This window comes from Marmota monax, unplaced genomic scaffold (genome assembly GCF_021218885.2).
Source record: "Marmota monax isolate L192 unplaced genomic scaffold, Marmota_monax_Labrador192_F-V1.1 WCK01_AAM20220418_F8-fsc00041, whole genome shotgun sequence".
In the NCBI taxonomy this organism is placed as follows: Eukaryota; Metazoa; Chordata; class Mammalia; order Rodentia; family Sciuridae; genus Marmota; species Marmota monax.
Genome location: NW_026695238.1, coordinates 10,128,547 through 10,250,442, shown reverse-complemented (window position 1 = coordinate 10,250,442; position 121,896 = coordinate 10,128,547). Strand labels below are relative to the sequence as shown.

General features: G+C 40.9%; 1 protein-coding gene across 1 annotated transcript; it reads left to right on the top strand.

The window, feature by feature from the left end:
- Window positions 1–1,252: 1,252 nt before the first annotated feature.
- Irs1 (insulin receptor substrate 1) lies at window positions 1,253–61,245 on the top strand. Its single transcript, XM_046439716.2, has 2 exons — window positions 1,253–6,067; window positions 56,644–61,245. The coding sequence occupies exon 1, from the start codon at window positions 2,318–2,320 to the stop codon at window positions 6,044–6,046; it is 3,729 nt and encodes a 1,242-aa protein (XP_046295672.1). The 5' UTR covers window positions 1,253–2,317; the 3' UTR covers window positions 6,047–6,067; window positions 56,644–61,245.
- Window positions 61,246–121,896: the final 60,651 nt, after the last annotated feature.

Below are 121,896 nucleotides of genomic sequence, written 5' to 3'. Positions count from 1 at the left end.
TGGAAAACAAAATACCATTAAACCCAGCGACACGCGTCATCTCTGTAGGTCTTTAATACCAGCTGGGAAAGCAGGGACAATCTGCTTGTTTATAGGTCACCTTAAAAAAATAACCCCCCAAACCAAAAAACTTTGGGGAGCTTTTGCTTGTGGTGAGACAAATACCGCAAGGTAACCAAGCAAGAGGCTGTGCAACTAGACCCAGGCTGCTGACCTGTTCTAACTCATGAAGTACTCATTTTCCTGTACAGTTGAGCTGGCACTATCCTTGTTTTCTCCCGCTTATCCTTGTGGTCAAGGTTAAAAATTTATAGGGTGGTTCAATGGGTGTGGAAGCTGTGTGTGAAACAAACATTTCAACCAATATTTGCACAGTAGGGTTTTGGCCTTGTGAACCCTCGTAGGTCCCTAGCATCCTTTTAAAATAAAATTGACTTGGGATTATGATGAGGAGTATCTCATTTGCCCTTACCCCTACGTGTGACTCCCTGTTTTCTAGAACGACAGGGGAAGAGGGAGAAATTGTGATATTTACATGTTCTCCCTAATTGAACAGCAGCTAAAGCCACAGTGCCAGACGTGAGGCGCTTGCCGGGAAATTCAGGTTCTCTGGAGTGACCTTAACCCCCCAATCACTGCCCTTGGGCATCCCTCTTCCTACAAGGTACCTGGAGGCAGCAAATCTGGGGACTCCAAGGTGGAAGGCTAGCCCTGAAGTCCCTTAGAAAACCTTACAAAAAGCTAGATCTGCTTACCACGGCCTATCCCCCTGAAGCCGAAATACACCTTTTTATTTCCGGGGAGGAAAAACCTTGACTAGAAACCTCTACCCGAGGGGTCCTCTTACCTGTTAGGTAAGATCTAGCCCAGCTCCGGGGCCCCCCTCCTCCCCGGCCCTCCCACGCCGGGCTCCGCAGCCGCAGTGCCCCCCCCCGTCACCCCCCACCCTCACTCCTGCGTCTTCCCGAGCTCGCCCCCTCCCGTTTTCCCAGACTCCCCTCGTGTTTTCGGGTAGCCACCCAAACACCCCCGCGAGCGCCGGCCGCGGGGATTCCTGCGGGCCGGGGGCGCCCTAGGTGGTGCGAGGGCAGCTAGGTGCTGCGCCCCGGCGGACGGCCGCGGAGGGGCGCTGCCCGAGCGCAGCGCAGAGGCCCGGCGCGGCGCCGCTGCGGCACGGCCGGGGGGCGGAGAGGGGCGGGCGCGGGGCGGGCTCGGCCCGGAATGTGTAGAGACCCGGGCGGGAGCCTCCCGGCGGCTGCCCGGCTGCCGAGCGCGGAGACTCCGTCACGTGTTTTTCTCCTCCGAGTGAGACGGCGGCGCGGTCGGAGGGGGCCGGCGCGCAGAGCCAGACGCCGCCGCTTGTTTTGGTTGGGGCTCTCGGCAACTCTCCGAGGAGGAGGAGGAGGGAGGGAGAAGTAACTGCAGCGGCAGTGCCTCCCGGGGAACAGGCGTCTTCCCCAATCCTTCCCAAACCTCCCCCTCTGCCTCCCTCCCTAGTCCCCTCCCCTCCTCCCTTGCCGACTGGAGCGAGGGGCAGGGATGAGCTTGTCCCTCTGGACCGTCTCCGGCTCCCACGTCTGCCCAGTAGCGTTTCGCGTGGAAAAGCCACTTTCCCCGCCCGCCGAGATGGGCTCGAATGAGGGCTGCGGAGGACGCGTCCGCGGGCGGCGGCAGCAGCAGCAGCAGCAACAGCCGCAGCGCCGCGGTCTCTGCGATTGAGCTGGTATTTGGGCGGCTGGTGGCGGCGGGGACGGTTGGGGGGGTGGGAGGAGGCGAAGGAGGAGGCGAAAGAGGAGGAGGGAGAACCCCGTGCAACGTTGGGACTTGGCAGCCCGCCTCCCCCTGCCCAAGGATATTTAATTTGCCTCGTGAATCGCTACTTCCAGAGAGGAACTCTGGAGGGAAGGCGTGCGCGCCTGCAGGGGCACCACAGGGACCCCCTGGCCGCCGCTGCCTTCCTGCGCCGGACTTAAGCTGAGGCGGCTAGAGATGCATCTTAGCTCCTTCCTGGCTGCAGTGGTTGAGGGGACACTTGGCTTTCGGGAAGATCGTGGCCGCATTCACCCCTGACGCATTGCCTCCCCTCTGGGCATAAAACGCCCATAAACTCCAGTCGGCTCTCTTCCTTGGCGCAGCCACTGCGTCCTTCTTTGCTACCCCTCCCCACTGCAGGGGGCAGCGTGGATTTAGGAGTCGGGGTTTCTTCAGCCTTCAGCCTTGTTTGCATGTGCGGGGCCGCGGTGAGGAGCCTCCGCCCCCCAACTAGTTGTTTTTTCGGCGCCTCCTTTTGCTCAGCGGCTGTGGCGGTGGCGGCAGCATGGCGAGTCCTCCAGATACCGAAGGTTTCTCGGACGTGCGCAAGGTGGGCTACCTGCGCAAGCCCAAGAGCATGCACAAGCGCTTCTTCGTGCTGCGGGCGGCCAGCGAGGCCGGGGGCCCAGCGCGCTTGGAGTACTACGAGAACGAGAAGAAGTGGAGGCACAAGTCGAGCGCCCCCAAACGCTCGATCCCCCTCGAGAGCTGCTTCAACATCAACAAACGTGCTGACTCCAAGAACAAGCACCTGGTGGCTCTCTATACCCGGGACGAGCACTTTGCCATTGCTGCGGACAGTGAGGCTGAGCAAGACAGCTGGTACCAGGCTCTCCTGCAGCTGCACAACCGTGCCAAAAGCCACCACCACGAAGGGGCCTCAGCCCCTGGAGCAGGAGGCAGTGGTAGCTGCAGTGGCAGCTTGGGCCTCGGCGAGGCTGGAGAGGACTTGAGCTATGGAGATGGGCCCCCAGGACCTGCGTTTAAGGAGGTCTGGCAGGTGATCTTGAAGCCCAAGGGCCTGGGTCAGACAAAGAACCTGATTGGCATCTACCGCCTCTGCCTGACCAGCAAGACCATTAGCTTTGTGAAGCTGAACTCAGAGGCAGCGGCTGTGGTGCTACAGCTAATGAACATCAGACGCTGCGGCCACTCTGAAAACTTCTTTTTCATTGAGGTGGGCCGTTCTGCTGTGACAGGGCCTGGGGAGTTCTGGATGCAGGTGGATGACTCGGTGGTGGCCCAGAACATGCATGAGACTATCTTGGAGGCCATGCGGGCCATGAGTGATGAGTTTCGCCCTCGAAGCAAGAGCCAGTCCTCATCCAACTGCTCCAACCCCATCAGTGTCCCCTTGCGCAGGCACCATCTCAACAACCCCCCGCCCAGCCAGGTGGGGTTGACCCGCAGATCACGCACTGAGAGCATCACTGCCACCTCCCCTGCCAGTATGGTAGGTGGGAAGCCAGGATCCTTCCGTGTGCGCGCCTCCAGCGATGGTGAAGGCACCATGTCCCGCCCAGCCTCTGTGGATGGCAGCCCTGTGAGTCCTAGCACCAACAGAACCCACGCCCACCGGCATCGGGGCAGCTCCCGGCTGCATCCGCCTCTCAACCACAGTCGCTCCATCCCCATGCCTTCTTCTCGCTGCTCGCCTTCGGCAACCAGCCCAGTTAGTCTATCATCCAGCAGCACCAGTGGCCATGGTTCCACTTCGGACTGTCTCTTTCCAAGGCGGTCTAGTGCTTCCGTGTCTGGTTCCCCCAGTGATGGCGGTTTCATCTCTTCGGATGAGTATGGCTCTAGCCCCTGCGACTTCCGAAGTTCCTTCCGCAGTGTCACTCCGGATTCCTTGGGCCACACCCCACCAGCCCGAGGCGAGGAGGAGCTGAGCAATTATATATGCATGGGTGGAAAGGGGGCCTCCACTCTAACAGCTCCCAATGGTCATTACATTTTGTCCCGAGGTGGTAATGGCCACCGGTACATCCCAGGAGCTGGCCTGGGCACCAGCCCAGCCTTGTTGACTGGGGATGAAGCTGCCAGTGCTGCTGATCTGGATAATAGGTTCCGGAAGAGAACTCACTCTGCAGGGACATCCCCTACCATTTCCCACCAGAAGACCCCATCCCAGTCCTCAGTGGCTTCCATTGAGGAGTATACAGAGATGATGCCTGCCTATCCACCAGGAGGTGGCAGTGGAGGCCGACTGCCTGGCTACAGGCACTCTGCCTTCGTGCCCACCCATTCCTACCCTGAGGAGGGTCTAGAGATGCATGCCTTGGAGCACCGCAGCAGCCATCATCGCCCAGATAGTTCTACCCTCCACACTGATGATGGGTACATGCCCATGTCCCCAGGGGTGGCCCCAGTGCCCAATAGCCGGAAGGGCAGTGGGGATTATATGCCCATGAGCCCCAAGAGCGTGTCTGCCCCACAGCAGATCATCAACCCCATCAGACGTCATCCCCAGAGAGTGGACCCCAATGGCTACATGATGATGTCCCCCAGTGGCAGCTGCTCCCCTGACATTGGAGGTGGGTCCAGCAGCAGCAGCAGCATCAGTGCCGCCCCTTCTGGCAGTAGCTATGGGAAGCTATGGACAAATGGGGTTGGTGGGCACCACTCTCATGCCCTGTCTCACCCCAAGCCCCCTGTGGAGAGTGGGGGTGGCAAGCTCTTGCCTTGTACAGGTGACTACATGAACATGTCACCAGTGGGGGACTCCAACACCAGCAGCCCCTCTGACTGCTACTATGGCCCTGAGGATCCCCAGCACAAGCCAGTCCTTTCCTACTATTCATTGCCAAGGTCTTTTAAGCACACCCAGCGCCCTGGGGAGCCAGAGGAGGGTGCCCGGCACCAGCATCTCCGCCTCTCCTCTAGCTCTGGTCGCCTTCTCTACACTGCAACTGCAGAAGATTCTTCTTCCTCCACCAGCAGCGACAGCCTGGGTGGGGGTTACTGTGGGGCTAGGCCAGAGCCTGGCCTCCCACATCCCCACCATCATGTCTTGCAGCCCCATTTGCCTCGAAAAGTGGACACAGCTGCTCAGACCAACAGCCGCCTGGCTCGGCCCACAAGGCTATCTTTGGGGGATCCCAAGGCCAGCACCTTGCCTCGGGCTCGAGAACAGCAACAGCAGCAGCCCCTACTGCACCCTCCGGAGCCCAAAAGCCCAGGGGAATATGTGAATATTGAATTTGGGAATGACCAGCCTGGCTACTTATCTAGCCCTATGACTTCCCGCAGCTCACCTTCTGTTCGGTGTCCATCCCAGATCCAGCCAGCTCCCAGAGAGGACGAGACTGGCACTGAGGAGTACATGAACATGGACTTGGGGCCGGGCCGGAGGGCAACCTGGCAGGAGAGCAGTGGGGGGGAGATGGGCAGAGTGGGCCCTGCACCTCCAGGGACTACTAGCATTTGCAGGCCTACCCGGGCAGTGCCCAGCAGCCGGGGTGACTACATGACCATGCAGATGGGTTGTCCCCGTCAGAGCTACGTGGACACCTCACCAGTTGCCCCTGTCAGCTATGCTGACATGCGGACAGGCATTGCTGCGGAGGAGGTGAAACTGCCCAGGGCCTCAGCGGCTGCTCCTCCTTCAGCCTCCACAGCCTCTTCTTCCCCTGCTGCACCTCAAGGAGCAGCTGAGCTTCCTGCCCACTCTTCCCTTTTGGGGGGCCCACAGGGACCTGGGGGCATTAGCGCCTTCACCCGGGTAAGCCTCAGTCCGAACCGCAACCAGAGTGCCAAAGTGATCCGTGCAGATCCACAAGGGTGCCGGAGGAGGCATAGCTCAGAGACCTTTTCCTCAACACCTACTGCTTCCAGGGGGGCCAACACGGTGCCCTTTGGAGGAGGGGCTGCAGTAGGGGGCAGTGGCAGTGGTGGCAGCAACAGCAGTGAGGATGTCAAACGCCACAGCTCTGCTTCCTTTGAGAATGTCTGGCTGAGACCTGGGGAGCTTGGCGGAGCCCCCAAGGAGGTGGCCCAAGGGTGTGGAGCTGCTGGGGGTTTGGAGAATGGTCTTAACTACATAGACCTGGATTTGGTCAAGGACTTCAAACAGCGCCCTCAGGAGCGCCCCCCTCAAACGCAGCCTTCCCCACCTCCACCCCCCCATCAGCCCCTGGGCAGTAGTGAGAGCAGCTCCACCAGCCGCTCCAGCGAGGATTTAAGCACCTATGCCAGCATCAGTTTCCAGAAGCAGCCAGAGAACCGCCAGTAGCTCAACTGGACGTCACAGCAGGTGCGTTTCATGGTGTCAGATTCAGAAGACAAAACTGCTTTTAATCTTGTGCTAGATTTCTGTTCTTTGCCCCTGCTCCTTGTGCTCCTTCCCGCTGCTCCCATAGGGAGAATGCACTTAACTGAGAGTTGGTGGGTGGGTCAGGACATATGGATGCTCACCTCACAATGACTCTTGGCAGATAATCAACTGTGTGAGCAGCCACAGGAGGGCTTTTTCATTTGAGAATTCCCAAGTGAAATAACATACTGTAGTATTTTAAAAACTCATATGCTATAATACCAGTTCTGAGGTTTGTGAAGTTCATATATGAGAAACTTTATCTTTCTATTGAAGTTTTCTTTTGACCGTTTTATTAAGGTCAGCCCTCATTGGGACAATTCTACAAAAATACTTGTTCACACAGAAGCTCAGCTCTTCACTAAAGATAGTTCTCAGAGCTCTGAAGGGTGATCTTACTGAGTTGCTGTGTGCACTTTTGTTCTGTGATTTCACAATACCAATGCAACATAAAGAGCAACAGGAAGCATCAATTTTTATTCATGTTGTCCTAAAAAGACTCAGGAGTAAAAGCACTTTAGTCATACATATTCAGAGAGAAGTACTTATCTGCCTATGATCTCTTGAGAAGGTGATTATGGGTGACATTTTCTTTTTGTTCCTGTACCAGGAGTCGTGAAATATTTTTCACACAACCACCCATCTCACAGGCATGGCCGCTTTTATACAGGATATGCAATAAACTGTATGCGCCTGGGACCCATTATGAGTTAAGAGTTATGGAAGTTCATGCCTGCATGTCTGCCTAGCAGTTGTCTCTTCTTGCGCAGAACCTTCACATTTATCACTTGGGGGCTACTGTACATCCTCTGTAAAATTACTTAACATTTTTATGGTGAAGAGAAGATACATTAGGTCTGGGAAAAGGAAGTTGTTTTGTTTTGGTTTGCACTGAATGTAAGGGCTAAACTGTGTACTCTTTGCTCTTAGAATATTTGTTTTTTCGGTTCAAGAGTAGATGCCTCAGAAATGTTGAAAGTTGGCTTTAAGTCTTCTGTGGCTAAGGCTGTATTGAAAATGAAAAACATTTGTAATAGGAAATTAGCCTGCCCTTCATTCTGTGAATCTATTTTCTGGTGGTCATAATTGTGGGTAGAAGAGAGGAGTATAGTTTGCAAATAATGTGATGAGTTGGCAAAGCAGAAGTTTCAGCATTTGGAAACACTTTATTCTGACAAAATGATTATCTTGTGAATTTTATAAATGCTTACAGAGTGAGCTTCTAAAAGCATTTATTCTTCTTAATAGGTATCTGTTCACAAAAGTTAATTTGTGCTTTGGGGTTCCTATCACTAGTATTTGTGAATTATGTGGTCCCCTTCTTCATTCTGTGTCCCAACACCTAACCCATATCATTCTCTGTTTTATAGAAGACACAGGTATTTGAATGTTCAAACTAAGAATTTAGGTGTTATGTTATGAAAAGCATTTATTTGATCAGTACTTATTTCAGTACTTTTTTCATCATTCACTAAAGAGAGATTTAGTTGCCAGTGTAAAAATTTTGATTATTTCAAGTGATGTTTTTGGGTACCAGAATCCCTATAACACTTTAACCATTCCTATTGTAAAGTGCCTCATTTATATAATGAGAACTTACCCAGAACCTAAATTTTGATTTTAAAGCAGAAGAAAGAAAAGACTAAGGAACAGTGTTTTTCTCACCCATTTTCTTAATTTGTATAGGTTTCCTTTATAGAGTAGAATAAATAATGTTTGTCCTGAACAAACAAACCATATAGAATTTTCATTTTTAAAAAGCTTTTTAAAATAAAATCCTCTTTATGTAGCAGATACACTAAAAAACAAAACCAAAAATAAATAACAAAACAACCTCCCAGTGTTCTGTTTTTGACTTTCTTAGGGAAAATATAATATTCTAGAAAAATCATATATTTTGTTTTGGTTTGCACTGAATGTAGGGGCTAAACTGTGGACCCTGCTTTAACTGAACCATGCCAGAAAAATTCTACAATCTATGTTTTTAAGATACAAACGTGTTTTTTAAGTGGGGCACCAAATACTACCAGCTACATCCACATCCTCCATCCTGTTTGCTGGCCTTTGCCCTGTTGAGTTTAAAGATGTTATTGATAGTTAATTGTCGTCTGAACAGAGCAGACCTATCAAAGGCAAACAGCTTCTGATCAGAATGCCCATGTTAGTTTGAGAAAACTGTTTTTTTAACTTCCTCCGCAATTGCTCTATTTGCCTTTTTCCCATTTCTCAGGTAAAAGTGCAGCATAATGAAGAGAATGGGGTTGAGATGAGAGCGGGCACTTTCTCCTGGCAACCTCTTGTAAACATCTCGGTTTGTCTCCTATTTCTCAGTGTCCATTAAAGGAGAACGTCTGTCTAGCCTTTAGCTCAGGTGCTCAGGACTTGTATCCAACAACCTTTTCTTGCTTCTCTGTCATCTGTCTCTCCCCCCAACTTAATTCCGACCTGCTAGGTGGTTTCCAGCTCTACTCCCCTCCCATTTCCTTTGTTTCCCACCTCTTATTTCTTACTGCTGACATTGCCCTTGTTTTTCTCCTTTTCAGAATTTCGCTGTACAGTACTAGTGGCCTGCTCTCTGCAGGGGGTAAATTGAGATCTCAAGGAGGACAAACAGGACTTCTCAGCCTTAGGATAGCATCGGCCCTGCAACTTTCAAACAGCATTTACCTCAGATTTGTCTTTTGGTTTTAAAACTGCAACTGGCCAGATAAAGCAGGCTTTCTCAAGACCTGGGCCAGACCTCTGAGGTTCAGTTTTTGCTTTTCGTCATCCTTTTAAGCTCCTTCCCCCTTATAAAAAGAATTTCGCCATTTCTCTTCCTTTCACTATTTTTCCTTTCGGTGACTTCAAGGATTCCGGACCTCCATGACTACCTCCTCAGGTCTCGCTCTCTCTCCCCTCTTCTCTTTGCTGTGTGGCCTTCAGAGGCAGAGCAAACCCTCTCAGTACTGGCACTTTCCTTTTTCTGGGGTCACCTCTGCTTCCTGCATTCCTCCCTTTTTTATTTGGCACTTGGCCTCCAGTTTTGCCAGGGTGGGGGGAAGATGCAGCGAGGCCACCCTCCAGCCTTACGCCTCTGCCTGTCTCTGGGTCTGGGGGCTGCAGGGCCCCTTCCTAGGCAGCTTGGTAGGCGGTGGCAGGCTCACTCCCACCCCTCCCGTGCCAGAGCAGCGTCTGGCCCTGGGCGGGCGGGCGGGGTGGCGGGGTGCTGATTGGCCTCCATCGTAGCCAATCCGCGAGAGACATGGTCCAGCTGTGGGCGGGAGGGGGCGTGGCCTGTGCGAGGGGCAGAGCCGAGGGGCCAGAGGGGGCTTTGGTCAGCGACAGCCAGGGACAAGTCCTCCCTGAGCCCTGTCTCCCCTCTCCCTCCATCCCTTCCTCTAGCACTGGCAGTGCTCAGCCAAATATTCACCCAACCGCCTCCCAACTCCCCCCCCCCCCCACACACACACAAGAGGATGTTATGCGCTCAGCCTTATTTGTTCATCTAGAGCAGAATCCTAAGAATGAAAAAGTCCAAGCAGCCTGCTGACAGAGGCCGGAAACACACACTTCCTCTTATTTTTAATTGAGAAAAATTCAGGCCGTGACCATGTGACATGCCCCATTTTGTTTCCCTCCTCTCTTTACTATGGTTTACTACAACACCGTTCCTTCATCTTCCTGCCTTGAAATCTGCAAGCAGGAGTGCGCTACAGCACGTGGTTGAGGAATCTGGGGTTGGCTCAGGAGGCTCAAAGTTATATCTTTTACTAAAGGGAGCTGGAAGGAAATAGGAGCTCCGTGGCTGGTACAGTTTGGGGAATTTTCAGAGAAGAACTCCTTTGGCCTGAAAGCACCCCAGCTTTCATAGACCCTTTATTGAGCACCTGCAGTTGCAAAGCACCTGAGATACACCAGACCAAGAAAACCCCATCCTCCTAGGCTGTGAGTATACTGGGAGCGAAATAAAAACCTAGATTCCAGCTTGATCCTGAGAATCTTGAGATTCATTGAAAGGGCTCAGCTCAGTAGGCCGTTCCTTACCAAGGTTTGAAGGAAATGCTGCCTGTTTTTAAACAGATTACTTTTTGGTCTGTGGTACCCATCAGGGCAGCTGGGTGAACTGATCCTGAAAGCTTGCTAGATATGTTTTGCACCCTCCCAGAACAAAATTTTGTGAGTGTATTGTTTTATAAGATGCAAAATATGTTCAGATTTACCTGCCCTAAAATAAAGAAAATAAGAAAGAGACATGCTAGGGAAGTATTTCCCCCTTCCCCCTCCCTCCCTCTCAAATAAACATTTCTCATCAGCCAGCATCCCTTTTCCTGAGTCATAAGCCCCAAAGGCAGTGTTTTTGCTGAGGTGCCAATTGAAACAGCAAGGTGAAAATGTACCTAAGAAGGACTGCCCCCTGTGAGTGACCCAATATGACTTTGGAACAGGGGTGTGTGTGTGTGTGTGTGTGTGTGAGAGAGAGAGAGAGAGAGAGAGAGAGAAAGAGAGAGTTTTCTCTCTTGTTCCAGATACTTTAGTTATCTTATTAGTTTTGGCCATTGTTTAGGTAGCTTTTTACATTTAAAAAAATCCATAAAAATTCCATATGTTGTGATCATTTATCTTGATGCTTCCTAAATAAATACTATTTCCAATATTGCTTATAGGAAGGCACTTGGGATCCAAAAGGGAATGCCTTTTATTTTTATTTTTTTATCAAAATTAAAAATAGCTTTGCATTATCTTGAATGATGCAATGGAAAAAGCAGTTCCTGAGAGCCAGAGATCTTGGGTTCTAACACAGTCTGCGCCTTTTGCTAGCCCGGTGACCTTGAGCAAGGCCTTTAATATCCCTGAACTGATTTCCTCATCAGTAACTTGAGAAATTTGTTCTCAGTTATTTTAACCTCCTTTGCAGCTCTAAACATAGGAATGTTTTGAAAAAAGTGATATTCTTTAATGGGTCAGTTGTAATGAGGATTCTTTCTGAAGAGACTGTTTATGGGGTTATAATAAAATATATTGGAATATACTGTTCTAGTCCTTGCATCAGACCCGATGGGCACACAGGAACATGGAAGGAAAATATTCAAAATTAGTGTTGTCTAGTTTTCTTGTGTGCTCTAGGATTTTTGATTATTTAATTGAGCTATGTGTACTCTGCTTGACTGCCCCAGTGTGTTCTTGGCCTTTGAGTTGCCAATATATTCAGAAGATCCCACCCTCTTTCCTCCTTCTGGGGCTCCATAAATCATCAGAATAGGCTGCAGACTTTTTCATTCAGAACTCCATTCACTTAGTCTTTTCCCATCCTCCTCCCATAGTGGGATTTCTTAGCTGAATAGTGTATAAATGGCTTCTTTTATTTTGATGGGTTGGTAATTTCGTATAATGGAACACTTCACAATTTTAAGGTTTTTGTTTTGTTTTGTTTTCATGAAAGCTGTGTGCTCTATTATTTCCTCATTTTAGAGAGTTACTGGAAATCGTATTCAAGGAAAATAGCTTGCGAATTTGGTTTGAAGTCAGTTTCGTACTAAAGATTCTGTGACTTTTTCATACTAATACCTTTTGTTTTTGTCTTTAAAAGAGATGCCCTTTTATATTTATAATTATATACTTGGTTTATTATTTCCTTATGAGTCTGTAGCTATGTGGCAGATTTTAAAAACTCTTTCCAAAATGTTATTATTGAAACATGTTGAGAAGTTATAATCATATTGAGTTTTAACTTAATAGAATTAATTTTCATGTTAGTTTGCTATAGTAATATTATACTAACTTCATACTAATATGAAATAGTTTTAACAAAAATTATTGTAGGTCTTTTTTAAATGATAGGATCACCTACTGGCTTCTTGTTGTAGTAATAGTAATGAAAATAACAGTATCTTGCCCAATCTTAATTCACAGAAAACAGGGGAAGATAGATAAGTATAAGGTACTGTCATCAATGGTACAAGGAACATTTTCCATTTTAATAATATTCTTGCTGTAGGCTTTGCTATAATCTATTTGTCAAAATAAATTTTGTTGAATAAATGTCATTTGTGCTTCTTCCATGAGTCAGTGATCTTTGAGATAATAGGGCTTTTTAAAAATGATGTTTTTGTTGAGAAGTGCCCTCGTTTCTTTTTTGACCCTGGCCTGCCTTTTCATTCCTGATGGCAGTAGAGTGGAATACTTAGGTCACACTGCAGTTTTTGCGCTAGCTGTCTTGAAGCAGAGGAGATTTTGTAGTTTTCATACCTAACCTGAATGCTTTATTGTGTAAACTGAGTTGCTTTCTTCCTTTCCCTTTTGCTATTCCATGCTTTCTTATTTTTTAACTGTACATTACATGTGCGTGATCCCCTTCCTTTTTATATTTTTTTCTCCTTGACCAAAAAATACTTTAATGCAAGTTCTTTGATCCTCCCTGACATATTTAGGTCATGTTGCTTGAACAGTATCATTTAACATTGAGAACTTGATAGTTATGTTTGCTGAAGTGATCTAAGAGGAGAGGCATTATTATTATTTTTTCAAATATATGTAGTGTGGCAAAAAAATCATGTTTTATACAGAAAGTCATAAATCTTGCTTTTAAGAAGGATATGATCTAAACAAAACAGGCAAAATGTTAAAAAAAAACACAACATTAAAAATTAGAGCTGTTAGGTGCTGACCACTGGAACATTCAGTAATTACCATGTAGTCAACTGACATTCATCTGATCTTCTCTAATAATTACTTCCTTGTTTATGTTAAAATTATTTGGAGGGCCATCTAATACAAAAAATATTCATATTTACGCTTGACGTTTAGGTGTTGTAGTAATTAGAAGAACTCTACCAACTCCAATGCTGGAGAGGTCACCCACCTCCCCACCCCACTGTAAATTATCTGCCTGTGGCTAGACAGGTCCCAAACCACTGTTCCTTCTTCTTCTCTCCTTCCTTATGTTCCAGATATTACATATTTTGTTGAAGGAAGATGAGGGTAGATACATAGAAATGGAGGAAAAAAAATAGAAGTGAGGGAAGATAAGCAAAGTGGTTACTACATTTCTTATGGAACAACTTATTTGAGGAAAAAAAACAGGATTCAGAAAAAGTAATCCACAAAAATTGGCATTTTTCATTAACGTATAAGACAGACATGCGAAGCTACCTCAGACCTTTAGGCTTTTTAAAATTATCCTCACCATGACATACAAATAGTTGAAACTCTCATTTGGACGAATGGCCCATTTGCAGGTGTTAAGCCAACAAACATAATAAGAATGGAGAGAAAGGTATCTTTGTTTTGGATCTTTAGTGAGGGGAAATGGCCTGAAGAAGGGTCCAGATATTAGATGCACAGGGCCTGAATGTGGACTTGTGGGGTGGGTGTTAGGAAATGTGAGGTAAGGGTGGGGATACAAAGGAAGTTTTTTCTTCTCTTCAGTGTTTTTTTTTTTTTTTCTTTTTTTGTTTTGTTTTGGAACCAGAGATTGAACCCCGGGTACTTAACCACTGAGCCACATCCCTAACCTTTTTGAGACAGGGTCTCGCTGAGTTGCTTAGGGTCTCCCTAAGTAGCTGAGGCTGGCTTTGAACTTGTGATCCTCCTGCCTTGGCATCCAGAGCCGCTGGGATTACAGGTGTACACTTCCAGCCTGGCTCTATTTCAATGATAGGAAGTCATATTTGTTTTTAAGTTTATAGTATTTTCTTTGAGAAACACAAAGAAAACATGATTTAGACCACCAAGACTTCTAATAGCTTCTGGGTCTGTTCACACTCTTTTCTTTCTTTCTCTCCCTTCCTTTCTCCCTCCTTCCCTGTCTTCTTTCATGAATAGGCAGTCCACACACATGCTCTAAGTTTAAAGTGATCCTTTTTAAAGGTGTAGGGTCAGGGTCTTGTCCCTCAGTCTCCCTTCTCATGAACCACCTTTATTGCTACTTTTTTATTCTTCTTTTTAGAGATAGACTGCTCCTAAAATTTGAAGCTTAGTAACAGAAGCTTGGTTAAATGTCCAACTGCTCAAAGTCTTCTATGTGAGAATATGCCCAGATCCCAAAGTTTGGCTCTGAAGGAACATAGCAGACTCCTGTTTTTTTTTTTTTTTTGTTTTGTTTGTTTTGTTTTTGTTAAAAGGAAAAAGAAAAAATATCCTTTTGAGACCTCTTTTGAATCCTCAGGTTCAGAAAGTGGCTAGTGAGGGATCTGGCATAACCTAGTGAAGGGGGAAAAGCATTCGCTAAGAAATGATCTCCTTTTTCAACACTGAAGCATATGTGTAAATTAAGAAGGGAAAAGGTGTCTGCAATTTCAAACACTAACATTTAAAGTCTTGATTTTCTTCTCTTGTTCCTTTCATGGTGGTACTCATGTATCTCCCCACCTCAAGACAGAATGACAATGAGTTGTTGGTATGATGTAACAGTAGTAGTGGTAGGGTTAAATATAAAGTTAAGGATTCTTTTCAAGACTTTCTAATCACCAGGATCTCATAAGAAGATCAAAAAACTCAAAAGACTTGATTTTTTTTTTTTTTTTATTAGAATAAGTCTTTTGCCTTTTCAAATTCTGGGAATAGTTTATTTTAGACATAAGATTGCATACAAATAATAAAAGAAATTGCTTTATGCTCGTGATCTTTTACTCATTTTCTCCAAATTTATTAACACCATGGAGGAGTGGAATTCAGAGCATCCGGCTGGTCTCCTAAAAAGGGTGTGTGTATTGCTGAGATGACTTCTACTTTGAACCAAAGAGGAACTTATCATGAATGACAGATGCTCTGCTTTTCCCCCCTGATTGTGGCCCAGAAAGAGTATGAACAGAATGAGGTTGTTTGAAACTTTTAAGATGTTATGATAACAGATAACATTTAATCCGAGTTATCAGTTTGGTCATTTTGGGTGACTTTGCCAATAACAATATGCTCCTAGCAATAGTATTGATTTTCTTCTAGTCACCTGGAGTAAGGAGAAATGAAATCCATCAACATGAAGGAACTTTTAAAAAGAGTTTTATATATGAAATTATCTAGTTTCTTAGATGTATGTATCATTTAGCCTTTGAAGTGTAACAAACCACTCCCAAACTAAATGCTTTAAAACAGCAATCATTTATTAGATGAATTTTCTTGGCTGCTGATTTGGCTGGGCTCAGCCAGGTGGTTCTTCTGCTTGTCTCACCAGAGTAAATGCATGTGGTTACAGTGTGCTGGGGTGTCTGCTGGGGGCTGGTTGTTGAAAATACCCTTTCTCACCTGTCTGGGGGTGGGGAGGATGCTGCTGTTGTCAGTTTGTGCTTGCTATTGATTGGACCATGTGTCCCAATCAATACCAAGGGGTAAAAAATACATAATACTTCTTGAGAGCAGTCATGTTCTTTTGAATTACCATATTATATAAATGTACCTATAAGTGCAAATACTTTTGCCATCATGAACATTTATCCATTGCATGTTGAACATTTAGAATAAAATTAGTATTAAGATATTATAATGTTTAGCTCTAATTCTGGATGAAATATGAGCCATTTTCTTCATAGTAGGACAGAATTCATTTTTCCATCTTCACTTTTCTTTGAAAATCACAAATGCTTGTCTTCCCTTCCATAAATCTCTTCCAAGTTTATACCTTGAGCCAGGCAGTGGAGACTGACATAGGCATGTTCCTTTCTTTGTGATACTTTACAGGGAACAAAGAATAGACATGTGAATACAGAAGTATACTACAAAATGTGATATGAGGAAGAAGAAGGGGAGGGTAGAGTAATGGGAACTACTTTAAATGTTGGGGCAGGAAATTACTTGAGAGAATAGCAAATATTATAGCCCTAACATTCAGGTGTGTGAAGGGTAAACAAATAATGTTATATCCCATACTCTGTTGGCCAAGTGCAGATTTATGTCTTGAGGTGGCATCTTTTATTTTAGAGTTAGATTTTCTGCTTAAAAATGCCTCTTGCTGGATGAGTGTAGGCTGAAAGTTAATCTCAAAAAAAAAAAAAAAAAGACTTCTGAAGTTTCTAGTAGCAGAGGCTTTTGCCTGTATTTTTAGTGGCATTGGTGGTTGGTGAAAAGATTTATGCTGTTTGTGTTAGATTCCTACTGTGACTTAGACTAGAGGATTACACTTCCTAACACCCCTTGAGTGGCTCACATCAGACCTGAGCTCAAACATGGGAACCCAGAGCTAGTGAACATCTTCCTACTTGTAAACTAGCTGAGCCAGAGGAGAACTGCTGGGAGAAGCAGATTTTTTGTGGGGAGAGGTAGAGGGAAAGGACCATGTCCACAACTTTCAAACTGTTGGAAAGAGAGCTTTTGCCACCTGAGCACAAACCCAAACATAGATAGCACAGAATTGCTGTTGATTGGACAGAAAACTTAAATGGTTTGAAAGTCACGCTAAAAGCAAAGGCTTGCTTTTCCTTCACTCTGCCTGGAACTCCCATCAGCCAGTATTTACATTCTTCTTTTACCAGAAACTCAAATGCCTTAAATATTCTTGAGGTTACAGAACAAAACCAAATGGGACACTGTATAAAGTATGTTGTGGTGGGGGGGAGGCAGACACTTAGAGTTTTATGCGGAGCTTGTTGAGCTTGGTATTTATATTGTGATCTTGGCAGCTCCCACCCACCCCCCAGAAACCCCCCTCACTTGCCCCTCTGCCCTCCCTTCCCAATTCCAGCACACTCTTTGAACCACAGCTAAACAATAACTTCCTTTCAGAGCTGATCCCATTCCCTCTGGTTAGATTAAGGAATATAAATATTCCGTTTTTTAAATAATGGGTAATGAACCATTTTTAAAAAATATTTCCACTGCTTGAGTACCCTGGAAATCATGAGAGTATTATTAAAACTTTCCCTTTTGCCCTAAACTTTCCCCATGTGAGAAAGAGGAAGGGAGGGAGAGAAAGAAAGAAAGGGAGGAAAGAGTGTGTTTGTGTTCGGGGGTGGGGAGTAAGGTTCAGGGTGGAAACTGCAGTCCAATAAAAAGGTTACATTCCTAAAGCTAGGTCTTTAATAATATTTTGCAGCCTGAGCCTTTGGTCCCTCACAAGTCCCTACAAGGGACGACTTAGGAAAGTGTGCGGGCTTGTTGTTTCTCAGGCCTTTGAACTGGGTGAAGAATGTGTCTCAAGATGGAAAGATGAATGACTGGCGCTTTTAGCCTCCAGCCTGAAACTCGCTAGAGGAATGTCATTGTGTCTTCAAAGCCAGCTTCCCACCACGCTGTGTTAGATGGGCTCTTGGAAATCGTCTTTGCATTATCAAGTGCACAACAAAAACCCATGCCACCCAATTCGATCTAATTCACTGGCTCTTTTTAGGTGGATTTTTAATTAATGTGTTTCTTCTCTGAGAATAGAGCCCCATTCCATCACTCCCTCTCTACCTCTACTGACAGAACTTACTGTTACTTGCTAGATGGGAAACTTCAGGCTTTTTGGGGGGTGTGGAGGGGAGTGTGGGGAATCTTATTTTTTAAAATTGTGGCAGAAGGTATTTAGGGGGAGATCTTAGCTCTAAATAGTTCCCAATGAATTTCTAGCATTTTGTAAAAAACAAACAAAAACCAAAAATACATTTAGATTACCAGAAAACATCAGAAGTATTTTATTTGCTGTGTTAGACTATACCTAGCTCCTGCCTCGGTTTCAGAAACTTTAACCCTTCCCGAGGGATGATGGGAATACCTGTCCTTGTAGTTATTGGTCCGAGCACTCTTTTCCACTAAAACTTAGGAGCTATGTGAGGGTAGGCTCAATGTTCATTTCATGTTGCTCACAGAACACTCCTGAATTGAAAACATATTTATCAGCCTTTCTGGGAAGAATCCTTGAACCAGGGAAGAGGATGGCTTTAGGAAAGTCTCAAAAACAATAGTGTGGATATATTTTGAGTACCCCAAAACATTTCACTCATCAAATATTTTAAAAGCTAAATTCAGCTTTAGTAGTGTTGAATGTATTTTAAATAGGAAAAAAAAAGTTACAAGAGCCTTGTAATCTGGTATGGATATGAAAACTTGGGTAAAATTAATTACAACTGTATCATTCCCAAGTCTGAAATTGCAGTGTATTTTAAAGTCTTGGATACTTCCTCTGTTCCCCCAAACCATTCTTTGGAAGATTGACAGAAACTTTGCTTTGTTTTGACAAGATTTATTTCTCTGCCTCCAACAGTAGCTCAGCAACTTTATTAATATAGTTCCTCTGATGTTAATTGTAGCTTACTGATCTAGGTCACAGCATAGCATTTGCACTGAGGTTTAAGATATCAAAAGCAATGAGAAAATTATTTGAAAAATAGCTATTATATCACAGTTACCTTTATTTTGAGAAAGAGGCCAGTTATTAAGTTTGTGATTCATAAACCCCTTCTAATATGTCCCTTTGCCTCATTCCCTTTCTTCCTCTTGGAATTGCTGCTAACTAGTCCCTCTACTAAAATATATGGGTAAGGTTTGGGAACAGGAATTAAATTTTAGTGAGTAAATTTAGTGTGCATGGCAGTTGTTAGCTGCTCTGTTGAAATGTTAGGTTGGTCCAGGAAATTGAATGTAATCTCTAGGATTTGAGACTTGTCCTCCTGTATCTCCCAGTGTTTGTTTCCACACTTGATTGAGACTCATCTAGCGTGGCGACTAAAAGAATAGAACATGTATCCTAAACTAGTTTGTCAGCTGTTATAACAATTCTTTTAAAATATTATTTGACATTTCAAGTATTGAGATAAAACTTAGTATCCAAGCAATTTGACATATAGCAAAAACATTTGTTATCTTTTAATAGAAAATTCCTAACTGCCCAAGTTCTTTAGTACAAATTCATTCTATTATATTTTAAGCACGGCTTCAGTTTTATTGGCTCTTCACAGTCATTTGACATTTATGCTAGTTTCTAAAGCTTGAAAATATTTTCCAACAGGTATGCATCTGGCATTAAGCTGCGCAGTTTCTCTCTGTTATCTTGGTAGGTGTGGTTTGAATTCTTAATGGAGGGAGTCCGGCATTTGGTAGGTACTGTTTGTCATCTCTAGATAGTGAAAGAATGGACACTAGACCATGTGTTTTTAAAGCACAGTTTTGGAAACACATCAGCACCTCATTCACTGTAAGCCAGAATCATATTCATTGAGGAGGGCAGAGTTTTTCTTAATGACATTACTGTTGCCTGATACTTGGTGGGTACTAAATATGTGGTTTACTTATATCTTTCCATTCATTGAATAATTAAGCTGTTGTAGTTGCTGCTCCTGAAATTTTGAAGAATACACAACTGGTCATGAAGATAGTGGTGGAGAATTGCTGAAGACCAGACATGAAGGAATATTCTGGTTAACTAAATCAGCAATGAGTTAGTTTCTCCTAAGCATCAGTTCTATTCCTTAGTTCTTGAGTTGAAGAAAACTCTGTGAAGACAATAATTCAAGCCTTCATAGAGCTTCCTTTCTTGCAGACTGATTGAATGGGAGAAGGATGTCAAGGGACCAGCTTCCCCAGGGAACAAATGAAACCCATTGAGAGAAGTAACCAGGTCTCTGGCCCCTTTAATGGACTTGAGAGGTTGACCACATTGATTTCCTTGTGAAACTTGTGACTTATATTTGCCTGGACCTAAGTGGTCGTTGGTGGCTCTTTGTGGCTTTATTGGTCATGATTAAGGTTGTCTTGTGAAATGGAGTTAGATTTTTCTGACTTAATAGGGTACCATATTAACTTGAAGAAAGTAAGAGTTGAAGTTCATGTGTACCTGCTTAAGAGAGATTGACGGGCAAGATCTGGATCAGGTGACAACCAGGGAGAGAGTGCTGAGAGTATGGAATCCTCCAGCAAGTGTGGCCACCAGCATGTACAGGGCTACATGTGGTCGAAGCTCACGACACAAGCATTGGGTGTTGGTGATTTTCACCGGGTACTTGTTTTCTTTTTTAAGACCATTATGCAAAACTGGTGATGTGTTTATATACTGGGTCCTGCTTTCCTAAGATGCTGCTTCATTCTGTTTGAAAAGCATTTCATTCTTTTGCTTCACTCAGTGTTTATTCCTTGTACAAAAATGGGAGGAAAGATTACTAACTTGAAAGTGTTCTTGGGTAAAGAGCTTTTATTTTGATACCACAGCGTATTCTACAAGTGCAGATCTTCAGGCACATTCTTGTTAAATCCATACAGCACTGGAGGAAATCCCGAAATCTCGAGGTTCCTTTTTGTGATGGATAACAGCAATTATGGTGGGATATTCCTTCAGAACTAACTTTAACTTTTTCATTCTCGCCTGAGAGCATTTCCCTCCTGATTTTACTCGTGGTGAGGAGGAAGGGCACCTGACCTTTTTTTAAAGTCTGAGGTCGTAAATCGTATTTTTACCAGAAGTTAAAATTGACACAATAAAAAGCTTATCGCAAAATACTATAAGGTCCTCAACACCAATGAAACCTAAAGCATGATAAACACATTTAAAGTCATGGAAGGGGAAGTGGGCGATCATAACATTGGAACAGCTGCTAATCAGTTTACTGAAAGGGGAAATAAGATGAAGTAAACCCAGGGTCTCACTCGTGCTAGGCAAGGGCTCTACCACTGAACCCTGTTTATTTTCTTTTGAGACAGGGGTTCCTTAAATTGCCCAGGCTGGCCCCGAACTTGAAATCCTCTTGCCTCAGCCTCCTAAGTAGCTAGAATTACAGGCACACACCCAGACCTGGCTTGACTCGGGCAGTTTTGAGGAGTACTGATCAGGTACTTTGTAGCATGGACCTAATTAGGATTTGTCTGATGTGTTTCTCATGATTAGACTGGGGTAGTGTGTTTTGGGGTTGAAGATCACAAAAGATAAAGTACCATCTTCTTATTTGATTAAGCAGGTGCACTACTACTACCTTGGTTTATCAAGGTTGTTCTTTACCTTGACTCCCTAGCTGAAGGCATATTGGTCAAGTCTTTCTCCTGTAAAAGTTGGTCTTATTTTACTCGATTCTCCTGCACAGATTTGTTTCTGATTCATTTACTCAATCACATATGCATCAGTTGGGACTTGTGGCAATTTATTTTACGCTTTGGGTTATAGTCAGTAGTACTTTGTTGTTCAGATTGTTCCAGCTTTAGCTCTTTTGGTTGGCTCCTATGTCCCCTTGACATATTCCCATCATTGTGGGTTTTTAATTCTGCACTTTTGGGGGGTCCATTTTCTTAATTTCTGATGCTACAAGATACCCTAGGATCATCTTGTCTATTTTATCTTCCAGTCCTAGAATCATCCATTTCTTTAAGGTACCCTGGTTCCTTTTATTGGAAAATTATATTAGAAACTGAAATTGAGTGTTGGGACTGGGGTGTCCATTGCTTTTTTTTTTTTTTCCCCTCTCAGCCAACAGAGCAAGGAAATAGATATGTGTATCTATGGATTCGTGTCCACATCTATCTATAACTATTTCCATATGTAACCATGTAGCTCTTTACTAAGCTATACCTGAGTTCATACTGTTACCTTCAGACCGTTTCTATGTGGCCTCCTCCCTGTGCTTGTCTGTCACCTCCCCCCTCCAACTATGAGCAACCTGGTTGCCATCATCCTTCATCATTTTAAGTTATGTGTTCAGTTACATGTGTAATTCTGATACTGCATAGCAGCATTAGGGTTGTTAACGTAGACCCAGTGAGAAACAGCTTTGTCAGTTAGGCCCACTGCTTATGTACAGATTCTTTTACCTTTTGTCTTCAGGACTCCCTTCAGTTCCAGAGTTGCTTAGGTCAGCACCTTATCACCCCTCCTCCTTCAGTGAGCGTGCTCCTTGCACTGTGATGTCACATTCTGTATTCCATGTTGTGATTGCTGACCTCCCCAATGATTTTTTTAAAAATTTGCACACACTAAGGTTTGTTCTTTGTGCTATAAACTCTGTGGGTTTTAACAAATGCTTAATGTCTTTTATTGACCATTATAATATCATGCAAAATAACTTGTTCTTTAAAAAAATTCCCATTCTTTACCTATTTAATCCTTCCTTTCTCTTCCCAACTTCTGACAATCATTGATGTGTTTATTGTTTCTATAGTTTTGTCTTTTCCAGAATGTCATATAATTGGAGTCATTATAGTGCGTATCTCTATCAGACTGCCTTCCTTAACAATATGTACTTCAGATTCACCCACATTTTTTGTGTGTGACTTGATAGCTCTTTTCTTTTTATTGCTGATGGATTCTTTGTATGGAGTTATCATAGCAATCCCACTGGCCTTTAATGAGATGTTTCGATACATACATTTGAAGACCTTTGTGTAGTTAGTTCTTAGTTTTCCCTTAATATTACTTATTTTCAGGTTTTACTCTTTTTTTTTTTCCTTTGGTATTGGGGATTGAACCCAGGAGTGCTTAACCTCTAAGTCACATCCCCAGCCCTTTTTATTTTTTATTTTGAGACAGGGTCTTGCTAATTTATTGAGAGCCTTGCTAAATTTCAGAGGCTGGTTTTGAACTTGTGATTCTCCTGCCTCAGCCTCCTGAGCTGCTGGGATTACAGGTGTGTGCTACCATGTTCGATTTATCATTCTTCTCAAACCTTCCATTAGTTTTGTGGTTGTTTCCAAAACCTATAGAGTTTTCCACATCTTTTTCCTGTCCAGAGTTGTCCAACATTCTCTAGTAGAGTGATTCAAACTAGCTCCAGGTCCAGTTAGAGGATTGCTTCTTGTTTTCCATGTCCCTCCTCACTTTTAACCTCCTCTATGTTAGTGTTTGTGTTCAGTGGCTGCAGAACTTTATAGGTTTATGTGTCATTTTGGAGTCACTCTGGTCTTCAGAGAACCAAAGCAAAATGCTCTCTTATCCCTCCTGGGGTGAACATGCTGGGGTCAGGGAAGAGGGAGTCACAAAGGCACACAAAAGAAAATAATAAAAACCTCTGTTTGTGCTCCACAGAACCATTCCACACAGTTCCTTTTTTTTTTTAACACATATTTCTCCTCTCTCTCTCTCTCTCTCTCTCTCTCTCTCTCTCTCAAATTGTCTCATCTTGTGTGATTTTTGGCAATAGAATTTCTGACATACTAGATCATGTAGATTATGGCTAGGCATCTCTTATTCTCTTATACCTGTGTGTGTGTGTTTAACCTTGAGTTACATGTGTAAATTTTCAAACACATTCCCTTATAATCAGTTTTGCTCTCTATACCTGTTGATTATGAAAAACCCAGTTGTTTCTGTATACACACCCTTTTCACCAAAAATGAATCTCTGCATCAAAGTTTTTTTTTAATTGTTTAAATATTTAACAGACCTCAAATGAATCTAATGTTTCTTTGTGATGCATACACTAAACAGGAATATATATCTGCTAATGACTTGACTTCAATGTTTCTAGAAATAGTCCACATAGAGCTCCACAGGTCATTAGCTGCAGATATTTATGGTATCCTCTATAGAATTGCTTGAATGTGCACATTCCATTTCGTCACAGAGTCTGCAAGGAATTGGTATTACTGCGCTGTATTTGCATTTAGAGTGTTCCCAACTCTCAGGGTACATATGCTGGGCTATTTATGAAACAACTTCAGCTGACAGCTGAAGATCAGAAGATGCTATTTTGGGGTGTCCTAAATGGGAGGTTCTGGTGAAAAACCTTTCATGTACTACAGATAAGAATACTTAAAACAGGAAGCAGTGGTAACTTATTGCTTCCTGTGTAAGTATCCTTATCAGTTTGATAAGCTTTAAGTTTCAGTTCTGCTTTCCTGATTCCAATATTTCTTTTTTTGTAATCATCTTCTATAAGAGGATTAGAAATTAAAAAAATAAAAAAGTTGCTGTGGAGGGAAAACAGAATTTACAGCATCACTTTTCCTGTCTTGATAAGAGCCTTTCATTTCCTCTTATTCAGTGTACTTGCTTGGGTAAGAGAAAAATTGAATACTGCTGTTCATACCTTCATCAACTGTATCCCCTGTGTGCGGACAGGATTGATTCTGTCTGTATTGTAAAGCAAGGCTGGGGTGGCTATTGTAAGTTAGAGGTCGAATGACAGAATGGAAGTAGCGTGCACAAGAAAAAAGAAGATGTGGATTTTATTCCTTATTCTGTCACCTCTGGGACCTGTCATCCTTTGAGCTGATTTTCTGGTTCATAAAATTGGAGGTAGTAATATTTCCCAATCCATCTTAGAGTGTGTCTTGAGGATCAAATGAAAGAATATATGAAAGTGTGGTTGTAAACTGTGAATTGCCCTTCAAGCCTGGGGTTTATGGTGATTGGAATTATATCCCACCGACTTCCCTTTCACACTTAGAACACAGGGGTACTTTTGGTTGTGTTTTACCCTAATTAAAAATATGTTTCAAATTCGGTGAGCTTCCTAGATAACTTGGCTGCAGTAATGTATCATGACTGAGTGCCTGAAAAGATGCATCAGCATTGACTCTGCAGTTCAGATGTGTATTTCTCAGAGTATGAGCGTGTTGTGCTGTTAAATTCTAGGAAACTGGGTTGCATTTGTTAGCTTGGCATAGAAGAAAACAAAGTTCTACATGTGGGCTAAATTATTTTACAAGCTGTAAGTGTACATCAGGATTAAAGGCTGAAATATATTTACTAATCTTTAAAAGAAGGTATGTGCATACATTTTATAGTTCCTGTGGATTTGATTATGTATTAAATATGGAAAATAAAATTACTACTGGGTAGTGCTATATGTTTTCTTCTTACAAAATTCTTGTTGCTAAATATCTGTACTCTTGAGTCCCATAGTCTTTGGCAGAGAGAGCCCGTGATCTGTGCTTTGCCGGGCAGAAAGGGCAACCATGTTTTTACCTGTGTAGTGAGCAAATGAGATCGGCTCTTCCAGGCTGGTCACAGAAGCTGAGCTTACTTATCCAATGAAAGGGAACTTGGAAGAGCAAGAAATAGCCAAGTCCTCTCTTGATGTTTGGCTCTCACTGTTACAGAATACCTTTGGCAGTGCTGTTTGTGATTTTAAAGGTTACCTTATTTTTATGAGAAGGGTGGGTATTTAACCATGAACTCATTCTTGGTCTTTATGTGTGTCACGATCAGAAGGTTTGGTTAAGGATAAGGGAGGGGGCAAGGAGGAGGCTGAGGATGTAGAGCTGGCTCCTCTTTCCTGGGTTTGAGTACGTGGTTCTAGCCAATTCTCAGTGGCTCACCAGGCCAATTTGTGTTCTGTAGTTATTTCAGAGCACTTGGGTCTCCTGATCAAGGAATAAGACAATAATAAATGAGGAGAACAAAGAGGTAAGTTGGGAGAGGGCTAAAATTCATATGACAGTCTTTTTGCTAGCCGTTGACCATAGTTAGTTAATGATTTTTAATTTCTTGAAGGTCAGGCAGGAGTTAGAACTTTAGATATTTTGCCATCCGTGCAGATTATGTAAATTGTTGGATGTGTCTCTTGAATTTGTTAAGAAAAATATTAAAGCCAAAAGTGTCCCTCAAGAGAATAAATTTCAAAATGTTCTTTCCATAGATAAATAGACTCAAGACCAGAGAGTTTAAGTAACTTACTTGCTCAAGATGATAGTTGTTTCTTGGTAGAAACAGGAAAAATACTCCTATGTCCTGACTGCAGCTTGATGCCTCCCCCCACGCTCTGGTTTATGAAGACGTGTGTGTATATGTGCCCTGTCTGTTTTGTAGATCCTGTACACACGTTACATATTCAGCTATGTGTCGGAGAGTGTGTGTTATAGATGTAGCTATTGGTTCATTTATTCCTCAGCTACTTACATTGCCACACACTGTTTTGGATGATGGGAATTTAATTGGAATGAAACCTGGTTTCTGCCTTCTTGGAGCTTATGTTCAAGTAGGAGCAACAAACAGTGAATACATAAAGATATTCCAGTTAGTTTAACCCCTAGGAATATGTCAAGCAAGGTAGAGGAGATTATGACCATAAACTTATCAAAAAAAGCAAAGTGGGCCACATTCAAAATTTTGTTTTAATGTATTGCTTTTGAAGTTTCTTTTGAAAAATTCTACTGGGAAAGAAACCATTCAGATTTTCAACGATATATTTGGAAGAAAAAAAAAATCACAATTTATGAGAATAAAGGAATTAAAAGGTAGCTCGTTAAATGATATTTCTTCTTTTATGTGTAGAGTTTTGATTTTATTTTATTGAAATTATTTTCTGCTTGAAAATAATTTCTGAATGCTGGTAATTAACTGTCTATATTTATGACTTAGCTCTAACCATAAAGATTTCAAAATACATTTATGACTCTAGGACTTAATTGGTGTTCTTTTTTTTTCCCCTTAAACCTCTTTCCTGCTTGGAAAGGAATGGATTTCTCAGAGCCTCCACTGCCTATCAGCTAGGAGAGTAGTGAAGTTGTGATGCTAGAGTCTAAGATTGAAAGGCCACACCTTGAACAACAGACAGCAAGGTCATCTACTAGATGACACACTTCACTTGTCATCTGTGAATGGTTTGGGCTCACTTGGAAAGTTGGAAGACTCTACTCCATTGGTGAATGACCTCTTTGTATATGTACCTGATTTTCCAGAGTTGTAGAGACAGGTTTTTAGAGATTATGAGCAGAAAAGTCCTCTGCCATTATCTGCCATGTTCCCAAAGGATAGTTTTGTTAAACTGCATTGGTGGGATAGTGGTGAGATGATAAGTTGTTGCCTTTAAATGGAAGTTGTTTCTAAGTCTTCTGTAAAACTCAGAAGTATAAAAAGGCATCTCCCGCTTGTCCAGGTCTTCCATCTGTGGGCTGGTTGGCCAGAAAGACAAGCCCAACAGTGGCTCTGTGGTTCTCTGGGTGGTGGAGGCTTGCTCTGCTTTGGACTAATCTTTCATAGACCCAGTTGCTTCCTGAAGACACTCATTTGGCATGGTTCAGCCTCATTTTTTCTTTTTGGTCACCAATTATTTGAACCTAGACTGTCCTAATTCATTGTTGTGCCCTGTATTGCCAGTGACCATGCTTGGCTGGGCAAGGGCTGGTGGCCTTAGTTGTCCTCAGTTTCACTGTGTGTTAGATAATTCTTTCCTGACTCTGCTTAGTGGTTTGTCATTTTGGTCATGTCTTCTGTGATGTAAGAAGAAACTGTGGTCATGGAATGGTTGAGTAATAGTGGTGATGTTGAATCAACAGAATTCTTTTAGCAGTTGCTAGGTTCTAATTGTGTCTTTTGTTGCATAAAACCAAACAAATATATTGAATATAGGTACATGAAATATATTGACTGTGAGTGATCCTGTTATATGAACAGGTGTGAGCGACATTGTAGGATAATGGGTCACAGAGAGTACTGTTTCTCATGCCTCATTCAATTTTGATGACTTTAAGGAAGAATCAAGATTTTGGTGGACTTTCAAGGCCATTCAATTGTCTTAGTAATAGGCAGAGCCTAGTTTAAAATGAATTTTAAACTCAGGAAACACAAAGGAGTACTTAAGCCAGTTTTACCAAGCAGCTTTTGTTGTAGTAGGTAGTGCACAGAAATCCAAGTCTTTGATTACTCCCTGGATTTGGTTTATTTTATTCTTATCGATGGCTATTTGATTATTGTTTACCATGTATTATTTCCATGAAGCATATTTGTATCAATGCAATGAATATGGGTCCATTTATTGGTTGCACAAATATTTACTGATTGAGGCTTCTTATGTGCTCAGACACATCTTTGGAAGACAGACTGATGAATCAGGCAGAGTAGTTGGTTTGTGTCTTCATGGCGTGTGTTCTTGTAATGGAAGAGACAAATGAGAATCAAGTAAATAAAATTAATATATTTTCAGAGAGTAAGAGCCATAAAAATAATGAAACTCTGTGAAGGGATAGAGAAAAAGGGGTAGGGTGGGCTGTTCTTTACAAGACTAGGCAGAAAAGGAGGCAGAGTTTGAGTAAACATCTGGATGAGAGAGGAACGTGACTGTACGCTGGTGAAGAGTGCCCTCAGTAGAGGCCGTAGATGTGGGGGCAGTTCTGGCACACTCCATGCATCTGGAGCAGCCTGGATGGGGTAGGAAAGGCAGTGGAAGTATAACCTAGGGCCAGACCTTGGAGGGCTTTTGAGACCATGGTAACTAGGGTCTTTCAAAGTATGATGGGAAGACCATTTAGTAGGTTAGCATATGTGCCAGGACTATCCACCATGCCTATAGGGTTTTACATGGAAGGGAGATGGAGTTCTTCCATATGATTTGCTCCTCCCATGCCTTCAGTTTTGATAGAGACAATCAGCTGGAACCCTGTAGATATAAGCTAAAGCCACCTCCGATCTAGATTTTTATAGATTCATTCCCAGCATCACCCAGGCCTATTCTAGGGTTGCCTCAAGGAGGCTTCATCTTTAGTTTTGCCCCAGGGTCATATTGCTCTACCCCCTGAAATGCCAAGTGGGAATTGTGACTGCAGTTTATTTCTGGTTCTGGGCCTACTTGAATGTTTGGCCACTCATGCAATGACATTGATGCACTCTGCTCTGGTTTCTTTAAGATAGCATCTCAGTTCTTCTGTAAAGAATGGCTGAGCCCCTCCCCACCCCTTCCAGGATAGAATCCTTGTTTTAAGCCTCCAACAAACATTCCAGCTATAAATATTTTGACCTGGTTTTTATAGATCTTGAATTGGTCCTTTTTGTTTTGGAAACTGTCACCTAACATAACTCGTTCACTCACTGGCCCTTATTATGACTTATTTCAGCATTCTTTTTATCTGAAGTGGTTTTTAGGTTATGAGATCCGAATTTAGCCTTGCTGATAATACTTGGCTGCTGGTTGGCTGGCACTGTATGGATGCCCGTACGTTTTAGGAAGTACAGTGTTAGTTCATTTTAATCCTTTAATCTTCCTATATGCTGGATATTAGTCTTCTCTAACACCTACATTTCAGAGCCTTTTATTTATTTATTTATTTTAAATATTTGAAGTCCATGGTGAAAACATAATGGCGTCAATCAGGTAGAATGGGTTTGGTTAGACTTTTATTACTTTTTTCTGCAAACTTGATTTTTTGCCTGTTTGCTGGAAAATCATGTTGGTCGAATTAACCTTTAATGGTGTTTTTGATTATGCCATTTGCTTTAGGTGTTAATTCTGTGATCCTTCTTATTTAGAGCTGCTCTGGACAGCTGGCTCTAATAGTTTCAGGCAGGCCTGCTAGTGAGTTGATGAAACCAAATCTCCTAATGGTGGTGGTGGAGTTGGAAATGGGAGGGTGATCTTCATTATCTGAGTTCTGCAATTATAAGGACTTAATAGGGAAGTAGCTCCAAAAATATCCACTAATGAAATAACCACTTTTAACTCCTTTCTTATTGTCTATCTACATGTAACACCAGTGTCTGTTCCTCCATCAGTTTTTAGTCAATGTGAAAATATACATTTTGCAAAAGGTGCAAAATTTTCTTAAGGTAATGAAAGTGATGCTAGATCATTGCTGGGTTTCACTAGTAATCAAGGACAAGGAAGGAAGTAGAGGAAGTAGCAGAATTAGAAGATCAACTGTTGAAGAAACAAGGTAACAACTGTGTTAGTACTTTTAAGATACAAGGTAAGAATATTATAGGATTAAAAGAGGGCCTTGGGAAAATTGTTAAAGTCTTTGAATAGTTCCACAGAAATGGTCCTTTTTTTTTAAGAAAAAATATTCCATGAAAACCAAACAAGAAATCAAAGAAGGAAAATGAAGAATAAATAGTCCAAAAAAAGGGAAAATGAACACTTAATCACACTTGGTTCATTGTAAGACTTTGCCGTGGATTCAGTTAAAACTTAAATTTTGTTAAATATGGGGAAAAAATCACTTTTTTCTGCATGTATTTCAATTTCATTTTTCAATGGAAATTTTCAGTTAAATCCATTTTACTGTAAAAATTGTGTCCATGCTTTAGTAGATTTGCTTTTGAAAATGGTTCCCTTCTGGTTCTGGTTAGGTTCAACTGATGGAGACATCCCCAATATTTCACTTAGAGTGGTAACAGGAGAGAGTTGTGGGAAGTTCTTGCTCTTTCCTTCCCAACTTTTGCAGAGTAGAAATTGAGTTACTCATTGCTCCAAAGCTGTGAGGCCAGTGGTTGGGTAGACTTTCCCTCCTGTGAGCCCAGTAAAGACCAGTGGTTAGTGCTCATGGTATTGTTTTAGAGAACTCTCTGGGACAGGGTGATATTAACCAGTGAGGCAGAAGAGCAAATAAGTGGTTGTTTCCTCACAGGTCCCAATAAATTAAATTTTCTGGCCCTGGTAGCTGGACATGGAGCAGTCCTAGGGAAGGCTGCATGGACATGGTATCTGACAACAGAGCCACTTATTTTTATGAGTTTGATATGTACTAGTCAATAAAAATTTAAAGCATTATCTAATTCCCATTTCAACTCAACTGTGTATTTCCATAGGAAAGTGAGTTTTTTTTTTTTCCCCTAAGAGAAGAATGGGAACCCCTGAAGTTGCAGTGTGAGGGAAATGGAAATATAAGCAGATTCTCTTGTCTCTGAAGGGAATTAACCAGAAGTGAAGTTTGTATGATAGAGTCCTCAGTTTAGTATTGATGACATTCCTAGAACCACCACTTAGTGTGCCTGCGCTCTGTTGGGTGCCTTGTGGTACATGATCTTGTAGAAAAACCATTGAGGCCGCTGGTCAGTTTCTGATGTGCTCACATGTAGATGAGCATCCAGACACTGATGACCTCACCACAAGAGGCCAGCCGTGCTGGGATTCACCTACAGAATTGAGGCTGAGGATCACTGTCATTGTCTTGTCTCTAACTCCCCGTTCCACGAGTAGCAATGTCATCCTCATTCCTTCATTCTCTTTCTTTTTTTCTGGTCTCTAGGCCAATGATATGTTTCAGGATTGTGGGATACTTTTCAGAGCAAATTAGAAATCTGTATTTTTAAAAATTTTTTTTCTAGTTGTTGATGGACCTTTATTTTATTTATCTATATGTGGTGCTGAGAATTGAACCCAGTCCTCACACATGCTAGGCAAGCACTTTGCCACTGAGCCACAACCCCAGACTCCAGAAATCTATATTTTTAAGTCTAACTCTGTCACATCCATTTAGTGATCCTTTTGTTTTGCCAGAGAACACAGAAGTGCACACCTTTTTTTTTTTAGGGCTGTAAAAGTAAAAGCAAAATATTACTTAAGGGGAGAAATCATAAAATGTTTTTTTCAGGCTGAATGGAAATGCTTCTTGGATTGTGAGCTGTTAAGATTTATTCATGCTTCACTTTTCATCATTTGTTACAAACTACAGAGTTATGTATAGAGATTTTCATATTATTAGGATTTGCAGTTCATTTGCCACACAACATTGATGCGAATGAGTTTCGAAGCTCTGATTACTAAGTGATTGAGCCAAAGATTATCATACCAAGTAGGATATATTAATGCTCAGAGATTCATTGTTGCATTTCACAATGAAAAAAAAAAAAAGAGTAGCTTGGTATTGGTAAAGAGAAATTTGATTCAAAACTCAAAAGTTTTTGTGAATGGAGGATTTATGAAGGGTCTTTTTTAATGACATTTAAAATCAATTTGGAGTTATTGTGAAGTGAGCAAATAATTTCAGAGGAAGAAAACTTGACCAGTATTAGAGAAACAAAGAAAGACCACAGAAATGTTATACCTTGACCATTGGAGATCTAATATTTTGGGTTGCTGGTGCTAGAAAAGAGAAGACTATTTCTGTTTTGCTTTTGGAAAGCAGATGGCATCTTTATAAAGATGCCCTTGAAATTCAAGCTCTCTGGGTTGCTCATTTCATTTTCAACTTGGAATTCACAGGAGGTAACCACCAGTATCTGAGATGTGGCATCTATGGCACTTGGTGTGGATTTTGTTTGTAATATTTTTGTCATAAATGTGGACAGTAGCCTTCCAGAGAGCCTTATTATGGGACTCTCAGAACCTTGCATAGAATTTCAGAACTGAAACCACAAAGGTATAAAAAGAAAAAAAAACCCAAAATGTAGCAATTTGAATAAAAAAGAGCCAAAAATGAGATGGTATGGGAAATGTTTAGGGAATGATGAATTACAACCAAAAGGACCTCCAACAGTAGAAGGCCCTCGGCAGCACACTCTCTGTCTTCCCTTCATTCCTTCGCCAATGATCTTCCCTTTTGCTTTTGGAGGTATTGTCTTTTTTCCCCTTTCACCTTTTCATTCAGAAAGTTACTGTGCATTCTTTCTTCTTTTTTTTTGTAGCCTTATGTTTTTTTAAAATTTGTTATACATGACAGCAGAATGCGTTACAATTTATATTACACACATAGAGCACAATTTTTCATATCTCTGGTTGTACACTGTGCATTCTTTATTATAAAAGCATCCCATGGAAGATAATGACCCAAATGTTCTAGGGTTTGTTTTTGTTATCTTTTGGTTGATCATGATAGTATGATAATTTTTTAAGAATAGCAAATACCTATTTATACTTTGGCAGACTACTTGTTAACTCTTTCATTGACCCACTTCCTCTCATTAGAAAGATGTTTTATATTTGGAGAGTTGTTTCTCCAAGCTGATTTTGTTTTTATGTGCAGTACCTTTTGGATTCTGACTTCTGACTCACAATGAAACATGTAGCTTTTCTCACTTTATACTGGATGAGAGTCTGGCAAACTAGAGCCTGTGGGCCAAATCCAACTGCCACCTGTTTCTGTAACACTTTATTGGAGCACCCATTTCTTTATGTGTTGTCTGTGGTTGCTTTTGAGCTATAATGGCAGAGTTGAGTTGTTGCAATACAGACTGTATGTGGCCCACAAAGACAAAAATATTGACAGTCTGGCCCTGTGCAGTAAACATTGCCAGCCACTTCATCAGTTAATATTCTCAGTGCAGTGTCTGTTAATCTTGCAGATGCACCATCATTGCCTGTGGCAGGTAAAGCTCATACGATGTTGTGATTTGCTCTCTTTTTTTACACTTTTATGTTCTCATGGCATTTCAGATAGTAACGTCTCAGGAATTATGAGCTGTGTGACTTGTCAGAACAAAAAAGACTTGTTTAACGGCCAGGTGTGGTGTTGCATGCCTCTAATCCCAGTGGCTCAGGAGGCTGAGGCAGGAAGATTGTGAGTTCTAAACCAGCCTCAGCAATAGCAAGGTGCTAAGCAACTCAGTGAGACCCTGTCTCTAAATAAAATACAAAATAGGGCTGGGGATGTGGCTCACTGCTTGAGTGCTCCTGAATTTCAATCCCTGTTAGCAACAGTAGTCAGATTTAATACCAAAATGCATTCCCAAGCAATTATGTAGTCGTTAAATCACTTGGAGGGTTGAATTTTACTGGTCAGCTTTTCTCATTAAAACCAATAGCTAAGAACTGGAATTGTCTATATAGTAATATTCCTGCCCACAGCTTTTAGGTGGGGTAGCTTGATATGGAGCCCAGCTTGATTTCTCAGTTGCGCTTCACATCATGAGCCAGCAGTGAAACTTAGAAGTATTGGTTTTCATGGGATCAGCATGGAAAATGCTATTGGCATTGCCTGAATCTGTGCTGAAATGCCCATATGTGAATCCCCTGCTCCAAAGAGGACAGGGTAGTAGGGTTGGGTTTCACAATGATACCTTCAGAAGATTGGCCTTAGAGGTATGCGTTTTGGGTTCCATGGCTTCAACTGCCAGGAGAAGATAGCACCTTGGACTTCAGACAATTTGATGGCAAATTTTTTGCTTTGTTCTTGGAATATTTTTTTTTCACCAAGGGATCATTTTGTGTCTTATAATAGTACAGAATTAAATTTCAAAAAACAGTTCTCATCCTGCCTAGCATTATCTGAACATAAGAAAGTGTCAAGGGGTTAAGTATTTCATCTGTGTGTGTGTAAGTGGTTGCCCTCATACGTGCCCAGATTTCCACCAGCTGTGTGCTTTTCTGGGGGATGGAGGAGTGAGGGATTTCCTCTGATGTGGACACATTCCAGATGGACAAGAGTGAAAACACCAGGTCACATTTTTAGGGGCTTACTAATGGAGCCACAGCAGATTAAGAGTCCAAAAAAAAAAAACATGATGCATGTATTTGTAGGGAAGTGTGAACTGGACACCCATCAGATTTGCAATCTGTGAGATCCTCTTCTATTGATGTTTTATAAATTAATTGGATATTTTCAACATTCCAAGAAATAGAAAGGAGAAATTCTTGGTGTTGGCTTGTGTTGAAATAGTTCAGGCAACATTTTAGTAAATCCACTTATTGCATCTCAGTGTTAAAATTAATTTTAATCTAGTTAGATGGCAAAAACAAAAACAATGCAATTGAAATTTAATTCGTGCACATAAATTAAAAGATTTGTTTGGAGGCCGTGCTATTCCATGCATGGCTTTTCTTTCTCATCCAAGCCCATGTATATGTTCAACAGAGTGCTAGAAGACAAAACATTTTCATGCCTTTGTAATTTATAATATATTTTCATTTTATTGTGGCTTTTCTTTTGAGTTTACTAGAGAAGTGCCATATTTCAGATTGTATCTCAAAAATGCTTTTTATCTGTGGATTTTGAAAAAAATAACTTTTATGTTGTTTTTCATTTATTCAAAAAATTCATTTGAAAGTATGTATCAGTTTAGATCATAAGAGCTGCTCTCTGCTCTCACACATCTCCATTCAGCCTTAGCAAAAGCATCCATTTCATTACATCGAACATTTACCATGTTACAGGAAGTGCTACAGGGTTTTGGAATGTGACTTTCTTTAGCAGCTGTTTGGTGGTTAATGGTTCAAGACATTTGCCAGCTCCCACAGGTCTGCCTTGGTTCATTGGGACTATGTCAAAACCTTAAAACTTTAGGTTCCAGAACCCAGTACTGATTTTTCCCTTTATTAAAAGCAAGTACTATGTTTAGAAATCCATTTGCTACAAACTTCTGCAAACGTTTTCTCTGGACAAAATGTTTTGCTTTGTAGAAAGAACTCTTCCAAACTTACCCAACATGGTACTGCAAAAAAATCCATCAACCAGTTATTTAAATGAGCATTTGGAATTGTGTTTGAAAACCATGAGGGTGCCTAATGAATATGACTTGCTAGGTGTGATTTGTATTTGTGTTCTGAGCTTGTATAATCTGTCCACCTCAAGAAATACACAGCTTTGGTTACTAGAACTTAGTTTTTCATTAGTTTCCATTGGGCCTCTCTAAGTCACACTGTGGGCTCAAACAGAAATGAATGTATAATTGCATACCTGTCTTATTACACATTTACTGGATAAAAAAATGTGTAGTGCACAATTAGTATTTTTGCCAGAGGAATATGCAAAATCTCTTCAAAGATAATTCCAATATCTTATCTGTAAAGCCTCAAAATTTCCACTTTTTTTTTTTTTGACATTTTAGGAATCTTAGAATGGATTGTGTCCTTTTTTGGCTAATTGTGGGGTTGTTACCATGTGTGTCTGATCATTTAACCTCACTGCTCCCCTGCCAACTCTTTTTAAAACTCCCTGGAAATAGGATGCCCTTTATGTTTCGTTTCCATATTTCTGGCAGTATATAATTTAGGCACATAAAGATATGTTAGAAAATATTGTGTATCATCACAGCTTCTTGGAATTCAAGTAGGAATCTAATAGTCGAATTCATCATAATTATTTCTGTATCATATCAAAGCCTAACCTAATAAGGGAAAAATTCTACCAAGTCTAAATAGTCACATTTAGACACTCGAGCTTCTCATTTTCCCAATATAGACAACTGTAAATTGGGAAGGTATTTAGGCTAAAAATTAATACAACATGCTGTTTAATATTTTGAGAAAAGAGCTATTGGGTTTTCATTTATGATTCTTTTTTATGATTTTTAAAAGACTCATCGTATGTTGGTCAAGGTGGTAGATTAATGTAGTACTAGAGCTGTTTTCTAGTAATGTTCTTCAAGAATTATTTAAAAATTATGCAGTAATAAACCATTTCATTCGTATAGCATTTGTCTATCGATGCTATGAGGGTAAAAATAAAACACTTTTATTCATGAGTCCTGAAACATGAAGAATAGTTTTCTGAATTCAAAGTGGGTCTGTGAGTAATTAGGGGAGGAAGCTCGCTCTCCACTTTTCTTCCCCCCCCCCTCATTTTTATTTCCTTTATATTCAGAGCAGCAAAGAAAACTTTTGACATATAAGTATTATGTCAAATTGTACATTATTGTTATTAAGATCTTATTGTTTACAAATCATATGAATTTGAGAATTAAAAAAACAAATATATTTTCAAATGAAGCATATTTTTTTGTGTTCAGTTCATTTTATTATCTATCCTAAAACAATTTTCTTTGCTTATGCCTGTACGTATTTTGTCTGGTACTTTATCACAATGCTTGTTGAAAAGTAAAGTTCAAGGGGAAAGGTTTATAGGGAGGGAAAACTTTACTGCAGAATTTTCCTAAAGCGTGTTTCATAGCATGTTAAAGTAGTCAGTATGAAATAAAAGCTATATATTTTCTGATCATAAGCTTAGGAAACACATGGTTAAACAAAATGTAAAGACTCTAATACGAGATGGCAGATGCCAAGAGGAAGATGGCTCCTAAGTGTCTTTGCATACAGAACTTAATCTCACGAAGCTCATGTTCTATGGAATGTGTTATGCAGCTGACTGCATGCCTGGGGTCAGATCTCCAGGAGAGTCCACATGTGCTGGCTCTACTCATTTTCTAAGGGTGAATGCTTTCTGTTCTGTTGGAGGTATCATGAAACAAATGACATAGAGTCGTTGTCATAACCCATTCATTGAAGTACTTTATAGTCAAATATATTTGTGCTTTTTATCCATGCACTTCATCATTTAAAGCAAGCACACATGCCATTAGACCTCTCTTTGACCATGTATAACCATATATGCCCTGTTAAGGAAAGGAACCGTGCTGTTTTAAAGGAGACAATTCTGTTCTTTGTGATTCTATCCCAGTTGTGATTGGGATATTGGGATCTGACTTCATATGGCTATCGTAACACTTCAATAAGTATATTATGGTTAATCAGTAAGTCATCTGATTTAAAAAAAAATTACCTTCCCTACTTGTATTCTAAGGGGAAAACCTGCTGTTTCCTTTTATTCTCACTAAACCTTGGGTATGCATTAGCATGGGTATGCATTAGCGCGGAAGCCACTTCTTTAGATGTCAGGATTTTGACTTGTAGTTTCAGGGCTCATGTTTATACATCATCTTTGGGGATTTTTGAGAGACCATGATTCACTGACAGGGATGTTTCATCACCTTCAGGGGAGAATAGGTCTTGATCCAGTGAGGTCAGCAATGCCAGATTTTAACATCAGAGCTTTCTCAGGGAGATGAGTTGGTGATTCACCTTGGCTTGTACCTTAGACACGTGGGTATAAGATAAATGCTTTCTTAATGATAGTTCAGGGCAGCCAACTCTTTTATCTGCCTGAACTTACTGACTCTCTTGCCATTAATATTAATTTGCTGATCCTGATGGAAGTTGGATTGTATTATGTTATGTTAAAACTTACACCAAGGGCTGGAGGTGTAGCTCAGTGGTAAAGGGCTTGCTCAGTGTGCATAAGGACCTAGCTTTGTTACCCAGCACTTAATAACAGACAACAACAACTACAACAAAATACTTAGAACATACCTGGGGTGAAGTATTTCCCTTTAAAAGGACAAATGGAGGTAAGTTCATAAAATCTGTGAATGAATATTGTGTTTTTTGTTTTTTGTTACCTGGGATTAAACCTAGGGGCACTTAATAACTGAGCCACATCCCCAGCCCTTTTTACTTTTTGAGACAGGGTCTCATTGAGTTGCTTAGGGCCTTGCTAAGTTGCTGAGGCTGGTTTTGAACTTGCCACCCTCCTGCCTCAGCCTCCCAAGCTGCTGGTATTACAGGTGTGTGCCACCACCATGCCTGGTCTGGATATTGCCTTTTGAAGACTTTGGCCAACTGTCAACCTTAGAATATGTAACAAACCAGAATTCTAAAGATGTGACTCTTTCTTGCTTTTCTCTTGCGTATATATGTGGTGCTGGGAAGGGAGATTCATGCTCTTAAGGGTAGCTTTTTATTGGATTAATATTTGATGCTTGAAGGCAAGAATAAAAAATTTAAAAAATAGTTGTTGGCAGGGGCCATTCAGTTTCCTAAGTCTGGGTATTAATAATGAGCTGAGCAGCATTTATGGGTTGCATGAGCTGAAAGGGCAAAAGGGGAGAGGATAGTTGAGGGATGGGAGGAGGTGGGAAGGAGGATGAAGAGAGTGCTCTCAATATTGTATCCATTTCATCCAGGAGCACCCAAGTTCAACTTGAATAAGCTTTTTGGATTATTTTGATTTGTTAAACCAGTTGTATCCTGTTCTCTATAACAGGGCACATGTGCTCAAGCTAGACACCATTTTAAAGGTGACACAGGTATTTTTTATTTTTCTGCAGGCAAACATAATTAACACATTTAATTATAGCTTGCCATTTGAGCCATTGACTTCAGTTGCTGCCAACTAGAATAATCCCCATAAACTTAGCTCTGTTTATATGTAAACTGTGTCATATTTTAAAACTAACGTCATTGTTTTTCTCCTTCTCAAAGTACAGCATGTTTTGATCTACATAGGGAATATTTTTAAAAAGTGGATGTCTAAGAATGTAAACAATTGGGAGGGGAGATACAGCTGTTTATGATTTACTTTTTAATCTTCTTTCTTGGCTTCTAATGTTAAAGGACTTTTATTTACCTATTATAGTGTACGGCTTATGACTTTATAAGTATAGTTTTTCTGGGTTTTATTTTGGCTTTCTAAATAAAGGGCGGAAGGACTGAAGGAAAATTGCTGGATAAAAATATCCCCTTGTCCAACGGTCTTGTGCCAGAAGCAGTGGGGCAGCAGACCTGCAGCCCTCACAGGGAAGAGGGATTCTGTTTTATGGGGTCAATACACGTCAGGCCTTCACGCTTTACCTGTTTGTATTTGTTCTTCAGGATCTATTAGTCACACCTAGTTGCTTGTGTCAACCACTGTCTAGACTCTTTGCAGAAATAAGGGATTTCATTTTTTAGTGTTTTTATAGGAGGACACATAATAAGGGATGAAAACATGCTTTTATGATGGCAATCTCTTTTGCAAACTGTTTTCCAGGGGGAAGTTGCTTCTGATATCCAGGTGCCTATTATGTGGAATGCTGTTTTAGCTGAGTTCATGTAGATTTATCAGCATGGCATTTCAGTATGCAATTTCTCATTACCCTTTGTAAACACAAAGCTTACCCTCTGTTTCCTTTTATAAAAATAGCTTTGTCTATTGCAGTGGACTCTATTTAGATGAAAGGGTTGACAACACTTCCACCCATGCTTTTTATAGCATTGTCTATAAATCTGTGGCAAAAGGCATGGACTTTGAATCCCAGCTGCCCTATTTACTAGTGAAGAGATCTTGAGGAATTTACTCATCCTTTCTAAACCTCAGTTTCCTTGTCTTTAAAATATGAATAGTAATACAATCTCAGTATGGTCATGAGGGTGGTATGAAATAATGCATATTAAGACCGTTGACGTCCATGACATATAACCAGTGTGGGCAATAGTATCAATCTCTATCGATCTCTGAAATTGCTGTGAGTGTATTTTGGGTGGTTTATATCCCCCACTCCTTCCCCATGAATGATTTACTAAAATATCCCACAAGGGAGGAAGATACAATTTGAAAACAATTATCAATATTAAAATCGCTTTATTTTCTTAGTCGTGATGCTTAATGTGCAGCATTAAAAGATGGACTGAGGGTCTTTTTTTTAACCATTAAAAGAAGAAAACACTTTTAAAAACTTACCAAGTTCCTGCTTTAATCACTGCCAAATGTGAGGCTCTCTTCACAAATACTTAACATCCATTATCTTTGCTTTGGCTGAAATTACCAACCTCTTAACCAAGTTAGGTGGACCTTAGAGTAAGTCATGAGAATCTATGATTTTCCTGAAAATCCTTTTTTAGATAGTATAAACATGTTTAGAGTTGGAGATAAGAAACCTGAAGAGCAAGTTGGATAGGGTATTAATCAATTATAAGTATTCAGTGTTGGAAAATTACATTTCATGGCATATGCTATGAAAATTCATTTCCAAACCTGATGCTACCTACCGTACTAGACACCGTTTGCCTTCCAGCTAAGGAAGTGTAAAAATGCTGGTGACAAAAGTTTAGGGTGCTTTAGAATTGCCCTTTTATTTAAGGGCAGTCCATTTCAAATGATCAGTTCAAAGATGTTTAAAACAAGAAATTCAAGGCAAGCTAGGAAGCACCTTCGTGGTCAGTGATAAATCAGCGGGGACTTATTTAGTGCCTGTGGTATTATATGATGAACGTAAGCAGCTGAGTTTCAATGCCATGATTCTTTGTGGTTCTTTGTCCTCTTTGCAACACACCAAATTGCAGAGAGGTAGAAATACAGTGCCCAGTACCTTGCTTCTCCCATTCAGTTCTTCTTTCTGCTGTCTCCTTCCCATTATGATTTCTGATAGGTTCTTGCTATTGGATTGAATAAAACCCCAATTGTCCTGTAATTGCTCAGTTGTCTCCATCTGTGCCTCCTGCTTCGCAGTCACCACCTCATTGAATCCTCACAGCCACTGAATGAGCTAAGTACTTTTATCACCATTGTACCAGGAATGGCAGCTCAGTGAGAATAATCAGGTGTCTGAGGTCCCACCAGCAAGCTGGGCTGGGGTCTTCCCACTGTCTGGTGGCCGCCTGGCTCCAATACGGAGTGCCTTGCAGGCGTTTTATATTCCTGTTGTGTCTCACAGCCCTGAGTAAAATGTGTTCTCACTCTGTCCCTACTGGTTAGGAAAACAACTCGTGTGAATGGCGCGGCATGTGAGTTGCAGAGCCCAGCAGTGGTTTTAGAATTAGCTCTTGGGGAGTATCTCTGGCCACATCATCATTTTCCGACCATTTCCTAAAGTCATTAGGAGCTTATGCCTTGCCCGGCCTTCTTTTCCAGACCAGTTAAACTGTACCTCGGGATCAGAGCACAGAGGCAGGCTTCGTGGATAAAATTGCCATCAACTAATTAAGGCCTGTCCACTGCTATAAAACTTCATTGACTGGAGGACAGAATCTGGAGACTGACTTCCAAATAAACAGGACCAAGGGACATGCCTGTTTGCCTTCCTGTAAAAATCGGGAGCAGTCTGGTACTGTCTGCTGGCCTGAATGGAAGTAATTAGCACACACAAACCTTCCTTTCTTGCTTAGTTTTGAGTCTTCTCCGAATTTGGGTACCTTCACACCATTGTGATTTCATGGCTTCCCCCACATGCTACTTCTGGATCTCCCTTTGCAAGCAGCTGGGGTTCTTGGAATAAGCTGTCCACATGAGGAGTACTCCTTGTTTTTAAGAATCATGATGGAGGATGAATTCATACTCAATGGGAAATGAAAGCGTGTTTGGATATGAAGACTTTTGGTGTTTTGAAGTTGAAGGTGTTGTAGACTGTTGTAATTTCTTGTTATCTCAGTTCGACTCCTTTGAGATGAGACCTGAGTTGGCAGTTTGGTGACTATTACTACTTGAGATCTCCTTAATTAATGAAGATGTGGAGTTAGGAACTCACCTTTGGTTTGTGCCTTGTGGTTTATTTGGTACAAGATGATGTAGGGCAGGATGTATGTGTTTCCTTGAGTATTGGGACAAATGCCTGTTCAGTTGGGGGTCTTCACCTCTCAGCTAATGTACAGGGTCCTTCTGAAGTTCTTCTTGACCAAGACCCTCAGATTTCAAAGTGATCTCTTTTTGTAAAGGGATAGAAATGCATTGAGTTGCTGTTTTCATACCCCTTTTCCCAGTCCAACTGCCTCAGTTTCTGGGCCTTTCTCCTGAGCATGAACATGAAGCAGGGTAAAATGAAATACCAAAATATGGACTCTGCTGTACTTTTATTTATTTTTTATAATGGGAGAGGGGTGGACAGGATTGGACCCTGGGGAGATAAGGAGGAAGGAAGTTTCCAAGTTCTAGGAGAAAAGTGGTACCATTTATATAGATAGGAATTTATATAGATAGTTCAGGCAGAAGAAGATCAAGATTTTAGGGTTGAATCATTTTTAATCTGTTATGTCTGCTAGGCCCCCCAGTTGAAAATCAACTGGATGGTTGTCTACTTGCTCCTGGATGGAGATAAAATCTGGGGTTGATACAGTTAAGAACATCTTAGAAATGATTAGATCACCAGATTTGCATGAAGGAAGGAAAGACAGGAAGGGAGGAAAGAAAGTCAAGAAGGAGGTGAGAGTAGGGAAGGGAATGGAAGTTGGAGTTGGAGTCTTAAAGAAATTAACCCTTATTGTGTTCCTAGTGTTGTCTTTGCAGTCATCTGAATCTGTGTCGGTCAAGAGTATCTTCTAGAACTTTCTCTACCTAGAACTTTTTCCTCATGTTTCAATTAAACTATTTATGCCACTGAAGTCTATTTGCTCTTTGGAGATGGAGAACAGATGACTCATAGTGTAACCCTCCTCATTAGTCCTCCAGCTAAGCCCTCTTGTTTTTTAAAATGTTAAATAGCAGCTTTCCCTTTTTCTTGTAGGTTCTTACCCCCTTGGCTACTCAAGAGTGTGGTCCTCAGACGAACAGCATTGGGGTCCCTTGGAAGCTGGTTAGAAATGCAGAATCCTGGGCCATACCCCAAACCTAATGAATCAGAATAGAATCTTCATTCTAGCAATATCCTCAGGAGATCCTAAGTAATAAGAAAGAGAGAGGCAGGGGGAGGGGGAGGAGGAGGGAGGGGGAGGGAGAGGGAGAGGGAGAGGGAGAGGGAGAGGGAGAGGGAGAGGGAGAGGGAGAGGGAGAGGGAGAGAGAGATTTTTAAAACAAGTTTGAGAAGCTCTGCTTTGGTGTTGATTATTTTCTCTCATATGGCTTAACAGTGGAGGCCAAAATTAGATATGGTGCTATGATGATGGCTTAGATAGTGCCAAGTATAGTGGAAATAATTTTGATAAGTATTTAAGTAGCTTAAATTTCTGTTAATTTCATAACTCTGATATTCAAACATTTATACCTACAGTGATGTGTATTCTTCTTTTATAAAAAATTTTGTGATCTTCATAGACTTTTGTCCTTTTCTCCTATTCTGTATTCACCTATAAAAATTCTCATTTTGTAGTCGATCAATTTGCTTGGATGCTTGCTTTACTTACACTTATTTTGAGTACCACCCTTATATCCTTCTGTTATGATTATTTTGCTTTTCTAATAGTCACACTATTAAGCTTCGAGTGACTTGTGTTTACAGCATGTCTCTGGGGGCAAAGAGACCCCCTAGTCTCACCCAGCTCCCTATTGCCCAGTTTCATAGAGTCAGGCAACTCAGATCCTAACAACACAATTAAGGAAGTCCCTGTAATACCAGCCTGGGGCTGCTTTGATGGTTCCTTGCGTATTCATCCATGAATCCTTTTTTATGGTGACTTGATCATTCAATGGAAGTCACCTCTAGAAACGAGCATGAAGCAATTAAAAAAATATATTGAAATAATTGTCACCTAGACATGGATTTTGGTTAGTTATTGTACCACCCTCCTTACCACTTTCATCGAGCTGTCAAGTAGGAGAAATGTGCTAAGTTGAATGTTTTAAGTTCTCTTTTACTTCTTGGCTCTCTCCAAGGAAGAAGTGCTAGTAAGCCACTCCATGGTCAAGGCAGGGGGAGGAGGCCACCATGGGGAAGGGGCCCAGCTCATCTAAGGTCAGAAGGTTCTCAAGTCAGTTTCCTATTGGCATTCTCCAGCTATGCCTTGGAGGTGGAAATTAGGATTAAACCATCCTGGCACCTCTGCTTGGGACACCCTGGGGGGGTGTTCTTTGTTTCTACTGCAAATTCTCTTGAGCAGTTCCTGGGAGAAATGGTTTCTGATATTAAATGCTTTCTGATATGATGTAGGCAGAGTCAGTAGCTGCGCTCACAGGCCCTGTGGGTTTTGGTGATGGTGGGGAGTGAGAACTCGCCAAGAGAGAGGAGCAGCTAGCTCCAAGGGACAGGGCTGCCAGGGACACTTACCTGTCACAATTCTCCCTTACATCCCTCTGAAAGGAAAGTGGGGGAAAAGCCAAGGGAGGGAGGCCACTGTCCATTAATGATGCGGTTTTATGGCAAAAACTTCATGTGATTTTTGAGCAGAATTAATCAGATGACTCTCAATTAAGTGTTAATTATAGCCTGTTGATGTTTGATAACAAGGAAAAATTGTGTGGTTTGCTCTTATTTTAAAGGCATTTTGTCAGCATTTCAGGCTACAATCTAAGAAGAATAGAAGCTGTTGTTTTCCTGGTGAACCCTGAGGCCACAGAAACCCCAATGGCTGTATTTAAGGAGGGTTGGTTATTACTATTATTACCTTGGGGTTTGGTCTGAAAATCTTTGTATTTGACTACTCCTTTCCATTTATGGTCTAATTCTTAGAACCCTGGCTACTCTCAGTGATGATGGCATGTGGTCACTCCCCTCTGCACCCTGCTGTTTTTATTTTTTTAAAGATACATTTAGGAAAGCCTAAAAATCTAAACTAAGCAGACATCATACACATAGAAACAGCAATGGAAATTTGTATTTCAGTCTTGTATTTTGACTGTTGTTTTTCCTTTGTCTGGTGATAAATCATCTTCCAAGATGAAAGATGATTTATTATTTTCATAAAGTTGTGGTGGGGGAGAACCTCTAGCAAATAGCAGCCTGATTTAGGAGTAGCCTCTTATTGAGCAAGCTTGGTGGATTTATTGCAAAAGTCAACCTATTCTGGAATGGAGGGGGCCTATTCCTTCATTTTGTTTTTATGCCCAGATAGTTGAGGACAGAGAACATGACTAAAATAGTCACAAGAAGCACAAGTAAAGGGTCCTCTGGCTCCCAGCATCCTTCTCCTGTTATCTCCCTGGGGTTTGCCACAGATCCTGAGCACCAGGTGTTCTCTGCATTTTATTAAATCGCGGCATTAAGGGAGGACCCGTGATGTGTCCAGGATCCACCAGAAAGTATGGGTTAAGCAGACCTGGGGTGACAAGCGTCTTTCCTGGGGGGGGAGGGGTGGTTCTCTTTTTCATGGTCAGAGTAGGTGCAGCTGTGTCACATCTTGCTTATCTTCCCTCCTCGTCTCTGGGGCTCAGGTCGCCCTGCCTGTTCTCCCTCAGTAGTCAGTGCTTTGCTATGGCACTGCTGTTTTGTTCTGGAGGAGGGACAGGAGAACATGGGCCTGGACTTATCTGGATTCACCAGCCATCTTCCATCAAAAAGGTTATAAAGGAATGGGAAACAGTAGAGGATTTTTAAGCAGCAGTAATAATTTGGGAAAGGCCGTGAGCAGGAGGGAGGAGCCTGTGGGATCCTGAAGGGCATGGTAGTGGCACTTCACAGAATACAGGAAGGCTCCAGAACAGGGACTGCAAACACAAATGCCTCTTGCCTCACATTCTTGTTTAGAGATAACGTGAGCCCCAGAAACAAACAACGAGGCAGGGTTCAGGGCTTCCTCCATTTCCTTAGCTAAAGGCCACCGCTCCAGGGCAGGATTTCTCAGCCTCAGCACTAGTGACATTTGGGGCCAGATAGTTCTTGTTGCAGGCTACCGTGCTGTGTATTGTGGGAGGTTTGGTAGCACTCCTGGCCTCTACCTGCTCCATACCGGGAGCACCTCTTCCAGACCTCACTACCTTAGTTGTGACAACCAGAAGTCTTCAGCTGTTTCCAAATATCCCCTGTAGGGCAGAATTTTCCCCACTCACCCATACTGAGAAGTAGCTACTCTAGAGATGTAGTGAAATGCATGGAGACCAGAGGGCGGTAGGTTTGGCCCTCTGAGAACATTTCAGCAGAAGTGCACTGGTAACCTGCCTGGCTTCCAATGAGCAGGACCCTTTCCCTTGGGAGAGTGGCTCCCTCGGAGTCAGTTTTAGTTCTAGCTGCTGCACAGAGTGTGGCTAAACAACACACATTTCCTTTCATAGTCCTGGAGGTTGGGGAGTTGAAGATCAAGGTGCTGCCACAATGGTGTCCAGTGAGGCCCTCTTCCCAACTTGCAGATGGCCATCTTCTTTTTGTATTTTCTCGTGATGGAGAGCAGAGAGCAAGCCTTGAGTCTGTTCTTAGATGGATACTGTTCCCCCTCTTGAGAGCTCCATCTTCACGACTTAATAACCTCCAGAGGGTCCCGCTTCCTAATACCAGTGCAGTAGGGGTTTGAAGATAAGGGGGCAGGGGACACGATTCAGTCCATACCAGACACTGGTCAGTCTTCCCTCCTTCCACAAGACAGTAAATATTTAATTAGTATAAAACTTCCAAATAACATTTCTTCAAATTTTTTATAAGAAATCACCTTTTCTTATGCTTTTTATGTTAGATTTTTATTTCTTCTAATTAGTTATACATGCCAGTAGAATGCACTTTGACCCATCATACATAAATGGAGTATAGCCTCTCATTCTTCTGGCTGCACATGATGTAGAAACACTCTGATTGTGTAGTCATAGATGCACATGGGGTCATAATGTCCGATGCATTCTATTCTCTGTCCTCCCCTCCTTTCATTCCCCTCTGCCTAATCCAAAGTAACTCTATTTTTCCCCAGCCCCACTCCCCTTATTGTGAATTAGCATCCTCATATCAGAGAAAACAATTGGCCTTTGGTTTTTGGGGATTGGCTTATTTCCTTTAGCATGATATCCTCCAGCTCCATCCATTTACCGGCAAATACCATAATTTCATTCTTCTTTAAGGCTGAGTAATATTCCATTGTGTATATATACCACATATTCTTTGTCCATTCATCTGTTGAAGGACACCTAGGTTGGTTCCATAGTTAAGCCATTGTGAATTGAGCTGCTATAAACATTGACATGGCTGCATCACTGTAGTATGCTGATTTAAAATCTTTTGGCTATAAACCAAGGAATGGAATATCTGAATCTCCATACCGTTTTTCATAATGGTTACATCCAATTTGCAGTCCCACCAGCAATGTATGATTGTACCTTTTTCCTCACATCCTCGCCATGGTCAATATTTCTTAGCAAGGATCTCTTAGTTAAGAGTCATCACAGCCTCCTAATTAAGAATCGGGCCCAACTGCCCTCAGAGATATTTCACCTCAGCCAGGCAGCCTGCTCAGCACCATGAGAACATGACACAGATTAATTCAGAATGCTGTTAAGGAACCTCTAAGCAAATGACATTTTCCAACTTAAAATGTCAGGGGGGAGCTGGATCGAAGTGGAAGTAAAACTTGAAAGATGAACGCTAAGGAAAAGGAGCTTTGGGGTCAGTGGGTGAAAGGTCAGCCCTCTTTTGTCAACTGGGAGAATTTTGCCTCTTCATGGGAGACAATAAAGAAGTGTTTGCAGTCAGAAATCCACACCTTTGTCTGCCTCCAAGACCTTAGAGTTGGAGGCAGCAAGGTACACATTATCAATTATTTCAGATTATCTTTCTGATTTTTTTCCTCCTCCTCTTCCAGCTGCCAACGATTAGATGTGCATCTGGCAGCAATTTCAGTTTTTCAAGTGACTCAGGCAGCACTGAAGGGCTGGATCACCCTCTTGTTCAGTTCCTTTACACGAGAGATTGAGGAAAAGAATTTGGAAACAAAAGCCACCCAGTTCCTCCCCTACCAATTATAAACATGCTTTAGAACCTGGAATAGTGCATTTAAAAAATCTCACTGAACGTCCACTTAAGCCTGTTCATGTGATTTCTTTGTCAGTGCTTTCATGTGGTATGATAAGGCTTTCATTAACAGACTTAGAAAGGGCAGGGGGCTTCAGGCTTCTAATATCTTCAAGCACTAGAAGGGGCCTTTGAAGGGAGTTTCTGTAGACAGCATTGATTTAAGATTTGCTCAAAGGTAAGTGAATGCCGCTGTCTTAGTAGTTAATTTGTGCTGTTCCTGTGCAGGTAGGCTGGTCCTCTTTTGTATCGCAGGGCATATTTTTAGCACTGCCACTACTACCTGTCCCTGTTCTTTCTGTTCTGGCATTTCCCTGTGCTACCTCCTCTCCAAAATAACTTTGTCTCTCTTCCCAAAATGCATCCCCTGATTTGAGCTTCAGCTCCCTCTCTTGGCTAGCATTTGGTCTGTGGATTCGTTCTTGCTTGCTGGTTCTATCGGGGTGTTTTTTGGCTGGTGTATTTTCAGGTATCAGGAGATGTGAGATCTCCGGGTTTGGGGTTTTTAATGACAGTAGTTACAAAAGAACTAAAGATTGAGGGCTTATTATATGCCGTGCAAAATAAGAACTTATTGTGTATTATTTCACTGAATCTCGGTAACCCTCTGCAATGGATATTGCTATCCTGTGTTACACGGGAAAACATTGAGATTTAAGAGGCTTGAGTTACTTGCCTAAAATCACAGAGCAAAGAACAAGAGAAGAGATAATGGAAGTTTCCTTTCAAGTTTTAACTTGGAAATAAGTTTTGAGTTAAACAAAATTACCAGTCTTTAGAAAGCATGACAGCCATGTAATAATAGCTCCATTTTCATTTTCAAAGTTACCCTTTTTGTGTTGAATTTCCTAAATTACATTTTAGAACTCAAAATCACATACTTATCACTCAGGTAGTGGCAATTCAAGAGGAGCATGAGTTTATTGCATTATTACTTTATTGCAAGCAACTGTTATAGCTTTATCTTTAACAGGACCCAATTAATATTGGTCCATACTGAGTAGGGCACAGTTTTCCATACTCCTTAACCTTGCTTTATGCTTAACAATCGCTCCCAGAGCCCAGAAATCTTTGTGATTTGCATTTCTTCAAGAATTCTTCAGGTGAAGTGAATGAGAATTGTGGGTTGAATACCCGTGAAACATACTGCCATATACTTAGTCTTTGTGGACAGTTTCAGTGTTTCTCCAGTAGTTAGATCACTTTTTCCTTTTCTTTTTTTGTTTTTTAAAAGAACAATTCACTTAATCTTAAAGAATCACAGATCAAATTCTTCCCAATATTTTCCCTCTGGTATCCTCCTCAAAGCAAGAAAAAAGAAAACAAAGGCTAAAACTTTTTTCTTGTGACTTAAGACAGTGGTTTCCTGGTGATGTGAATTAGATGTCATGGAGCAGTCTTCTACTGAGCTGGAGCTTGGCCTCACTAGGTACTGCTGGGAATGGCATTGTCCTCTAGCAGGCTTGTTTACTGACACCCCTCCCACCAAAAAAAAAAAAAAAAGCCATACGGGGAGGGGATCCGGGCCATACCACTGGGGGAGATTTTTCTTGCATTACCACGTTCTTCCATAAAGTCAACCACAACCCATATTATCGGGGACTCCAGCTAAATCTTGCGGTGAGTAGGAAATAGATTAAACACAGGTTTTCCCATTCCTCCAGCTGCCAGAAGTGATGTTAGCGGTGTTAATGACCCTACCTCAGTTCTCTGCAGACCCAGGCTGTCTCTGCAAGTCTGTTCTGTGCCCAGTTCAAGGGCTGTTATGGAAAAGCTGATGGTGGTTAAGAAACAATTGAGGTGCTGGACGGTTATACTGACTATACTCACATGGAGAGTCGGGCACTTGCTCTCTTGAAGCCATTTGCCTCCTGGGGGAGGGCCAAGAGGGAGAGATCTATTTATTGTTGAAGAGAAAAATAAAGGAAGTAGGAATATGTCTGCCTGAGTCCCTTTCGCCTCATTGCAGAAATGGGACTACACTTTCTGCTCTCTCTGTGCCACATTGTAAATGATGTAATTTAACTCTACTGGTTTGTACCAAAGCCATACCTATAAAACCTGTGTCCTGTGTTCTGACTGTTACAAACAAAACAAAACCCCAAACCAAAATGTGACGCGATATTGCCATATAAACCTCAGAGCCAGGATGCAGTGCTTGTGAGGGAGGGAATGTTTTGCAGAAAAACCTTCCATGGGTGCAGGGACCGAGCGGCTTCTCGTCTTCTGGACGCGGCATCTTACTTTCGTGTCTTCTCATCACAGGTTGATTTTGGTTGAACTCTGTTTAAATTAATGCTTCCTGTCCCCATAGTACACATGGTTAGGCTTGACATGTAGAGGGACTTTTTTTCTGAGTTATTCTATCTTGATTCAGTCATATAAATGGGACATATTATAACGTTGGTAGAAGAGAGATTGGAGACGTTTTGATTTGGGGTGGGGGTGGTGTTATGGCCTTGACCTCATTTGCTTGATCAGCATGTTTCATTAATAAAAAGAATGGTAAATCACTGAAGTAGTTATTCTTCTGTTTAAAAGACCTCTGAATATTTCATTGAATTTCCTTAACATAGCTGAAGAAGTGAGTTGTGGTCGTGGTATACAGTTGGATGTAACTGTCATGAATAGAATACTTAATAATTATTGAGAACGATCTATTATGGTTGGTTTGATTCGTCTGCTTATCCTAACCGTCTTGAAGAGTTCCCAGAACTTTCTTCTGCCTTTTGTAGCTGGGGAAGAGAAAGCCCCAGTGCTGACAGTGTTCATCCTGGTAGACCACAGCGGGGGTGATGGGCCTGATCTCCCTTCCTTGGTCACTCCTGATCTCCTTGATCTCCTGTCCTTTTCATAATACGTGTGTCTTTCTTCATTGGTGGTCTTCTGAAGTCACCAGCCCCGCCAGAAGGTCTTTCACTGAGACAAAAGGGGAACTGGAGCGAGATGGCCTCTCACATGTTGGCAGCTCACCCTGTGCACATGAAGGGCTGGCTGTCCCCTAGTTATTTTCACAGCCCTGTCCATGCGACTTGCACAGGCTAAAGTGCTATTTAAGCAGCTCCATTAAAGCACTGGCCTGGCTGGTTGGTTACCCTTTGCCATTTAAGCACAAAACCAAGTCTTTCCCGCTCAGTCCTGGCCTGTTTTAAAAGCAGTTGGTTTCCCTTCTTTAGCTTGAATGCCTTTCTCCTTTTAACATCCAGTAGCAGACATCTTGATCTTACCTCTAACTTTAGTTCAGTCGGTCTTATTTGATTGATTAATTGGGGTGGGGAGTGGTGATATGGTCCTGAAGGGTTTAAAACGAAGAATGCTTTTTTCAGCACTTAGTTTTGTCCTTTTCCAAAGCTCTAGCCTGTCTCTGCACTTCCCACTAAACTTTGAGAAGAGCAAAGAGATTCTCCCTTTCCCATAACTTTTGAAGCTCTCTGGATTTAGCCTTACTTTTCTTTTTTCGTGGGTGACCACTCTAACTAGTAGAGCCAACCCAGACAATGGTGCTTCATCTCCTGATGCTGTCATCAAACTCAGATGGTAGAACCTAGACTCTGAGCCACAAAAATTCCTTTGGTAAAAGCTTCCCGGTCTACCATGCAGATCAGCAGTCTCATTTATTTGTCCAAGATTTTATAGTGTGAATGTTAAAATGAGTAATACCCATCTACCACCAGAACTATGAAGATATTTGAGATGATGATTACTTTTTCTTTAACTTACTGGGTTCATTTGCCAGATTCAAGGATGCTTAAAAATAGAGTAATACTTTTGCAGTATTTTATAAGGTGCTTTTTATTAATATGCCAACATTCTAGAATATGGGATCTGCTTTCAATTAGTGGGACCATGAATTAATTGCAGCTGCATTAGTGACATAGCTGAAGAAGTGAGTTGTGGTAGTGGTATACAGTTGGATGTAACTGTGTGAAGGAAGAAATCACCATGGAAGCAGAATAGAGAGGGACTTTGTAGGCATTATTGTCACCTTTCAAGTCTCAGCTGGCCCTCACATCCCCCATCTTTTCTCTCCCCATTCCCCACTGAGGGGAATTCTTTTTCTCCTCTGGAGGAAGCTTCCTCTCTCAGTTCTTCCTGATTCTTTCTCTGTGCCATTCCTTTAAGGACTTAGGTTTTTGGACACCAAAACCAGGAAGCCAGAGTCCCTACTTTCCGGCTGTATGTGGTGACTTTGGAACGTGGGGAAAGGATATAGTACTGAAAAGGGTTAAAAATTTCAAATCATTTCTCATCACTGATTTTGAAACATGAGAAAGAACTAAGTATAATTTGAATGCTACTTTTCTAATTTTAAGCTTTTTTTTTCATCAAATGCAGAATTTTTAAAGTTGAAATCCTTCAAATAAATGATAAAGTTAGAACAACATGTGAATAGTAATTTTTCTTGAGTGTCAGGAATTATAAACAATATTTATTATTTCTTTGTATTTCCCTGTATTTTATACATTTTCTGTATTACACTAAAAGGTATATCATTTTTAAAAAACACAGTCATTTATGTTAAATGAAACAAACAGATTGCTTTGACAACGTTGCTTTAAGTGGAGAGATTTAATTTATAAAAAATATTCTAGGTGAACCTATAAGAGTTCAAACAATGATTCCATTGAAGAAAATTCAGTACTAGTTGTTTTTTAAGCACAGTTGGATGAGGAAGGGTTATTTTCTGGCTACATTTCAGTATATAACAATAGCCAACCAACTTTATTCCTATTTTCTTACAGTAGAAACAACTTATAGTGCTCTGGTCAGATATTTATTACTATGTTGTATTTGACTCACAAATTGGCAAGAATGTTCAGAACAGGTAAATACAAGGCAAATACACTTGTTGATGTTTTGACTGACGATGCATTGCTGGAAGGATCCTTCCATTATACTTAGATCTTAACTGTGCTGTTTCCAGCTTTCACTGTCAATACCAAGCAGCAGGCTGAGACTGTGGAAGAAAGCAAAAGCTGTATTTGTTTTTCAGCTTTAGTAGGCATGGTTTAAGTGAGTTGAGTTCAGGAGATGTAAATTCCTGCTGGATGCAATAATGCAATAATCCATAGGTCTCAAGTAGCATTGCTCAAGTGTTGACTTACTTGATAATACTTTAAAAATCACATTTTTCATTACTGGCCACAGGATTAAGTGGGTTTTATCTTACAAGAAGATACACATAGAAGGTGTGGTGAGGAAATTTTGTCAAAATGTAATTTCCTGCTAGTAAATCTCGTGACAGGTGCATTGTGTGTCTGGGTTCAGAAGTTATTCCCCAGTGATCTAACTAGAGAGAGTCTATCACAGAACGTCACCACTTGATATTTGTGCAGTGTCTTCTCATAAGGAAACAATTTACTTTTGGGTATCTAGTTTATGAACGTTACGGATGAGCTCAAATGAGCTTCTGTATTCGTAAAACATGGAAGCAGTATTAGCTATATATGGTTGGTATCAATTGAGGTTGTGTTTATAAAGTATATTAAATGTACATCTGAGAATGTCATCTTCTCTTGTGCTTATTACAATATCTATTATTAAATTTGTAATTTGTCACTCACAGATGTTTGTTGAATTGAATGACTGAAGGAACTTTTTAAAAACATATTTCTAGGGCTGGGGGTTGTGGCTCAGTGGTAGAGCACTTGCCCTAGCATGCATGAGACACTGGCTTCATTCCCAGGAACCACATAAAAATGAACAAATAAATAATGGTATTGTGTCCATCTATAAGCACAAAAATATTTTTTAAAAAAACATTTCTACATTACAACAATATATACACATAGATCTTAGCCTTTCTTGGGGGGCTTTATTCAAACTTACCCTGTCTTGATTGCAAGCATGTCAAAGCAGAGATGTGGGGAGATGAACTTAAGTCCCATAAAGGGTATGTTGAGGTCTGTTCCAAAAGTCAGACTTCCTGTCCCAGCTGACTCATCGGAGTAGCTGCTGTGAACAACTGTCTTTTTGGAACTTCAATTCTGGAGCCTTTAGCTCCAGATAATACCTCTCTGGGAACCATTACTCTGCTTCATCAGCTCCTTTATTCGCCATATTTGGCTCTCAAAGCTATTTGGCTGTCTCCAAAGATCAAATGTGCCCTCCAAGGGCTGAGACTGGCTGCTATAGAGACTATTCAAAAGAATATGCTCAAGACTGAGAGGGCAGTTGCAAAAAAAGAACTGGGGACTTGAGAAGGCATTCCCAGACTGCTGCCAACATGGCTGCATGACTGGAGTAAGGGTGCAGCTTCCAAGGTGGCTCCCACTGAGGGCTGGCTGTGGGCATTACCTGATGAGCATAGCTCCACTTTCACCAACACCCATGGGCAAACCACACCACAAAGACAGGCGGGTGTGAAATTCAGACTTTCCCTTTAGAATTTTCCAGGTGTTTTATTTATTTATTTTTTTTAACCTACCTGTAGCGGTGTGTTCCTACACCCTGTCTGCATTGCCCCACTCTTTACCACCTGCTCTACTTTTTCATAGATTGCTAAGTTGATAGCACCCTTTGGTAGCTTTGTGGCTGAAGCATGGGTTGATCAGGATTTATGATATAGGCTTTTAAAAGTACTATGTTATAAGACTATAGAAGAAAGGTCTATGATGGATATTATATATCCTTTTGCATCTGCTCTGTGAACATATTTGTGGAAAGTTGCAAGGATGAGCTCTGCCTGGTCCACAACAATAGATTTCAATACCCTGGAGGCCCTACTTTCCCCTGTCCTCTCAGGGCCCCAGATCTCTGCCCTGTGCAGATCTCTGTGCATGCAGGTTGGCACCGCATGTGTAATGAATGATAAATCGGGGTACAGTTTGTTCCTGTCCTGAGCTGTTCATTCAGCCCTTCTGGATGGGAGCCAGATAAGAAATGAAAAACATAGTGCATGCTCTTTGCTTTCCCCCCATTTTATATTTGGCAAAATTTTGTGGTAAGTCCTTTAATATGGTGTGGCCTTCCTTGCCTAATATTAGTCCTGGAGCCGAGAAGCTGTGTTCAGCTGCACTAGAATGTTCTGGTAAGAACATTCTGATAGTCACTTGGAAGTTCATGAGAGACCTGGGCCTTCTTGTCTGGGGACTTGCACAGAGCCCCATCAGAGCTCCTGGAAGAAGGGAGCCTACCTTTCCCTTTTAGATGCCACATAAAGAAAATCCCATTTATTTGGGCAGTTAAAGGAATAAGCTTTCTATTTGTTTGTTTGCCTGCTTCTACTTTGGCACCTATTAGTAAATTAAATAATAGTCTGTTTACCTGATTTTCTAGAGGCAAAGTTAATATTTTGAAATAAACAGAAAGCTCCTAAACCTCGAGTCTTCATTTGGTAAACTTCAACTTACGTGAAACTATCATGTAAATAGTGAATGCTGATGGGTCTGACCCTTAATCACCCTTGAAGGGGGGGGGGGATGAAAATATTGGTCAACATTTAAATTTGTGAATTTTAGAAACTGCTGCTATCTGTGTAGCCTTTGTGGATCTTGATCATATCTCCAGGCCTATTCTTGTTGTCCCTATAATTAGATAAAGAGCTTATGGCTTGTCAGTCAAGGTTTTCCACCATCCATCCAGATCCATAGACTCTACTCACTGTGCCCTGTTCAGGTACCTTGCTGTCCTGTGAAGCCGTGTACCCTTTAAGTGGCCCGTTCATGGCTGCCCTCTCATCCCCTGGGCCTTGTTTCATCATGTCTGTGGGAAGTGTACTGTGTCCTTGTCATTTGTTCAACTCACATCTCTTGCACACCTGAAGCTCTGGAAGATGCCATATAAAAGCAACCAAGACACAAACCCTGTTTCCGCACACCCAATTATTTTTCTCGCAAAGCAAGCCGAGTGTGTCAGGGAGGTTCCTCCCTTTGATTCTTCGCTGGAAGTATTCTTTTTCTCCTGCATGCATCTAGAGCTTTTCCCCACTGTGCATCTGTCATGAAATTCACCTGCCAGCTTAGCATTTTATCTATTTATGAATGGAAAGTGCCTCCTTTCTAGAAGGCAAAGTGTATAGCAGAATTCAACTTTGAATCCTCTATAGAACTTAATGTGGCCATTGACTCATTCAACAAGTATTTATGATCATCTACTCTGTGCTGAATGTTGCTCAGGGCACTCTATAAATATTGATATGTATAGGTAACTTTTGAATGCATGAAAAATATGAAGCTCCAAGGATTGTCTATTATTATTCTTGAGAGCACAGATGCTTTATGAGTTTGAAAAAGGGTCTCGTCTCAGAAGGGGAATTATGGATAATGTCCCTTTGAGGTCTGCCTTCTTGAATTGCAGAGAAGTAATGCTTGCTTCTGCCTAAATATAACTTATTTCTATAAGACTTAAATCGGAATCCCTTTCTTTTCTTATTTAATAATTTACCATGTCTGTTTTGCATGGGTCTCCTTTGCATCTAAAATTCTTCTGTCAAACAATGTCACATTAAAAATTGATTCCAGATTTTGTAATGTTAAGCTCTGCAACTTCAGAAGCTAAAATTTGCAGTTGACTTTTAACCAAAAGAAGATTGAGCATAGATTGCCCGTAACCTGTTTACCATATTTTATCCACTAACTATGATGTGCATTTTTGCTTCAATCATAACACCAAAGAATCTTTTTGTTGTGGCTAACCCTCTGAAATGTCCAGATCATATTGATTTGTTTACTGATTTAATATTGACTACTTTTAGTTTGTGATTGCATCTTGCATCTTGAAAGAAAGAATAGTGAAATACAGTTTGTTGATTTTATTTAGGTACACAAGACTGTTTGTGCCTGTTACTTGGGCTTATCTGAGACTTCTCCCTTTTAGAAGGCAAGCCCCCTAGTTGGGGTTGAGTGTGTGTTTTGAAATGCCTGTGCTAAACCAAGTCTTTCCTTTTCCCTTTCAGAATGAAGACCTAAACAACCTCAGCAAATCTTCCTCTAACTCATGGGTACCCAGACTCTAACTCTTTCATGATTCACAATCAGGACCTCACATCTTCCGCCTCTGTAGATGGTACGATGCATCCATTTCAGTTTGTTTACTTTATACAATCCTCAGGAGTTTGTTGACTGAACTGCACGTTCTATATTGTGCCAAGCAAAAAAGCACTGTGACACCAGAAGAATAGTCTGCGTGAACTTCATCTTGAACCTTAAGGACTTAGCTGGCCACAATGAGCTGATGTGCCCACTACCAGGCTGCGAGAGAATGGGTTTCCTCTCATTTACAAGATTTGTTTCATCTGCTGCTGAAACTGTGTTTGACAAAATGTCATTGTAAATTATTTCATTCAAAACTGTTCACATTGGGTGGAGAGAGTATTAAATATTTAACATAGGTTTTGATTTATATGTGTAATTTTTTTAATGAAAATGTAACTTTTCTTACAGCACATCTTTTTTTTGGATGTGGAACTGAGGTATACAATGTTCTGTTGTAAAGAGTGGAGCAAATGCTTAAAACAAGGCTAACAAGAGTAGAATAGTGTATGATCCTTGTTTTAAGATTGTAATTCAGAAAAATAATATAATAAGAATCATAGTGCCATAGATGATTCTCAATTGTATAGTTATATTTGCTGATACTATCTCTTGTAATATAAACTTGATGTTGAGCTGAGTTCCTTAAAAGAATTAATCTTAATTTTGTATTTTTCCTGTAAGACAGTAGACCATGTTAATTAAACTGAAGAACAGTATATACTACTTGGGTATTTTCAAGTGTCAGCTTAAAATTGATGATTGAATGGAAGCAAAATTATAAGAAAAGGAAATCAAAGTCTTCCATTGTATATATTGTAAAGAGAAGGAGACCTGGGTGATCCTTTCAAATCAAAAGCTCTCTTTGGAATGAACAATGTGGGTGTTTGTAAATTCTGGAAATGTCTTTCTATTCATAATAAACTAGAATCTGTTAATCTTTTCTTCTCTCCCCCTCCCCCAGTCCACTTCTGGAAGCTTCCTGCTCCATTCCCACCATTTTTTTTTCCTGTGCACATGTTATAATATTTCATTTCTTGCGTTGTATTGAGTATACTTAGACAAGTGAGTGCTTGCTAACCAGAAATTAAAATTCCAGAGTGGCTTTTTTTTTTTTTTTTGAATCATGACCAGGGCTACATGTCAGTTTCCTTAAGACCCTGAGTTCACATGTTCTGAGAACTTCTGGTTTTACATTATTTAACCTAATGTAACTGGCCCATTTGCCCTGGTAGGTGCTGGCCTAGTAGTGATTAGTTTAATTAAAAAAAAAAAACAAAACAAAAAAAAACAAAAACACAAAAAACAAAAATAAAAAACAGTGCACAGACAGCACATAAAAACATAATGACCTGCTATGGGAACATCTAGCCTGCAGTGAGAATTTTTAATCCTTTTCTTGTTTAGAAAGTATACACATCTTGGGATTTTTCCTTGTGAAACACAAATGGCAATGAGCACATTTAAAGATATTGCCTACAGAAGTTTTGAATCTTTTTGCCAGGAAACTTCCAAAAGTTAAGTGAATTCATGCAAATATCAGGCTCCCTCTGAGCCAGTGTGAAGTCTGTATCAGTGGTTGCCAGCCCTGCTGTTGGGAGGAGCAACAGTTTATTTCTGGGAAGGGTTGATCCTCCTGGGTGGAGCTACAAGGAAGGGCCAGGGTTGGAGGGCCTCGCAGTGGCTGCTGCTCTGATCAGCTGGTTGGAGAGCTCTGCTCTACTTAAAAGGGAGTGGAGATAAATGGCACCCGCACACTGCTGAGGCCCGTGTTACTGTTCATTCAACCAGATGGCATGTACCTCACAGACTATTGTACAATGTTCATCGTTGCAGATTTTAATCATTTGCATGCTCATCAATTTCTAAGATAAATAAGCCTATAGTCATAAGAATCCATTGTTTTCAAGGACCTTGCTGAATTACATCATTTCCTATTCATAGAGAACACCACCAACTTTGAAAATATCATAGGAAAGTTATTTTTTACTCCTTTGTAAAAAACAAAGAAAAGACTTTCTCAGTCAAACTAACTTTTCATTTTTGACTCTTCTGATTCGTACTCTTGCTAGTGTAAGAAGAAAGCTAGCTATCCTGCTCTCTTCCGTTGAGCACTTAAGTAGTAAAAGAGAAATCAATGAACAAAGCTGCCTCAACTATTTTTCCTGCTAAGCTGGTTATTATTTCTCAAGGAACCCAGACTTTAAATATGTATTACCAAGATACCTCTGCATGTGGAATTATCAACATATTTTGGGTGAGAACAGAAACGAACAGACTGGAAAGTGCATCTCTTAGTTTCTATGGCTGACTTTTTGTTGATTCAAATAAAGGTAGAAATTCTTATTTAAGCTGCTTCCAGAGGTGCCTGAGCTGGGTTTGATGGCAGTATCAAACTTTACTGACTTAAAACTGGAAGTTGCTGGTACTCAAGCCAACAGCTCGTGCTCTGGCTAACTCAAAGGGTTTTTCTTTGAGCACATCGGCTGCTAAGTCCTTGTGTTTGGTTCCTATTTAAGAGAGTTGGCTTTTATCCATTTCAAAGTATTTGTCGGCCAGCCAAGGGCTTACGTTAATGGGGCTTCTAGTGGCCTCTGGTTAACCTAGAAGTTAGTGGCTTTTTCTTCATGAGAACAACCTTTCACAGCATTCTTTCTTAGATACAGGCAGAGTTATAAAATTCTCCTTTGTGAAAGGAACAAATGTTTTGTAGCTTTGATATCTTCATTCTGGGCAAAAGCATGTCCCTAGAACCAGTTAGAAGTAAGGGGAATCCATTAATGATCAACCACCTGAGTCAATAATGACAAATCAGTTCTGATGTTACATGTGTGGCTATTTCTTGCTAACTCTCAAAGGTCAGGGACTCTCTTGACTAATCTAGTGATGCAAAAATGGATTTACTCAGAATCATCTGGTCAGAAAGTAGAGATTTTTAACCTTTCTTTTCCCTGGCTTTTGTCTTTTGGGTATATTTTAAATGGGAGACAGAGTATTAAGAAACAGTTTTGTACTGTAAGAAACAGTGCTTTACAGTACTGAAGCCCTGTTTTATGCATTCTTGCATCCTGAATGCAATATGCCATGTAGCTGAAAACTTCAATTTTATTTACTATAGGCAGTTTAAAGGTGGGGAAGGAGGCTCACCACCCATTGACGCCAAGAGCCACAAAAATCAGTACAGAGAGAAGCACTGTGGCTGATCCCATATTCAGTCTGTCATTGGCTTTGTGGAGCTCTACAGGTCAGTCCATCATACAAGGAAGCCCTGAAACCAGACACTGAGAATTAAAGCCCTGATAGGGGAGAGAAGGATCCTTTGGGAGGCATGCAAAAGAGAATGGGTGGAAATCAAATATGAAATCACTTCTTTGTAGTGATTTGAGGGAGGGATAGTGTTCCCAGCACTTGGTGAATGTTAGTTGGAGGTGATGCTATATTCATGTATATAGGCTACTAAGAAACCTGAAGGAAGAAGCATGCCCTTCCAGGGATGTGAGGAATATCACCTTGCCAAGGCTAAGGAAAAGAGCTCCATCCAGACGGTAGATTTACTTATGAGGAGCAATGACAGCCTTTTAGTAGAATGTCCAGGGTTAAAGAGGGCCTTTGGTCATTTCTAAAGTCAAGCCTGGGAAGATCTTCAAGGTCTTGCCATAGCTCTGTAAACCAGACCCCTAGGTGTGGCTGCAGAACATGTGGGTCTGGTGTGTGTTGGTTATTTCTCACTGCTTGTAACCAGAGCATCAAATTCGATGCTGCAAGGTTGAATGATATTGGGAGTGTTTGGCCCTACTCTTAAGAGATCTATCATTAATAAACAGCTTATAATTAGCTAGTATGATTAGAAAATGTATGACTTAGATGACAAGTTGTCTTCCTTTCCTAGCTTGTCAATGACTTGGCATTTGTGATGTATACACAAAGAGATCCGGTGTGTTAGCCTTTCACCATTCACCTGGCATTTAAATCTCTCTTTGCTCATGCTGTTCATTTACCAGTGTTACCCAATATGCCATGTGCTAGGACAAATTCACTACACAGGAAAGTGTCTAGATTTGTGTAGACATCTTTAGTGCTGATTTTTTTTTTCCTTCTTTGCCATTGGCCTAAGAATGTAGTTCCCAGAACAATTTTTTCTTGCAAAATATTTTCCTTACACCTCTTGGCTACAGGGTGGGCCAAATGAACTACATATATATTTTCACTTACTGTGTGTGCAGTTTGGTTTATCATCCTAAGATGGTGGTGCTGCTCCTGGTGCTACTTCATCTGTGTACAAGAGACCAACACATGGTCTGTATTGCTACCAAAACATTTATTGTATATATGTGTATAACATACGTATTATGTATATATGTCATGGGTACCAGGCCAGGTTTATATTTTTTATTTAGAAGTGTTTCACTTTTCCAAGTTTTCTTTATAGTGTTATGTTTATTTTCAATTTTTTTCCCCCTTGATTCTGTCTGGTACTTAGAACTGTAGTGTCTTCATCGTTAATTAAAGAAAACTGTCTAAATGAATTTCACGATGTCAATGTTAGTGATCCTTCCTGTCTTTTGATTATGGGACATGACACAGAAACTGGGCATTTGGCTGGGTTAGGAGCAGTGGATACCATTAATTTTGGAACTGATCTTTTTGCCTGACTCTATCTCTTCTCAGTTGGCTTTCAATGGCCAAGTGAATAAACAAAATGGCCTTGGGAAAGATTTTAAGGTGCTTTTATTGGTGGTGGTGATGAGGGAGAACAGAATAGGCAGGGAAAAAAAAATCCATCCTTGGTGGAAAGATTTGTGTTTAGTTTACAGACACTGCGACAGCCTCTTCAACCTTAAATGTGCACACAGATCTCTGGTTCAAATGCAGGTTGTCATTCCAGATATTGGGGCCAGACCTGAGAGAGAGCTTTTCTAACCCGTTCCCTGGCAAGGCCAAGGCAAGTGCTGCTAGTCCTAACCTGATGGCAATTAGCTTTGGATACATATTAGTGTCATCTGGGCAGCTATTAAAAGACTCAGTGGCCAGGCCAACTCTGGGGATGCTGGTTTAACAGGTCCAGGGGTGGGTCCTGAACTTTAGTTGTTTCAGATGCACTTGATGCTCCCAGGGAGATTCTAGCAAGTGGTCAGGGCTGAGAACCATTGCTGCAAAGTGTTGCCTAAACTTCTCTGATTATTAGAGTTGCTTATTAGAAATACTGACACCTGGAGTGGTGTAGGAATGTGCACCTTTCAGCAGGCGACTCTTCTGGTAGGCAAGTTTGGGAGAGACTCATTTCTGTGGAAGTGGAGGTTTTAGATCATTTCACCAATAGAAGGAATAGTAACACCTGCAATTTTTGAAAATAATTTACCGTGTGCCTATACAGAAGCAGCCAGGATCTTCCTTTGCTCCTCTGAGCTTTCTTGCTTCAACAACTTAAAATGAAGATAATTGATAGGTCCTGGATAGTTAAAGGTAACTCAAAAGTTTTTTGACATTTTGGAAACATATTCAAGGTTTTTTTTATTTAATTTTTTATAAGCATGGTGTTGCACTGAAAGCAGACAGACTCACTTTCCTGTCCTTATTTGGGGCATCGGCTGGAGGACTCTTCCTTCTGCCTGCCAGTGTAAATAATATTTTCACTGTTTCGGAGCAGCATATGACCTGATTTAATAAATGCTAGAAGCTCTTTGGTGTTCCTTTTATATTACCTTTCTCCATTTATACTTAAAACAAGAACCACTGATTTTTCCCCTCCTACGGGTACTGCAAAGCGAACATGTATCCCCTATTGAAATGACATGTGAACATCACTAATTAGTATGAATTTGAGGGAGGTCTAGTTGGAATGAATTAATGGTGTAATTTTTAGCACAGCTGCTTATTACCTTTACAAATATATAAAAACAAACTATAGCAAGTAAAGTGCTGTCAATGAAGGACCTTTGAGAAATTCATAGCCAAGTAGAACTTGTAATTACCTCAGTGATTCTATTATAAATAGTAGCAACATTTATTCCACATTTATTCTAGGTTAGCCACCAGGATTTATGTCAATTATCTCATTTTATTCTTGTAGGTAACCCAGGGGTAGAGGAGGGGTGTGTCTGGTCACAGATTACTGAGGTGGAACAGTCTCTCACATTGAGGACTGTTGGATGACAGGGTTTATGTTCTCATCAACACCACTGCAAGTCTCTGGGTTCCAGATACTTAAAATTATGTTCCACAAATTTAAAACACTGTTGGGCTGAGGTTGTAGCTTAGTGGTAGAGCATTTCTTGCCTAGTATGGGAAGGCCCTAGGTTTAATCCCCCCAGTACCACAAAACAAAAAAAAAAAAGGAAAAGAAAGAAAAAATACAACCCACTATTACTCTAGCTGCCTTGGGCTATGAACTTGCTGTACAAACATAATATGTGAGCCTGAAAGTATGCTTTTGCTTGTCCAGCTTATAACTTTCACCCTACAAGGTAACAGGGCCTGATTCCATTTATTTCCATTTCTTACCTTTGTATCTAGTTTAGTTCATTAGTGTCAAGAGTTTATCCTAATTCTGTTTTTCTCACTAAGTACACCTCATTTCAGCAATAGAATAGAGATATCCAGATTTAATTTAGTAGAACACAAAAGGATAGTAATATGGTTAGATGTGAAAGCCACATAAAATCCAAACAGATATGTTTGGGGGCATTAGGTTTTACATATTACCTCTGGTGAACCTTTCTGAATCAGAATTTCTCATGGGATATGGATGATTAGGAAAATGAGTGGAAAAGCAATAGGAAATATGGGGAGGCAGATGCCTGAGTATCAGCTGAATCACAGAAATAGTTCCCACCATTAGTGAATGAATGAATGAGGCTCCTCTAAAGTACAGGAACTCCTATAAGCTACAGTCAGTTTTTCCCAAAGTTCAGATCAAGAGCAACTCTTAACAGAATTCCTACTGTGCTTATAACAACAGACTTTAGCAATGGCCATAGGAAACTATTTTAATAATAAATTGGTTTCCCAATACACACACATTTGGGTGACCTATACCCCAACTCTGAAGGAATATGTTACTGGAGTTCATTAAGTAATGTCCTATCTGCTCCCTCTCTGTAAGTTGCTCCAAGCTCCAAATCTCAAGGATCAAAGTTACCTAGTTGTAAATGAGAGAAGAATTGTTATAGTTGGAGTTCCTGAAAAGAAAAACAACCCAAAAAGTAAAATTCAGTAAAACTAGTCTAAACTTACAAAGAAATAGCATTAAAATAGAGTTATTAGGTAAATTTGCATAGATATTATATAACATTAGCATGATTCTATAAAACAAATAAGAAATATGTATGCAAATGGAAGTTTATTTCTCAAAATTTTAAGAAGTGGTATTCTGATGGTATTTTGGATGATTTTTCTTTTTTCTTTTTCTGTAAACTTTTATAGTGATCATATGTTATTTTTATATTGAGAAAGAGAACAATAAACTGTTATAAAAACACAAAGAGGGTTGGATGATACTCTCAGTGAACCGCCCCCCCCCCCCAATTAATCTTCCTATTCATTGTCTACAAATTAGGAGTTATCCACCTACAGCTTGGAGGCCTAATTCTATCTGCTGCTTGTTTTTATAAATAAAGTTTTATTGGAACATATCTGTGTTCAATCATTTATATATTGCCTTTGGTATTCACAGCAGAGTTGAATAGAGGAGACAAAAATTCAATGGCCTTAAAAAAAACAAAAACACAAAGTCTGAATCAGACTGTTTCCTTTTTTTTTTTTTTTTACTGTTTTTCGCTAAAACACTTGTCTGGGTCTTTACAAAATGTTTATAGAATGTTTGCTGGCCCCTGCCATAGATGTTTTTCAAGAGGGAAAATTGGGATCTGAGACAAAGTCCCTTGCCCTGGGCTTCTGAAATTTTCTAGGACCTGCTTAAACAAACAAACAAACAACTTGTTATCCTAGAGGCTGAACCTCTGCTGCCACAACTAGTACTTTTAGAATGCCAAAAACACTTCGTTAGAATGTTTTTCATCTGCAAACACTAAAAGGATATTTTATAGTTTGGAAAGTAGAACTGAATGAAAGTAGAATTAGGATGATCCTTTTTTGTTGGTGTCTCACTTTTTCTAGAGTAACAATCAAAAAAAGAAAAAAATAGGAGGAAAAAAAAAACAGGAGAAATCGGTTAAATGTTGTCTTTCTAAAATAAAGTTTGGGGTTCCATGAGGGAGTCCAGAGGAAGTTCAGAGTAGATTATGGTATCCTGAATTCCTGAATAGCATGACCTCAATGAATAGTGGGGACAAAAAACTTATATTTTTTTTTCCATTTTTCCCCCTAACTTGTGAACAGCTGCAGTGCTGAGAATTAAGATGAGTACAGGAAGCATGGATTCTGGCCAGGAAGACAATATCTGGTAACCTATGAGACAAAGGTAAAATATTTGAGGATTATTGGATTTAAAAAATGAATCACTGTTCCAAATTGGGTCATTAAATAAACTAGGAAGGTAATTCCTTAGCATTTTTATCATCAAAGCTCAATATTCACTCATCACACCCTCAATATCACTGAGGAACTATTTTATGCTAGGTGTGAGATTTGGCATCCGACAAAATCCCTGCTCTTTGAAGTTCCCGAATTAGTTCTGCAAGCGATCTCCAATTTCAACTTGTCTGAACTACTTCTTTATTCTAGATAAGGAAACTGGATTTCAGTTCCACCTTCACTTAACATAACTTTATTTTAAAATCATCTCAATACTAGATTGATTAAGATGGATTCCAAACGTGCCATAGTGTCCCCCTCCCAGTGGAGCACGCTTGTGGGCCCAGCTTGCAGAGCATGCAGCTGGTGAGTGGATTTGGGAAGCCATGTCCTGAAGGGTTCCTGAAGTCTTAACGGTTTGGCCTGGGATATGGAGAGCTAGGGACAGATACAGCACTAGAGGGCCAAGTAGATGGGATGAGAAGCACAGCAGGCAGGTGGGCAATGTCTCCCATGGAGGACTGTCCAAGAGGCCAGAGAGCATCATAAAATCACAAAGTCTTACTGCTGGAGAGCTGCTTTACTTACCATCTGATGCAACTCCTCATTCTCAACTAAGGTAAGAAACTGAGGTTACCAGTCCCTCCCCTGTGAGTTCTGGATCAGATCTAGTAGAGACCCAAATAACATGAGCCACAGCTCATCTTTATGGAGTGTTTTCCAACTGCCTGTGGTTGGTCATGGACCAGTTCATGTGGTCCCATTAGATAGTATGACACCATTTTATAGAGTAAATAAGCTAATGTGTAGAAGAGGCCTTGTCCATGGTCACTCAGTTGGTAAGTGGGATTCCAACTCAGATCTATTCAATAATAAATCAAAAGACATGAAAAGTGAAACAAAACTCCATGTACTTTGAAATCCTCCTTTATGACACTGGATTGTCAGAAAATGCCATGTGGAATGTCTTGGTTTGCTGTTTTTATTCCAGCTACAGCCTGAGCCCTCTTCCCAGTCCCCACCCTCAAGTCCAACTTTCTTCTCTAGAGCTTTGAAGGTATCTGGTTAAGTCAGAATGGAAGGCTCCTCAATCTCTTATTAACCTCTTGATGCTCAGTTCTTAATGAAAGGTTTTCCACACCAAGTTAAATGTGGCTTCTCTCTGGCTTTTCACAGAAGGTCAAAGCCAAATACACACATAAACCCCACCTCATCCTCCCCACCTTACCCCCCGCCCGACACACACACACACACACACACACACACACGGGGTAAATGTTAACAGTGCATCTAAAATAGCCAGTATATGTATGGCATCAACAGTGTGCTTCTGGTTTAAATTCAAATTTTTCATTTAATTTTTCATCCTCCTCTCATTTCCACCACACACCAACTATTCTAGTCAGCAGGGTTCCATGCCCCATATGGGAAAAAAATGTTCTGAATCTGGTTTATTTCATCTGTTGAAAAATAAAATCAGTTTGGCTGAGCTAAACAAACTCCTTCCTGAGTAGAGCTACCCTCCTATTTTTCTTTGCAGAAATGTTTGACAGATGGGAATCTAATGGGAGGTATTTCTTTTCATGACCGTGTGAAAACTTCAGTTCTCATCTTTGCCTTGCCAGGAACTGTGTGACTTAGAGCAAAGCTCTGCTCTCTGCCCACCCCCTTCCTGGTTTAGAAGACAGGAGCGTTTATCTGATCTTAACCTGGGCTTCAGAAATTTGTCAACACTCCCAAGTCAAATGCCATGTTTTCGGGGGTGTGCACATTGTTTTATTCCTAGGGAAAAGGGATTGTGACTTCCAGTGGAATCGCTAAAGGCTCTGGGGTCACAGAGAAATGGTTTCTTAATATCATCATGATTTACATGATTCCTTACCAAATTTTATAGAATTAAGGAATAGCCTAGAGCAAATTGGGCCAGCAAAGTTTATTCTACTTCCTTCTCCCCTCAATGCTAAGTATTGGTTGATGATGGGCACTCCTCTCTGCTTGATTCTTTCTGGAATGCAGAGAACATGTGATAAACTATTTTTTTCCCAGAAGTAAATGGAATTATTGTATTAGTTCCCAGGACATTTGTCTCAATAAGAAAACCTACCATGGAGGTAAGATAGCACTTTAGCACAAGGGAACTGATGGCTAATGGTGCATACTGGACACTTCATAGGCATGAGCCCTGAAAATGATCATGACAAGCTAGCTGGTCCCTTCCCCCTTTTTTGTAACTAAAAATAACACTTTACTTTGGAAATGACACATAATTTGTGTATTTGCTAACAAAAAGTGCTACTTTCTAGATTTTCCAAATAATTAAGTTTTGGATAAATTCATCAAAGATAAATTATTTCCTTTGATTTTAGGGAGTGGGAACCCTGCTTGGCTGGTGGTCTGTAGTCCAGCCAGGGTCCAGCACCCTTCTCTCATCTCTGAAGTCATCTTTTATAGATGACCATCTGTCCACCGGCTTATGAAGTTGGCTCTGACCTGCTCTAAGAGGAACCTTGCTTATTATGTAGGCAGAAAAAGAACGGAATGAGGGAAAGCAGGAAAAGAATTAGAGGCCCTCCGGAGTGACAGAGGACTCCTACCTGTTGCCAGTGGTGGGCCATCAATTTTTGTTCTTCCCTGTAGCTCTTCATGACACAAAGAAATCCTCAGCCAAGGTTGTAAAAAAACATATGGCTCTTTGGAGACTGTAAACTCAAAATCTCTTCTCTAAGAAACTAAGTGTTTCAGGTAAGAAAACTACCCTCTGTGTGTATGCTCCACAAAGATGGTAGACTCCATGTAAACATCACCAACTGTCAGAAGATTGTCACCAAAGATGACCAGGAAATTGAAGTCTGTCACTTTTTTTTTTTATTGGTCATGGAGAGATGAGTTTTGGCGTTGGATTTATACAATCCTAGGCCAACATAGAGATTCTATTAACTGGCTAAGAGACTCTGGGAAAATTACTTAAACTCTCAGAACCATAGTTTGACCATCTGTGATGGGCGGAGGGGTAATAATACCTATTTTGCAGACTTTTGAGGAACCCGAGGTATTCCTGCCACATGCAAAGCATTCTGAATAGTACTTCTTCCCTAGCTGGTACCCAGAACATCGGTGACATGGTGTTGTAATTTTATTCTGAACATGTTTAGAATGTTTGGGCACAATCTCTTCCTCTGTGACAGTTTGCTGTATTTTTTTATAACTAAAGTTGAAAAGGCCTTGGACAGAAAGAACAATGCCTTGCTCAAAGTCCTCATCCTATCTTTCTGGTACAAACGTGCTATGTTGAGAACTTGCGATCTTGGCCCTCCTTCTCAGAAATGCACTTTCTGAGCACAAGACCGGCCCCCGTGAGGAATGTGGATGTTAATAATAGCAAGCCAGCCAGCCAGCTCTACCTTCCATTCCAACTGCTGCATTACTTCCTCAAGATAGGAGCTGCAACTAGAAACTTCCATCCAATCCAGGCTCATTAACCTTTAAGTTGGATTCCTCTGTGGTCCCCAAGTCTCACACTCTCACACTTCCTGCTCATCCAAATGCTGATGTTCTGTTCTGCACACAGGCATTCCTTTGAAGAGTCTGGTCCATTACCATGTACCCGCTCCACCATGCCATTTGATCTCTGTGACTCACCAAGTTGGAGTTCAATCCTTTTCATATTTGAGAACAAAATTTTGATAAAACGTATTTAAGGATAGGGTGCTGTTTTTCCTTTATTTGGGGGTCCAGGTTCCTTCCTTCATAGTGTCTTTTACAAAAGGAGGGAGGTGCCCAGAGGAACCCTGCCAAGCCAGCTTCCCCTACTCTACCCACCTGGAGGGAGGGAGGACCCTCCAGGGCAAAGGAGCCGGACCCTTGAGCCAGGCTGTGCTGAGCAGGCCGCTCCTGCCCCTTCCTCCTTCCTTGCTTCTTACCTTCTTCCACTCCTTACCTTTCTCTTTCCCTCCATGTTTTGGGCTTGGCCAACCTTTCACAGCTATTTTTAGTTCTCACATGGGAACACCAACTTGTTTCTCCCTTGTTTCTATTCCACTTACCAGAGACGCAAGACGATTTTCCGGCTGGTGTGTTCAAGGGAACACTGTGTGCTTAGGTTTAACCCCTTGCATTTCCCAGAGGTGCTTAGTTCCTCTGCACATGTACTTCTAATTCTTTCCAGGCTTCTGTGTTTGGTCCAGACTGCTGCTTCTCTGGAGCTGGCCTGCCTCCTTGTTTTGGGAGAGCTTATTGCTTCACAGTAAGACCATCTGACAGTTGTTATCTGCGACCTGAGACACAGAACTGCCAGCGACGAGTGCCAGAGGCAGGGATGAGTTGTTCTTCTGCAAGACCTCCCAGCTCCCAGCTCCCACTGCCATCTGGGACCACCCCAGGAAGGAGACCAGTGTGACTCCACATGTTCATGGGAGGATGGAAAGTTTCCCCACCCACCACGGGCCTCAGTCTGGACTTGAGTCCCTGACAATGGAGAGAGCCATCAGATTCATCTGTCTGGATGCTACAGTGGCATTCCTTCATCCTCTTCCCTCCCTCCAGCCTTCCTTCTTCTCTTTCTTCCCTCCTGTCTTCCTTCCTACCCTCCACCTCCACCTCTCACAGAGGGCTAAGGGCTGGCTGCCAGGTAACATGGCCCAGGAGTCAGAGATGCTGGCAAGCACAATGCTGAGTACAACCTGGGCCACCATGTCTCCATGGAGGCTCCCAGGACACTGGGTGTAAACCGGAACTGCTCCTGGGAGCCAGCTTCACTCTGCAGGAGTCAGTGCTCTGGCCTCTGAGCTTCCCACAGGTACCTGGATCTCATCCCACCCTCAGCCCCAATGCTTCTTCCCAGGGAGGTTTTTCTTATGTCCTCCTTCCCTACCACTCCATTGCATATCTTGTTTTTGTTTCTTCACGGCACTATCTTCATCCGAAGTTATCTCTGTGTTCATTGGTTGGCTTGTTCATTTGTTGCCTTTAACCTTCAAATTCTCTTTGTCTTCCTGTGTCTCCAGTGCCTAGCACATAGTTTGTCCTTAATAAAAATCTATTGAACGAATGGATGAATACATACCTTAGCAGAGGATGGAAGAACTAACAAAAATAACATCACCAGTAAAGATATCAGTAATAATAATCAACTTCTTTTTGTGTATTTTACCAAACACTGTATTTTACATATACTACCTTCCAACCCTCAGAACAACGAGAAGAGAGGATACTTTTATATTTTGCCGGAACAAAAACTGGAGGCTCATAGGAGTTGGTGTTTTCCCAAGGCCACCCACCTAGTGAGGGATGGACCCAGCCCTCATCCTCAGAGGGTTCTTTATTCCTGTGCTTGGTGTCCAGTCATGTAAACAACTGTGCTGTGAGACAGAAAGAGATAAGCTCTGAGAGTTCAAAGGAGGAAGAAGTGGCCTCTGGGCCAGGGCAGCAGGAAAGGGTATGTGACAAGGTGACTTTGTTTTTCTGGGCTGTGCTGGGGAGCTGTGGACAGTTGGAGGTGAAACAAGAAATCTCAGGGAAAAAAAAACAGCATTGTGATGCTGTATTTGTGTGTGTGTGTGTGTGTGTATGTGTACATTGTAGTAGAGGGTAGAAAGTCAGGAAAGATGAGGAGAGTTCAAATTCTATTCAGAAAAAGGTAGTTGTTGTAGAAAGAAGTAATTTCTTTCTTTGTTCAGTTCTAACTTCAATTCTTATTTAAAGACAAAAGAATATACAACTGTATCTTTTCTTGTAAGAGCTTTGTAAGACATTTATTGTCCCATATTTCTGTTCAAACAATCTCCACTATTTATCTTTTAAAAAAATGTATTTTTTAAATTTTCCCATTGACTCACATTTTAATAATTAGGTGTAGTCTCAATGTCCTAAAACCTATCTATCCTGGGGATCACTTGATCAGGTTTCCCTTTAAGCCCAAGTTTTAGTGATTCAGATCCCACCCAGTCAAGGAGGACTTAGGGCCCCTGCAACAGCTCTGCCCAGATTCTCTGGAGCCTTCAAGACTCACAGATTCACAAGCAAGTCCCTCCTGCTCGGCTCTGCTGCTCTCACCTGCTTAGTATCCTCTCTCTGCAACAAGACATCGCTGTCCTCACAAGCACTGGCCTGAGGTTCCGAAGCCAGAGTCTCGGTTTCCAAACTGGCCATATTCCTGAAGTTTTCATGGCACTGGAGCCACGTGGTGGCCCTCATAGAACAATGATGAGGCCTCCTCTGTGAGCACTTTGATCAGTAGGGGAGGGCTGGGGACCTGAAGCAAAGGCACAGCAGAAGGACTGGCTGTCATAACAGGGTCCATTAGATGAATACCATGTTGTTACAAAGCTGGATGTCATGTTAGAAACCACGATGACTCAGCGTCATGGTGCTAGTGTAAGACAATAAGGAAGGTTATGCTACTTTTTTTGATCTTTTAGGTGAAAAGTCAAAATATATAATTTATAGCTGATAAATCAAATGGTAGAACTGAAAGTATAATTAGAATCTGATGATAAAGATTATAAATTAAGATTGAATAGTGGGGGAAAGAGGATGGGGAGGAAATAGAACTGCAATAACTGTGGTCTTCTGTCTGCCTTGATAACTACATCATAATTTAACACGAAGAGTGCATCTAGGAATGAGGATGTGGCCGTTTGAATATGTGCCCAAGAACATAGTGTCAGCATGTATAAAGAAAGAAATTCCAACACAAGAAGATACAGGTGAACAACATTATAGGAAGAGATTTCTGTGTGTTCTTTTAGTCCATGCAGGATCAAGTGAATAAGAGGTAATTGCAAAAGTAGATCTAAATAAACACAATTAACAGGGAAATTCGGCTGATACATGCAGTTGGCCTTCTCCTGATTCACAGGTTCCAAAAATATTAGGAAAAACATTTGAGCAATTTTCAAGTGATAAAACTTGAATTTTCCACACTGAGCCCTGCGTGGAACCCAAGTAAATGAAGTGATGGGTGCAGGAGCATTCTGCTGCAGTCACCCTACACTTTAAGGCTGCTCAGTCTCTCTCCAGGGCTTGCGGAAGCATCCCCTGTCTCAGGTCTGGCCCATGTACTTTGTAGTGAGGCCTCCTCTGGATTATGAGGCCTTTCTTTCTTCTTATCATCATTCCCTAAATAGTGCAGCTCAATAACAATTAACATAGCACTTACACTGCATTAGGTGTTGTGAGTCACCTGAGGTGACTTCAAGGGTATGGGAAGGTATGCATAGGGCATATGCAAATACTATGCCAGTCTACTAAATAACAGACTTGAGCATTCATGGATTTCTGGACCCATGAAGGGTCCTGAAATCAATGCCCTGCACCCTACTAACCTCTGCCCTTTGAAGGTAGAACATGCATATTCCCACCCCCCCACCCCCCGCCCCAGTGTCTATGGAACATTCACAAGAAATGATCAGATATTAGAATAAGAAGAAAACAGAGTGAAGTCCAAAGGGTAGAATCTATACAAAAACCTTCAGTGGTCACAATTGGGAACATAAATAAATAAATGAATAAATAAATAAATAAATAAATAAGAGGCAACAAAAGCATTACTCACCTGGAAATAGTTTTGTCTCCAGTGTAAGTCCTGAGTCAAAGAAGATGTCAACACTGAAACAGCAGAATATCTAAGAAATAATGAAAATGAAAACATAGTATATATGTAAGGAAAAGTGAGAATGAAATGACCAATTGAAGAAAACAAACCAAAAGAAAGCAGAGGGGGAGAGCAACGGAGAGGAGGGGAGGGGCTGGTTAAGAAGAGGACAGGGAGGGTTAGAAAACACAGCAAAGCCAAGATCTGTGTTTACGAAAAGACAAAGTAAAGCAAAGCTGTCCGTCGACCAAATCAAGTGAAAAAAGAAAAGAATGCACCAAATGAAAACTAATCATTGGAAAATAATCACAGGATGACAGTTGAGGTCCTAGGAAGACGTGAGGAGAACTAGGAGGCAGCACTCCACAAAAATGAATCTGAGAAGTGGGTTGCGCTGGATGAGTTTTCTAGAATAGCGAGTTATGAAAACAGATGCTGCACTAGATGGAAAGTAGAAGCATTAGAAAATTATTTTTCAAAAAAGCTTAAAACTCATAAATTTGGACACAGAGTAACATTTTACTAACTCTTAAGTTAAAAGGAAATTATGAAGAAAATTTTAAAATTCTCAGTAACAAAAGATATGAAAATATTATAGTTCAAAATTTGTGGGACAACACAGAGCGTTATGTCCAAATGCTCACAGAAGATTCCGAGAACGTCCTGGAAGAGAGAGGGAAGATTTACTATCTTCACTGTAGTTTGTTTACTCACAGCTACATTTTATTTTTTGTAAATTTCATGTCAATAAAGTTGATTTTAAAAATTACATGACAGAAAAGTTGCACTTTGAAAGAATGTTACTGCATTAAACACATTTATTCAGAAACAAGGAAGGTAAGAAAATGAACATGATGATCAACTAAAGAAATGGAAAGCACAACAGAGCAAAGGAACAGGATGGAAGGACAGAGTATAAATAGAAAATAATAATACTAAAGAGTAACAAAAGCAAAAGCCAGTTCTTAGAAAATAGCAAGAAGATGAACTGGGTGCTGAGTTGCACACCAGTAATGCAAGTGACTGGAGAGGCTGAGGCAGGAGGATCACAAGTTTGATGCCAGCATCAGTGACTTAGTGAGGCCCTGTCTCAAAATTTAAAAAAAATATTTTAAAAAGGTCTGGAAATATAGCTCAGTGGTAGAGTGTCCCTGGGTTCAATTCCCATTACAAAACCAAACACAACACATAAACAAACAAACCTGGGGCTACTGCTAAAGAAGAAAGAGAGAAATGATTAAAATAAACAGAATGGAGAGGAAAGGGACAATAAATTTGGACATAATACTTTTTAAAAAGAAATTAAAGATAATACACAATTATTTGCTAATAAGTTTTAAAGTCCAGATGAAATGCAATATTTCTTGAAAAATATAACATATCAAAATTGATGACAAAATAGCTTGAATGGATTAGCAAGTGTTAAAGAAATTAAAATGATGTTGAAAAAAACTCAATTCCCCCTCAAAATTTCTGGCAGAGAGAGTTTTACATGTGTGATTTTTATCAGAATCTTAATAAACAGTTAATTTTTATCTTACAGAAGGGGAGAGGAGGAATGAGCAAAGTTTGCCCAAGTTATTTTATGTGGCTAATGTATCCTTTATTCTAAAACAAAATAACTAATTCACTCACATGTACATACACAACCAAGAAAGTGATAGGCCCATTTCTTTACATAATGTAAATGCACAGGTCCTAAATAAATTAATGTATTTGAAACAAAATACAATTCCTTGTGGTCAAGGAGACTTTGTCCCAGGAATGCAAGGATGGTTTACAACTGCAGACTTTTAAAAAATAATTTGGAACATCAGTAAACTAAAGGAGAAACATTATGTGATCATCTCAAATGATGCAAAGAAAACTTTTGGTGGTGGTTAACAACTGATTACTCTGAAAAGACTAGTCCTCTAGGTTTAGAAAGGAATTTAATTAAATTGAAAAATGTTGTATGTTGAAAATTTATTATGAAAGATATGATTAATAAATATACTTAAGGTGCAATTTCTTTAACATCAGGAACAAGACAAGTGTTGCCTTGAATAAATAAACTTGTAAACAACATCTGCAGTGATGATAAGGAAGCTAATCATATGACTATTATGGGTGTGTTTGGAAAGCCAGGGAAAGAATTGGTGCTGGGTGGACAAAGAAAGGCTTTTTGTGGTATATCCTTTGCATTTGTTCATGTTAGAATTAGTTGGAAGCATTGCCTACTCAGAAAATTAAATCAAACACTTGAAAAATAAGTTGAAAGTTTTGTGCTAATGTGGTTATTTGTGCTGTTACTGGAAGTGGTAGTCCTTAAAATGTTGCTTTCCCTTACAATGTTGCATTAAATCGAAAATAAGTGAATGGTCATCAGCATTTTGGAATGGTAATCATATAACTTTTTGCCAATGAACTTTTTGGCTTTACTGATCAACTGATGAGATACACAATCTCATTTGATAAATGAGAAAAGTGAAACCCAAAGAAGTTAAATGGTGTGTTCTGTCTACTGTCAGAGTTGGACTGGAACTGGGGTATCTCACATTTTCCTACAGACTCACTGGCACCTTTATTTACTATTCATAATGCTCATTTCAGGCTACATTGGCTTTCCCATTTTTACTGGAGTGATTCTTTCTGTTTTCATTGTCTAATAACTACTCCAAGGGCCTTCCAAGATCTTTTTCCCCCAGTGTGGAATTATATGACCAAAGACTAGAATGACAACCAAATTTGCCTATTTTGCTAGGAGTTTTATCCTGAAGTTATGTATTGTATAATAACTCCAAGTAATAGGAGTTTAACTCCTGAAACCAAGAATTTTCAGTAATTTTGAAGCCTCATGCAAGCATTCTGTGTTTTGGAATAACATACATATATGCAGATATATACTTATATATATGTATACATATATATATATTTTTTTTAATTGAAAATATACATTTTTTTTTTGTGGTACTAGGGATGAAACCCAGGGCCTCTTGCATGGTAGACAAGCTCTTTATCTCTGAGCTGCAACCCATCCTGGAATAATTTTCATAAACAATAAAGGTAACATTTTGGGCTCTCTCTATCAGCAAGGAACTAAGTTAGGTGTTCTTCTTGCATCAAGTCTGATGATCTTCACAGAAATCCTTATAACATGGATACTACCGTGAAACCCATTTTACAGAGGAAGAAATAGGCCTACATATTTTAACTGGTTCAAGTTTATACATCTGGTCAGTCATGGAAGTGAGGCACAGATGTAGGAAGTCTAATTCCAAAAGCACTCTCTTCATCTTTTCTGAGCTGTTTCTGTCTCATGGACTTTTTTTTGTTGTTGTTGTTATTTTTTACATCATTTGGTACTATTTCCTTTCCCTCTTCTCTAACACCCACTCAGAAATGTCTTCTCTTTGTGCTTTCGTGAATTTCCGAATGCAATGAGTTCTGATGGCAGTCTACCAAGTTCTATTCCTTGACACTTCATTTTATCCAAGACTTTACTTAAGAAAAGATCAGAAAGCTGCAAGGTTATTTTTTTGTCAGGCACCTAAATTTAGCAAGAACAATTTTGAGTGAAAATATTTCTGTTAACTTGTGCCTAATAAGGATTGTACCCATAAAAGTAACATGTTTATTTGTAAAGATTTTTTTTTTGTCCTTTGAATAATTAGTTATTGAGTACTGGAATAACTTGAATGCACTAAAGGTTATGCATCATGACTTTTTAAAAAACATGTTTGTATTACTTTAAAGTAAAAATAATAAGTCAAAGGAAGTAAAACATCTATTGCCAAAGGACAGTAAGGACCTTTTCTAATACATAAGGATGATTTTTAATACACATGAAAGTAAATACTTTAATTTTAAAACAACTGACTATTTTAAAGTGCTAAAGATATTTTTCTTTGGTGGCATAGATATTCTTTTACCATCTCCTGTTTACAAAAGTGTAGTTGATTTACTTATGCAACAAGATGCTGAGTTGGAGGTTTAGTGTGGTGTCAACATACAATAAATGCTTACAGCACATACCAAAATTGACTCAAAGTAAATTAAAAATCTTATTCTAATAGCTAGAATGATAAAGCTTCTAAAAGAAAACATGGCTGTAAATCTTTTTTTTTTAACCTTAGGATAGGCACCAGTTTCTTAGATATAAGAAATATAAATATAAAATACTTATATTTAAAATATAAGCTTAAAATATAAACAAAGTAAAAATATAGAGAGATTAGACATCAACAAAATTAAAAACCTTTATGTTTCAAAGAATGCTACCAAGAAAGTGAAAGGATGACTCACAGAAGAAGAGAAAATGTTTTGAAATCATTTATCTGAGTGGTCTAGTAGTAAGAATATATATATATATATATATATATATATTCTTAAATATATTTACATATTCATATATATATATTTACATATTCATATATATTTACATATATACATATACATATATATGTATATATATAACCCTTACAAATCAACAAGAAAAGGACCAATTATCCCATTAAAAAGTGAGCAAAGGATTTGAATAGACATTTCTCCAGAGAACATATACAAATGAAGTTAGCATATGAAAAGGTGACCAACATCATTCGTCCTTAGAGAAATGTACCTCAAAATCGAGAGATCTCACTTCATATGCACTAAGGTGGCTATAATAAAAGAGCAGCAGCAGTGTACAAGGATGGAGAAATCAGGGGTCTTATACATTTGGGGCTGTAAAATGAAATGGATATTTGAAAACAGCCAGGCAGTTCCTCATAAAGTTTAACCTAGTTATCATGTTATTCGTCAATTTCACTCTTAGGTATATACTCAAGAGAACTGGAAACATAGCCACACAAAATCTTGTAAGTATTTATAATAACCTCCAAATGAAAACAACCTAATTGTCCATCAGCTGATGAATGGATGACAAAATGTGTTATATCTGTTATCACAGTATTATTCAGCTAGAAAAAGGAATGAAGGACTGATTCATGTTACAACCTGGACAAACCTTGAAAACATGATGCTAAGTGAAAGAAGGATCAAAAAAGACCACAAATTGTCTGATTTCATCTACTTGGAATTTTTGGAAATAACTAAACCCATTGACAAAGAAAGTAAATGAGGGATTACAGGATCTTTTGGGGGTGGGTGGGGGAGGATTGTTGGCTAATGGATGAGGGGCTTCTTTTTTGGGTGATGGCAATGTTCTGGGATTAGATAGTCGTGGTGTCTGCACAACTTCATGAATATAGTAAAACCCATTGGAATGTACACTCTCCATTGGAGAATTTTATGGCTTATAAATTATAGCTCAAATTTTAAAAAAGATGCTATGATGTGAGATGCCACACTTACCTATAAGAAGATCATCTATATGCACCTTTTCAAAAGATAGATTCTAGAACAACTTATATACGTCGTGGATGTCTTTTTTTTTTTTTTAAGAGCTTAATGGTTATACATCGTAGTTGGGTTCATCAAGTCTCTTGGATATCTTACTCAAACGACTGTTACATAGATGAAGGATTTAAAGGGCCAAGAACATGTAAATTAGATGACTTGGTAGGGGGGATCTTGTGAAGAGAGATTTGTGTGAAGTCCCAACTTTCCCCAAGGGCTAGATTTTGGAGGCACCCTTTGGGCTAGATTAAATCTCAGGAAGCTGTGTGCCCTGAACAGTTGGTGGGCATAGTGGTCAGGAGCCCGACAAAGACTTGAGCAAACACGGGATCCAAGCTGTGGAGTGTTCTTCCAAGAACAGAAGCTAACTGATACAGGAGGCTCGGCACCTGACAAAGGTATATTCAGAGTATCTAAGTCCTCCAAACAATGCACAAGAGTAAGGCAGAAAGTGTCAGGTTGAAAGTTCTTAGTCCCAGAGGGCCTGGTTACCTTACAACAGCACTGTGCACGTCAAAACTTTTTCCTGCTTAGCTCTCCTCTCCCCCTTTTTGACTTTTGGTGAGGAACAGTAGTTGGTGAGTTAGGCAGGCAGTAAGTGGGAAGAAAGAAAGGGAATTCCCCAAGTCCCCATTTCAAGATGTCCAAGCCCAGGCTTAGGGAGATAAGTGCTCAAGGTCTCACAACTGGTTGCAGATGGACTCTTTTCCTCTGACCTCTCACCATGCTGAGAAGCTTCCTGGGAAATGTTCACTGTGCAGAGGGTCTTTCAACCCACCAGCTCTGCCTTAAACTCCAGCAAGTTAAACACTTTCCCTCTACAAAGATGAAAGAGAAAAGGGAAACTCTTGCAAAGTAATTCACACAATTAACCACTCAATTGGCTGTAAACGCATTTTCTTAGCAGGTCGAGGATTGTAGAAAATATTCACTGATAAATACTTTCTCACCTATGCCACCTATGATACTGCATAAATTAATTTATTTAACAGGTAATGATCAGCACTTTCTGCAGAGTGTCTTGATCTCAGCAACTTTGTTAAGTTTATTTCAGGAGGTGCTTAAACACAAAATACACGTTGTGATAGCTTCTGAAAGTATATATGATTCATTAAAGTTCAATAAAGAATCCAACAGAGTAAACACATGTTTATATATAGGGTCAAATGAAATAAAGATGACAGTTGACTAAGCATTTGGTTAAATATCATAAGATATGACTATTGCAAATGTGATCATTATAGAACCAGCTGGCATTATTTTGGTTGCTCTCTTGAAATACCCCCTTCAAAAAATAGGCATCTCTATTTAGAATTTAAAAGGATGCAGATTCTACACAGTTTTATCTATAAAAGGAAAAATAGGTTTCTTTTCAGTTACATGTTGAAGCATCACTATTTTGAAGCTATACATCGAGTGATGGTGTTTAAATATTTTGACAATGTGAGCTGATGAAATCAGTAAACAGATGCTCATTTGTAAACACCAATCTTAAGCCAATGCTCTCATTTCATAGATGAGGACATTGAGGGCCAGGTGTGAAATGCCAAAGCTGGGTTCAGCTCATTCTAAAGCCAGCCTACCTTCTATCAACCAATGCTGCCTGAGAATCTGAGGTGCCCAGAATGTGGCCAAACACTGTTTATCAAATATCGTCAACAATTTTCTCAAAGCTCTTCCACAAAGTGAACTTGAGCCAAATAACAGGAGTTGAGTTACAGTGACTAAGCCTATTTTTTTCCCTTGGCTTTATTGACCTTCTGTTGAAAATGAGTGAGAGGAATTTTATTTTGCCGTTGATAATGTGGACATCATCTCAACACTGCCGTTTCAGCCTCTCTATCCTTACTTTGGATGGAGATGAGGGAAGAAGGGATTTAAGACTGTGGCATACAATGACTGGTGAATTTGTTGTGTTTTGTTTTGCTAATTGGTATTGAGGAAGAGCAGATCTTCATAAGCTTTGGGATTCATGGGTCCTATTGAACACTGCCTTGTCCTGACACCTTCCCACAGGCCCATACAGGAAGGCTCAGAAGAAATGAGAAACAAATTTTCCAGTAGTTAAGAGTGGCATTTGACTGGCCAACTGTTGCTTGTTCTTTATTTACAAACCACCTGGTTATCAAGTTCGCTACTTATTTAACAGAAAGAAAAATGGCTCTACTAAAAGAATGTGAAATAAACTTGTTATTCATTATCAGGCATGAATCTTTGCATTAGTTTCCTATGGTAGCTATAACAAATGTGATGATCTGAAACAACACACATTTATTCTTTAAGAGTTCAGACGGTGTTTTAGTCAGCTTTTTTTTGTTGTTGTTGTTGCTGTGACTGAAGGACCTGACCAGAAAAGTTTATTTGAGGGCTCACGGTTTCAGAGGTCTAAGTCCTTAGAAGGGTGACTCCATTTCTTGGGGCTGGAGGCTAGGCTGAACATGACAGAAGAGTGTAGCAGAGGGAAGCAGCTCACATCATGGTGATCAGGAAGCAGAGAGAGACTCCATGTCCAGATACAAAATATATACCCCATAGCCACACTCCAATTCCCACCTCCTCCAGCCACACCCTACAACTTCAATTAATCCCATCGCGGATTAATTTACTGATTGGGTTAAGACTCTTACAACCCAATCATTTCTCCCCTGAACTTTCTTGCATTGTCTCACACATGAGCTTTTGGGGGACACCTCACATACAAAACATAACAGAAGGTCAGAAGTTTGGAATCAGTTTCACTGGGCCAAAATCAAGTGTCCAGGGCCTTATCCACTCCAAGTCTCTGGGGAGGACCCATTTATTACCTTTCCAGCCTCTCAAGTATTCTTTGCCTCCTTTCCTTTGGATAAAGCCTCATCCTCAAAGCCAGACATATTGCACCTGACAGCCAGTCTTCACATTGCCCTTGTCTCTCTAATCAAATCTCCCTTTGCTTCTCTCTTACAAGGACACTTGTGATTGCATTTGGGGTAATAATTCAGGATAATTTCCCTACCTCAAGATTCTTAACTTAATCATACTTGCAAAGTCTTTTTTTGGGGGGGGGGGGGTCAAATAAGGTAACATTTGCAGGTTCAAGGAATTTCATCTTCAACATCTTTAAGGGGTCATAGTTCAGCCAGCCACTGTCTGCAAGGTCATAGAGCTTCCTCGTAGGTACATCTGAGCCCCTCTTTCAGGCATTATTAATTCTACAGAGCCACTTGACCCAGTACCAGGGAATCCTAGAGGCCCAAAGGAGTTCATTTATACCCACGGGGGCCTGGGAGCCAGGTCAGGTTTGAATCACAGCTGCTGCTACCGCTGCTTCACAGTCAGTCTGCACACCGCCAGGTGGAGGCCGTGTCTGGTGGAGTTGGTGCGGATACGAGGTTAGGAGAGGAAATTATGAGAAGAAAAATGATTCCTTTCTCTGTTCTCCTGTCCTTCACTCTTGCAAGTTCAAGTTGAATCCCATCACAGGAGCACTGGCTGAAACCCTGTTGATGAGGATCCTTCTGGAAGGGCCTTATGTGAGGCTGTGGGCTGGGCTGCTTTCCACTGCAGTTCAGAGTCCACCCATGGCACTGACCAGTGAATTCCCTCGTTGGTCTTAATGAAGACAGGCCTGTGATCTCTGGTGTTAGGGACACTATAAATGGAGGTGGAGTGAATGAGGGTTATGTAGATCAGTATCCTTTATCCAAAATACTTGGGACCAGAAATGTTTTTAATTTCAGACTCTATTTATTTATTTATTGGAAATTGAACTATCTTAGGGATAAGACCCAAGTCTAAATATGAAATTCACTTATACTTCATATATACTTTACATACATAATCCGAAAGTAATTTTACATATAGTATTTTAAATAATTTTACGCACACAACAAAGTTTCGTGGTGTGGAATTATCCACTTCTGGCATTGTGTCAGCACTCAAAAAGTTTTGGGTTTTGGAGCATCTGGATTTTAGATTAGGGAAGCTCAACCTGTAGCTGAATATCATGAATTCTAAGTGATGTCCAAAGCAAAATCTATCTTAAGGAAAAAAGGATCTAAACTCTGGAGTTGGATTACCTGGTTCTCAATTTAGGCTGTGTGACCCTGGACAAGTTAGAAAACCTTTAGTGTCCTTGGTTTCCTTACCTAGAAAATGGGGATAATTGCAGATTCTAATTTCCAAAGTTGTTGTGAAGATTGAACAAGATAATGTGAATGAAGCTCTTAGCACAGTGTCCGGCATCTCGGAGTACTCTTTCCACGATAGCATTTGGGAATGATGTGTCCAGCCATGGAAACTCCTATGACAGATTTGCTGGTTGAGGTTATGCTGAATGTACTGCACAGGGAAAAGTGCGCTGGGTCCCATCTGTAGTCTTGTCTCTGAGACTATTTTCAGGAGGCAATGCTGTGAGGAAGGTGGAGACACATGAAATATAGATCCAATCTTCCTGAGACATGACATCTGAATGGAAGGGCAAAATGAATATAAAAGCTCTTTATAAATGACACGGGACTAAAGCAGTGAGGTCAGACTCCAGGAATCCAGAGACAGAGGGATTGACATGTGGGAAGGAGGGAAATCTGATGCTCCCACAACTGGTCAATCTCTGTGCACACCACTCACTTGCTTCTATGAATTTCTTTCCTCTTTTGATAATTGGGTGTCCATTTATAGTTAAGTGCTGCATGGAAAGAAGATTGGAGGTCAAGTCCACATGGGCAGACTGGTTGACTTGTGAGCCCCACAGTAGGGCATTCAGGAGGGACACCAGCCAGGTCAGGGACTTCTCCAGAGAAATCTCTTCCAATTTCCTGTCTGAACCAGGAAGGGTTGGGTGTACAAGCCTGAAGGCTAAATTCAGGACCTGAGCAGGAGAAGAAGGCCATTGAGATGTCTGAACTTCACTTCCCTTTATATATTCAGGATGTCACCCTGCTTTCCTGAGATTGGCCTCTCCAAATTAGGTTGATAGTGTTAGCTTCTTAGGACAAAGGACCATATGATCTGGGTTACTTAAAAGAAGATAAATTTATTCTTTCAGAGTTCTGGAGGATAGAGTTCTACATCACAATGAAAGTAGGGTTGTTTCCCTCTGGAAGGTCTGAGGAAGAGTTCATTGCTCACCTTTCTCCCAGTTTTGAATTGATGCTGGCGATTGTTGGTGTCCTTGGCTTGTGGCAGCATAATTTCCAGTCTCTTCCTTAATATGCACATGTCCTTCTCTGTTCTCTGACATCTTCTCTCTGTCTTTAGTAAGGGTTCTCCTCACTTAATTCAGGATGATCTCATCTTGAGATCCTTTCTTCATTACACCTGCAAAAACTTTTATTCGGAGGAAGTTTACACTCATGTTCTTGGTGGATGGGTATCTTGTGGGGAACACAATTCAATCTAATACAGTAATCTTATATATATATACATTTGTTCAAACCAAGACTCTCCAGGGATTGACAAATACCAATTGGCAGAATGCAAGAAAATGAGAACCCTCCCTGGGAACCTCTCCAGGTACACTCTCCATCCGTCTTCTTTATAGGGCCAGGGAGCAGCTGCCAGGTCTATGGATTGGAAGAAGGAACACACGTGTTGGACTATCCCTAGTACAGATTTCTAGAGGCACCAGTGTCTGTAATCTCCCAGATGTCCCAATGTTCTCTCACAAGAACTCACTTGCTTCTTGTTGGGTCCTCTCCTTCAGAGAACTAGAAGTTGAAACCTTATGCCATTTCCCACTGTTCTGTTCATCTGCTTCCTCCTTCTAAGCTTTTTAATGTCCTCTCCTGCTCTTCTATCTTTGCTTTTTATTTACTGCTTTATCATCATGTCAGAAGAAAAATGACAGAGTGAAATGAGACCTCAAGCATAGGAATGGAGAGGAGATAACCACCCACCCTGTCTGCTTTTGAGTAGAAGGATATGCACAGTAAAAAAAACTGCATTTTTGTTTAATTTTTCATACTAGACCACATGAATTAAATAAATGTCAGGAAAGTGTCACCAACGATTTTTTAAAAAATCATAACTAAAATTACAACATCCTAATTTTATTTAGATATCAACTCAACATATTCCTTTTGCAATGATACTTATTGATAGTGAAGGTGTAGGGGAAAAGGCAGACTCACAGACTGCTGGGGAAATGTTAATCAGTAGAATATTCTGGAGGACAATTTGACATCAGCTTTCAAATGCCTGAGAAACATGCATAGTCATCCACACAGTTTCACCTCCAAAAAATTTATCTGGAAGAAAAATGGGAAATAGATTTGTTCAAGTCTTAGGCATGGGGATATATATCACAAAGTTTTGTGTAGGTTGATATAAGTTGAAGTATGAGCAGGGTGAGTGTTAGAATAGAAACACCCATAGGTAGTGTTTCATGCAACCATTAAGACTCACATTTTAAAAGACTATTTAAGGACTTTGCCAAAATTATTTTACTAATTAAAATGTAAAAGGGCAGTTATAAATCAGTGTTCATAATTATCTCCAATGAAAAAAAAAGTTATGCATGGTAAAGAAGCAACAGTGAGATAGATACATCAGAATATCATTAGTATTGCTGAGATTATGGGTGACATTACTTTCTATTTGTGTATTGTTCTGTATCTATATGTTTTCCACAAAACATGTATTAATATGTATTGCTATTACATTAGGAGAAAAACACAACAAAGCCATTTGTATTTGCCCATAGAAAAATTTTGTATTTATCAATACAAAAAATGAACAGAGCAAAAGGAAAAAAAACCATTTATGTGTAGTGTTCTGTGCATGGTACAGGTCAAGCTATTTAGGGAATGGAATCTATATGTACTCCCCAGGGAAAGCAGCCGTCTTCCTGCCAGCTGTCACTTCTGAATCAAGGCCCTTCTGGCATCTGCTTTGCAGACTCTGACCCCACCATGCTTTGCTTGTTCACATGTCAATGAACTTGTTGGTCCTCCTTGCTGAATGAGCTGGTTTCCTTTTAGCTACTAGATTAGAGATAAAGTCTTTTCTATTCCCTTCCTACTTCCATAGCGACTTCTTTCTCATAGCGGAGAAGGCACTAATGAAGTGTAAGTGCTTCTTACTGTGCAACTCTTGCACGAGTAGTTGTACTGACTGCAGTAAGTTATAACATATCATTTTTTTCCTTGCCCTGAAAGAAAATCTCTTGGTTAGACAAATAATCTTAAATTTATTCTGCTTTGTGTATCAATCAAGTATTTGAGACTTCTTTTTTCTCTTCAAAGATATTGATTGATTGGTTCTACATACTTCAGAAAAAAAGCCAACACCTGACTCTCCCTTTATCCTGTGTCCTACCTACCCCAAACCTGCAAACCAGAGAGGAGATGCTCAAATTTCTGATTCATAGATCATTGTCACCGTGACTCACTTTCACTTATTATGCCTTCAAGACATCCTTCTCCTGCTCAGCTGAGTTTCTTTCAAATTTTATTGTTATGTGTGTGTGTGTGTGTGTGTTTAAAACACATAAATAATATGCAAATGACATGATAATATGTTTGAGATTAAAAGCATCAGACTATTCTGCTTACTCTATTACTTTTTACTTCTCTTTTTTTTTTTTAAAGTGACCTTGGATTCTGAACAAAAAATTAGAACATGTGATCTAAAACTAATTTTTCTTTGTATTTTAAATACCTGTTTGGTTAAAATCTTTAAATAGGATAACAATTAAAGAATATTTAGATTTAAAGTTACCTGTATTGAATAGTAATAAATTATATGCCATCAGGACTGTTTACATCCTTAGTGCCTTGATATTGTAATTTTACCCTTTTTTAAATATGTGTGTTTGTGTGTGTGCATGTGTGTGTGTGTGTTATGTTCACCATACCATCGGGAGTGCTGGGTCAGAGGGAAACCTTGGGGTTCATTTCTTTGAGTTAACCAGGGTAAATGTTATGAAACTCACTTGTTTCCGAACAGAGGGTATCTTCTTTCAAGGAAGGGGCACTCAGCATCATTAGAGTTTGGGGAAACCTGAGAGCTAAAATGAACCACGTATGAACTTGATTAAAGAGTTAGGGACAGACATCTGCATAGATTCAGTTAAAAACTCCAGCCAAATCCTTGGGGTTCATTATTTAACTTCCAGGCCTTTGGTTTTCATCTATAAAATAAAGAATTGAGGGCTGGGGATGTGGCTCAAGCGGTGGCGCGCTCACCTGGCATGCGTGCGGCCCGGGGTTCAATCCTCAGGACCACATACAAACAGGGATGTTGTGTCCGCCGAAAACTGAAAAGTAATAAATATTGAAATTGTCTCTCTCTCTCTCTCTCTCTCTCTCTCTCTCTCTTTAAAAAAAAAAAGAATTGACATGCAAAATTCAGGTCCAGCTTTCTTTGAAATTTAAGCCCCAGGTCTCTACCTCCTGGTTTAGAGGTGATTTCCAGGCTACTCCATTATATTCACTGCTCCCTGAAGGCACAACTTTATGTTCACAGACAAATGTTAAGACTTAAGAGGCATCCATGAGCTGGCCTATGATTATCTTCATTATTTTTTTTTTCTTTACAGTAAGTCAGCAAAATTGTGCCCTCTCTGGCTTATACCCACTCATTGGGACAGCATGTCCCCTTCTCTCTGGTGTGTTGAGTATAGCAAGAACCCAGAGCATCTAGAAGCCCATTGTTGATTCCACACTGTTTGTTGGCTAAGGTGTGCCTTCGAATGGCATAGGGTATTGAGTGCATTCCTTTGTATCATTTATTTTCTATTTCGTTTTTGACATGGGACCACAAATGATGCTCCATCTACATTAGCAGTCTGGAGCATTTGTATGGTAGTGAGGGGGCCAGGGATGGCTGTCCCAAGCCCTTGGTGCTAATGCTCAGTCACTGAAGGAAGGGACCTGTTGGGGAAGAGCTGGAGTAGGAATTGGAAATAGAATCAGGTAAAACCATCTCTCTAGTTTGTCAGTCTGAAGGACCTCGCAGAACAAGGGTCCAGTCCATAGGCTGGGACCAGATGAAGCAAGAGGGTTAGCAGTGGTAGGGAGATGGAGGCTGCAGCTTTTTATAGGAACCTTATCACCCCTAGGGATGGCAGAGAGTTACCATGAAGAGCAACAAGTGGACCTGGCCAACTATTAAATGACTAGAGCAGGACTAGCAGGCAGGAACCTGTCTGGCTAGCAGCCAGCAGCAGATTTCACTGAATTGCTACACCAGCTCAGGGTCAAGGAGCATAAGGAAGGGGCCCGAGTCATCTGTGTCCCCCAAGCTCTAAGAGACACTGTGGAATGCTCACAGTTGGGTATTGAGTGATGACAAATGACTTTGGCCTTTTGTATAAACTGTAATTATAATAAATTTTATTTGATTAGAATAAACTTCCTTATGATACTTTGTTGCCAGGGCACATCAGCAGGGACCTTGATGTCAGCCTTCCAGGCTGCTGGGTGGTTACCCTTTGTCCAGTAGTTCTGGACAAAACATAGATGACAGCCTGCTGGACTTTGCTGGCTTTGGGCTTTAATAGTCCCTGGGGGATACTCAAGATGAGTTAAAAGAGAATGAACAACTTCTTTTCCATGAGGTGTAGATCAGTGTTAGAGGAAACTGGCATTGCTCACATTCCCTCTCCCTGCTAAAAAGCCAGCAAGAAAGTTACGTCTCTGTACTACCATATCTGTTCCAAGAAGACTGTGACGTATCTCCTCTGTCCTTGAGCATGTGGATGGCTTGAACTTCAAACTCTGGGACTATGTTAGTACTCTGTGTGCTAGTTGACAGTTTCCTATGGGAGCCTACACCACCTCTCCTTGCACTAGCTATCCTTTATGGAACCCTAGTATACGTCACCCAGTTTCAAATGCATACTTGGTGAGTGCTTGCTTCACTGTTCAGACAGAAGTGCCCAAACAGGCACCAGTTTTCTTTGATTGTTTTCCATAAGACATTTTAATTCTTTATTTCAAAAGAAGTTTGCCAAGTGTTTGCATTAAAAAATAAGAGTATTCATACAAACACCATTTGACTCAGGTTAGTATGAACTGTGTTTTGAATACAGATGAGATGAATTATTTACCTGAATGAAGATGTATTCTGTATTCAACAAGCATTTATTGATTTCTCACTGTTGGCCAGGATTTGTGTTAAATACTATGAAGTTTTTATTGACGAATGAGATAATCCTGGCTTCTAATAGCTCGTAGTCTCTTGAGGAGTTACATAGTAAAACATTAGTGTTATGTTGTGATTAATATTTAGCAATAAAAAAGAACAGGGGCTGATGAAACCACTTTGAGGGTCCCAGAAAGGGATATGAGGTTCAGAAAACCCACTGAAATGGCAAAGACTTTTGCAGTTACCTGTGTGGACTTTTGTTTCTTTAAGCATCCCAATGCGGGTATTTCCTCAAGCATCACCTTCTTAGTGCTCTTCCCTGATCATCTCATTTCAAATGTACCCTTGGCCTCTGCCCCTCACCCACCTTCTGGTCCTAAACCCTCTCCCATGCTTTATTTGTTTCTCCCCAGTATGGGGCCACCATCTGCCATAATATATATTTTATTTTCTGTTTATTGTTATTAGTGATGACTAACTTTTTTCTCTCTTCATGACTTGAAATGTAAGTTATAATAGTGACTGCCACAGAGGAGGTGTTTGATTTGTTGCTTAGAAGAAAGAATGAGTCTTATTATGATTTATACAAAATTAAGAATATATTTTATGGTCTATGCTTTTTTACTTTTTATTGCTTACCTAGCCAAAAATTCAAGGAGAAAATATTTTAGATAAAAGTTAGGTAGAAAAATAATTATCTTGCAACTGAGATATTAATAAATAGTTATGGAGTGGCTTATTGCATACTAGGCACACTGTTGGATGGTACGGTAAGTAGAAACCCAAGAGGGATCAAATATCTTAGAGTTTAGATGGGAAAGAAGATATGAAGCAATGTGTACAAAGGTAAATGCCAAGGGGCTTGAAGACCAATATAGGGAAATAATTAGAGCTATCTCAAGTAGAAAAAGGGAATGAGCTAAGGGAGCATTGTTGTACTCTGGGGCTGCTATAACAAAAGTGTCATAGATTGGGTAACTTATAAACAACAGAAATGTATTTTTCACAGGCCTGGAGGGTGGAGGTTCAAGATCACGGTGCCAGCATGATTAGGTTCTGGTGAAGGCCCAAGTATGGGTTGCAGATTGTGGCTTCCTGTCTCATGTGGTGGAAGGAGAACTAGAAAGCTCTCTGGAGTCTCTTTTAGGAGGATATTAATATTACCCATGAAGGTTTCTCTCTCATGACCTAAACTACCTCCCTGTGCTCTTTGGAGGGGGGCGTCACTATTTCAACATATATATTTTAGGGGGGAGCAAAAACATTCAGTTCATAACAACATCTAAACAGTGTAGTCAATGAGTTGACTGAGGATGGGCAGCTCGTGTCAGGAAAAGTTTCCAGGAAAACATGGGATTTAACCTCGGGGGCAAGAAAGAGGTGAAACCCATGTGGCAGGAGTAATGGGGGGTAGAAGAGTGTAACTGGAGGGTTCAGAGACTGTGCAAAGCTGTGGCACTGGGAGATGGTCTTCAGGGCTTTGCAGGACAGTTCTTTAGAGAGGTTATCTTGCAGAGCTCTAAACCAATCCCCATGATACTAACTGTGCTCCAGTCATTTTGAAACGTTCACGTGGGAATGATCTTCAGAGACTGTGACTTCTTCTTCTGATGTCCGCTGTTGCTGGTATCCTTTTGCCACTAGAACATTACTTGAAATGTAAGAACAGGGATCCTGGGTCAAGCTGGATTAATGAAGTGACCTATCAATCCAGGCAATACTGTAGGGCCTCAACTGAAATGTAATTTTTAAATTAATGGGCTGGATTTACCAATGTGTTTTATGCATTAGAGATGAAAGCAACTACAAATTTGGGGTTTGAAAATGTTGTTTCCTCATAATGTTTTGTTACCTTCTAAGGTAACTGTTTAGAAAGCCATTGCTCATTTGGATGAATAAATATTTTAGTTTATTTTTTAAAAGTTTTGACATTTCCTATTTTCTTTTTATTTTAATAGAGGATACTTAATAATTTAGAATGTAACTATAGATGAAAAACAATCTAAAGTCAAAGATTTTTTTACCTTCAAATTAAATTCTATTGAATTTTCATACTGAATAATTATTTAAAAAGCAGCCACTGCTATTCCTTTATAAGTCACCCTTCACAATTACAAATATGGAATGATTTCCCATTTTTCTCAATTCTTTGTACCAGTCCTTTGCATATGGCAGTGTTTTCTCTGATTCTATGTTTATTGGAATTTTCCCCATTGGATTCGGGTCAGTTGTGACGATGAGAAATGTTTTCCATGATGTAAGAACAATGTAGGGCAAAGAGCATGACAAAGAGCTCTTTAACTCCAATATTTGGTAGGTTGCAATTGGAGTTTTGCGAGTCATTAATTACTAGGTGAACATCAATAGTGTGGTCAAAGGAGGTATTTAACTTTGACCTTAATCAAAGAGAATACTCAGGCAGTGGCTCCATCATGTGAACAGGAAGTTTGGGGAAACTCAGTGATCCAAGTCATTATGCTATTTCCTCGTGTTCTGCCAAATCCAACTTTACTCCTCAAACAGATCTTGGACAAGTCCAAGGTTCAGGAACCTGAGTTCCTGAATACTCCAATAATGGGCTATATTCATAGATAATTTAAAATTTGCCTCATATTTCATGGGTAGATACTATTTCTAAGTTCTTCAGCATTTGATTTTTTTTTTTTTTTTTTTTAGGGGCAGAGGGATATAATCACTAAATCATTTCTATGGGAAGACCAATAATCAGAGTTAACATATGGAACCATTGGATTTATTCTTTTATGGGAATTTGAAGAAGAACAAACTACTAATGGGTAATATTTGAGAGGCAGACCTGGTTAGTGTGGCATTGAAGGTCAGTCACCTCCATGTGTGACATCCAGAGAACTGTCAGAGAGGACAGAGGTAAGTATGGATATCAACTGAGATGGAGTGTCACTAGATGCTTACAAATACACCCTAAGTACAAGGGATCACTTAGTAAGAACATGTCTTGTTGAAAGTGACAAGGTCAAGTTTCAGGAATGGCAACTCAATTGTCACCTTGGCACTAACATCCACAAGGTTTACAGAGGCATAATGGAGTCCCCTAATTCTATTGTCTTAGAATTTATAGGGCATTAAAGTAGAAAGGGATCTGGGGAGGATGATTCATTTTCCCAAATTCACAATGAATCTAAAATTTTTAGATTTTGTCATTATTGCTTAATGTGGGTTAGACTTGTCTCCAAGACTAGGCTGATATGTTCCTTGAATTTAGTACAGAAAGTTTACACTTATGCCATCTCCACTTGGATTAGTGCGGCAGATTAGCAATTTTAGAAACACTCAGTTAAATATTATTGAATATATTGTAGGGACTAACAATTTGTAAAGGAATGCTATTGGGTCTCACAATATCTGTAGAAATGTGTAGAAGGTAGAGGCAAAGGGATGGGGGAACCAAGTTCATACTACTGCCCACAAAGTAACGAAAGACACATTACCTTACAGCAGATTTTCTACCCTTTGGTAGCTCTCATGGTTGTGCAACTCATTTAGCTGTGTGGTTTGAGCTCTTTATTTGTGATTTCTGTCTGATCTGTAATTTTAAAGGCAATGTACTAACTAGTGTTTAAGCAGGAAAATAGAGACTGTGGTATTTATAATGAAATGCAGGAGAACAGGAAAACATGAGCTAGTTGGTGCTTTGGAGATCATTATTATCCTTGCTTAATAAAGTAATAGATGCTTCAAAATTGCTTTGAAGTAGTTGCCAACTTCTTCCCAGTGCTGTGAAATCTGATACTTCTGCCTTTAAACAGTGTGTGAAAGTGCAAACGGTAGTACTTGTGAATTCATTTAGCGACTTCCAAACTGTAGTCTGGGCAGGGAGTGGGAATATGAAGACAGAAAGGAGGGGGAAATGGTCTCCACAAGATCCAGTGGTTGGATGTCAGATTTGGCTGACTTTTAGTTATGCAGACTTGAACTTTACAGAGATAAACAGTGGTTTCCCCAAAGGATCTAAAGGAATTAAAGGAAGGAACTTTGATCTTCTTAATAATTTTTTTTAATTTAATAAGCTCATGGCAGAGTTAAGTGAAAGGCAGCTCAACTTACATTTAATTAAACACTTATTAGGATACAAAATTTAATAGATGCATTTTAGAAGGTAGAAATTAGTGTTCAAATAATAAAGGGGGTAGGTCAGAAGAATATTTTATGTGCTCTTGAACTTAGATGACTACTATGGAAGGCTGACCCAGTCTTCTAGAGAAGTGGTTTTTGTTATCTGCCTTCCCTTCCTGAGCAGGTGGTCCATGTGCTGAATTCTTGAAAATGTCAAGTCATCTTTACAAGTGTCATAAAAGCCATACAGGAAACCAGGGAAACTTTATTCCCAGAACTGTGTTATGACTTTGGCTATATATTCATAATCCCTGCTGCATTTAGGGGGAACATGATACTTATATTGTTGTCCTGGCCTAATTTGCTTGCTAATAAAGTGAGTTAGAACAAAGGTTGACTTCCTGGCTGCTCCTTGCCTTCTGGATTGTGCAAGAGAAAAGTCTGAATCTGTGATTGGAGATCTTTCTGAAGCAATAAGCCACTAAGTCTGAAGAATGGGGTGAAGACTTTCTTGTGCTATCCTCTGGAATTTTTAGAAGAGTCATGAGGTAAAATGAAGAACACTGGTCCAGAATACTGGTTCTCTCCTAAAGTGTAACATTTGGGTATAATGTAGATCATTGGCTTTGTTTTACCATGGAAAATCCATATCTCACAGTGCCATTGTTCAATAAAGTCTTCTACAATGAAGGAACTATTCTATGTCTACACTGTCCAATATGGTAGCCACAAGTCACATGTGGCTTCTGAAATTGCAAAACTGGATGTTTAATTTTACTTATTTACTTATTCATTTTAAGTAGCTATACACATCTAAAGGATTCTATGCAGGGCAGCACCGTTCTAGAGGAATGGCTGCAGAGATGTGAGCACCTGCTTCATGTAAATTTAAAATGGATGGACAGAATGTTCAGTGTATACTTTTGAAGTTTAGGAGTTTCCATTTCTCTCTCTCATGAAGACTGCAATGCTGATCATAAAATAAGGTTTGTTCTTGAGATATGGTAAGAAAGAAAAGAAAAGGAAAAAAAAAAAAGCCAAAATATGAAAACCCAAAACCTGAGGTTGCAGGTGTTCCTGGAGAAAGACTTATGATTACTGCTTTGCCAAATATTTGTTGTGATGAAAAGTGGTAATGTCTCAGCAAGTAGACCACTTTCCTACTGGCAGTCACTTCTAGATCCTGGGTCCTGCCCTTTCATCAGTGTTGGAGAGCTTTTTCACTCTTTTCCAAACCACATCTTGGGAAAACAAAACAAAACAAACAGAGGAAGATGTGCTAAGGGTGAGAAAATGCTTAACAAGTCACGTCCTAACTTGCTACCAGGTCATTCTATATGCGACTTGTAAGTCATTTAATTGGAATTTGGAACATACTCTTATAGAAACACTTTATAATTTGCTGGTTTTCAAAGTTAACCCCTGATAGTCTATTTTACCCATCATGGAGCTGAGGTATGGTTTGTTTGCAATAAAAATATAAGAAAAGTTTTCTGTGGAATACTAGTTAATGAAAACTCAGCAATTATTAACTGACTGATGTTGTTCTTGAAAAAATATGTATGAAGTTTGCTTCAAAGAACATTTTCTCTGATCTCAGAGGGTAAATATATGAAGTGATATATCCATTCCAGCAACCCATCTTGTTTAGATGCCGTCTATCCTACTCCTTCTAACCATCTTGTCAGCATCTACAAATCTTTAAAGAGTTCCCACTGTGCCCTGGTCACTCCACATGTTGGAAAAAGTCACATTTTAATTCACTCTACCTCTTATTTTAATATCATTCATCTGTGCCCCTCCTGTCACAGTACCGTGTGGTATTAAAATACTACTTGAAGGAAGCAGAACATTTTCCTTATAGTATATTTATAACTTCCTCTAGATTCAGGGGCTTGCCATGGCTGAGTAGAAAACTAAATATAACCCATGTTTGTATTTTCCCTGAGAAGTCTATTGGGCATTAAAAAGGAAGGACGAGAATATGAGCTTTGTGGAAAAGGCTTTCAGTGTTAATGAGCAGCTGTGTGTGTCTCAGGGAAGCAGTTTATTACTAAAAATAGAGTCTATCTAACCATAGCCACTCAGAGCAGTTTAATTCTCAGATTCTGCATGGGCAGAAATAAATTCCAAAAGGGTGTGGGATTAAGGAGTGGTAGTGCAGAAGTCATCAGAACCAGGGCCCCACGTCTAAGGTTGCATAATGGCCACGTAAGCTTCAATCAAATATGCTCACCGGCTCACATGAGGTGTTCCTAGTTTCCAAGAAAATTTGGAGTCAGTGTGTAACAATGACGCTAAAAGGAAAAACAGTGCACATAGGCTATTTTTAGCACACTAAGCCAAATTGTTAAAAAAAAATAGACTGGAGAGAGTAAGTAGAAAGTAAATATAAATGCTTAAAGAAGAAGATAACATAAATTTCTTGGTGTATAGCAGTAGCTCACTAAAGATGTGAGAATTGTCCAGTAGGATCTTAAGGGTGTTGTTTTTAAATGGCCATCTCTGTATTTCCTTAATATTTGTTGTGATTTTATTTATTTAACCAATGCCAAAGACCAATGCCTCTAAATTCATGTCTAAACCTTGCCCTTCATGCCACAGTGTGTGTAGTTGAGGCCTTTGGGAGATAATTAGATTTAGACGGGGTCATGAGGTCTGGGCCTTCAGGATGGGGCAGAGTTCTCCCTCCCTCTCTTTCTCTACTGTGTGAGGACACAGTGAGGAGGGCGTTGTTGGCATGCCAGGAAAACAGCCCTCACCAAGAATCTAATATGGCAGCACCTTGGACACCAGCTTCCAGAACTTTGTGAAAAACACGTATGTTGGTTAAGCTACTCGGCTTGTGGCATTTTGTTACAGCAACTTAAGCAGACAAATGCGACCTGCACTGCCACTGTTGGGTTGAAAAGAATTGTATGCTTATGGCTCCATAGGCAAGGAGCCGCCAAGCAAGCATGCCTGTTCCTTTCCATATTCTGTTTCCTCCCTCATCAAAGATTGAAATCCTTTGAAAAAACATCAACAGGTAAAGACATCTCCCAACATAGTCTCCATCATAATTAGCCTGTGCTTGATAAAATGTTTAAGGCATTTCCAGGATGCATATACCTGAACCTTAATTAAAAGGCGAGGCCTGAAGGGCTGGGCCTTTTGGCCCTTTGGCTGTTTAGTACTAAAAAGAGGAAGATCTAGGCAGCCAATGTTTAAGCAACTCATGGCCACACCTTTGTTTTGAAATAGTAATTGTTATGATCTTGGCAATGGAGGATGAACTGGTTCCATGTATACAGGCAAACACATTAAGGAAATACAGTTTCCCATATTGATAGATGTATTTGATTAATACCTTCTTTGAAACCACAACAATCAGGTTAAGATGATAAATGAACATAGAACAAAAAATTTAAGAGAATAGAACTATTCTGCATATTTCATATGCTGTCCAATTTTTATTTGTATTTTGGAGTCAAATTGTAAGTTGCAGATATAATAGTACCCAGTTACTGATGGAGAAACTCAATCAGAAAAGTTCAAGTCAAAGGATAATTCATTCCTCTGAGATTTTCAAACTACAGCTTTCCAGGTCCAGAGGAGTTAAACCAACCATTCTTAATTTCTGTGGATGTACCTTTCTGTAGCCATGGAGGGCCTAGAGCTGAGATTGAAATTCCACTGCTGTTCTCACATGGGCAGACTCAAACATGGGTAACAACAAGGAAGCATTTGTAACACTGTATAGTGTTGCAGTCCTCTTGGTTAAAAATGGAATGAAACAAAATAGAGCAAAATGAAATCATTGTGGAGTGCCTTCCTCCCTTGCCTGCAGATCCAGCTAGCAGCATGGGAGGGTGGGGGTTGGTCTGTCACTTCTCTAGGTTGTTTTAATGCAATGCAAAATCATATTAAATTGAAGACAAGAATTTGCTACTTTTGTGAATCAGAAATGGCCAAATATTGGCAATTTCTTATGGTCATATTTACAGTGGATTTCTAGAACTGTATTGCCTGGGGTGATTGCCAAACTGATTGATTGTGGCTCAGGCATTTTAAACTGTCTCCATGAGCCAACCCCTTCCCCAGCCCTACTTGCTAGTATGATTAGTTGACATTCATACATGGACTGAGAAAGATTCTCTCCCTGACCAAACTCTAGCCAGGATTCCTCTGAGACCTTGTCTCAACTAGGCCTCAACCTTGGCTTATAAAGAACAGACCCTAACAGTTTCTAATAGCTCAAGGTTACATCCTTTGGATGACCTTAGCCCCTCTTAAAGTGCCTGCCTGGGAAAACTGAAGGATGCCAAAAGAATATGCTATTATCTTCCAGCCAACTCCTGAAGGTAGGACCCCTGTCTCCCAGCCTCCAATGGAGTGTTGTGTTGGTAAGAGTCAGTTAGCAAACCCAGATGGGTTTCATAGAAAACAAATCCACTTCCTGCTTTTTGTATCTTTTCACTTCCTTGACCACTGAGCCCCACCTGCCTCCTACCTAGTCCCTCCTTCTTCCCCTAAATGCCCAGTTACCTCTGCACAAATTGAGGTTGAGTTCAATGCAATGGCTGGTATGTTTCTGATTAAAATCTGTCCTTATCCTGCTCTGATACTTCCTGGCCATAGTCATATTTTACTGAAACACCAAAATGGGAGAGACTAACAATAACAGTTCTTATCACAAGAATTAAGAGCCTGTGGCATAGATAAACTAGGCCTTCTACTACATTTTATTTCCAGGGCGGATGTCCACAGCTTTACCATGGAAGGAGAGGTGAGTGCAATTAGTCACTGCTATGAGAATATCCTAGCATTGACTCCGACATATTGAAAAAGCCAGCCATTTTCGAGTTTCAGTGATGAATTATTTCCAGTGCACCTTGTCCCTGACTAATACATGTGGTGTTACGACCCCATGGCAGAGAATTCCTTGTGCTGCCTACGAGACCATAGGGACAAAGGGGCTCAATTGTAAAGCCTGGAGCTTGACCCATAGGGAGCACATTTAGAGGAGCTGCCTAGGAATTATCAAAAGGTCCATAAGGGCTGGGGGGTAGCTCAGTGGTAGAAAGTTGTCTAGCATGTTCTAGGCCCTGGGTTTGATCCCCAGAACCAAAGGTGGAGAGGGGGGAAGAGGCTCATGAATTCCATATGTCTGGGAGAACTCTTTTACTTTAGATACATTCTTGGAATTAAAGTCAGTTGCTTTAAAAACCACTTTAAAGACACTGTAGCCTCTCTAAGAAGAGAGTTGATCAAGGGAAGATATAAAGGAAATCCCCAACATACAATTCTATCATAGAATTTCCACTTTCAGCCCCTCCTTTTTTTGAGTACTCTGATGGAGAGATATGACCAGATTCACAGAGAGGAGGGAGACATTGAATCTAAAGAAACAAGATTCCTTAGTGCGAAAGAAGCATGTTTCAGTGCAGGTAGAAGGGCTTCAGTGGACAAGATGTTGCAAGCAGCAGAATAAAGGCAGAACCACAGAACTACAAGCACCATACCAACAGGTGGCCAACACTTCAGAAAGCATTGAATAAAAGCAAACCCAGTTGGAATGGGGTTGATCAAAACTGTGCACTTAGCGATGCCACTTAAAGCACTACTGCAGACTGAGAATCATTCCCAGGTAAAATTAAATGCCTTGCCACAAAGAAACAGCTCAGCAGTGCAAATAAGCTTAGAAATCCTAGAAATGAGTCTCTGGGAGTGGAACTGAGAGAATGAGAACAGGGGCCCCACCTGGCTCTGAACTTTTACCAATTCCTTAGGAAGAAAGGCTGGCTGGGAAGGGAACACCAGAACTTTACAGTGCAGTTTGCAGTTTGTTTTCTGGGTGTGGTGGGCCTGCTGCTGCTGCTGGCGTGTGTGTCTATGGACACGGTTATATTAATTAGTTAGTAACCGCTAGTGTTTATTTCTTGGTATGGATTTTATCACTTTCAGTGAATTCTGTATAAAGTCCTAGGCTAAAGAACCTGTTCTGATATTTTTATTTGCATATCTATACCAGGTAGAATCCACTGATAAATTCATAGGAGTTTCAGATCTTCCAAGAAGGCTAATGAGATAAATAGCCCTCCTCACAGTGCGTGCCTAGATAAGGCTTAGTTCAGCCTGGAAAGATTCATAAAGTTAGCACCATAGTACTGGCCAGTAGTCATGTAGTCATTGATTATATTTGGCAGAGAAAGAGAAATAAACCCATTTTTACACACACACACACACACACACACACATAAGAGAGAGAGAGAGAGAGAGAGAGAGAGAGAGAGAGAGAGAGAGAGAGAGAGAGAGAAGGATAAGGAGAGGAAGAGAGTTGCTTGGGTGGGGCAATGCAAAATAGTTATACAAATGAGCAAAGTAAATTGGATGTCATGATATGATTGGAAAGGTGACAAAGACTTGAATCTTAGCAACAAATATTTGGATCTTTACTCAAATTTGGAGAAAAATAGAAAGGAAAGAAAGATGAAATTCTAGGAAAAGCAAACCTATAACATGTGTGTGAGGATTTTAGCCTGGGTCTTCAGTCTATTTTTTCCTTACTCTCTCTTCATTTCAACCTTCTGATTAGACAATGAGAAGTTACGCTAGTAGGAAGGAACCATGAACTCTGCCTGGTGCTTATACTCAGGACAAAGTTGTCTTTGACCCCCGACCAAGACTTCTGCAATGGGGTAGGCTGTCTGTAGGGCAGACACAAAACCTGAGGTTGGGTGGGGAAGAATTTTCCCTGCACAAATATACAGTTCAAAGGGAGAGTGGTATCCAGGGTAAGAATTCCAAATCGACTTTGGTCAGTCAGCAGTGAAGAAGCATCCCTTGCTGTTTGCAACAGCAGATTCTTAGCTGTTCCTTTATGAGAGACCTCTGCCTTTCATTTGTGTCTGTATTGGACTTGGAGCTTGAATGTCCAGGGCATGGTCATGGGCAATGACAGGCAGATAGATGGTCTATCACTAGAATTTGTAATATCATAGTGTGATGGTCCTAAAAGGCATCATTTTAGTAATCTTTAAAAATATTTTTAGAAAAAAGCAGGACAAGAATATATAAAACAAAAGCAATTTGTGATCAAGGGAAGATATAAAGGAAATCCCCAACATACAATTCTATCATAGAATTTCCACTTTCAGCCCCTCCTTTTTTTGAGTACTCTGATGGAGAGATATGACCAGATTCACAGAGAGGAGGGAGACATTGAATCTAAAGAAACAAGATTCCTTAGTGCGAAAGAAGCATGTTTCAGTGCAGGTAGAAGGAGAAAACTCCATTTCTAGACCTCAGGTTTGGAGGCTATTATTTTGGGGGGACTTTTTAAAATTCTGACAATGCCTATGAACCCCTTCAGAATATTTTTAGATATATACCTTTCATTATAATTAATTTTCTCTACACTACAATACATTGCAGTGTAGAGAAAATTAATTATACTGAAAGGTCAAAATCAAAATACCTTTAAAAATCTAAACTTGGGATATACGTATTAATTAATGCGCACACTTCTTATTGCACTAAATAACGACATCTAGTAGCAGCTCTGAACTTGCATAATTTTGAAGTAGTGATGATTCTGGATGTCTCCACATTTGTATTGTGGAATGACAATATCTGAGACACTTATTGTTCCCAGAGTCACAGGCCTAGCTTGTAGAAATCTGTCTTATTGTATCTTTTCATAACTGAAGGCTGAATTTCAGTCAGAGGTTGGTAGGTCAGAGAGAGGTTAGTGACAATAGGAAGTAATAATTTCCCCTCTCCAATTTCATAGGCTTCCCAAGTTTTTTCCAGGAACCTTGTGTTAAGAACCTGTGGCCACACTTCCACTGTTTCTGTCCACAGTCACTGGTGACTGGGAGAGGAGCTCAGCTCAGGCTCTGGCAGGACTCCCTCTTCCCATCCAGCCTGTCTGTACAACACACACCTGCCCTTCTACTCCGTCCTGCTAGAGCCATGCAGCCAAAAGGGAGACTTGTCCAGCTGTGCCAGTGATTAAGTAGACCAATCTGTGTCTTTCAGGGTGCATGTTACACTCCTTTGTGGCAGTACTAAGCTGTGTGCTCCAGTCAGCTTTTATTGGTAATAAAACTACCATGTTGATCTGCAAATGTCTCCTGTGGTTCGCCCCCTCTGTTGACCTCCCATTGGATTCCTAGGCAGCTGGAGACCGTGAAGGACTGTGATGTGTCACCTGAACTGCAATAAGGGGTGGTCAGATGGCTGGTTAAACAGTATCTCTAGCTGGGTCTGAGGCTATTTCTGGAAGAGGTGAGCATCTTAATCTGTAGACCGAATAAAGATTGCCTTCTGCAGAGTGGGTGAGTATCATCCAATCCTGTTGAGGGCCTGAATAGAACAAAAAAAGGAGAGGGAGGGCAAATTTCTCTCTCTGTTTGAGCTGAGACATTCATCTTCTCTTGTCCTCAGACATAAGACACTCTGGCTTATGGGCCTTGGGCTCTTACATGATTGACTCCCAAGGGTCACAGTTCAAGTGCTTTAGTTAGCACTTAGTTGCTGTGACCAAAATACCAACAAGAACAACTTAGAGAAGAAAAAGTTTATTTGGTGCTCATGGTTTCAGAGGTCTCAGTATGTAGATGGCTGACTCTGTTGCTCTGGGCCTAAGACAAAGCAGCACATTGTGGGGGAGGAGAGGATGGAGGGGATCTGTCACATCAGGGCAACCAGGAAGCACAGAAAGAGAGGGGGAAGATGCACCCTTCTGGGGCACGCCCCCTGTGACCCACCTGCTCCATGCTCCACTTACCATCCAGTCAGACCATTTAAACTAGAATGAGCTGATTACATTACAGCTCTCACAACCTAATCCTTTCACTTGTGAATTTTGCTGCTTTAGCAGGAGCTTTTGGGGGATAACCTCATAGCCAAACCATGACAGACTGAAACTATACCACTGGTTTTCCTGGGTCTCCAGCTTGCAAACCATAAATGGTAGGCTTTCTCGACCTCTATAATAATGTGGGCCAATCCTGCATGATAAATACCTTTTCATATACCAATGTATCCCATTGTTTCAATTTCTCTTGAGAACACTGGCTTAGATAAGTGCATAGATTCTGGAGACAGGCAGTTCTGTGGCAGAGACAACCTCTGGAACTTTGGAAAATTATCTATTTCTTTCACTCCATTTTTTTTAATTAATAAAATGAGAGTGATGGGAGAATCTCTCCTGGAGGGTTGTATGAGATTTTGGTGAGTGAATTCTTAGAAAGGCCTTATAAATATATTGGGAACGTGGAGCATATTGGTAAATATTAGCTGTTAGGAATCTGACTGGAGTGTGGGGACAAGGTATGCTATTGATTGATGCCCTAGTCCTAACAGTTTCTACTGATGATTTGATCTATCTGGTTGCCTGCATGGATAAAGTGAACTAGATGCCTGTCACATCCTATCTAATTGTGCTGGGCAAATATAGCTGAAGAGTCAAACTTGGCCCCTTTGCAGGGAAGCCTAATCCCTGCTTCCTCTCTGGGATGTATGTGCCGATTATGGCTGAGGGGGTTATTCAAACATTGAGGCATTAGGTAGAGCTTAGATGGTTGACAGTTTTTTCAAAATGGCTATAACAGTTATTTCACATATTTAATCCATAATGTTGTTAAATAGTCATTGTCTTCCAGAGACTTCCCAAGGGACCCACCCCCCAATTTCCAGCATTCCCTAGAACTCTCTAACTAAAAGGGTCCCTAGAATCATACTATAGTGTCAAGACTGTCTGAAGCCCTTATTACTATTAAAGAAAATGTTTTCAAGAGCCTATTATTTATTGAGTACTGGATGACTTATGTGAGATACGGAGACTGTGCAAGGTCCTCAGCATATGGTTTGGACTCCACCGTCCCTGTGCAATTACTTTTTAAAAAGTAGAATTCCAGGCCTACTTTGAAACATTGAGGTATCCATGACATTTCTCTAACCTCTGTGCTGTGCCCTAATAAGTCTAATTATCTCAGCTTTCGAAACATGTAAGAATTACTGTCTAGATCTCTTAGGAGAAGCTGAGTGAGGACTGATTTAGCTGAGGCCCTAACAGGATTATCAGCAGGCACCTGGCTCCAAATGCCCACCAGCTGCGTACAGCCGGATTGGGCTGTGAGTCCCGTGCCCAGCGAGGAGAAGCAGACTGGATGAAGGGATCCTGTTATAGAGTTACTTCCTGGCACTGCGGTAGGTCATCTCATGCACACAACTGATCTGACAGCTGAGCTAACTTGGGAGAACAGAACATGAAAGAATGATTATTTTGGCTTTTAAGAACCTCTAGGATTGGACTGTTTCCTGATCTCTTCTCCAACAGGTCGTCCCTTGCCGTTTTTCATCCCTGTGTTTTTAACAGCACTCTTTCCCCGGCCGAAGTCTCTTTCCCTTCCACCACTCACTGATGAAAGGTACAACCCAAAGTGCCATGTTCTTGAAGTCTGCACAAGAAAAGAGTCCACGACCTGATGGTAGCTGTATCTCACAGTCCGCTTTCCTTACAGGGTTCACAGGTCAGACCTTCTGTCTTCAAATGATGGAGAAGGCAAGAGGAAGACGTTAGATAAAGATGAACATGATCCATGAGGCCTGTCGTGGATCAATCAGAGAACCATAGCTGGATCATTCATAGTGCTTATGTGCCAGGGAGTTCCAGACACTGGAGACACATGGTGTGCAGGACACAGTCTCTATCCCCGAAGAGACAGTCCCAAGCTACCTTTAAATCTAGATCTTTCTCTTCATTGATACAGCACTACTCTTAAAATGACATTGTTTGCTGACATCTTTTTTTTTATTCTTACCCCCACCCAGATGTACACTAGTGTAAAAGAGAACGTGTTCTAGAAACAAATTGAAATAACAGAGCCCAGGGTAATGGTGCCCTTTTTTTCCTTGTGATTTAAGACCAACTGACTTTTGCCATGTTTCTGTGGACTCTGGTAGGGAACACCTATGAGAGCACCAGGTATTTGTCACTGGGCTACAAAGGCAGTACGTATGCAAGCCAGGCCACCTGCATGGAGAGGCCTGCTTAATTTACCAGTCAGCCTGTGCAGATACGGAGAGGTCCAGACTGAACCCAGCAGTGCGCTCACACTCAGATAAGCAAGGTCAGGCGTCCCTGGGGGCTCAGACAATTACAGAGAAGGCAGCTCATTGCCACCTCACAAATAGTTTGCAATTTACTTCTAGCTTTCTTTTGGGCTTGGGGCCAATGTTGGGAATTATATTATAATATTAATTCACACACACACACACACACACACACACACCCCACACACAAAAGCCTGGGTTCATTTTTTGTAACTATAACACATAATTTTATTAATGTAAATTGTTTTGAATTTCACTGCCTTTTAAAGCAAGAGAAGTTGAAGTTTTGCTTATTTTTGCAATAGTTTTGAAGCAGATTTTTCTATGTGTGATCTGCTGTGGCGTATAAGTAAATATTCCCTTTAATTAATGAGAGCAATATACTGCAATTTATTACTAAGTGAATACACTACTTAAGAAGTATTCTGTAGACTTTCCATCCAAGGCTGTTTTGCGGGAAAAGTTTCTTGGGGATGCTAATAATATGAAGTTTGTGTTGGAATGAGTAGGTTAGTTACCAAGAGTTATGCATATTAATGTAGTAATTTCTAATTAACAAAATGACTTAGAAACAATCTGGCTGGGTATCTAAGGACCAATATCTTTAATTGCCCTGTGATGAACTAACTACAAATGGAACCCACAGCAGGATAACAGATAGCTATAAAATCTGTCAATAAAACAAATATCATTATGCCTCTCCATCTCTGCTCACATGTTAGAATGCTAAAAGCAGAATTTTAATGGAGAATTATTTAAAAGACATTTAGTCATGTTGGAACACATCTCTGCTTATGTATGACTTGGTGAAATTTTTTTAGTCCTTCAAACTTAATCATAATGGAGTATAGTACTTACAAACATAGGTAAAAAGTTTCCTCCCTTAAAGTCTTACGTGTCTACAAGGAGAATCCAGGCAGGATTATCAGTACTCAGATCAAATATTTATTGTGCCTGTTTCTTATGCATGAACACTGTGTACTAACTAACAGTGATTACCATCTAATTAGGCCAAACAGCACTGGAAGTTAGTAAACATATTTATCACAGTTGTATTCTTGGTCTCCTCTCTCATGTTTATTATTAAACATTTTGTTATATGAAATTCGCTGAACTCTTAAATTATCTATTAGGTGATTTCTAAATATTACTTTGATGTGTGTGGATAGGAATTACCATGAGCTTATATTCAAGGTGGGGCACTGAGCAAATTTAAATTACCTTTCAGGAAGTCACAGAAGAAAGATTAAGACCCAGAGGGTAGCTAGGATGTGGTAGCTTTGGCCTCTCAGAGCCATACAGTTTTTCTAGAGTTGTTCTGACGGCAGTTCTTTGTTCTCCTTCCAGTGACAACCCTGAAAGTTCCACGTGAACTTGGTGGGGCTGGAAGTCACAGTGGCCTGCCCCATACTGACCACAGGTGTGAGGCACATGACTCTGAGTATCCCCTTTGTGTGGCTGTAGCACTGGTTCACAGATGGGCATGTGGCCAATTTGTGTCGATCACTGCATTCCCTAAATTTTTTAGCTTGGAGTTGAGTGTTTTCCTCTGGAATTGGCAACATGCTGAGAGGATGTGGTTGGCTGTCAGCTGAGGTCATCTTGGAGAAACATAAATTGAAGAATGGACTCAAGCTAGATCAAGAGGGATGAGGAAATGAGAAACTGAGTTTGGAAAACATTATTTAGATCCTGATATGCACTGCGCCTAAAGCCAGTGATGATTCTCCACCTTCTAGAAATAAGATTGCCTTTTTGGCCAGAGTTGCTTTGAGTTAGTTTCATTCATTTGAAACCCCAAGAGTTGTATCATTACTGAGGGTCACCTGTGTGTTTAGGCAACATCCACAGCATGTTTTCTTGATTAGAAATCCTAAATGTAATTAATACTCACAAACCCTCCCAGAACAGGGCTCTGCTCTACTGACATGTTAGATTCAGTTTGGAAAATAATCCTGCTAATTTAAAAATATATTGATTAATATTATTGGATACCTCTGAAAAAACAAGTTTACAGTGTATTTCTATGTGATTTCTGCTTTAACTAAACACCATGTATTTATTTAGGATTTCCTCTTGGTAGAGATAATTTATTCTGTTTGTTGAGTTATACATACTCCCAAAGTAATACAGAAAGCAATTAAAGCATGCTGGAGTCAAAGCAAAGAAGAACATCTTTTTATCTCACTCGGTAGTAAAAATACCCCCTCAGAATTGTCCAAGTTTTGTCTCAGTGGCTCCTTAAAGAATAGGTTAGCTCTGCCAGGCTTTCTCCAGCTCTTTCTGATTTAATTCCCAAACAGTCTGTCTTCTCTGGCTGACCCTTTCTTCTGTGTTTGATTAACATTAACACCTTCATCTTGCTTCATTTTGCTGTTTCTCAGACTTGATTTGATTTCTAAGTCCTCCTACCCCTAATTCAGGTTATGGCCTCTCCTTCTGGAAGGTGTCTCCTTAACACTCCAGGTCTAATCCATCCTGGGCGAACCTATACTCCAAGCCTCTTCCTCCCTTATACTAACTCTGAGAAGTCTCTTTGTCTCCCAAATCTTGTATGTCCCCTCTAAGATATGGCATTAGAGTCCTTCGGGGAGTATTTCCCAAACGTATCTCTGAAAAATAAAATCCTAACAATTCATTTTTCTCTGTTGTTTCCTCATTTGAAAAGAAAATGTAGATATCTCTGGGAGAACTAACACAAAAGTCTCACCAATAATGTTTTTGTTTGGAGAAACAAAGGAAAACGGAACAGGATATTGTGGTTGAGTGCACAACAGCTATTCCACTGTCCTCTCTATGCAGCAGAAGTGGGTGTTGGGAGATTGACCCAGCTCCAGAGAGGGAGGACACTGATTCATCTCCGTGAATTATGGTGTCTTTTCCTTACCAGCGATTGGTTTAGCACACAACTCCAGGAATAAATGACACATTTGTCCAATCAGACAGAAGAGAAGGCTTGGATTCCATGAGTTGGGTCGAGGCTCTTCCTCGCCCCCTGCCCCCTTCCCATTCTCTTGACACTTCCTGAAGGAAGCATGGGTCTTATCGGATACACATAACCATCTGATAGCCTCATGGAAAACCCCCTTAGGACGAGGCCTGCGTCTTGTTTGAACAGAGCATAAAGAGAACGAACCTGAGTGTGCCATGACATTGTCCAGCCCCAAGTTTGTCCGGCATTTATCGAGACTTCAGATAAGGGAGTCATATATTCTGTGTTGTTTAAAACCATTGGATTAGAAAACTTACTACAACTAATACAACGGGTTTATTAGTGTTCTCTTCTGGGAGAGGTTTTGAGGAGAAGGGAATAAATACAGCGAAGGAAAAGGGACAAGAAAATATTTCCTGGAGAAGCACTGAATGGGATAGGACACAGGGAAGGGAGGTCAGAACATCAGAAGACACCCCTTTCTCATTTCAAATGTGCTTGGGAGTCAGCCCTCTATCCAAGGGTGTGGAAGCTAGGATCGTTTTCCCCTTTCATCAGGGGATAAAGGCTTCTTTTCTGTCATTTTCCTTGAAACCTTCCAAATCATACTACACTGAGGCAGAGACCCCAGTGTTTCCAGGCAAAGATCCCAAGGTTGGGCCACAAGTCCAGCAAATATTAATAAGAGCTAAGTTTAACATTTACAAATCACTCTCCACCTGATGAGGGGCTTGCACAGCCTGATTTCATCTGAGACCATAAACAATTCTCTGGGGTAAATTTTTGTCCTCCACATTGTACAGACGAGGCAGCTCTCGCTCACAGAGATGAAATGAGTGGCACTGAGCCATGCAGCTTTAATGTCAAATCCAAGACTAAACGCCGGAGTCTTGACTCAGAGGCCTCTGTGGCTTCTACCCCCCCCCCCCCCCACACACACACACACACTGCTGCCCTGCTGGTCCACGTGCCCACACCCTTTCCTGGCTGCCAGCTGCTTCCTCTAAATTCAGAATCAGTTTTCCTTATTGGCATCTCTTTGGGAAGGCAGCCCCAGGGCCTTCCTTATCGGTTTGTGGTTTCTAGATTTCTCTTACCACGAAAAGGGCTTTATTTCCTGGCATCGAATCCCCTTCCTTATCCACACCCTCTTCTTCATTTCTCTGCTCCGTTTCCTGTTGGTTTTGAATTATGAATGCCCAGGGTCGACGGCTGGTGTCAATTTCTGCATTTGTTTCAAAGGAAGCTCAACGGAGTGAATTCTACACAATGGTGAACTTGGTGGGTCGTTCCATCTTAAGCAATTCCCAGGAAATGTGATGAAACTGTAGAACAGATATCCTTAATCCCAAATAACGTGAGCCAAGCGTGAATAAGCTCTGGGGTTTTTAATGACACCCGTGAGACTATTGATGTTTTGCCTCCAATATGGAAGATAGAAAAAAGGAATAGAAAATGAAAAGAAATGAAAATAACAGAGAAGGAGTGAGGCAATTAATGAAAAAAAGAAAGAAAGAAAGAAAAGAAGGAGTGAGGGAGAGAAATAAATATATATGCAATTATTTGGAGTCAAAGAGTCTGTGTATGCAACAATTTTCTGTCCTCTGTAGTTTCTGCCTCATTTTTTAGGCTGATTTGGGCTATTAGATGCTTCCTGAGGTCTTTAAATATCACTGAATGCATTGAATCAGTAATTTGTGGGATGGCCTTACATTGAGTTAGCAGCTGATAAAATGGCATATCAATAACCAGCTGACTCACAGATCCAGTTGATTTGGCCCCTATTAATGCCTATTATATTTATTTGTTGAATTTCATGCACAAAATATGGAAAAAATACAAAATAATGTTGTTCATCTCATATAGTTGTTTACTTTTCCTTCCCGAACCCTTACAAATTCAAATGGAAAGAAGAGGTCAGAAATTTAGAGGTCAAATATTGTCCCGACCATTTGTCACAGTGTATATTTGCAGTTTTGATTGTCAAAAAGCTCTCTCTCCCTGATTTAGTGAGGCATGCCATTGTTTTATTAAACCATGAATGGTTTAGCTAAGGTGAAACTTGGATGAAGGTCAGAACATGTCAAGGAGGTCATGAGAACTTTCAATTGTATTTGCTCTAGACTTTTGGTTCTTCTTGTTGCTTGTGATTTTCTTTTTTAAGAATTTCATTAAAAATCATTTATTGACTTGAACTCAAAGTTGACTTTCTTTTTTATTAGTTCTTTTAAATTATACACAATAGTAGCATATGGCAATGACACAGCCACATTGATGTTTATAGCAGTTCAATTCACGATAGCTAAGCTTGTGATGTTTTTGACCTTGAACTGAGAGCTTTGGGTTCTAGGGTGTCTATCTGTACTCAAGGAAAAATAACAGGGTGAGTTTCATATATACTTAGACCTTGTCATTTATTTGCTTATTTTGTTAATGGGGATTGAACCCAGGAGCACTTTACCAGTGAGCTATATCCCCAGTCCTTTTTAATTTTTTTTTTAAAAATTTTGAGACAATGTCTCTCTAAGCTGCTGAGGCTTGTCTTGAACTTTCAACCCTCCTCCCCCAGTATTCTGAGTTGCTGGGAGTACAGGTGTGTGCTTCTGCACCCAGCTCCAAACCTTGTCTTTTATAATCAGGTGGCAGCAACTTGTTTAAAGCATTGAGGAATAAGAGAAATTCCAAAAGAGAACATTTCACTCATCCTTACCTTTACATTTAGATGAAGTTAATCCTTGGAATCCAGGAATATGAAAATAAACTGTGTAATGGTGGGTGCTCTGATTATTTTCACTAGTGGAACTGTGAGAGTTATTGAGAAACATTAATAGCTGGATTTGATGCAAGCCTTGTGAATATGCAGAAGGTAATATAAGGAAAAAATTTTAAATATACAAAAATAGAGAGGTACAGTGTATATAAGTGAGGAAAGATATCTGCAAAGTTTAAGCATTTATTATTCAGTTGTCACACTGTATATTTGTGTAGTAAAAAATGTTCAAGAAAATAGACATGACTGTGTACACATCTTAAGTGCTGTTTCTCTGTGTTGATTCAGGGGAAGGTGGTACCTGGAACAAAGCCATACCTTGTGCAATTGTTGTGGTTTTTCATTCATGCAAGGAAAGGTTTTGAATGCCCTAGTTTGCTTTTCCTTTTTCTGGGGTTCATGATTCCCACCCCATTGACTTCATGTGCATGTACACAGGATGGCTTAACTGTATGGGTTCTGCTCCCCATCCCCTACTCGTTAATTTTCCGTCCAATCCAGACTGAAGCTTATGGGAAGGCAGGATAAGATTAGCAAATCAGGATTAGGGCAAAGGATATGAGCAAGCTGAGCTGCTGCCTCATGCTATTTACAGCTTTTCTCTCCTAAGGCTTCTGATTTGTGTGTGTTTGGCAATGGTAAGAGACATAGGGATGTCATCTTTCCAACTCCTATTTCAAAGAGAATTACAGGGACAATAGCCATAGTAATAGTCACTCTTACTTAGAAAATGATATAAATGCATTTATATTCATCATCTTGCTTAATCCTTTGAATAACCCGAAAGTAAGGTAATATTATTGCATTTCACAGGTGAGAAAAAAAAGAGAGACACAAAACACTGGGTAATGAGCTCAAAGTTGCATGACTGGTGAATGGAAGTGTCAGAATTGAAAACTACATTGTCTCTCACTAATGTCTGTGCTTTGTTACTGTACTCGATGCCTTTTTTAAAGCAAAGTCTCGAGAAGGTGGAGATGCTACGTAGGCCCCTGGTTTCAGGGTCTTTTGACATTCTACCACATTCTCTCTCTATTACATTTCCTTCTTACTTCTCTGTCCACCACACTAAGCAGAAAACCATGGGAAAAGCCAAAAGAGAGACAATTTTGAATGAAAGGAGTTATGACCAGTTTTGAAATGAAAGGAGTTAGTCTTCTAAAACAAACTGTAGAACATTGTTCTGCCATGTTGCCACGTTCTAGATGCAGGGACTTCTCTCTTTCCATGAAGCAAACATCAAGACAATTATTTAGATAGGATTTCCTACAGGAAGCAGAAGTGTGTTGTATCTCAGAATTTTGGGTACCAAAGACTCATTAGCATTTATTTGCATCCCAGGCTTCCTCTGCTGGTTTGAGCAAGTGGTCCTCAATCATTGGTATGAATGAGACTCATCCAGGGGGTGAGTCTACTGGCATTTGTATATTGTAAAGTAGTGGAAATCTTCTCTGGCTGTTGTAAAGAGCGAGGATTTGAGCAGCTATCAGAACTAAATGGAAGACTGGAGAATCAGGCCAGGAAAAGGATAAAGTCAAGGCAGTTCTGTGGGTCTCTGTGGAAGAAAGTAATTTTCTATCTACACTAAACTTGATGGTCTCATTGAATCTCAAAGTATTTAGAATTCCAAGATGGGCTCTAGATTCTCATCCCTCTCTATAACCTCCTCTTGACTGGAGGTGGGATTGTGAATATGATGGGATATCACTTCTATGATAAGGTCATTGATCAGGTGACCCTGACTTAATCAAAAGGGTGATTATTCTGGATTTGTGAGCTCTTACAAGAGGGACTGCATCTTTCTCAGGGTGATGAATTTGATGAGAAAGAGATTCTCTTAATGGCCTTGAGGAAGAAGATAGCCACGTGGAGAAGACCAGAGTCTCACCTCAGCCCCTGCAGCAATGATTTTGGCCTGTGAAAGCCCACGCTGACAAATCAGTCATGCGGTGCTGGGCTTCTGACCTCCACAAACATCAGACAATGAGCACCATTCTCAGCTGCTCAGTGTGTGGTAATTTGATTTGCAGTACTAGAAAACTAATACACCCTCTGCATACTGATAGCTCCAAAATTCAGATTTCCAGTTCAGTCCTGTCTCCTGAACTTCAGTCTGATTTTCAGCTACCTATTTGACATCTCCATCTGGGGACATGGCACACTTAACATGTCCCAACCAGGTTCATCACCTTTACCTTCTTTTAACTCACTCTTACTCCTGTCCTTCCATCTCAAAAGTGACAACTCTGTCTTTACAGTTGCCTAATGCAAAAACTTTGTATCATGTTTTATGCTCAGTCCGTCAACAAATCCTTTGATGTAGTTTCAAAATATTTCCCGAATTTACCACCTCTCACTAACTTCTCTGCTATCCCTCTGATCTTGGCCACTGTGGTGTTTCATATAGAATGGTGTAATTGCTTCTCACTGGCCTCCCCAATTTCACCTGGGCTCTCTCACAGTGTATTTTGAACCAGATTGATGGTGTTCAATGAAAGACAGAACAGGTCTCTTGACCACTTCCAACAGCTCGCTGGTCAAATGGCTTATTTGTCCTCTTTCTCTATCCCTCTCATAAAAGGTGAAGTGTGCAGTGTGCTGCCCCATTCCTTGACTTTGGCTTGGCCATGTACCTGCTTTGAGCAAGTGAGTAGAAATAAGAAGTACTTATAGTTCTATACCCCAGAGTCTGTGTGTTTGTCTTGAAGCAATAACTGACTGAGACAGGCTCAGAGGAGAGACTAAAGTGCTTCCAGTGGTCTACAGGGTCTTGCACATTCTATCCCATAATGGTCCTAATCCCTCCCTTCTTATTTCCTGCATATATGCCAGTTTGGTCTCTTTGCTTACCCTTAACCTCACTAGGCCTCTTCCCACTTAGGCCTCTGCATTTGTTTCCTATGCTGGAATCTCTCATCTCTCACAGGGCTCCCCCGCCCCCACTCTGCTTCAGGTTTTCACTCAAATGTCACCTTCTCAGTAAGAACTTTTGTACAGGTGAACCTCATTTTTCTTCTCTGTCTCCTTTTCTTAAGCTAGTTTTCTTTATAGTTAACTTACATCTTGGGTGCCTCCTCTCCCAACTTGTCAACTTCAATTACAGTGGGCACGGATTTTTGTGTTTTTTGTTTGTTTGTTTGTTTTTACTCTCGAATCTCAAATTCCTGGAATGGTGTTCAATAGTACTTATTGAATAAATGCAGGTACAAATTAATTTCTGATAGCTTTTCCAGGGTGCCACTTTTTCCCTCATACTTTAGCCCTCTTCCCAAATTATTAATATCCTAGGAAACAGGAGTCCTGGCTTGAATATGGCTTTACTCCTTGAGCAGAGCAAGTTAGAACATTCTCCTTCACAGCCTCCTAATGAGGGGGGGGGGGGGGAGGATTCCTGCAAAGGAATTTGGCATCTTGTGACCTAAACAAAGGGGAATGAGGAGTGTTACATGGGCTCATCCTCATACCCACCTAGGTCCACCTTAGTATTGCAGCTCACCCTAGATAGGAAAACACCTTAGAAAAGTCCTTTGAGAATCTCAAGGAAGGGTAAGGAAAGTGGAGACTCTGAAAGATTCTATTAGAAGGAGGGCAGTCATGAGAGAAGGCCCTAAGTTAGGAGGTGTGGACTTTTAGGCTGAGAGTAACCCATGATCCATAGCCAGCGAGAAAGTGGGATCATGGGTCCTCTGGTCAAACTGAACTTGGCCACCAACCAATGAACTCAGAAGAAGACCAAAGTCTCATTGCCCCAGCTGACACCTTGATTTTGGCCCATGAGAGCCCAAGCAGAGAACCTGCATACTGTCTTTGTATATGAGGGGAAGAGGAAACACCATTCGAACCCTTGGGAAGAAATAAGTCACAGGGATTAGGATAGGGAAACTGAGGATCAGAAGGTACCCCAGAGATTTTGAGCCTTCCCTGCTGCTGTCATCTGGAATCTCTGATCCAGCTCTTTACCACTGCTCTGACGTTTTCCCCACCGGAGCCACCATCTCTCAGATCCCTCGCCGCCAGGCCTCAGAGACCCAGTAGAGCCTCTGCTTCTCTTCCTGGCCAGAAGGGAGGAGGTGAAAGGGACTTCCATCTGCTTCCAGGGCTGCAGTGTGGCAGACACATTTTTGCTCTCTGGGGCTGGGATTCCAGCAGCACGTTTCTCATTGCAGTCCTTGGTGTCCAAGCCACTGGGATTTCAATGAACCTTAGTTGTATCGTGCACATAACAGACTTCTGTGTGTTGCTCCCAGGACCTGAAACACCCTGTGTAAGTGGGAAAGAGTATTTGGAGCAACAGACACCAACTGGCAGATTTTTTTCCCTTTCCTGTGATGCAGGGGATTGAACCCATGGTCTTGTGCATGCAAGGCAAGCACTCTGCCATCTGAGGTATATCCCCAGCCTGGTCAACTTGTTTTTTGACCACATATTGTACGTTAGAAATCATACTTCTAGAAAAGAAAAATTACAGTCTTTCTAGGCAAAGTAACTCAGTATTTAATAGCTGGTCAATCCATATCCCTGCCATTTTGGTGTAACCATCAACTTGGGATATGGCCATCATGAGCTGGAGTATGTTTTTTTTTTTTTTAAGGAACTCATTACCAGCTTGCCCTCTCCATAGCTTGGCCAATCATTATCCATCTGCAACATTTCCTGAGGTGAAATTCTGTGAACAACTGTGAACCTTTTAGAGATAGTTCTTATTTCAATTCATTTACTTCGTATTTAGAGATAATGCCTTTATTGACCTTATATTTTCACCTTCTGACATTAGTTTGGAGAATTTAACATCACATTTATGGTTTTAATACCATAGGTCTTTCTAAGGCCTGGACATTAGGTTTGAAGAGTCTGAATCTTGAATAATGATAATAAGAGACCAATAATGGTAATCATAATAATCCTCTCAGCAATAATTTTTGATACTTTATTATGTGCTAAGCACATATATAATGTCATTTAACCTTTCATACCACTGATTCTTCTCATATTAGTCAAACGGAGGTTCATTGAATGAGTGCTGACTTTGATATCAGACATGTATTGGTCTGAATCCCACCTGTGCCACCTAACTGGGTGTATGATCAAGGGCCAGTTATTTAAACCTCCCTGTAAAGTGTGGATAGCAATCCCTAATTTACAGGATTTTTGTGAAACAAAAATTAAATACAATATGTGTAAAAGAGTAGGTATGGAGTCAAATAGTCCCCTTTTAATAGGCAGTGGCTCAGAATAATGATAATAAATCCGTCACATGATACACATATCCAATGCTCTTTATTTGTGTGAATAAACAAATAGGGATAGAGTGAAAGGAAAACTACTATGCCCCAGGGCTCAAGGAGGCAATACATATATTTTGATTTTGATTGACAATAGAAATTTGTTAAACATTAACCAATTGGAAGATCAGAGAGGCTTACAGAATTCTATCTTAAAGTATGATTGTTGAATCAAAGATGGACTGACCACCAGTTATTGCCTCTAAACATGTCATTACTTCTCACTGAAGTTTTAGCCTTTTGAGTTGTGACAGCACTACCAATAAAAGCAAAGTTCATGGGAGTGGGAGTTGGGAGGTAGGAAAGACTTTCTCAAAGAAATGTTTAGCCCAAGATAATTATAAACACTGGAGAAGGACACAGGCAAATGAGCACCATCCTCTATGGGAGCGGAAGGTATGGTGGTTATTTTCCCACAAGATCTACATCTATTTTGGAATTCTCAGTGGCTCTCTACTTTCTCTACCATGGGATTCAACACATCTTTGAATCTTTGATTGACTGACTCAGTGTCCCTGGAGAATTTTTCCCTGAATTTTAAACCAAAAAAAAGAGGAAAGAAGAAGAAAACACTTCAGTATGTTATTGTTATAGAGGCTTAAACTATTTAACATTTCATTTTGTTCCAATTAAATAAAATAAAAGTAAAAAAATATTCTGATTATTTAAGGCATCACTGAAATAGTTGCAGTGTGAATATTTATTCAACCAGTGATCCTTCTATTAACTCACTGGTAAGAACTTATTTAGTGTTTAATTTATTTAGTTTGATGGCTGTATCAATGGATTTGTGTCTATTCTACCCAGCATTCGTGATCTGGTTGGGGACACATAAACTTAGAGCATTAGGTACCTATAATCTAGAAGTAAAATCAGTAGAAAGACCTTTATATTAGTTCTAAAGGTTTCTAGAAAGATAAAATATAAAGGAACAAGAATGGCCCAGGCAAATATCTTTGGGGAATTCTGCATCTATTTCTTCCAGGACAATCAAAGTGCACATGAATATATTAGAGTTCTCTCTTCAGTGGAGGAAGTGTCTTAGCCTGTGTGACCTCAGGAGCAGAGGCTGCCAGGGGCTGTGTGGGGGTAGTTTGTTAGGGAGTAGGAATTCAGAGAGCAGGGCAAGGAGCAAGGGGGAGTAAGGAAGGGGAGGAGAGGAAGTCAGCATGTGCACAGGGTCAGCCTCACAAAGGGCATCGGTGCTGGAGAATAGAACTGAAACATAGGAGCTAGAGGGAAATGTTCAGAAAAGGAGAACAGCACATGGAAACTATCATTTGAAGCTCTAATTAGAGTCCTATCAAATGTCTCAGAATTATCCATGAAAGAAGGCATGTTTATCCCTGGGCTTCTGAGCTGCCTTGGTCAGGGGTGGTCCCCATGTGCCTAAACCTCTGCCCTTCAGGGTTGCTCCCCCATGATTGATGAGTAGTTCCCACTGAAGAATTGGGCTGCCGTATTAGGGAAGCCCTGAGTTGGAAGGAAAGGCCCCAGGCGTTGGGCCAAGGTGAACATTACCAGCTGGCACTTGAGGGATAGCCTGGAAATGGACACCTCACACAGTGGCCAGAAGAAGAGGTGGGCCCAAGAGGATCTGCAGATTGTGTAAAAGTGCTGGTTCATCCGGACACCTCTTTAAGCTGTAAGATTTTTTTATCTGCCATCCTGTGAAATTATTGTTCTGCTGAACACGTTTTGGTAAATGCAAGGATGTTCTCTTTGAAATGGTAATTACTGGAGTTGGTCCAACCTCAGACGTGAATCTATCGAGGGGTCCAAATGATGTTTCTCAAATCTTTCTTTTTCTCTGTTTTTTCCCTTTTTTTGCTGTGCTTTAGTTACACTTTTTAGCAGTCTCTTTTTCCACATGATAGAAAAGGTGGACTCGGGTAACCTGCGCTAGTTTACTTGATCCATTCTTCCCTTTTGCTCTGGGGATAGGACTGGACTTATTTCTAAACCTTTCTTGCATTTAGGTGTGAGCACGTGGTGACTTCTGACTGATGGGAGGTGGCAGAAGTGGCAGAATCCAGCCTGTCTCAAGAGACTTCGCTCATTCTCTCTCATATCTTTCCCAGGCTACCAGCCAGCTGCAGGGGACCCAGGGAAGACTCCCTGGCCCAGAGGATTGAGAGAGGATGGGTTCCTCATTCAGACATACACTGGTCTGTTACCCAAGCCAGAAAAAAAACCTTTCCAGAGTGTTAAGTCACTGTGATTTTGGTACTATTTTCATAGTAGTTAGCCTACCCTAAGTCACCTCTCATGATGCTTGTGTCCATATCAGTTTTATAAAAGTATTCTCGTTATTTCAGTTTGGTTCCTAACCACCTACTGGACTAATTAGAGTTTCCAGGAAATTGCTGGAGTGGGGGTGGTGGGGGTGGTGAAGCGCATGGACTAGGGTGGTTTATAAAATAAAGAGAGGCAGACAGAAGGGGAAAGCGTGCCATGACGTTATCACAGGGTTGAACACTAGGCATCAGGTCTTTGGTTTCCAGACTTGGCTTCACCCTAACTTCCACATGTGCAGCCTGGGATGTGCCATTTGCCTGTTCTCAGATGGGTCAGTGAAAGAATTGGCTTAAATAGTTCCGATACCTTTTTCAACTTTGAGATTGTTTGGTAATAAAACAATAATAAAAAAATAAACTGGAGAGATGCTACCCTTTCCTGTGCGGACTGAGGGGCGAGTCAGAGGGTCCTTCTGCCCCTTTACTTCTACAAATATCATAGAGAACAAGGGCTCCTGCGACCCTCTGCCTGCTCACTGTCTGCAGCTATGCCAGTGAAGCCAAGCTACAGCTGTGGAGGGTGTTGGGGTCACCCACATACAGCAGAGACACAACACAGGCAGCCTCTCCACAGGTTGTGACTCTTATGTGGACAGGACTGTTTTGAATGGAGGGAGCAAGGGGCACCAACTCCTGTTTTCCCTGTGAATATGGCCTCCCTTGTCTCAAAGGTCCTAATCTTTTCTCCTAAACAGTGGATTTGTGAAGGGACATGATTTTCCTGCCCACATGATGGATATTTAGTCCAGAAGGGGACCAAGTGCAGACAGGGGTGACAGAGGCAGATCTATTCAATGGTGGGTAGCCACATGCATGGCCATGTGAGCAGCACGGAGAACAGAAGGATCATGTGAGGAAATGCCAAAGCAGGAAGGATGCTTTGAGGGTCACGTCAAGTGTCCTGCAGGGTGCACGGGGGGTAAGAGATGTCACTTACAGTAGTCACAGGGAAAACAGCAAAGGACTATAAATTATCAGTAGTGGCCACAGACTGAGTCACTTCAGAGGCATTTGTAAATTCTTAGCTTTTTCCCTAAAAACATTCCAGATATGTGACAAAGGGGGAAGGGGGCGGGGGAAGAATCAGGATGAAGGTCAAGATACAGATGACCAGATAGATGGTCCAGCCTAGATGACATTGTTCCTGGAAGGAGGTATCTGTGGTCCCAGGTAGTATGGTTGGTTGTATTTGCAATGTAAATTGTTTTAATGAGATCTATTTAATAATGCCTTTTTGTGGAAAGTCCCTCTTAAGAATTCTGATCAATTATGGGCTCTGTACCTGTGGTCCGCCTTTGAATTGAAGCTGAATCTCTGCACATTAGGAAGAGTTGTGGGGTAGGACTCAGACATGTCTTGAGGGACCACACTGTGTCTTAGGAGAGAAATGACCTTGAGAAAAGACCTGGGCTCATGTTTTAGGTTCAGGAGAAAATGACTCAGTGTTCTCTGTGCAGAGTCGGCATATGAAAACCACTGTCAAGGTGACGCTTTGGGGAACAGGTGCTCTAAGGGCCCATGTGACTTGGTGGAAAGGTGTGGTGTGGGGCCAAACACACAGGGAGGCCAGTGTTCTCTAAAAATATCTAAGACACATTCCTCCCTGGTTCAAGGAGTACTTGTGGAGCATTTGCTGTGTGGCAGGCCTACACTCAGCCCTGGGGCAGAGTCCTCGGTACCCATCCCTCCTGACTCTTACTGGGGGTCAGGCTCCTGATGTATCAGGTGAAACAAGCAGATGTCAGCTGGAGATGAAGAAGTGCTCAGGTTAATGAATTGGAGGGCTCGGGGCCAGGCAAGGCTGGGGTTTCTTGGTGAAACTGGAGAGATGACCAGGAACTGGCCATTCTAGGAGTCCAGTGCTTCAGACAGTGGGAATGACAATTGTAGAGGCCCTAAAGAGGGAAGGAACTGGCCTGTTCTGTGACCTGAAAGGAGGCCAGAGAAGATGAAGCAATAATGAACAGGGTTAGAAAGACAGGAAGTGAGCTGGTCATTTAGAGCAGGATTTCTCAACCGCAGTGCTACTCTTGGCATGTGAGACCGGAAAACCCTGTGCTGTCGGGGGCTGTTCTGTATCGTGGAGGATATTGTGCAGTGTCTCTGGGCTCTAATAACGAGAGGCCAATAGTGCTCCCAAGTTGTGATAGCTAAACATACTCTGGGGGGTTCGAGAACCACTGCTTAGAGCTGTAAGCCCACCAGGAAAAGGGCAAGCAGCCAGGAGGCCTCTAGACTGTTAAATCAAAGAGACGGAGAGCATCATACTGGTAATTTTATGTGCCAACTTGATTGGGCCATGTTGACACATAGATACCCAGGCATTTGGCCAAACACTATCCTGAATGTCCTGTGAAGGTATTTTAGAGATGAGATTAGCATTTAAATCAGTCAACTTGGGAAACAAAAAACAGTAGACTTGGAGTAAAGAAATTTGCCCTCTATAACACAGACAGGCCTCATCCAACCAGCAGAAGGCCTTGGTAGAGAAAAGATCAACTTTCTCCCCAAAGAGGGAATTATTCCAGTGAAATTCTGCCAGGCAGCAGACTACTTTTGGACCCTGCAACCTTATACCTTTCCTGGGTCTCCAGCCTGCCAGCCTCTCCTGCAGGCTCCAGGCTTGCCAGATGTCACCACGTGAGACGATCCCCCAAGTCAATCTATTTATATACATATATTAAATGTGTTGCATTATATGCTATGTTATATGAATGATGCATACATTATACTTCATGTTTATTCACACACACACACACACACACACACGCACACACACATACACGGAGTCAGCCCTCGGTGTGTTCTGCAGCCACGGACTAAATTTGAGACTGAAAATGTATTGGAAAAAAAATTGCATCTGGGGTGAATATGTAGAGACCATTTTCTTGTCATTATTTCCTAAGCATAATGTATAACAACTATTTATATAGCTTATGATGCATTGACATTGTATTAGGTATTATAAGCAATCTAGAGATGATTTACAGTATAGAGGAGGTTATATGAAGAGGTTATAGGCAAACACCTTACTGTTTTGTACAAGAGACTACAACATCCGTGGAGTCTGGCATCTAAGGGTGGTACTGGGACTAAACCCCCATGGCACAACTGTCTCTCTCTCTCTCTCTCTCTCTCACACACACACACACACACACACACACACACACACCTCCTCCTCCCTGTTGGTTCTGTTTCTGTGGGAAAGCTGTCCTACGACAGGCATTCATTTTTCATTCTTCCCATTCTTCTCACTCTGGCACCAGCTGCAGGTATCCTATGGGTGAGGCCCAGGAGGTGCCCCAGGCGGAGGTGCTTGGTGTTGGGGGTGAGAGTGGGGGCTGGCTGGTACTCTCAGGAGTACCACAGGGACATACATTTTGGCAGGGAGGGTAATTTTCTTGTCACAGGGCCAGAGCAGGCCAAGCAATGAGAGACCTGTGGTGACGAGAGGCCTCACGCAACACTGTAGAGACAGCTGTAGTGAAGAAGGGGCAAAGGAGCTCGAGTAACTGCAGTTACCCCCAGGCCACTCTTCCTAATAAGCAAATGGGACTCTCTGGAGACTGGAGATGATGTCAGAGGAGGTGACAGTCAAGGAAATAGGGTCTCTGCTGTTTTGTGAGGATATTTTATCTCCTAGGCTGGTGTGGGAGCTGGAGACATAGGTATATAAGAAATATCTTAATCTGGGTGTTATTTAAGTATCTGGCGGTTCCAAGGTGGTGCACAGGACTAAAGAAGGGTCGTCTTCTTGCACCCAACCCCTACATAATAAAGTCAGTGCTTTTAAAGGGGCAGTTCTGTGCGCAGTGACCATTCCCTCCCATTCCTACCTCTGGGAGCCTGTAAGAGGAACTCACATTGACATATGATACCTGACTTTGAATGGACAAAACCCAACGACACGTACATCATCTTTCCGAACCTCTGAAGTGGGGTTCTTCCCCCAGAAAGGCCAGAGGGAAAAGAAAAAGTGGTTTCTCCTCTGTTTCCTGTGAGGAAGCTAGCAGGTTTGCTGATGGGAGGGGAGACTGAAGAGAAGTTTCTTTTTATAGATGTTGGTTTGGAGTGAGTTCCAGCAGTCACTACAGGATCCACCCAGTCCCCTCAGGGCGCTCGCTGTGACCTGGCCTTAAGAGGAAGTTTGGCAGCCTCAGCCCCTGGGACATGTTGCTGACCCAACCTGAAATCCTTCTTTAGGTTGAGTCAGCAACATATCCCATGACTTTTGGGTGATAGGATCATTTATATAAGACCATAAAGCAAAAGGCTCTTTCAGCATAGTGTTGAATTTCCCAGAGGCTATGACAAGGGATTAGATGGGGTAAGAAAATTCGAGTGTGCTAAATAGCGCCAAGTAATGCATAACTCAGCTTCGTCAAGTCCTTCAAGTTCTGTGGGAAGCAAATAAGACCACGTGTAATTGAGAATAAAATGTGTTGGTTTTTACACATTGGGATAACTCAAGTGAAAATATATCCCTTTAAATATTCTAATTTTGGTTGAGATTATGAGCACTGCATACACACCACACACACACACACACACACACACACATTTGGTTTTTGGTTTACATTGCATTTGTTACAGCTTTAGTTCTTCCAAACTTGACATTGTATAATCACATAAAAGTTTTTCTTAAAGCTGGGCACAGTGGTCCGCATTTATAATCTCAGCTTCTAGGGAGGCTGAGACAAGAGGATCACAAGTTCAAGGCCAGCTTTGGCAACTTAGCGAGACCGTCTCAAAATGAAAAACAAGTGGTGGCGGTGTAGTTCAATGGTAAAGTGCCACTAGGTTCATTCCTCTATATCATTTTTTTTCTTAAAAATTATTCAGTTTATGCTCTAAATATAAAATCTCAAGAAACAGCTGTGTCAGCCCACAAGGAGGTATATTTTTTACTATTTCTGGCCTCTGTTTTAACATTTTGATAATGAATCAAGTTAACTGGTACCCATCACTAACTTTTGGTTGCTCATGGCCAGCCTTGCTATTGGTGATGGCAAATAATATCAGGTGCTACATGGATAATATCACAGTTTCCAGCTCTAAAATGTCTCCTGTCTTATGAGTTGATCTAAGACACATCACTACCATGGTGACCCAACACCATGACTGACAACTACTGATCTAGTTTACAAGATGCTCAGTGTGGTAAGAGCCCACTCAGGCATGATAATAAACT

Bases quoted from the DNA above. Each gene is read 5' to 3' on its own strand.
- Irs1 (XM_046439716.2), top strand. From the start codon at position 2,318: ATGGCGAGTCCTCCAGATACCGAAGGTTTCTCGGACGTGCGCAAGGTG.